The sequence below is a fragment of the Rosa rugosa genome, chromosome 7 (genome assembly GCF_958449725.1).
Source record: "Rosa rugosa chromosome 7, drRosRugo1.1, whole genome shotgun sequence".
Classification (NCBI taxonomy): Eukaryota; Viridiplantae; Streptophyta; class Magnoliopsida; order Rosales; family Rosaceae; genus Rosa; species Rosa rugosa.
In genome coordinates, this window is record NC_084826.1 from 18,464,802 (window position 1) to 18,602,172 (window position 137,371).

Sequence of the window (137,371 nt, forward strand, 5' to 3'; positions counted from 1 at the left end):
AGCATGACATATCATGCGTTCATTAATAGATACAAAACCACTTAGTTTATCAAAAACTACTCTATAACCATCCTTCAAAAGCATGGAGATGGAGATAAGGTTCTTTATACATATAGGAAGATAAAGACAATTATTTAACTCCAATGTATCTCCTGATGGTAACTTCAAAATATAAGTCCCCACGGCTTTGGCGTCAACTCTTGTGCCATTTCCAACACGTAGGGTGATTTCTCCAGCTTTAAGCTTCCTTGCTCCCACTAGGTCCTGCAACGAAGTGCAAACATGGTGAGATGCACCTGAATCAATTATCCAAGTGGAAGTATTATTAACTGTAAGTATTGATTCAATCACATTGATCATACCTGCTGTTGAAGACTGGTTCTTCAAGGATGCAAGATAAGCTTTGCAATTCCTCTTCCAATGCCCATCCTTGTTGCAAAAGAAACAAACACCTTTTGGTTCCTTTTGTTCCTTCTTCTTCTTCTTTTGGACTGCTCCTTTAGGCTTTGCCACTTGTTTCTTCTTCCCTTTGCCCTTGCCTTTGGACTTGGAAGAAGAAGCGACAATGGCCACACTCCCACTCTCTTTCTTGATTTGCTTCTCAGCTGTTACCAGCATATTGAGAAGATCAGAAAGACTATGATCCATTTGTTGCATATTATAGTTCATTATGAACTGAGAAAATGAATCATCTAGGGAGGATAGAAGAAGATCTTGAGCTAGCTCCGCATCAAGTGCAAATCCAAGGTCTTGAATTTGCTCAATAAGGCCTATCATTTTTAGACCATGTTGATGCACAGGAGCACCCCTCACATGCTTTGTCTTAACAAGCTCATTGACAGCTGTGAATCGCACATTTCTATTTCTCTCACCAAACAATTCAGTGAGATGAAGTAATATAGAACTGGCGCTATCCATATTCTCATGTTGCTTCTGAAGTTGTGAGTTCATGGATGCAAGCATAACACATTTAGCTTGCGTGTCATCATCCTTATGCTTTTGATAAGCAACACGTTGCTCATCGGTTGCATCTTGAGCCAATGGAGTGTGAGGAGGTGCATTTTGTAAGACATAAGCGATCTTATCGAATGTCAATACAATTTTCAAATTGCGGAGCCAGTCATTGAAGTTTGGGCCCTCAAGACGATTTTCATTGAGAATTTTGGTGATAGGATGTCCTGACATATTGCAGTCTACATAACATAAAATAAAAGAAGTGAGATTGATTTTAAAACCAAGTGACTCGGGTCTTAAGAATCAAATGGCACCCTCTCACTATTTTAACAAATTCCAAATCCCTCAAGGAATTCGAGAGTATAAATTAAAACTCTTAGTGAGTATGGAAGACTCATTTTCATTAAGCCAACCGCATCATAATAGAACTATAGGTCAACTTAATTTCCATGAGAGGATACTCTTATCCAATCACATCAAATGTGAATATCCATAACTTTGGCCTCTAAAGTAAGTAAGTCTCACCATAATAGGATATTGATAAATTACTCTAGTTAAGCTATACCCATCATCTCATGTAAGTATAGGGATCAAAAATTAAATCTCATCATAATAGAATATTGACCAAGATTTGTCCCTACCTTACAACATCAAATGTTGAATAACCTCTTTTTAATGCTCCTAGCAAGAAATACCCCCGTTCGGAATGATATTCACATGTAAGAACATCTAATAGGAGATTACAATGTTGGAAGGCCACAAAGAAGCATTCATAATGTCTTCTTCGTTTTTCAACTTAATATCACTTTGAGGGAATTTTAAGGTCTCATCTTTAATAATCTCATTAATAACAATCACATTGCATTTGCTTTGATCCTAATGTAATCACATTTTCATTATACTTGATCTATAATAAAATACTCCCACTTAATTGTTTTTCGGAAAAACAATTTGATTTCATCAAAAAACATTTTTCAAATGGAATCATGGGAAGTATAAAATTACTTGATCAAGTGCAACGAACATGCAATTATAATAGGTCACATAGGATGATTATGGACTTGTTGTTTGATCCAACATGAGCCAATATGTTGGATCAAGGTCATGTTTGGGTGGTTGATTTTAATTACGCGTAACGATTACGAAAATTAAATAACTAAGCTAAGCTATTACACTTTGCACTTGAACTTATTTCAAGGCTTGATGACTTCAAACTTCTTCTTTGGATCATCATCATGTGCCTCCATCTTCGATTACAAGAGTGGATAAGGGGCATACAAGCTCCCATTTAAATTTAATCAAACTTGAATAAATTAAATAAGCTACTTAGTTACACAACCAAATGAATTAATCAAATTAATTACATAACCCAAATGAATTAACTACTTTAATTACATAACCACATTCATTCAAAATGAATAGTCGGCCAATCTCATGCTCAATTATATTAGGCCATAGTCCATAATCATCCTTTAATTAACCAAGATTAATAAGGTTAATTAAACAAGCATATTTAACTCAATCAAAATAAGTTAACCACTAAATTACTTTAATTTAAGCAAGTAAATTAGTTGAGTGATTTATGAGATGATGTCTTACATCATGCATCATTAACTTTTGGTGAGTAATTTAGGGGATAATGTTTTACATCATGCATCACCAACTTTTGGTGAGTGATTTAGAGATAATGTTTTACATCATGTATCACAAACTTTTGGTGAGTGATTTTAGAGATAATGTTTTACATCATGCATCACCAACTTTTGGTGAGTGATTTAGAGATAATGTTTTACATCATGCATCACCAACTTTTGGAGAGTTATTTAAAGAAACTAATAATAAAGATGACTAACTCTACCAACTATTTGGTGAGAGAAACATGGAAATGATTTTATGTCATCATTAACTATTAGGTAAATAACAATTCATGAATTTATGGATCAAAAGTGAGAGCAAACACCATGGAAAAATGAGCTAGTTCACAACTAGTTTAGAGATATTCCAAAAAGCTGGAAATAAAATTCCAGCTTTATGTTCTTCCATTGAACACTTGTTTACTTCATCTTTGAAGCCAAAACATGCATCCCCTAAAGCATATATCATCTAACATGTTTCTAAGATTAACATTTTAATTAAGAAACATATAGAACCCCTTAATACATATCTCATATGCATTAAAGTTTCGTAAAACTTAAACCACTTCTTACATGTAATTTCTAGAAACCTTTTCTTGCTATCATAAAATCTACCTTACATCACATGCTTCATAACTTTTATGATAAAGCAAATTTTATGATCTAAATTACATATTACTCTAAGCTTAAGAAAATCACATCAACAAACATACTTAGCCATGTTTATAACATATCAAAATTAAGCCAATGGCTCTGATACCAATTGAAGGAATGGATGGATTTCAAAACTTTTTAATTAGTGCGGAATAAGTTTAACAATTAAACTACTAACTAAACATAAAATCCATTCCTTTAACCCATGATCTTGGCTTATTGTGATATGTATATAAACATAGCATGCATGGTAAGGAAGAACAAAGAGGGAGTTTATGTTCTACTCACCCTTGGAGCGTGATTTTAATCCGATCCAAGTGAACCACCAAAGTTCCTCTCCTTGATCTCTCCTTGTGTGTGTTTCCTCCACCTTGAAGCACCTTGAATTAAGAACTCCTTCTTATACTCCTTCTTGTGCTTGTAATCTCCTCCTTGATGTAACAAGTAAAGCCACAAAAATATATGGCCTCTAAGGATCTTCACCAAGTGAATCAAGAGATGAAGAAAGATGAAAGAAAAGAAGAAATTATGCAAGTGTTCTTCTTTCCTTTAATTTCTGAAAAATGGACCAAGAGAGAACTCTCTTTCTCTCTCTCTAATCTGAAAATAATAGTGTGGAGACACACTCTTTTCTTTGTCCATGCTTTCCCTTTTATATAATAGGAAATAACTCCAATTACTAAAAGAAAAATATTGACTTTCATAAAGCCAATATTTTGGCTGGTCCATACATGTTATTGGGCACTAAAAATGTGTCTTGGGCTTTCATTTAAATCTCATTTAGTGAAGCCCAAGTCCACACCAAAAAACCCGACAATCGTTTAGGCCCAATAGGTTCGGTTTTACCCGAAAATCCTAATTATGTTCAAATAATAAATCTAATTAATTATTTGCTCATAACCAACTCTTGTTTAATCTTCTTCATATATAATCTCAATGATCCACTTATATGGTGTGCGATTTCTTAGGTTCTAATTAACAAGGCAGTGAAGTTTATAGAAACCATTCTATTTTGTTTACGAATCAAAAACTCCATTTTTGATTCTCCCTTGTTATTAGGATAATAAATGTTTATTAATCCTCGGGGACTTCACAAGTCATGAGTGACGTCTTGCAACATATCATGACTACCCTAGTTAATGTAGAATGACAAAGAACCTATTCAATTGGAATTACAATACAATACGGTCCTTCTCTTACACTATGTTCTAAATCACATCATCGGGGTATGGAATTGATATGTCAATCCCCTAATGTGATTTTCATTCTTATGTGATTCTTAGAATGTGATTAAAAACTCCTTTTTAAATCTCATTCAATGCTTTGGCCAAAGACTCATTGAATCACATCTTTGAACATACACCTTATTTACTTAAGGATAGAGATTCCTTGTTGTACACTCACATGTCTCCATGACCGAATTGATTATACCAATGAATGCATCTATTATATCCATTAAGGGACACAATGTTATTGCATCATCAAGAGATAATCCATTCACTCATAAGACAACTATGGTGTCTCAGGTCAAAGGACTAATTTGTATTATTGCAATTTAGAGTTCAAGTTTGACATGTAAGTAAGACTCCATACAAGAACTCTAATGATCGCGTTCAGTATACTCTTTAAGTTAAGAGCACCCACATACTTGTATTAGTGTCTCTACACAAATGACAAGAGACATATCATCCTCCATATTGAGAATACATAGTATGTGCTAGTCTTTCCGGATTATCAATGTCCAAGTGATAATCCTATGACTAGGAACCTTTTAGGATAAGAGTGTGAAAGAGTAAATGTCTCACACATCTAACTCTTTAGATTACTTTCTCTTTAACTCATATTCCTTGGACCTTGTTCAATCAAATATTAAGTATAAGCAATGAACAATAAACTTGCCCTTTTGAATAATAATAATTACAATAATAATTACATCAAAATGATTGTTTTAGGACACAATTCCTTCACAGGATGCCTACTTTGTGCAACGTTTCTGACTTCATCCTTGACTATTATGACCACTTGATTTGGCTTTGTTGTTGTGAAATATCTGGTTTTCAAATATAGTCAAGAATTGCTGTCATGGTGCACTCAAAATATCTTCAAAATGGGGTCCAAATATAGAAGAAAATAAGGCAGATTCCAGTTTTCATATTTTGCTTCTCAGCAACTGTTTTGCACGAATTTTTCCACAAGCTTCCCTTCTTGTTTCTGACCACATAAATGGTTGTCCTTCATCTTTTGCATCAGTATTATACATCTGAGCCTTAACTTGCCACAATTGAGCTCCTATTTTTCCATGGTTGATCCACAAACCTCCTAAGAAAATAACAAAGTTAGTTTGATCTTTTTAACGAAATAACTAAGCAAAAGTGTAAAGGATTAAACTATAAATTCGTCGCATTTTATGCTCCTATCACACTGGCATTGGGGTTCAACGCTGTCCAACCATCAGCGATTGATGCCAACCATCGCCTTTCCTACCCCACACCAACCAGTACTTGAAAACTTTACCTTAAGATCTGAAACAATCGTCCGATCACCATCACCAGCCAACCAACCAACTTCCGATCTCATCCATCGAAGTTGGCCCGCCGACCGCCGACACCCACCAAACACTGCTCCGACCCGGTAAGGTCCCAATCTCCCTCCAAACCCAACCTGCAGCCACGACTCAGCCCATCCCATCCACCAAGAGAGAAGATGCAGAGCACCTCCCGATCCCATCTTCTGAGCTTTAGGCACGCCCATCAAACAAGCAACCCGTCCGGCCACACTCCTCGTGCGTCGGCTAGGCCAGAGGTCGTCGCCAACGCCGGGGCACAGCCGGACAAACACCAGCATTGCCAACGGCTTCCTAGAGAGAGAGAGTTTTTTTTTTTCTAAGGTTTTCCTCTCGCTTTTTTACGTAATATTTTGTGGATCTTAATTATTTATTTATTTATTTTTATGTTTATTAGATTTTTTGGAGAAAATATACAAGAAGGAGATAATTTGGAGGAAAGATGTAGAAATAAGGAAAACCTTGGAGTCTAGACCCAATCCGTGGAGAAATCCTAATTCAACCAGAAAATTAAGAAGATGAATTTTTCTACAATTCAAGGAATCTTTTTGAGAATCAAAGAGGCTCAAGGAGCAATATAAAAGGGTTGTGCAACATCTAGAAAAGCTCTCATCTCTTCCCCCATAGCCGTTGCTACAACCTCTTTCTCCTTTATTCTGTTTTATTTTTCTTTCCATGAATAATTAACTCTTTAGTAGTTAAGGGCTTTTGAATCCCCAAATCATATTGTAAAATTGTTACAATTAGTTTTGTTTATCTATTGGATGAGAACCTATTTTGTGTCTTTACATCGATGAATTCTTTTTATGTTTACTTTGAGCGCACGCTTAGTATGCATATCTAGGGTTTAATTGCTAAAAATAATCATTGCCATTGCCTTGTTACGAGGGTTCCGTTGAAAGTTCTAGAGTAGTAAATTGTCTACAAGGCAAGAGATTAGGTTTCTAGGTTAACTAAGATGCGTCGTACTCAAGATTCCTTGTGATGTCTCATTTTTCTATTGCGTAATGATTTATTTGTATTAAATCTAGAGTTACATCAACCTAGGTTGCATTTTAGAAAATAGGTTAGGTGTAGAACGTCTCTCACCTAACACACAAGGAAAAACAATAGATTAATTCAGGCGTTAGATTAACTTGAGCATCTTCATCCATAGATAAATGTAATTGCGTTGAACATGATTAGTGTCACGCCCCGAATTTTGAATAACAAATTCAAATCCGAAACATGAATTAAACAACTTAAACAAATAAACGTTCTGAATTTTTTTTTCTCAGAAACAACCTCGCCACTCACGCTCAAATTCAAAACTCGCAGACCTCGAGTTAATTATTACAACTCACTCGTACAAAGTAAATTGTAAAGCTCTAATGAGCATAACAAACCTCACAACTGAAAATCAGAGTATTACAAAGCAGCTACTCTACACGGTTCGATCACCTTCCTGAATTCTCCAGTCCTGTAGGATTATCCGCTACACCGTTTGAATAGTGTACCGGGATTGCAACAACACAAAACCCGGTAAGCTTTTGACAGCCAGTATGAGTAAAAGAAAGAATGGTTGATTTATTATAACACAGTACTTTTAACTCAAGTAACAACCAACAATTTCAACATCCACAAAGAAAACCACAATCTCGATAATCGATCACCAAAATCATTAACTCCAAATCATTTGAAATCACACACAAAGAAATCAAATGAATCACTCATCTCTACTCTTAACAAGATGTCTTTATCCCCACAATACGGAATAATATTTCTCAACTTTCTACAAGTCTCATCCATCACTGCACTTCCCAATTAAACTAATAAGAACATTAATCATGCATAGAAAATTAATTCAGGAAATAACCAACACACATAAAATCAGAAGTCATAGTAATCCCTGCATATAATTTAGTTCAGGAGATTACATTAAAAACAAACAATAAAATGAAAACGAGAAATAAACGGGAAATCGAACCATAGAAATGATCAAGGAAATAAATAGAGATAATAAACAATATAACCGAAAAAGAAGAAAAGAGAAAAAGAATAGAAATTTAAACAAAAGAATTAACAAGGAAATTAATTAAAAACATCATCAACTCACACTAATAAATCCATCCAAAACTCAACACCTTTTACCAAAAGGACTCTTACAAGTCACATCGTGACAAAATCATAGGAAATGTTAACCTAACAAATCATTATGAAAATCCGGTCCAACCTGGACACGTTGGCAGACAGACTAGAGCTCTAACTGATCGAAATCACTAACCGGGCCAAAGGCGTAATTACGATATATTGTCTGAGGATGCAACCTGCAAACCCCGGATCTTTAGGCCAACCTGACCCTTAGATCAAAACATTTAAGCGAGTCGCACTGGACCCAAAATGTTAAAACAAATCAAACGGAGAAATCACAACCTGTGACTCTCAAATCCTCAGACCACCGGTCGTCAGATTAAAACATTTAAAATGGTCATACCGGACCTGAAATGTTTCCCAACCCAAAAGGAGAAATCACAACCTGCAACTCCCCAAATCCTCAAACACTTTTCAAAACAATAGAAATACCATTTCCCACGACATATTGTTTCCCGAAAAGTCATACCCAAAAACAATATATGAACTCACTCACAAATATTGTTTGCATCACAACAATTCTACCAATACATATATGTTTCCGACATATGTAAATATTCAATTCAATAATCCACATACCACAATGCCACACCATCCATATATATATTCCACATAAATATATATATACGTAATTATCCGCTCAGGGATAATCACTAATACCAACTATAGTCCACACAATAAAATCGTGAAATTCATTTTTATAGTTTAAATACATTTTACTTACCTATGGACCGTAGTTGATCAAGCCCATATGATTTAAAACAAATATTTATGAATTCATAAATATTTTCACACAATTACGACAAAATAAAGTAATTAAATTTATTCGGTTCGTAATATGAACCACGTGAGGTTTACTCACCTCGATATTCCCGCTGCGTCTTCAATTCAACACAATACACACCGAAACCGCTCACCCAAGGGAGACCGTCAATCACCTAATCAAACATGACCTTAACTTAGCCAACAACTCAAAAACATACTCAAACGACAATCCAACGGTCAGATTCTAATTTAATGATGATCCAACGGTCGGATCGAAATTATACGATGATCCAACGGTCAGATCCTCACGGATCGCCCTCAGGATCATCCTCCAAAATTATCACGAAGATCCAACGGTCAGATCTTCCTGAATCGTCCTTACAAACATCTCCACAAAATTATACGAAAATCTGACGGTCGGATTCTCACGAATCGCTTTCCGAATCACCATTTCTCAATTATACGAAGATCCAACGGTCGGATCTTCGCCCGTGACCACACAAAGTCATCGGGACAGTCATACGATCAACATATTAAAATTTGAAGCAAAACCGACGGTCAGATCTTCGCAGATCGTAAACCGAAAGTAATGCATAAAAACCGAAACCCTAGCATGCATCAACTTTCTCCAAAATGACCTTATAATATATCCAAACGACCGTATCGATGCGTAGATGAATAAACTGAAAACAAAACACCAAAATATGGCTGGACGCGCCACCACGCGCCGCCACAAGCTACTGGTCAACCGGTGGTCAACGGCGGCAGTCAACGCCGGGTCAACCACCTCCGATGCAAAAGTCGTCAACTACAAACTTCTTCAAAATAAAAGGGTGATCAACTTTCATACCTGGAGCTAAGTCTGGTTCGGCCTAGATCGTCCTAGATCATGCTTGGAAGTTGGATTAATCTGGGCCGTCTGATCAGATTTCCAGATTGAATCAGGGACGTCGAATTTTCAATTCGTGATCCTTCACTCTACACTCAAAATCGTCGTGCAAGGAGGATATGAGGATGATCAGGGGGAGGAGGAGATCACGAAAATAGGAAGGATCGGCCGAGGAGACGCCGAAAAACTGGTTCTCCGGTCGGGTCGGTTTCGCACGGCTGGGCTCCTTCGATCCAGCTTTGGCGACGACGGCGGGGCAAGCGGAGGGCACCAGGCAGCTGGGCGGCTTGCGGCGATCATAGTGAGTGCCGGGTCGTGGCCGGAGAACGCCGGAGGAGAGAGATGGGGCCGGGTCGGGTCAGCGGGTCGGCCGGCCTGGGAAGGGTTTTCGAGCGAGAGAGAGAGAGAACCGGGGGCTGTTCCGCAAAAAACCAATTTTTCTGTCCTTAATGACAGAATTTGGATTTTTTGACTATTTATAGAAAAATCTCAATTTTCAAATATTCATAACGTATTCATACGAACTCCGAATATTGCGTTCCACATATGCACAAGATCGTATCGACAAGCTCTACAACTTTCATGAAGGAAGTTTTCCCAAATTTTGAACGTATAAAAAGTCAACTTTCGCGAGCCCCTAAATAACGTTCGTTTTCGAAAATTAATCGTTCGAACTAATTCCACAACTTCTCCGAGCCTCGTACTCGCTCCCACTATCGTGAAATCATTTCTAAAAAATCCACGGAATTTAATTTGGATTTTTCGGGGTATTACAATTAGTTTGCATGATTGATTGATGGTGGATGCAAAACCCCAAACTTGTATTTCTTTGATTTTCAAAACCGTAAATCAAAACCTCTTTTTATTATTTTCGGAGTCATTTAGTGTTTTGTTTTTATATAATTATTTCACCAACCAAAACTTCTTCAAATATCACCAAACTTTGTTAGTAGTTAGCTTGTGCTATCTATAGTCTGTTTGTAAATTTTCGTGACATTTAGAGTAGTTTAGAGTCGTCTTCCAGTCATTCTTTCTAAATGGACAGTTTATGTTTTATATTATTTTGAATCTTAGATTAGTTATTAGACCACAATCTCTTGTGGGAATGATCCCTACTTGTCCATACTACTTTCTACACTCTTGTATGGTTAAGTTATATGCATTTTTGTGCATCTATTTAGGTGGATAGAATTAACCTATCAATGTGCCAATTAGAGTCTCCAACACACATGCATGATTTCTTTCAATGGAGTTTTTTTCCCCCTTCTTTTTCTCTCGCTCTCTTTACCTTTTTTTTCGGGAGTCCAACATTCGACTCAGAGTTGCATACAAGGAATCCTACTGTTTAATGAGTCTGATCGGAGACCACCAAAATCACTATGGGTGGAGCTAAATATATACCCTCTTAGTGAAAATTATGTCCCTTAAGACGGACTAATTTTGATGTCTGTTGTGGAGTTTATATAATTTCTCATAATCTCATCCCAAATTTTTTTATTTTTTTGTAATTATTATAAGAGTCGGCTAAATCGGTTCAATTCTGAATATCATTCACAATATCAGAACTATAGTGCTTAAAATGTCGTTTATCCACTGTGTCCCATGACTCCCATCAGGAGTGCAATGAAAATGGAATTAGGGAAATGACAAAAGGGCCCCGTCATTTGTCACTCGTTAAAAACATGGAAAGAGATTATATTGAATTCATACTTGGTCAGTTGTTCCTTTCACAATTCATGGGGCAATATAACAAAGTCACTTTTACATGCCTAAAAAGATCAATAAGAGAAATTTCTCATATCTATCTCTTTCATACACAAAATCCACCAGCGTCCTAATCATGCCCAACTGGAGATATACAAATGTGGACACTCTTAGGGCATATTTACTTACTTGGAATGGAATGGAATGTAATGGAATGATTACGGAGTAAAAACACCCCTGTGTTTACTAACACATAAAGGAATCGGAATGATTCCAGGTAAAAGAATTCATGTGTTTACTAACACATAAGGAATCAGAATTGGTGTAGGTCCCACCTATTTATCAGGAATCGATTCCTGAATACTCAGGAATTCGATTACGAAGGGGGGAGATGAGTTTAGGAATCATTCCTCCGGAATCAATACCGATTCATTTCTTCTCCCATTCCACTTGTCTCCGATTCATGATTATTTTCCATTCCAAGTAAGTAAACGTGCCATTATCGTGTCTGGGAATCTAATCATGTGTATATTTTAAAGTATATTATTACTCTGTAACCAACTCCGTTGTCATTTGCATAACATAAGTCTCCAAAAGTTCATTTAGGTCATGCTAAAGTGGATTTGTCGGACAAGTTCTTCTCCCATGCATTTTCTCCTTACTAGAACATCGAACCAAATAAGATGACTATTCTATTGCTAATAATTGCATAGAAGGCCTTAACACTCGGTAACTCGAGATTAGGTAATCTTCCCGTGCGATGCTGCGGGTTTGTTAAGAATATATTATTCATCAACATCATGATAGACAAAGTAATAAATAGACACCTCCCCAACTTGAATATATATGTCTTTGCAAATTGATGGTGCAAAAGAAACCTGCGACAATTATATGACCCGTTTCTGTTTCATTACCGTCAATAACAGTTGCTTCCTTTTCCTGTCAAATGAAAAACAGAACCAAGGAAGTAAAGACGTATACATAATGACAACTAACCTTATTATCAGGAATTAACTCGATGGTGTCATCGATCTGCCAGTTTCATTTCAGATTTACAAAGAACTGCAATTAACATTTGCTTGATCAGCCAAAAGCAAACACAAAAAGGGTAGTGCAAAGAGGTTTAACATTTCCAATATGTGAAATCTTCATTAGAAAAATGCAAATAGGTGCCACCGTAGTAGAGAGGTAGTATATGAAACAAAAACACCTAATGAGATATAAATTACACAGACTACCTCCTAACTTCATAAGTATCCACCTTGTCAAAAAAAAAAAAAAAATAGCGCCTTCATAAGTATCCAAAAGGTTTATACAGAACGAAATATTGAAGACCATATCTATGCTTAAAGAGTCTAAATACAATGAAAAAGGGGGGAAATTAATAAAAATGGGCTGCAACTTTCTTTTGCTCTCACCTTCCAACGGTAATGTCTTTTGGCCTGGCAGATTTATGCTCGTAATCTCGAAGAGTACAAAATATATATTATAACATTGCTAGAAACTTTAACATCCAATCTCTTTTTGTTGAGAATTTAGATCAATTATGCTTCCATTTTGTCATTCGCCTAGAGAGAGCTATGTAGAGGGTTAAGGATAGAATTTGATGAATACCTAGTACAAGAACGTAATAGCATAATCTTTTTTTTTTAAATTAGAAGTTGAATTCATTAGATTTATAGTCAAAGGCTAGAGTCTACAAAAACTTACATAAGAAATCCGGCAAGAAAATCCGAATTACTTACCTAAGCTAGAGCAAACCATTAAGATCACTAGGATGCTCACATTTAAGCGAGCCTATACAAGAATGAAAAAACCTCGGCTTCTATAGAAAATAAATCATTCAATTAGCCATCACTTATCAATCACGCAATTGTGGTACAAGCAAAACACTAGAAACGTCATAGATGACTCATAGAAGTTAATCCAACATCACACAGACTCAATATCCTAATACATTAGGGCCCAGATTACCTTGACCTAAGCTCAAGCCCGTAGGCCCAAGCCCAAATCAAGTCTTCTTTAGCAGGAAAGCTCCCCTGCCCCATCAACCGAAAATTGAGCCCAGGCCCAAAGATCCAGACCCAAACCTAAGAAAACGGAGGAGGGGCCTCCCTGCACTGCTGCCTCCGCCGCCGTCATGTCTTCCGATGGCAAACCTTTCGACCACAACATCAGATCGAGTGCACCAATTCGCCAGAACAAGAAGCACGCCCCCTTGCCTCCCCGGCTTGACTGACCGCGCTACTTTCTAACCTGCACGCTACTCGTCCACACCATGACACTCGACCAAGGCTGAAAACCAGGGAGCCCAAGCTGGTGCAAAACCTCTTCTAACTCCCTAGAACACCGTCGATCCACTCAATGCAAGAATCAAGCTGAGCAATCTTCAAGATTCGAGTCACACCATCGCCTGCACTAGATCGTTGACAAACCTAGCGACAAGCTCCGACAAAAACTATGCACGAATCGATCAGAAGAAAGCCTCGAATCATGAAGAGGACCAGACGGCAGCTGCCACTACTCTCGACGGGGTCCAGCCCGAAGGATGACGTCGCCGCCGCCGAACTAGAAACCCTAGTTGCCGGCTAGGTTAGAGAAAAAGCTGTTAGAGCTATATGGAAAATTTTTACATTGCTAATAGCATAATGGTTTGAACACTTTTTAAATATTTTATACAGTTTCACTACTTAAAACTAAATTTTATTCCACAATCTTGTAGGAGCCTTGGACATCCATGTCTGGAAAAGCTTGTTCCTTTGGTTGTTCATTGATGTCCACATGTCGTCCTTCTGCTTATCTTCTGCTTATTCTCAGCTTCCTCCATTAAAATCCTCCGCCACACTCTCTTGTTCTCCCAATTCGCAAGGCTTGATCGCAAAACTTGAAAATAAAGATTCAAGCTTTCAATCCTCAAACTTAAAAATTAAGCTTAAAATTGAAAAACTCTTGCATGATATTCCTCCATATCTTTCTCATACTGCCCTGACCTCTTGAGCAAGTTTTTCAATTGAGAAGCCACGGCTTCTTGGTTTGGATCATGTTGCAGTTTCCCTTACTCAACTAAGCTCTTATATTGCGTTAATGGCTATGAAAGCACAAAGCTTGTATCAGAATTCAAAAATCATACTCGTATAGAAAATTTACAGAGAAAAACAAAAATATCCTATCTAAACTCCGATTCTCTGTTGAGCACAGTACGAAGAACAACTCCCAGAAACTAAGAAAAAATTCAACAAAATCACATGCAAACTAAAATAACCAAATATGTCTCTAAAATTCACCAAATCTCACAAATCAAACTCATATCAGTTGAGAAACAACACCATAATTTACTCCAAGAGCACAAATTTACGAAACACAAGACCAATTACTTGACGAACCCAGAAAGCAAGCAATACCCAGATAAGAAGAGGCACAAAGCAAAAGATTGAAGCTATAGTACCTATGAAATTAAAACTTGATCGAAGACGAAGCATCTGGAGAGAGATCGTTTGGGGGAAATTTCTCTGTATCGTTGCAACAGTAAAACCCTGGTTTGATGGTCTCCCTGACAGCTTCCCTCTATTCTCCTCTGCACTCTTCGCTCTCTCTCTCTCTCTGTCTGCATCCAGCAAAAAAATGAAAATAAGAACAGGGTAGAAGAACAATCGTCCCTGTCTCTCTCTATCACTTAGTGCAACTGGCTCAATCTCAATCAAATCTTTTGATCGAGATTTGAGATAGAGAGCAAGGAGAGCAAGAGAGAGGAAAGAAGATCGGATTTTTATACCTAGGGCGGAAAAAAAAAAAAGGCAAAATCGTCATTTCACATTGTTGGCTCTAGGGATGGCAAAAATCCCAAGCGGGGCGGAGCTCCATTGGATACCCCCCCCTAATGGGGGGAGAATTCGGGGACAAATGGGGAATGGGGATGGGGATCCCCAATCCCTGCTATCGAAAATTGGGGATGGGGCGAGGATGGTATTGTGATCCACATCCCCAAACCCGCCCCAATAATATATACATATATTTTAATTTATTTTTTATAATATAAATCACAAATATATTATTTACTACTTTACTTTAATGGCTACACTTTTACTTTAATGATATTTTGACTTTTGCACTCATTGAATTATGATTTATGAATCTAATCATGTTTTAAATTTATTTGTTGTAGATTTTGATTTTAAAAAAGACAATATGAGAAAAAATTATTTTATTTATTAAATTCTTATTGGGAATTTGGGGCGGGTTTGGAGGCTTAGTCCCCAGTGGGGATGGGGATGGGGAATCCCCAATATATTTTTATTGGGGATGGGGGGTAGAGAATGACCCCGGGGATAGGGATGGTATTGTGATCCCATCCCCAACCCGCCCCATTGCCATCCCTAGTTGGCTCGGCTTGAGTCGACATTGTTACTAAACCGATGAACAGTGTGATGAGAATTAGTAATATAGTCAATTGCGAAATGATTTATCAACTTGAGGCACACCATATGGTTATATATTCATACTGTAATTCATATTTAAGGCACAACTTTTTTATCAATTTTTTATGAAACATGACTTGACATAATATCTTTGTTACATGACTTAGGATCATGAACTGTTTTTAAAAAGTTTAGAGTTGCAAATTTGTGGTTTAAAATTTAGCTCTTTGTTAAGACCTAATTTGTTTTTTTTTCAATATTTGTTAAGTACACTGTACACACGGTTAGGAAAAAAAAAATTGCCAAAAGTGGAAAGACGGAAAATCTGAACCCTGTACTCTCATATATATTTTTTTTGGTGGAGAGGGACCTAGACCGAAAAATAAACGTAAATTCAAACACTAGGAATTTTTACTTCGCATCCCCTTGGAAAATGCAACTGAGTTGTTTTCTCAAGGACTAAATACTGTTTAGTACCCTGTGGTTTTGGTCGAACATCAATTCAGTCCCTCGACTTTCAATTTCATCAAAAACACCCCCGCACTATCATATTCTCGTCCAATAGGTCCCTCCGACTCAATTCCGTCAATTTCAGACGTTAAGTGCTGATATGGCATTTCCAACTCATCAAAAGTGAGGCCCACACGGAAATGAAATTCCCAAACTGACCCTGGGCAACAGAATATAGAAAAATCCAAAATTAATTCTAACTTTGAGGTTGAGGAGACTCGAACCCCTCCCAAAGCATATGCAGATGAATGACCCAACCACCAGACCACTTGCATGGTTTTGGTATATTACAAACAAAAATAATATATATATCTGAATCAATTCGTGAATATACCTCCTCCATTTATTATGCTGATTAATTCTCTCTCTCTCTCGCGTGTTTAATTCCAATTCATAAGAACAGAGTGTGAGCTCCGCCGCAAGCAACGGCTTCAAGGCTTTGGTCCTGAAATGCAGAGCAGAGCAGAGGGGTAGGGCTCCACTGAGAGTCCAAGCTCCCTAATCCGAGCCTCCCGTAGTCTCCATTGCCCCAAACCGCCGCGACCCTCTTCCCTGGCCCACTCCCAGTACTGCTCAGCCACCGTGTCCCTAATCGGAACAACCCTAATTTCGAATTCAAGTTTGCCATCATCGTCATTCGAAAATTGGGGACGGGATGATGCCACGTCGTCTTTGTTCCTGATGGAATCGGGTTTTCTTTGTTCGGGGTTTATCAAACAACGGACCTTCATATGTCTCTCGCCAAGACTGAAGGGGATTGTAATAATGCTCTCTAGGAAATGCTCAGAATTCCAATGCTTTAGACTACCCAATTCATAAGAAATGAAGAATCTTTCTGGGTTTTGTCTCTGCCTCCCTCTCCCTCTCTCTAAAATCAAGAAAAGGAGTGGTCTTTCTGGGTCTCTCTCTTTCTCTCTTGTTGGGAAAGACGTGGGTTGCCAAAATTAGATTGGGGGAGAAGATAAAGGGGCAAATAGTGTGTATGTGAGAGAATTGGAAGGAAGAGAATTGGAATTAAACATGGAAAACACGAGAGAGAGAGAGAGAGAGAATTATTCAGAATAATAAATGGAGGAGGTATATTCACGAATTGATTCAGATATGTATATTATTTTTGTTTGTAATATACTAAAACCATGCAAGTGGTCTGGTGGTTGGGTCATTCATCTGCATATGCTTTGGGAGGGGTTCGAGTCTCCTCAACCTCAAAGTTAGAATTAATTTTGGATTTTTCTATATTCTGTTGCCTAGGGTCAGTTTGGGAATTTCATTTCCGTGTGGGCCCCACTTTTGATGAGTTGGAAATGCCATATCAGCACTTAACGTCTGAAATTGACGGAATTGAGTCGGAAGGACCTATTGGACGAGAATATGATAGTGCGGGGGTGTTTTTGATGAAATTGAAAGTCGAGGGACTGAATTGATGTTCGACCAAAACCACAGGGTACTAAACAGTATTTAGCCCTTTTCTCAATAACATCATTTTTTGAGGCGTAAACCTTAAGGGGTAAATCATAAATTCTGATGCAAGAATTGTTATACTATTTTATCAATCACGTATATTGATATAAGTTGATTATTGTCTGTGTCAATGGAGCCTCTTCTACACCATGGAGAATTCAGAAGATTATTCAAGACATCAAGAAACCTGCATTGAAGTTTGAAACCAGTTCTTTTAGACATATTCTGAGAGAAACAAATTTTGTGGCATATGTTGTTGCTAGTTTAGGTTATAGTCTTGTAAATGGCCATGTTTGGTCTAACTCAGTACCTTTGGAGGCTTGTAAAGTCGTGTTGTTTGATATTATAAACTCGGGATGCCCTAGTGACTTCCAATTCAGTATTTTTCTTATAAAAAAAATAAAAAAAAATCACGTCATTTAGATGTGAGCAAGTTGATAGACCAATTAGTTAGCAGGAAGCACAATGCGTATACTGAAAGGATGCTTTAATTTCGAATGCAAGTCATCATTGTCACGTATCATAAGTGAATAGAGATTCAAATTCGTTAATTGAATTAGAGAAGTGGTAATGTGGAATGGCAGTCTCCAACTCTCCATTTACAATATTTATTTTATTTTAAACAGAGCAGACGAAGAAGAATGGCTTACAATTAACTGAAAATGACCGAGTGAGGAATATTAAGGATGGTGACTGTAAAGCCCAGCATTCGGGCTTTTATTTCAACGACCAGAACTAAAAGATGTAGCCCAGCAGCCACATGCATTTTCCCATCTAACATATCAGGAATGGATATCACTTTCATCATCTTGATAGGTTCGAATTTTTGTGTTAAATAAAACCGGAGCATCATCAATAACCGGTACATTTAATTCCAGTATTTATACCAGACGATGTATATAAGTGATAGCCGAGCATCCAATAAAGTTTGATCAAGTTAGTGTTTAACAAAATACAAGTTTAAGCTATAGCTCAATATTTTCAAATAAACTTGTTACTTGGCAATTGTACCTCGAATGAATTGATTGGCTAGTGTCACACAGGTCGATCAATACAGAATTTTTCACGGCTAGACGAAGCTTAGCTGTCTCCCTGGCAGGGAAACTGGCACAGCAAAATGAGGGGCAAGGACTACCGTTAGCGGGACTGCTACGGCAATAAAAAAGGACTAGTCGAGACGTTCGGCGCCCCAGAAGACATTTTTTTTTAATGCGCGAAAGCATGCGAAGAAAGAAAGCAACCTAATAAAAATAGCAGTAGAGCACCCAGGTACCAAGGTTAATCACAAGTTTAATCCATCAAATATACCTCGTCATCTACCTACACTAAAACATCATCTCAGACAATATTCAGACTCCAGGTACCTCAAGTTAAACTAACTAAAGTATAAGGTTAAAGAACTAAGCATAAACTTCAATACTATAGCCAAAACTACGGGAAAACTAAGGCACGAAGCAGGAGTACTACAGATTATTAATCTAACTAGTTCATGTTTCATAATCGCCAATTATTCTGTGCCACGTGTCTGTAATCTGTGCTCTCCAGCTCTAGTATATATAGCTGGTTTCAGCTCTAATATCAGTTCTTCTCGAACCAGTTGCAACTGCATTCTCTACTGAAAACGCTCCCTTTATCCTTCGTTCCTTACCCTTAATGTATCAATTTTATCAGTACATCACAATCATTATTACCACCAAACTAACAGTTACATACGCCATCAGCATTGCCAGATATACCTTAAACTCCTATGAGAAGAACTGATCTCTAAGACCACAATTCACAGTACATCGCTCCAATGCCAACTCTAGCATCAAGGAAACCGAAGAAGCTTTAGTAACCACAACTCCAATACTTTTAGAACAAAAAATAAAATCAGCATTATTTTGAATCTCATAGCTTTAAATAAAGACAAGCAGCTTATTTTTTGAAGAGAATGAATAAACTTTTTAATTTCTTTTTTGAACCAAGAAATAATTTTATAGATAGAAACTCAAATAGAGTTGGTTACAATCATATCATAACACTTCCAGATAACATTCGTGGAGTGTTATCAAATTTCCAGAAATTTGTGTTAGCCTAAGGCCAAAATGGTCATTACATACCCTTCCGCTACCATCTACAGACAGCACTAGAAGATGTGGTAGTACCCACGGTGGTACATAGAGATATGTCCAGTCATTTGACATTTCATGCTCCGCCCTTACAGAATAGCGTGTATCATCCATCAGTACTACTCCAAAAGATTCACCAGTACCACCAAAGTCAAACATAGACGTAGTTTGTTGAATCAAGCCGCGGGGATCTCAAATACGAAACCCTAGAAAACTAGAGCCCATGATTTAGGTCCACAGATGAGCCCAAATACAAGTAACATGCTGAAACAATTGGAACACCCAATTGGGCTGCAGAATTTGTTTGTACATCCAACTTGGTTTGGGCGCCCAATTGGGCCTCGGCATTGGTTTGGGAACCCAATTGGACTTGGGCCTCCCAACTGATATGGGCACCCAATCTCCTTCATCTATCCCGGTCGCCACCAATACTGTCGTCGTTGCTTGCTTCCCGTCATCCTCCACGCCGATCCCCACCTACGTTCCAGTGCATCTAAATGCCAAGACAGAGCGACATATCAGACCTTCACACAAATCCAATCTCGCCACCAGATTCCCAGACCAGGTCGCACCAGTCCCAAGGTCGTTCTCTTCCCCTTCTGCACACCGAATTAAAATCGACACTCCGGCCTGGGCACAGAAAGCGAGCCACTGCCCAAAGCCCTCATATCGCTTCGTTGTTTGCAGCGTCCAGCTAGCGCCATCGAACCTACTCAGTCACGCCATTCTTCACTGGCACGATCATTGCACAAACCTCGATCACAGTCAGGTCTCGTGATCTTGAGGCATCCCCTAGGTGGTCTGAGCCTCCCACGGTCCAAAAAGATGTCCCCTGTTGCAGGCATAGATCAGTGGTGAGCCAAGAAACTGGCCATCCACCTCCACCCTGAGAGGTCACAGGAGGAGAGGAAGCAGATCGAAGACTCGATCCATTTGAGGGGCAACGCCAAATGCTTGTTCTTGGAGTCCAAAAATTGACGTCGACCGGGCGGTGCACAATCATTCGCCATGAAAATGCTTGCCAGCGGAGGCTAGGGTTGAGAGGGAGTTTCATTTGTATGAAGTGAATAAACTTGTTAAGTAAGAATCGTGAGGAATGAATAAATTTATTGATTAAGAATTATTACAAAGGCAATCGAGATTATTGAAAGCAAAAACAAACATTAACGTAGAGACTTTTGAAAGAAAGGATCAAGACCGATTAAAACCGGATCATTTACTGAACCGCTCCGATTTATCCTTTCACAAATTGTATCAAATATTAGTGTCCAAAGTACAATTTAACCATTACAAGGACAGTCAGCAGAACAGTTGCATCATGAGCATAGAAGCATAAAAACTAAATTCCTATAACTAGAACTGATATGGAAGACCACTACATGACTAAAGCCTAAAAGCAAAGACATCAGCAATTTATCAATATATTCCCAAAATCCCACCACCTGGGAGTCGCTAGTAGATCAGCGTTCCTAGGAAGAACGATATACAGTTTCCAATATCATCGACTTGACCAGCACATATAGAATGACAACTTGAGCACTAAAACCAGCATTAAGCACATAAAAGAAATGATCTAGCATGAAAGCTTGGAAACCACAACTCCAATACTAAAAACAACTTGCTTTATAGTTCTTTTGAAGCTTCACTACTTTGAACAAAAGCAAGGAAGATAATAGCTTGATTGAGGTCACTACATAGGCCTGGGCAGGGAAATACGCCACTACAAGAAAGATATTATCTTCAAAGTCAATGCTCGGAGACAACTAGCTAGTATATCATAACTCAATGCAAATTGTTCAGAATATAAACTTCAGCATCTAGTAATAAAATCTAGTTTGAAAGAACAAAGGCACTGTATTAACAATGCAAAACAGAACAAAGAATCGAGAAAATCTCCCATATAATCCATAGCTCAAAATCACAAACAAGGACCCCAATTGCTTCAAAAAGTTTGAGCTTACCAGAAAACCATCTGAATACTAACTCTTACTCACAGCTCAAAACAATGAATAGAAGTGAACCCGGCACTCCCTCGACTGACCCGTCAACGAGCCGGTCCCATTATTCGGAGAAAACCCTAAATCGACCCGATCGCAGGTGACCAGCAACAAACGGGATTTCGACAGCCATAGTCCACACTTAAACCTCACAGAAGCCATCAGCCTGACTCCAAAAGTCACCAATCCCCGAGACCTGTCGTCGGAGATTTCATTCGCCACGTCATTGCCGACCCATTCACTCACCGCTCCGAGTTTCATGTCTATACGTGTCTGGTTCCTATGGTTCACAACGAAGGGACGCAACGGCGTTCTCCCGAGCCTGATGTGGTTGTGGTCGCCGTAGACAATCGAGGCCTCGACGTGGTCGTAGTTGATTCTGAGTTTCTTGTTGGGGTTGGTGGAGAGGAGGCTGATGTCCCACGTGGCCGTTAACTCGGAGCGAGTCACGTTGAGTAGGGACACGGTGGCCGATTCGACCTTGAACTCCGGGAGTTTAGGGTGCATCACCAGCCAATTCAAGAAGGTTATTAAGATAATGACTGCAGATACGGCGAAGAATCCCATCAGGACGCGGACGAAGGAGGTGGGCTTATTGGGCCCAGCGGGCTGGGGGTTGTAGTGGAACTCCGGTGGTGGTGGTGGTGGTGGGAAGGGATAGGGCGGAGCGGATCGGTAACCGGTAGGGACTTGACCCGGCTGAACCGGATAGCCAGTGACTGTCTTGTCGTCTTGGATAGTAGCCATTGAAGGAGAAAAAGACGATGCGCTAGATCAGATGCTATGCTAGCTGCTAATATGAAACGATGGAGATAAGGATGAGCAGAATTTTTTTACTAGTGGAATTCGTTTTAAGAGGCGATAAATGACTTTTTTCTAGGACGCCGTTACCACTATCCTATCGTGAAAGTCTAAACTAGAACTGAGGATTAGGGTTTCTGTTTTGGAAGAGTTTCTTACGTACCTACGTGGCCACGTTATGCTCACTTTGCTGTCATTCGGAAAAACACAGCCCTTCTGGTAAGGGATTCTTTTTTTGGCCATTTTAAGGGATCGCTTATTAGATTTACTTTTCGATCACATATTCACATCTTAACCGTTCAATTTTTAGATATATATGAGTAGATCATTTTTGCAAATTTCTAGTCAACCTGATAAATTATGGGCTAATTACATATAAGGCTATTTTCGAATGTTTCTTTAGCCATAGGGCCACTAACTATTTTTATCTCACATAAGGCCACTAGATTAAAAATTATGTTATATTTTGGATATAAAAACTAACATATTTATGTAAATGCCACTAGAGTAAAAAGTCAACAATCATTCTTTCTTTCCTCTCCGGTGAAGTCTCCGGCCAACTCTGGTAGGGTCTCTGGCGCTTTTCCGGGAACTCCGACGAGGTCTTCGACGACCACAAAAGCTACTGTCACTAGTACTAAAAGATACTTTCACTAGCAACAAAAGCTACTCTGCTGAGATTGCCGGTGACCTCCGACGAGGTCACAAAAGCTACTGTCACCAGTAATGAAACAAAAGCTACTGTCATCAACAACAAAAACTACTCTCACCAACACTAAAAGCTACTATCACCAACAACAAAAGTTATTATCACTAACATCAGAAAGCTACTCTACCAACGATAAAAACTACTGTCACCAGTAACAAAAGCTACTTTCACCAACACTAAAAACTACTTTCACTAACATTAAAAAAAAAAAAAAAAAAAAAACACCAAAAAGCTACTCTAACCATCACCAAAAGCTACTCTAACCATCACCAAATACTACCCTCACCAACACTAAAAGCTACTACCAAGCAAAACAAAAGTTGTTCGTATAGATTGATAAAGCTATTACTAAAGACTAACAAAGCTACTCTCACCGACTGAGAAAGCTATTACGAGCCAACACAAAAGCCACTATGAAATATTAAAACAACTATAAATTTACAATATCAAGCCTTTGATCTGCTCAAACTTGTATGTATTGCACATGTCATAATCCATCAACATATTGTTGTATCCATGAGCATCATTCACTAGAGTAAGTCGTAAAATCCGTAGGAATTACCGAAATCAAACCAAGGCTATCAAATTGAATGACAAATTTCAACAAATGAGTTTACCTTTTCCAAAAACAGCAACAATACATAATTCAACCCTCAAATCTATACAAAAATCAAAAACTCAGCAAAACGAAAACATATAACAGTCAAATTCCAAATCTCCAACCCTTCAAGATGATCCAACCCTTCAAATTGAAACAAAAAAACTTGTATTAGAAAACTAGGTTTCAAAATGATTGAAAAATTGAAAAACAGGGCTCTCACCAGACCATTGAAGAAAACTTTCTAGGGGCTAAGGTCGATGATAAAGCGAAGCCAGTTAAAGTAGCAGTAATTGCCGGAATTTAGTGTTGAAGGTTCGGAAAGCCGAAAAGCGGTGGGGATTCTGGAAATCAGGGACCGGTGCCGGAATCTCAATTTCAGAATCGGTGGATGGCGGCATTAGCTACACGCTTAATTTGGACGATGACTCCACACGCATTGAAGACATCCTCCTCTGGTCGCGGCTGTCGGCCTTCGCCGGAGAAGTCGACCACAAGCCGACATATTCTGGACGACGTTCTAGAGGAAAATGAGGATAACCGGAGCTGAAGGTTACCGATGGAGAACAATATGAAGGAGAAGCGTCACCGATGATGTGCCGACGGATCTTCCGAGCTCAAATTGCGGTACCACTATCCAAGGTCTTCAGGTTAACTCGCTTGTGGAGAACCAGATGCTTCGGGCCAGGCTAGAAATCTACTCACCGTTCGACGATTAGGTACTTCGCCGGTGAGATCGTGAGGTCTGCATCGTTGTCGTATCAGTTTGTGAAGGGGAGAGAGAGATGAGAATGCGATCTGTTTCAAATACATATCAGTTCTATCGAAGAAGAGAGAGGAAGGGGGTTGAGGGCAAGATAGGAATAGCACAAAAGGAAGCTTATGGTTTTGGGCTCTAAAGTGGCCTTATGTGTAAAAAAAAAAAAAAGTTTAGGTGGCCTTGTGACTAATTAAAGTCTCAAAATGACACTTATATGTAATTTGTTATAATTTTTATGGGATAAAATAAATACTGCAGTTTTTTTTTCTTTATGAGATAAAAGTACTATATATAGTCATTAAAAGAAATAGGGAAAATTTCACAAACAATACACCAAGTAAAGGCCACTAATAATTCTTATACATAAAGTTCCAAACCAAACATTTCGGTACACGAAATCTGAAACTCGACCCACTATCAGTACACGACGTCAATTTTTGACACAAAAATGTCCATTATGCCCTCAGTTTTTTTTTTTTTAATAATTTGTTTTTCCTTCGTTTTTATCTCTTTCTTTTTCCTTCTTCCGGCTCCACGAAACCCACCTCTGTTTTCATGTGAGAAGAAGCCCGAGCTCACCCACCTCTGTTAACCCAGCTACTAAATTTAGAGCAGAACCTGCTCTCAGGTGGAGGAATGGGTGTTCAATTGGAGGGCAAGGGCGGCGTTGGAAGCGAGGGAGTGAGCGTGGAGGTGAGGAAGGCGGCGTTGGAAGCGAGGGAGTGAGCCCGGAAGAAGGAAGAAGAAAGAGATAAAAACGAAGGAAAAAAAAAATAACAGAAAAAAAAATTATTAAAAAAAAAAGAACTGAGGGCATAATGGACATTTTGGTGTCAAAAATTGACGTCGTGTACTGATAGTGGGTCGAGTTTCAGATTTCGTGTACCGAAATGTTTGGTTTGGAACTTTATGTATAAGAATTATTAGTGGTCTTTACTTGGTGTACTGTTTGCGAAATTTTCCCAAAGAAATATACCAGTTTCTTAGAGACAACTAGTAAGTCATGCTTTAATAGTCAATTAAATTAAACTTAGTTGAGCACAACTACTATTTGGTTGAATCTAATGATGGAGAATTATGAGTATTCTAACTTTTTTTTTTTGTAGAAAATTACTCGTAAGTGTCAGTTTAAAACTTTAATTGGCCATAAGGCTACCAAAGTTTTTTTGTACACATAAAGCCACTTCCATCTTCAAGTTATTTCATCGATGACAATTCTGCCCCTCTACAAACAAAACAAACTGTCTCTCTCTTCCTCCCTCCCTCTCTCCCCCATACCCGTAACCACAAACCTTTATCAGGAGCTCTTAGACCACCGGAGCTAACTACCGTCGGGAGAGAGTGATCGAGCCTCTCCACTGTTCGAATTGGTCGTCAGGTTGCCAGGAGAGAGTGATTGAGCCTCTCCATAGTTCGAATTCATTGTCGAGATCTCTGATGCGGGTCGGGCCGGAGGCGGTGTGCGTCACCGGAGGGAATGGCTTCATCGACCATGGTCAGAGTCTCCTCCATCTTCTGCAGCGGCCAGATCGTCATCCTTGTCGTCCACAAGATCTGGTATGTGAGTGCAGGTTGTGGATCTGGTATGCGAGTTGAGGTCATGGATCTGGAGCTAGGCTCCGGCGATCTGGAGCTACTATCACCTTCTTCAAATTCGAATCGCAAATTCAAACGCTCTCTCGATTTCTGCAAATTGGTTCTGAAGTTTCTTTCTTCCCCTAGGTCGGTGGGCTTAATTAGTACTCCGGTGAGTTCTCTCCTTTTCGTTCTAATCGTATCAATTTTCAGTTTGATGTAGAAAAAATCAAATCTTTGTTGTTCTGAAACTATACAGAATTGGAAAGTTTTTAAATTATGAGTGAATCTGCTTTTAGTCTAAACTTTTGTTTCTATAAATTCTTCTAAATCTGATCAGATGATATGGAGATTAGATATCTTGGGCATGTGAAAATTGGTGCTTTAAATTTGAATTTTGTTTACTACATTTCTAAATATAGAATTTTGTTCCGAAACTATATAGACACTACTAGAATTATGCTCATAGACATCATGACAATTAAATCGGTGAGAAATACACGCGATGTAAAACAATGTCATTAACATCGATTCCTCAAAAACCGATTTGTATGCATATATCTGACATCGTTTTTTACTGTTGACTGATGTCTATATTTCATTCAAAAATTTTCAAAAACGCGCTGAAAGACTAAGTTAAAAATTTTCAAGAACGTGGGGAACAAAATTTTCATTCCCACACTTCTAATTTTTCCAACTCACTTTATCTCTAACTTCACAATTGAAAACTGGCGACCATTTTCTCTCTTGCTATTCCCCGAACCCTAGCCCTCTCCTCCTTCTCTCCCACTCTCTTTCCACGACCACCACCACTTCCCCCTCCTCCGCTCACTCCCGCTACTATCTCTCTCTCTCATTGACCGCCTCCGCCCCTTTGCCGGCGCCATCACCTCCATGAGCAAGCTCTCTCTCTCTCTCTCTCTCGGATCTCGGAAGACTAAAAGAAGGAAAAGAACCCTTCTCTCAATCTCTCTCTCGAATTGGGGAAATCGATTGCTTCTATGAACCAATCCTTCTCTCAATCTGTCAGTCAAATATGGGAAATCGATGGCTGCTGTGAGGTTGAACGCAAAGATTTTCACCGACGGCTACTTCTCCTTGTACCCCTGCAAGCTCGAAAAGGTCAACATCAAGTGCGGCGAGATCTCAAAATTTACAGATCTCAAACCCGGCAGCTGTTCCAGTTTCACTCTCCACCTTCTTCATTTTATACATCGAGGTGAGGAATCTTGTTTCATCACTTGTCTCCTTAAATTTGTATGGGTTTTCTTAAATTGATTTCTTTATACTTTTGCTATCCATGTAATGGCTCTTCATAGCTGCTTCAATATATTCTCAATTAATCAGTCATCCCTTTGTTGCAAAACGCATCTACTTGGGTTCTAATAAGAACCATATAGAGCTCTCATTGTACTAGTTGCTATATTCTATCCATGGTAGCGGTCTCTCTCTTTCCTCTGCGACTAGTCTTCCCACCCTTTGGAGCTCGCTGTCACCGCCATTGCCTCGAACCGAAGAAGCTCTCGGTACCCTGTAAGTGAAACCTACTTTGCTTTTTTGTTACTGGCCAATTTCTCCACAAATTGTAATCTGATATGTTTGTCCTGGTTTTGTGCATGTAAACGTGTTGCATATATCATATCCACGAAGACCCGGTAGAACTGGTTTTCTGAATAAGTGTTCAGTTTCAACAAGTTTTTCTGTACAAGCTTCCTTGCCGGAGAATAGCGATAGATTTAAAGTGGAATACACTCCACGGATGATTGTTGGATTGGGTAACCCTGGAAATAAGTACCATGGAACTAGGCACAATGTAAATTTGCTCATGTGTTTATTTGTTTAGTTATTTTTCGATTATGTGCTATGCAAAGACTAAGCTTTTTCATGTGGTTTTTGCATCTCAGGTTGGTTTTGAAATGATAGATAGTATTTCCAAAATGCAGGGCATTGTGATGAATACAATTCAGTCAAAGGCACTGGTTGGAATAGGTCGGTCTTCAGTCCTTGTAAATTTTATTTTCATACTCTTATACGTGTTGGTGTTCATTCAGATTTCTTGGTGTGATCAGTACAGGTTCCATTGGAGAGGAACCAATTTTGGTGGTGAAGCCTCAAGCTTACATGAATTATAGTGGGGAAGCGGTGTGTTCTCATCATCTTTGTTTGCTATCTTGAGTTAATATAGGTTCATTTTGGTGTTACATACTTTTGATCGTGTCTTATTACTTTATACCTGAAACTCTGGGACATCCCAAAGGAAATGACTAGGTTTGCTTTTTGTGTAATGTTTTAATCTTGTTCCTTTGAATACTTTCTCCTTTGTAGAGTTTCTTTTGAGTTTCAGCATAATGTTTGTGGTAGATCAATATATGCAGAGGGTACAGTTGATGCTGTAATTTTCCTTGCTAAGAAGGTAAGGTCTCTCAAACCGTGGAATTAAAAGTCTGTATTGTTTGGTTCCATAACAAGTTCAGAAGATGCCCCTGCATATGAGAAAAAGTAAATTAAAATGATCGATTCATATATAGAACTCATGTGAACTTATGTGAACTTATGACAGAAAAGTTAAATTTCAAAGCTAGTTTAACTTTTAAACCTTGAACCGTGACAATCTAAATAGTATGTGAACTTATAATAGTGTTTAAGTTTTCAAAGATGATCTTATGGTTTACTCTTCATCTGCAACCTGCATATTATGTACATGGCCTTTCTTCATTTGTTCATTTTGTTCATTTTGTTTGTTTTGTTTTGGGTTCTCTCTCCGTCTCTATTTTACTCTTGTAGACCAGAATAATGTTATGAATTCTTTTGCTTGTCTCGTATTGCAAGTGTGAGATACTGGATTTATCTCACGTGATTAATATTTACATAATTGGTGCAGACGCAGTTCATGATGGAAACCATGACAGCTCTCATTGAGAAGGTATGGCCATCTCTCTGCTAGTTTTGTAACATATTATCAATCTTTATATGGGTAATTTCTTCCTTGCTGCCTCTGTATGTTTGTTTTCAAGTAAGATAGAAAGTGAGTTTGACGAGTCTTCTCATAAGTTAGATGCAGGCTCAATTTTGTTATACTGAAGATGACTAGTAAAAGTTCAGGTGAAAATTGAAGAGGCCCATATGGTTGGTTCTATATATAGTCCTACGAGAAAGTGTGCAACATTATGTTTTTGTTTGCAACAGTATCTTTAACCTTGTTGGAGATCCTATTTATTAATCGATGGACACAATATCCTTTAGCTGTAGCTGTCAAAACCAGCAAGGAGGAGTCTTTTATATAAACAAAAATTGTTTGGACCTCATATCGGAAAAGAAATGAAAAGTACTACTGTTTATAAAGCCCAACACCAGATTGCCCATGCTGGTGTGGCTGTAATGCAAGAACAGGGAAAGAAGCTGGGAGAAGAGAAGGATCTCATGGAAAAGGAGGTAAATTCCAATTGGTAATTACTACTACTGGAACACAAATGTTATTGCATATATATGAGATAGGCTAGCAAAAATTTAGCAAGGGGAATGAGGTTTGATTATATGATGGGAAAGGTAAAATGTTAGGAGGGGACCGTAAGAGAATAGCTAAAGTTAGATTCAGCTTTGATTACCATGGCCAAGTTGCAAATGACTTGCTGTTCTGGAGGTGCAAGGAGAAACTGAGTGTCGGGCTCTATATATTTGTTTTTCCAAATTCTCCAAGTTTCATTACTTAAGTGTTAATTGTGTTTTGTCTTTGCTATTTCTGCTGTTAGTAACATGGTTCTTTTGTTTCTCTTTTTTGGTTTGATACCTTTTTGAGCTTAATTGTAAATGCATAGCTTTGCTACCACACATGATTGTTTTCTAGGGGACTAAATCCCCTTGGGGAGATTTCCCTTCATTTGGATCCGCTTTGAGATTTCAGTCATTTCACCTCACTTTGATCCTCGTTTGAGGGATTTCACCTTGTTTGGATCTGCTTTGAGGAGATTTCACCTCACTATAATTAATACACCTTGTGGGAATTTCACCTCACTTGGATCCGTCTTGAGGAGATTTCACCTCCTTGACGAGATTAATTTCACTCACTAAGGTCCGTCTTGAGGGAATTTAACCTCACTTGGATCTGTTTTGAAGAGATTTTACCTCACTTGGATCTTCCTTAAGGAGATTTCATCTCACTTGGATCTTCCTTAAGGAGATTTCATCTTGACTACTCTTTTAGCTCTTCTTCCTTATCAGGTAAGACCTCGCTCTTTTAATTCATTCATTTGAGTGTATTCTTTCGTTGGAGTGTTGGAACTAAGTTAGATACTAGCTTTGAACATATATATCGCACTTTATAGGTCTGAGTTGATTTAATTTCCTTGTGAAGTTCTAGGTAGTTCATAATATATGCAGTTTATATTATGCATGTGAGTGGAGTTGTGGTATCCTGGTTCCGATTTAACATTAATTTTTTGGTCTATCTACTGAGGCGGTTATTTTTGTTTTAAGTTGTTAGCTATTTTGTATTTGGTTTTACTAGTTTTTTTTAAAATTTTTTTTTTTTAATCATTTGGTTTTGTTTTCAAGGGATAAGTATAGGTGGCTGACGGTCTGTTAGAGGAGGGAGGAGAAAGAAAGAAAAGGAACAAAGAGAGGGATGGAAAGAAAGAAAGGTGCAAGAAAATGTGGATGATTGCGAAATTGTTCCTCCACCTACTGATAAGGTAACTATATTATTCCAATTCCAATTCCAATACTTATACTTCTTGTTAATGTGTGTAATCCCATTGCTATTTGGTAATATGTGCATCTGATTTTTCTTGTTAGGGTGGCGTCTGCAGCAAACTAGCAAAGTGATTTTGAGCAAGGCTAGCTAGATTTTTTGTGAACCATTTTGGAGTAGTTGTACTGTTGCAGCAACTGTGAACAAAACTACATGTACACTTATTGCAATGGTATGTTTTAGGCTAGCCTTGAAGTACGTAGGTTGGGGTCTTTTTGCCTATTTTTTGAACTATTATCATCTCTGATGTTGGATACAAATTAATGCAATGCCCCATATTCAAATTATTTGGAATTTCATGTTGTCAAATGTGGATTAGATCGATTTTGTAGCAGCAATTACAAAGTTAGTGGATATCATGCTCATGTGAAGGACATGATGTACATACGTCTATTTCAAATCAGTATTAAACTACAAAAACGATGTCATTAAAGAGATGATACAGCAGATTGGAAACAAAAATCGATCGTCTCTTTATTCAGTGCATATCGAGTTATTAAGTAAGAAACGATGTAAAACAACGCAATGGACATCGACTTTTTAAGTAAGAAACGATGTAAAACAAATCAATGAACATCGATTTATTAAATAAAAAACGATGTCTGGTATAAGGATGAACATCAGTGTCAACCTCATAAACTGATGTTTAATAGAAAAATGGACATCACTTCGTAAAAAGAAACGATGTTTAACATAATAATGAACATCGGTCGATTAATACAAAAGAATGTAGATTCAATCTTAAATAGTTTGATATATGACAAGTACTCGTAAAGCTCATAAACAGCAGGCAAATTTCAAAAATACCGATGTGTAAGAATATATTACACATTGTTTCTAGAATGAGTAACGATGTTAAAATGAATACTAGTGCTATTGGACCTATATTTCGTTAAGCATTAAATGCATAAATATGAAGGTTTAACAATATCTACAAACACCAATTTGTGATCATAATAGCAGTTTAACATCGAGTCTATAATCTAATTCGATGTTTATGGTAGTATGGGACATCGGTTTTTAACCGATGTCTATTTTTTGGCGATCTTTTACATCACCCACTAACACATGTGCACAAATATTTTTTTACATCGGTTTTTGGCCGATGTATATGAGAAAAATTCTAGTAGTGAGAATTTTATTATAGTGGTTTTTCAACAAGCTGATAGTAGCTTTCTATGTCTCTGTTAGTATCTTTTTAAGCTGATGTTAGTAGCTTATGTTATAATGGCTTTTTAGCACATTGACAGTAGGTTTCTACATCTATTGTAATAGATTTTCACAACTATGATTGTAAATTTTGGTGATGGTGAAAGTAGCTTTTGTTACTGGTGATGGTGACAGTAGCCATTTGTTGCTGGTGAGAGTATCTTTTTGTGTCCGTGACAGTAGCTTTTGTTAATAGTGTTAGTAGCTTTTTATTTTTGGGAGCGTATCTCTTATTGATAACAGTAGCTTTTGTTGTTGGTGACAGTAGATTTTGTGACATCGTCGGAGACCTCGCCGGAAGTTGGCCGGAGACCCGCCGGAGTTGGCCGGAGACCCACCGGAAGTTGGCCGGAGGTGACTAGAAACCTCGCCGGAGAGGAGAGAGAGAATGGTTGTTGACTTTTTACTCTAGTGGCATTTATGTAAATATGTTGGTTTTTATATCCAAAATATAACACCATTTTAAATCTAGTGGCCTTATGAGGGAAAAAAATTAGTTGGTGGCCTTATGACTAAAAAAAATTCAAAGATGCACTTATATGTAATTAACTTTTTTTTTTTTTTTTCTGATTGAGAAGAAATTTTATTAGGGTGATTCTAGTTAGACCTCAAAATTTAATATTTGGACCTCCAACTTTTTTTAATTATTAATAGACTTTGGCAAGTTATATGAAAAGACAAATAAGGACAAACAGAGAAAAATGAAAAAATAAATAAATACTCTTCTTACCTCCTCCAATCAAATATAACATTCAATTAAATTTTTTTTTTCTTTTCAAAATTTCTTTATATTGTCTATGTAGTTTTACAATTTACCTAAAATAATTAAGTAAAAATAATAATTTCTATACATGGTCCATCATTTAATACAAAAATAAACTCAAAAAAATTTGATTTGGAATTTTTTAAAACTAAATTAATTGAATATTATGATATAGTTATTACTTGATCTTCTAACCCAAAAACGCTTGAAATCCTTCTTTTAGCAAATTCAAAGAGATTCCAATAACATATCAAGATCGAGAACCAACCCTCTGATTAATTTTTGTGGAGGAGATACTTACTCATAAGAGAGCAATATAATGTGATTTTGATTCATTTTTTTTCTCGTGGTTGAAGAGAGATAAAAAATAGAGTAACAGATTGTTATATCTCATGTTCAAGGGCGTTTTGATAAAAATAAGGAGGTCTACTTAGCTTTTCAAGTATTCTAAAAAGTAAATTAGAGGTGAACTAAGTATAGGAGGTCCAAATAGCAAATTTGGAGGTCCAACTAGAACCACCCATTTTATTAACTAAAAAGGATTACATCCAGTCAGGGAGTTTATGCTTAAACAGAGCATCCCAAGCATAACAACTAGTTTCCAGCAATCAAATCATGAAGTCATAAAGGCCCCTTCTCCTTACAATGCCAAGCTTGTGGCAGCGTCAGCGCCAATCTAACCAAACGATGAGCAATTTCATTGAATCGTTTCTTGACATGCTTCCACGAATTCAACTCGAACTCATTCATTGCCAATCTCATTGCATCCAGTACTCCTCCAATCTCGCTAAGGTCCCAACCATCAACCTTCAGCCCATTAAGCATATTAAGGGCATCATCTTTTATCATAACACTCCTGATCCCAGAGTCTTGCAATAATTAAGTCCATGCCATAACGCCAAAGCTTCAGTTGCTATTGGCGTGAGAGGAAATGGCAAGGGCACTGCTAGAGCCCCCATAAGACACCCATCTCGACTCAACACCACAACCCCAAACCAACACTTTCATTTTCTGTACTTACAGCCCCATCAAAATACACAACCGGACTAGAAATATTACTGTTTGGACCCAAAATGAGCATTTTGGCCTGACAAGGCGTGTCTTGGAGAAATTGAGCCAATGTCAGTGGCTCAAGCTATATATTGTCAAAAAGTTCGAAATATATTATTTTAGAGGCTAAATAAAGCCTACCTGCATAATTATGGAAAGAAAAGGAAATGATGGAAGCATGGAAATGAAAGTCAACTTTAGCACATTTTTCTACTTCGACTAGGAGAAACCGAGCTAAACAAGGAAGGAGGGGCGGCAGACTAACCAAACGAAATCCAAATGAGCTAAAACTTTCCAGATTAATTCTAGACATCCCAAGGATAATTTATTATGAAGAGTGCCAGAGCTAGTTTTGAGTGGAAAGCCTTCAAACAATCAGTCCAATTTTCTGCAGAGAATCTCTTAGAAAACTGGACCTGTAAGGAGTCCAGCATCGTTTCCGGCCCAACCACATGGAATTAAGCTCTGAAATTTTACCAGAATGATCTACACTCATGATGGATCATTTGATATGAAGAAGTCGAAGGCCCATTGGTAGAGATATAATTGAAGGAATAAAGGAGCAGAAAGTGCTCAAACCTAACAATTCCATTAGTGTTTAAGTGCTTAAACCTAACAATTCCATTAGTGTTTAAGTGCTCAAACCTAACACATCATGATTTGTTTAAGGCCAACCACTATGGCTTGGTAGTCTATATATAGAGGCTACAACAAGTAACAATTAACAACACAATTCAACAACAATCTCTAAGATTATCCAAGCCTCTCTAGAGCAACCCCTGTAACATCCCGTACCTCAATTTACCAGTTTACTAGTCATTTGGACGGTAAACGACAATTACTTTCACTTTTTACTTTGTTTCGATACTTTTAGTGGCCCTAAAAGTTGACTTTTTGTTCGGGTCAAAATTTGAGAAAATTTCCTTCATAAAAATTGTAGAGAACGTTAAACCGAGCGCGTGCATATGTGGTACGTAAAAGTCGGAGTTCGTATGCGATAGTTATGGGCGAAAAACAAAAGTTACTGTAGATGGTAGAAAGTATAAATTTGATTTTCTACTGTGGCCGGGTAACTTTCTTTTCCTCTCTCTCTCTCTCTCTTCTCTCCCCTGCGTTTCCTCTCTGTCTCTCTTTTCTCCAGTTACTGTTCATCATCATCAAGCTCGCATCCGGCCACCTGGAAGCGAGCTGCAACCACCATTCGATTCATCTCTCCGTCCTCGACTCGTCTGTGGTGGTGGAACGCAGCGTTGTGGCCGGAAAACGACGAATCGAACTGTTGAAGTTTACTGTAGCAGTGTGCCATTTTCCAGATTTCGGCCATTTCCGGCGGCTTTCCTGGACTTAATCGACTCGCCTGGAAATGGGGGTGGCATTCCTCCAAGCCTTGTTCCACGAATCGAAGGAAAAATCGACGAATCAAAGGGTGACGTACCGAGCGATTGCTCTACGAAGGAACTCATATGCGTGATCACCTGAATAGTACTGTGAGTGGACTTTTATTTTTAAAGAATGATGCATGCATTTATTTTTCCCGAAATAATAATTTATTTATCATTTTATTATCGAGCATAATATTTTGCCTTGGATTATAATTTTGGCATTGTTTTTCCATATGAATTTCAGATACGAATCTATTATGCTCAGATTTGGATTTTTTTTGATTTGTTTTCGGAATATGATTAAATTTTCAGAGATTAATTATAATTTATTTTCAATTATGATTCGGGAATGGATTTTGAGCCTTTGATAAGTATCTCCGATATATGGCTTTTATTTGAAATCATGATTTAAGTGATTTTCGACGAATTACTTTCCGAGGTGATTTCCGGAATTTATTAATATATTTTATTCGTCGATATTGAGATTTTTTGGAATATTTTTCGAAAATGGGATTTTCGATTGAATTATTTTATCGATTATTTCTCGCCTAATGGTTTATGAATTCTAGAATATTTTGGCGTGCGGGGCCACGTCATTGGAGTATATATTTTCTTGAGATTTTCCGAGTATGGATGGGATTCATACTCATGTTTTGTTGCGAGGTTGGGGAAGCCTTACTGATTTACTGGTTTTCGATTGTTTTTCCTCACCATACTTGGGTCATTCGATTAGGTCTCCTCCTCACTTACTTTGTGTTTGTGAGTGGCAGTTGAGGTAGCTTATTCTCCTCCTCACTTACTTTGTGTCTGTGAGTGGCAGTCGTGGTGATTTATTCTCCTCCTCACGTGAGTGGTAGTCGAGGTTATTAGTTCTCCTCCTCACACAATCTATGTGTGAGTGGGAGTCGAGGGTAGGTAGAGCCTGAGGGGCTCCTTTACCAGTATGGTGAAATCTCTTCCCCATATCCTTTTATTTGTTACTTGACTAGCGGGGCTAGTCTGATTCTCTTAGCCAGCGGGGACTGATATGTTTTCACGAGACTCCGAGTTTTAAAGACATACGTTTTATAAACGTTGCATGCATCGAAGTTTTATGAATTTAAATTCGTGGGGAAGTAATACAACTTGCTTTATTTAAATTATTTATTTAGTCGTTTATTTTTGTCCACTCACTCTAACGTGTTTTTCAATTACTTTCCCCTGGGCCCTTCGGTTTCAAATGCCCAGTTTGCAGGCGAAATTAGTTGAGGTCGGGCGTACATTGGAGTTGAGGCATAGTCAACAGCATGGCTTCCGCATTTTTATTTGATTTAGGTTTTCCTTGATTACCCTTGCTGTTAGAATTGCTCTGATTACCTAAGGAAATTAATGTTATTTAAGTTGTGATTTGTGTTATGTGATTTCTGGTTGATGTTGATTTGGGGAGCAGGGTGGCTCCAGGAGAATAAGGATGGGGGATTTAGAAGTGTAATTATGCTTTCTACAGGTTTTGGGTAGTCCATTTTAGGGGAAGTTCCGCCAAATTTTTGGTAGAATTTCTTCTAAGGTGGGCCCCGCATGGCCACTTCGGATTTTTGGGTGAAATCCGGGGCGGGTCCTGTCAACCCCTCTCTAAGAGCAACTCCTCTCATTCTCTTACCGGTGATCACACTCCAGTCCTAGTCTTCTCAAGAGCCGACTGTCAGTGCCACCAAACTCTCTGTCAACGTGCTTCGGTCCTAGTCTCCTCGGGAGCCGACTATAGTACCGCGACCACAACGGTTACGGAACCAGCTAAGCAAGGGTAACGCCTTCTCAAACTAGCTAAGCTAAAGTCACGCTTTGGCAAGTTCTCTCTACTTCCCGGTGATTTTTCTCTGCTTAATCTACAACGTTGAGTATCGACTTGGTAACACAAGATAAAGTCCTCACCACGAGGCACGACGAGGTTGGTGCTCTCCTCGTCTACAGTCGCTCAAAAGAAGTCAGGTCAAGGGACACCCCCAACGACCGCACCCGAACGGTGCTGGCACGCCCGCTCAGAAAAGAGACTGTTGACCAGCTGCAACAAAACTGGAGCCAAACAATTACTAACTTGTAAAGCCATTTCACTAGCTCGTGTCACACCTGCAGCAGCATGATTGTTGCTGCGCATCATCTTGGATAACTCCTCCTGCCATTCCTGACACCTTTGAACAAGAATCAGTGGGTCTACCTCCGACTTTCCGTGAAGAACATAGTTCCTACTCTTCCAAATCCACCAACTTACTAGCCCAAACAGGTCCAGCACTTTATTTGTTCCCTCTTCAACTACTCTGTAAAACAGATCAATAAAAGATTGCTCTTTCCAGCTTTTCACAACCCCTCCCAATCAAGTATTCTTCCAAACCTTCCTAACTTTCTGACACTCCCACAAGCTATAAGTATTCCAACTTTTAATAATTTTGTTTTTAAAAATCCAATGATGGAGAATAATGAGTATTCCAACTTCCTTATATTTTTGTTTAATCTAAATTCAATGACAGTTGAGCACGATTAAGTACTAAATTAATCAAATGACCACATGAGCTTGACCGAACAACCAATATGCATTCCAATTAGCTGACTAATCCCAAATTTACCAATGATTCAAAAAATTAACTGAATTAATAGCCAAAAGTCATAAACAAGGACTATATCTAATTGGTTCAAACCACATGTCCAAAAACAAAAAAGAAACTGGTTCAAACATCATCTCCAAAGAAAATACAAAAAATTGGTTCAAACCACATGTCCCAAAAAAAAAAAAAAACACAAAAAAAACAAAAAATTTGGTTCCAAACGATACTACCTAGATTCCACAGAGCACGCTCCAGACTGACCCGTCAATACGCCGGTCTCATTATTCCTAGAAAACCCGAAATCGACCCGATCACAGGAGACCAGCAGCACATAGTGTTCCGAAGGCCGTAGCCTAGCCTTGAACCTCACCGCAGCGGCCATTCTAACCCCAAATGTCACCAATCCGCGAGACCTGTCGTACGAGATTTGTTGTGCCACGCCATCGCCGAACCACTCCCTCACCACTCCTAGCTTGAAATGGACACGTGTGTGGTTCCTCTCTTTCAAGGAGAAGGGAATCAAGGGATGCAAACGCGGCGTTGGCCCTAGCCTGATAACGGTGTTACCGTACTGGTAGAGGACCGATGCAAGGACGATGTCGTAGTACATTTTGTATTTGCGGTTAGGGTTACTGGCGAGGAAAGTGATGTCCCACGTGGCGGTCAAGGAGCCTTCCGTATTGAGTTGGGAGACGGTGGCTGATTCGATCTTGAACTCGGGAAGTTCTGGACTCTCCATGGTTATCGAATAGAACATCCAAACGGCGATGCTGATCAAGGCTGTGAGTATAATTAAGACGAAGAGTGCGGCCACGAAGTTGCCGATGTTCTCCCCGAGGGAGGTACGCCTAGTTGGCCCAGTGGTCTGGGGGTTGTTGGCTGGATTTGTCCCCGCGGGGAGGTCCTCTGGTGGTGGGGATGGATAGGGATAGGGTGGGGCGGATGGGTAGCCGGCCGGAGTAGCCATTATTGAAAGAGAACAACAAGGTTTGCTAGATCAGATGCTATGCTGCGAACTAAATAACTAATCCGGTTCATTTACCATGGGCTAAGCCCTATATCTAACACTATATGAGGTCCGGAGAGAGTGAATCCTTTTACTAGTGGAATTCAATTTTAAAGGAGATAAGGAATTCTACTAGGATGCGGACACCAATCTCTGAAAAGTTTGGATCGATATAGTTTATTCCATTTGGAAAGTGTTTCAATTCTTCACTAAGAACTAAATTTTAGGCGCGTCTAAACTCTAAACTCACTTGCAGCCTTTTTTATTTATATATATATTTTTAAATCACAGTGCAGGACTGCAGGGTCTTGTTTTACTAGCTAGTTTACAAAGCCTTTAAAAACTCAGAGATTTCCATTTACCCAATTTTGAGCTTTATTAACCCCATTTACCCAAACATCTTATAAGATTTCCCACTTACCCAATAAATTACACAGTTTTTTCCCTAATACCCAATTAAGTATTTATTTTTAATTATATTTTGTATATTTTTGAGACAATTTTGCCCTCCCTCTCTTTGTCACTCTCTAAGTCAATAGAAACTTCACCGACTCCGGTCAACGGGCGCGGGACTCCGATCACCGGTTACAAAATTCCAGTCAATGACCGCTGGACTCCGATCACCGGCCGCTGAATTCCGGAATCCGTTCATCATTCACCGGATTCTGGTCACAGGCAGGAAATCTCACCGGGAGGTCGCCAGATTTTTCAAAAGAGATCGTCAGAGATCTTATAGGTCACCGGAGGATATTATTGCTCCCCAATAACAAGTTTATTGGGGATCAATAATTACTGAAAAATGAAAATGTTTTTAATTTTGAAAGTTTTAGGAGGTTTATCCAAATAAATAATCTTATTATTGCCCCAATAAACATTTTATTGCCCCCTAATAATCTTATTTTGCCCCCCAATAAAATGCCAATAAGACGATTACAACAATTAAACATTAGTACAGGCAGCCACCAATTTACAAAATCTACCAAATAGATGCTATTTTAGTACATAACTGGAATTAAAACATTTTTTCTGCATATTTTCTCATACTAGACAACTTGTAGCATGTGGTCTGCCCAAAAAAAAAAAGGAATGGTGTAGACGTCATCGATCTCAGACAAAAAAAAAAATGTTGAAACCCACAATGCAGACATTGAATTGGTCGGCGACGGAAATCAGGAAGTGAGGTTGGAAAGAGCTACTTTTGGGCGACGAGGTTGAAGGACTGGCCGGATCGAGACTAAAGTGGCCTCCGTGAGCGTTGGGCAGACGACGTCGGTGCAAGCCCCGACCCGGAACAAAACTCGGACCTGAACTCCAGGACTTGCAGAGGCTGCAACTTCGACGATCCTCTTCTTCTTGCGTCTTCTTCGCGTGGCAGTGGTGGTCGGGATCGGAGAGAGAGAGGAAACGAATTGGTGCCGATCTAGTCAGTGTAGAGCCAAACAGTGCGCCACCACTCAGAGATGGAGGACGACGGCACTGCACGGAGAAGTCTCGCTCATCGCCAACGTCGCCGTAGACTCGAAGTGGTTAGGAATTCGGGTCGGACCGTATGACTCCGCCGGGAGGAGAGAGAGAGAGAGAGAGAGAGAGAGAGAGAGAGAGAGAGAGAGAGAGAGAGAGAGAGAGAGAGAGAGAGAGAGAGAGAGAGAGAGAGAGAGAGAGAGAGAGAGAGAGAGAGAGAGAGAGAGAGAGAGAGTCTGAGGGGAGTAGTTGTTAATTAAAATGAGGGCAATATTGTCAATAGATGTTAAATTGGGTAAATGGGAGTAAAAAACTCTTAATGGAGTAAGTTGGCAATTTTTAGGCTCAAATTGTGTAAATGGTCATTATCCCAATCTTCTAAGCGTAGGATTTCCAAGCAACCTCTATTGGCTTCCGGTTAGCTCGAGCTTGGAGGCATGATCATGGACCTCATGGTTACTGACGATGAGGGAATGGGCTGTTGGTTATAAATTGTGCATGGAGTAGGCTTTTTTGGCTCGACTATAAAGCTCAATTGGAAGGACTTATCCAATTGATCTGGGCCATAAGGCAATCCTTGGCTTGTTGCTCGGGGATTTTTCTCCTCTTGTTCAGCGGCTGCAGCCTTCGAAATCCTATAGAGGTAACTTGGTTTTCTAGTTTGGTTTTGTCTACACGAATGACTATATAGCATCTGTTCACTTATTTATTCCACAACTGACTTTCGGATAACATTACCATATAAAAACAAGTAAAAACCTTAAGTCCATACATCTAAATTCTCTTTTAATTGCATACATTTGGTAATCTAAATTCATGATTTAACCGTTTAAAAGTTAAATCAGCAACTAAAAATCTTCTTTACAAAACATATATGTAAATAGAATTCGTTTATACATTCATTTGCATCAAACAAATGAATAGTGGTCATGAAATGCTAACTTTTACCAGAACAGTCCATTTGTTGGAGGCTTAAATGATTTTTGTTGCTTTGATTTTATGCACGATCTTTGAATGAATTTAACTTTTTAATGATTAAATTATAAAAAGCTAATGAATATGTTCAAATAAGAGAGAAATTGGATACACAAATTGGTGGGGGTATAGACCTAATAAGTTTTTTTTTCCTAAAAACAATGAACAAAATATTTCAAGAATAAAAAAATAAAAATACAAAGAAGCTAGGAAAAAAAAATGGTACAACAAATTAACAGATTTCAAGATTTCCAAAAATTTTTAAAAAAGAAAAAAGAAAAAAGAAACAACACCACTTAGTTCATCTATAGGTACCAAATGACAATTTCCCGTCCCTCCATATTTGGGTCATGAATTGAATAAGAAAATCAAGAAAAATGGGAAAAACTCCAACCCATTTTGTCTCCTATCTCGATCTCTCAGCCACCGGAAACTTCACAATCTTTTTTTTCACCAGTAAGCGATCCACTATTAGCACCGACCGATAAACCAATCTTTAAATCTTTGCACGTAACCTTCATGCTCCCACTCTTCAAGTGCCACCAAAACCCAGAAGACCTCGACACATATTTCATATCTAACCTCAAATTGAAAGTCACGCCTCCCGTTTCTTTGATCTCCTTTTCAATATCCGCCGCCGGCGCCGAGACATTGTTGGCCTCGAACTTGAACTCAATCGTGCTAGGAGAACTCCCCCAATTGTACTCGTCCCAATACCCGGAGGACGATATACCCACGGACGACCCGCGCGCCAACCAGGTGTCCTTTTGGTACAGACTGGGCTCCACATTCTCGATATTGAGTCTCGTCCTACCGTTTTCCACATTCACTTTGGCCTCCCATTTTCCCGTGAGGACTTTGTTTGCCGGGTTTGTGTTGAAGTTGGAGACGCTGAGGGAATCTACCTTGAAGGAGGCATGCTCGGGTTTGACGACGAAGAGGAGGATGATGCTTGCAATGAGGGTAAACATGAATGATACCAGCATGATTACGCAGATGCAGCGGAAGCAGTGGTTGGCTCCTTCCTCTGCCGGTGAATATGTCTGCGTGGCGTAATAAGCGGTGGCTGGGTCTTGGGCGTATGCTGCGGGGGGGTAAGGGTTATAGCCGTAGCCCGGGTAGCCCTGCGGTGGGACCCCCGGGTAGGGTTGCTGAGGGTAGTTCATTGCGGATGGAGGGTAGTTGTTACCCCCTGATGGGGGGTAGTTGGATACGGCAGAAGGTAGTTCGCTTTGGGAGTGTTGACCGGAATGTTGTTCTTGGTTTCTGGGCTGATTATTTTGGGGTCCAGAAGCCATATATATATGGCCGGCCGGGCATATGTGGTTTCTCTCTCTCTCTCTCTCTCAAGAAGTAACTCTTCGGAGAGAGAAGAGACGGGAGTTTTTTTGGGGTAGAAGATTGAAATGTGAATTGAAGGGAGAAGAACAGAGGAGGGAATGTAAAAATAGGTGGGCGGGATACGAAGTACGCGTAAAGAGCGTGGGATCAATGTAATCATAATTAGCAGTTCTATGTTAAGTAAATGATCGAGGACAAATGGATTTGTAGCAGACATTCGCTGTGAAGATGATCATGTTAATCTATTCCCAATATGGAATATCTAGCTAATTCATTTTACTGAGCATTGATCGTTGTTCTTGACCCTTAATCGCACAAGGCCTAGGACGGATATATAGGATAAATTCTTGGATGAATTGAGTTATGCATAATGGCTGATAAATATTCTATTGTGGAGAGCAATAGCTATAACTTATGTCAACTCAAAAAAAAAAAAAAAAAACTATAACTTATGTGTTATACAAGAACGTACATAGTTTCGTACATACTTTCAACAAGCTAGTGATTAAGTATTTGTTTAGTTTTTATTTCTTTTTTGAAATTAAGAATAGATTTTATTTATCGTAAAAGATTTGAATCGTACAAAAAGGCATCTAGAATGAAGTCTAGAGCTAGCATGAGTAAACCACTCAAAGTATACATCAAAATCAAAACTATGGCTAGCCAATATATGAGCTACTCTATTAGAGGTTCTAGGAGCATGAAGCAAGGAGAATTGTGGATAGCTCAATAGAAGCAATTTGATGTCTTCAATAATGTTACCCAGAGGGGATAAGTCTTCCTCCACTGAGTTTATAGCTTGTACTGCCAATAGACAATCACTCTGGATGATTCCTGTAGAGACGTTAAAAGCTTGAAAAAATTCAATCCCAGCCTTAATTGATAGAAGCTCAATATGTAAGGGAGATGTAATATATTGCTTTCTAGTAGAAAAGGCTGCTAGAAATTCACCTCTGTGATTACGGAGAACCCCTCCTACACCACCATAATTAAGAGAACTGACAAATGAGCCACATTCAGTTTAACAAAGTCCCCTTCCAGAGGAGTCCAATTTTTCACCCACGCTGCAATCTTTACCCAATCATTAGTTGGAGAATTCACTTGCAAGAATTCCTTTACCAGGCCATAGCAACAGATATCAAAGCTGAGCTTGATTTTTCCACCACTACTAGAAAAGAGGCCTAAGGGGACACATAAATGGGGACACTTGTTGTATGTGTGCCCATTGCATGATGAAAAGGGACATATATCCATATGTGTGCCCAATGCAAAAGTAAGGCACAGATCATGTGTCCCCATAAAGAAAATGTAAGAAGGGACCCATTAAAGTACAATATTTTATTATAAATAATTAATTTTTAAGTAAGAAGGTAATAGAACAAAATCTTTATACTTGCAAATACGTATTTTCCATCTCACTATCTCTCTCCCATCGTCAACAACCAGGGGAAATCCTTTCCCATCGCTACTGTAGCTTGATTTTCTCTCTCGGCTCTCTAGAGAGAGAAAGTAGATCTAAAATCAATTCCTCCCCTCCCCCTTCTCCGAATTCCCGATCTAGATCATTCCGTCCTCCCCCTTTTCATGTCGCAAACTTTCAAAAGGAGGGTTGGCATCTGGCGGAGCAATTGGAAGCGTTGTTAGGAATCTCAGTTGTCTTTTGTGTTGTCTCTACATCCCAATTGTTCATCTAGCTAGCTATGGGGTTTGCTATCTAGTTTCATTCTACTTTTTCAATTCTGGGTTTTGCAGCCTCAGATCTGAGATCTCCCTTTCTTCGTCGTCTCTGTTCTTCATTTTTCCCCCAAAGTCCACAGTAAGTGACAAAACTTTGGTTTTGTTTGCGATTTGAGTGACATTTATGCTTTAGTTTCTGTATTTTACCCACCAATATTGGTGAACTAACAAAACCATACTTGCAAATGTTGATTGAATGCACTTTTCTCAATTTATGCTGTTTTATGTTTATATTCCACTGGCTTTTTTTAACTTCATAGTATTCTCTGTATCTGGTTGCAGCAAGGAACATAAGAAACTACACGAGCAGTGTCATTCTTTTTCTTAATCTTGCCAATCAAATTGAATGAATAATTTTTATGTTTGAGATCTGTTGTTTAATACGGCTAACGTGTGCTTGTGGTTTCTCTGTCTTACTTATTCAGGGGCTTGCTTGAGAGCTGGGGAATTTTCTTCTTGGAATACACAGTTATTACACTGTCAGGTTTTCCCTCCTTCTCTATAAGAAAGCTTCGACTTTGTAGTGTGTAAGATATGATGCATATATGTATATAGTTGAAGAAACAGAGAAACTTAAAGTATTGCTGGTTTTAGATAACATGAGACTTGTTTTTTATCGATCTTTGATTTGGATGTCTTTGATTATTGATTTGTCAGCATACTTAAAGATCACAAGTTGGTAGATTTGGCCAAATGACATATGATGATCAGCTGACTTCTCCAATAATACCAAGTATCCAAATGACATGATGATCAGCTTTCGTAGAAGTAATTCCTCAAAAGTAAAGCTACAGATATTAATTACTGGAAGGAGGTAATTTTTCCCAGCAGCCTAGCTCTTAGAGGATACTACAGGACTGAAATTGTATGTTAGATACATGAAGCTTTTATTAGTCCAAGGTGAATGGGGCTTAGGCATGCCAGACATTTAAACTCGTTGTTGTTTGAAGGAGAAAATATATGTAAATGTGGATTTATTTTGCTGCAATTATGTCTCAATGTAATTATTTAATAATGCATTTGGTATGCAGCATTTTGCCATTCCCTGAGTATTGTTTCCATTCCCAAGCTGCTCTTTCTAATCCATGAATGTAAAGGAAAAAACAAAAAAAACAAAGGAATAATTAAAAGTAAATAAAGAAATAATTACATGCCTATTGGCACAGATCTGGGAACTATCCCCAAGCTTGTGGGGTATAAATGAACAGTAACGTATTTGAAGGGGAGTATGGTGGTTACACAATGGTGGGCCCCAGACACAAGAATAGGGACACCTAAGTTATAAGTTATGTGTGCCATTTAGCAATAGGAACACCTACAACAGGCACAAATGCATTATTTGTCCCCTTTGATCATTAGGAACACATGGGTCTCTATAGGTAGCAATAGGCACAAATAAGTTGTGTCCCCTTAGGCCTCTTTTTAGTAGTGCACATTGTTCCACAGTTTTTCATTTCTATTTTTCCACGAAATCATCAGTAGTCTATCAAAACGTACAACTAGCAGTAAGTGGTCTAGTCTGACCAAGTAACCACTCCTTAAAGATGAAAGAAGGAGAAACAGGTACATGAACAAAGAAAGGAAAGGCAGCCAGAATGTCTCTCGCATGCTGACACACACAAAATAACATGCCTAATAGTTTTATAGGGATGGCCGGATGGGATCAAAACTAGAAATGCAACTCACCCGTACGTAGAATCCTTAGTGGTTACTTTTTCTCTAGTTGGAAGAATATCTTGACCAGCTCTCGAAGAAAAAATTGAAACCTTACCTGGGACTTTGGCATTCCATAAAGCGTTCCATAAATCTGTAAATGAATCCCCTTGTGAGGTGGAAGAAAGGGAACTCCATAACCAGATCACAAGCAACACTATACCCACTCTTCACAGTAAATCAGCCCTTCTTTTCAAGCTTCCAAATGATACGGTCTTGAAGTCTTCTATCACTCAATGGAATGCAAGCAATCTTTTCCACAAAATGGAGAGGAAAAACAAATCATGTAACAGCTCCATTTTCCAACTAAACTAATTAATGATTTGTTTAGTTTTTGTTGTTTCTCAATGAGAAAGAATAACTTCATTGATAAAAATGAGATTATGCAAATTAAAACAATTAGGATGACCATGAATAGGGTACCTAATGGGTATTAAAGTATCATCCCCTAAATTGATCTCTACCCCGTCTCCACATCAATCTCCATTGTAATGTAATGGAGATTTCCCGTCCCCGTATGGTGTTCCACATCAATCTCCATTATGATTGTGTTGTAAATGTTTCGCTTCAATTAAATGAGAGATTTATGACCATTTGATTCATGAAAAAAAGTTTTAGAAATTTTTTTTGTTAAGTTTTTGGCTCTGCATGCCAAAAAAAAAAAAGAAAAAAAAAAAGAGGAATGGAGGTGTAGTGAGTGACTTAGAGGTATAATAAGTAATTTATTGTTTTGTGTGTGAATAATATAACTAATGTTGTTTTAGAAATTAAAACAGAGGTCTAGTGAGAAATTTTATTTATTTATTAGAAGTAAAAAAGGAGGTGTAAACTGTAAAAAGTATGAGAGGTTATGTGAGAAAATTTGGAGGTCCCAATAACAACTCTTTTAATTAATTTTCCTTCAAACACATCAAATTACAATAAAAGCATCATAAGATATTTAATCATGATTTGATGTTCAAATTTATTAATAGGGTTATGTTCAAAAGGTATCGGGAAGTTAGAGGTGGCGAGTTGGGAGAGAGCGGTTAGTCGTGACAATTATTTTTTGTCTTCTTGTAGGGTCTTATATTCAGAATTTATTTAGGTCAAATAAGTCCTTCTCATTTGAGATAGGGTTTGAGAGTCTTAGCTTTGTTGCTGAGCCATATTTATGGAGTGACAAACTATATGCTATAATTTTAGTGCTTTCTTGTTATCAACATGATGCTGATCGAATTACCCTTACACATGGTCTTCTAGTTTTGGGACACGGTGTTGAAGATGGTAATATGGTTTGTCGTAATGTTGGTTTTGTGGCTGGATCGTAAAATTCGAGGTTGTTTGACCATTTAGTAGCCGGGATAAAATGAAGATCATTGTGGTTAGACTTTTGGCCTCTTTATTGACTCATGATATTTGTAACTATCAATTATCTATTTGGGATATGAGTAGTTTCTCTTCTCCATTTGGAGTAGTTTTGAAGTTACATTGTCATTCTGTTGATTATAAATTTTTGGAAAAACAAAATCATAAATAGTTCCTGAACTATACCTTTATCTTATCGATAGTACCTGAACTTTATTTTTTGTTACGACTACTACTAACTCTTCGAGTTCTTTTAAAGACTTGAAGTGGTACCTAAAGCCATATTTGTTCACTAGTCCGGCCAAAAATGGCACGTGAGGCACACATTTGGTATTGGGGTTAATTAATTGTCTGATTTGAGATAAGAATTTTGAGTTTTTACTTCATAGATCAAAGATTGAGAAGAATAAGATAGTGGCTTGGGTCATAATACAGTTAACAACTAGTACAGATTATCATCTTTAACCTTTATAAATAAGGCACGTACTCCTCACTTATCATTTTTGACTAGATTTGTGGCCGAATGTGGCCTTAGGCCACTTCAAAGGAACTCAAAGAGTTCATGTACTTGTTGTGACAAAAAAAAAATGAAGTTCAGGTACTATACATCGTTAAGATAGGGGTATACTTTAAGTACTATTTCTGATTTTCACCTTAAATTTTTGGATTATTGAATATAATATTTTTCTTCTAAAATAAATTCTATGAGTTTATTTAAATATTAAAAACTATAAGTAAATACAATATATAACTGTATTTAAAAATATTAACTAGTATTGGGTGGGGATGAGAATGAGAGTGAAGATCACAATCTCATCCACGATTTGACAAATGGAATGAGGATCCTTGTCCCTGTACTCAAGGTCTTTTTCATTAAAATCCTAATGAAATAAGAATTTCTATTGTAATACTTTATATACTCACCTAGAAATAAAGATTTAGATTCTAATTCTAATATTATGTACATGTGTCGGCCCAAGCCCGACCCTGCCCGACCACTTTGTAAACAGAGAAGGCTAGGGCTGCAGATCACATAGAGACGCTAGCAGTAGCAGGACATTGGCCAAAAAAAAAAAAAAAAAAACTAGGGCTTACCCAGCGAACACTATGGCAAGGAAAGATGAGCTCGAGAAGCGGCGGCAGCAGAACCAACTGGTTCCCTCGGCTTGCGGTGGCTGTGTGCTTAAACGTCCTCCTTTTGACGACGAGTACTACTACCAGTCGCTAGATACTGGTTCCCTCAAAAACGATATTATCATTGAGATACTGAAAAGGCTACCAGCCAAGTCTTTATTGCGATTTCGTGCTGTATGCAAGTCATGGTGTGCTTTCATCTCTAATTCTTCTAATTTTAGTAGGAAGCATCTCAGTCACGCAGTCACCGATAGCAGCAGCTTCCGGGTCCTTTATTCATTGATGCCTCCCCTCTCCGTAGACTGCGAAGCTTTATTGAAGAAAGATGGTCCTGTTCAAGGCAGAAAGCTTAAACTACCAAACCGTTATAAACAGCACCGGCGAACGACTGGCAGTTTAAAACGTGAGGTTGCGAATATTGTTGTGGGTTCTTGCAATGGCTTGATATGTCTTCTATTAAAATGGGGCTACGTTGTCTTATGGAACCCTTGTACTAGAAAAGTCAACAAATTACCAAAGCAAACTCATGTTAAGACACATCAAACGTTTTACGGTTTCGGCTACGATTCCTGCACTGAAAGGTACAAGATCATTCTGGGGGACATGCCCTCTATGCCTAAAACATTAGCCCATATGGCAATTTTTACAACATCATGGAGGAATTTTGATGACGTTCAAATTCATAACGAAATATATGGTCGTGGATGCTTACTAAACGGAGCTCTACATTGGATAGAGAGTGCCCAATGGGATGCCATCGAGGATGACCATAGTGGCCCATCAAGATTGAGTATCATCTCTTTTGATTTGGCAGAGGAGAAATTTCAGAATCTGGTGTCGTTACCCTCTCTTGTAACCCAAGATACGAGCGCAAAAGTTTGGACTTCTAGAGATTCTATCTTTGTATGCTTTTGGAATGGTACAGTCCGTACAGAGACAAAATTGACAATATGGGAGATGAAGGAATATGGGATTGAGGATTCCTGGACCAATGTTGGGCATATTTCATTCAACAGTCATCCTGAGTGTTATTGGCCGCTGAAATTTTTTGAGGATGGTAACTTTTTGATGACTATATGCGGGGGCTTGCTAGTATATGATCCGGAGAAGAAGACAATCAGATCTAACAGTGATTTGCCCATCTTGTACATGGAGACTTTAGTTTCACCATTCACCAGCTGATCGAAAGTGAGATAGTACAGCTAACTAGCTACAAGTTTGTGAGTCTTTCATTGTAATTTTGTTAATTCTCTCTGAAATAGCACAAGGTTTACTCATTCTCAAGTTATGTTCATGTGTAGTAATAAAACTATCAGAGTTCTGTAGCATATTAATTTTTCTGAATGATCATGTATATTTAGTAGTTTGAATTATTAAAAGTATCTGTTGCGCATTCATCTAGATCACATACAAAATAGGAAGTTGGGATTTTTGTTACGGACATTTGATATAATATTATGAAAGATATCTGAAGATAGATGCATGTGAAGTTGGGTAAGATACTAGATATTAAGAGAGATATATATTATACATTAACTTTTTCAATTACAACTCCCATCGAATCAGGCGTAATGCATGCTTAAGCTTGCCAGGTTTGTTAAGTTTTTGAGACAGAACTTTCCTTCAAATCCTATAATGGGCCTAAAACTTCTTTCCACTCCTAAAGTGCTAAGCTGCATCGTTTTTAAGTGGTTTAAAACCACAAGACAATTGTTGTCTGAAAAAGTTTATGCGCTCCGAAATTCCCCCTTCCGCATCTAGTTTCCTTTCATCTTTCAGATTCGATTCTTTGTTGGAGTTTTGCTGCTTTCAATGTTTATCCTCTGTTGCCTTCAGCCACTCTTTGTATAGTAAGCTGGGTTTACCCGCTAGCGTACTTGGGTCAGAATTTGTTGGTGCAACATTGGATTATTTACCCTTTGGGCGGCTGTCCTTTTGATCCATTTGTGGATTTGTTTCTTTGCCTTCTTCCTATGGATTTTATGGTCCTTCCTTTGGCTGTGGAAGATTTCTCCGATACGGAGATGATACTGCTCCCTCTTGTGTGTCTGGACTTGGGATTTTTGGGTGCTCTCTATTGGGATTATCGTCGCCTCCTCCCAAGCTCTCCAAATCTGGTTAGATATATATTGTTCATGCAAACTGGTGCAAATTTTGTTCGCGCTGGTGCTATCCTTGTGGCAGCGTCCGTTGCTTGGCTAGATTGGGGTTTTGTTGGATTGTCCGTTGCTTGGCTAGATTGGGGTTTTGTTGGATTGGCCTCGCCTGGTTTGAGTAATTATTGTCGTTGTTGTTGTTTCCTTGTTTATATTGTTGCAATGCCTGGGTTTGGTCCATTAATTAAGAGAAAAATTCAGCTACCGTCCCCAAACTATGCTGCCAAAGCCAATTTGATACCCGAACTCTCAAAAGTATCAATGTGATACCCAAAGACCTAAATTGACATCAACGTGATACTTCCGTCCAAAATTTCTGACGATGCCGTCTGTTTGCTGATGTGGCAAGCACGTGGGTCCCAAAAAAAAGTGAAATGACCAATTTACTTTTTTTTTTCCTTTTCTTTTCATTTCTTTTTCTTCCTTCTTCTTCGTTTTCATTTCTTCTTCTTCTGGGATTTTCTTCTTCTTCTTCTTCTTAGGGTTTCGTGGTGCCAAGCAGCTTAGGGCTGAAGCTCCCAATCGAACCCGATACCGGTCGAAGAACCTGCTGGTGCCGAGATGATCAACGACCCGTCAGCTTAAATTGGGCCGCCGAGTTGTTGAGCGAGACAAGGTCTGGTTTTCTCTGCTTCTGCTGGTGAAAAAGACCCACCCTTTTAAATGGAGTACACATTAAGGCCTTAGGAACAAACCCGAGATCATCATCATCCTCACCATCATCAGAAGCCGCCTGCTTCATATTCTCCTCTAAACTCCCCCACCAGCAATGGCAGCAGCAACAACAACAACAATAACAACTCCGGAGTTCAAACTCCGACAACTCCAAAGCTGACTCCCAGATCTGACTCCAACCCGACTCCTCCAACTTCAAGCACGTAGTCCAAATGCTCACCGGCTCATTGGAGACCACAACGAAGCAAACTAACAAGCACACACAGGAGTCATCGTCGTCCCCACTGTCGTCCAAGAACTTCACCATCCCTCCGGTGAAGACCGTGCCGAAGAAGCAGCAGGGCTTCAAGCTCTACGAGAGGAGGAGCCAGAACCTCAAGAACAGCCTAATGATCAATACCCTGATGCCCAATTTTGCCCACCACCGGAGCCAAGCCTCTTCTGGGTTCTCGCCGCGTTACCCGGCCAAGATCTTGTCGCCGAGTCTGCTCGACTTTCCGTCGCTGACGCTGAGCCCGGTGACCCCATTCAACGACGACCATTTTGACAAGTCGGCGTCGTCGCCGTTGGGGAACTCGTCGGAGGAGGAGGATCGGGCTATAGCCGAGAAGGGTTTTTACTTGCACCCGTCTCCGAGAACGAGCACCAGTACTCCCAGAGAGCCAGAGCCCCGGCTTTTGCCATTGTTTCCGGTCACTTCGCCGAGAGTTTCAGGGTCGTCTTCTTGATCCAATCCAAGGAAAAAGAGAGAGAGAAGTGTAAACTATGAGTGTTTGGGGTCAATCATAAAGAAAAGGGTAATGGGTTATGGATAGTTTTCAATCACAGGTACTGATCTTTTGGAGAGGATCTCGGTGGCGTTAGTGATGGTTTGGGTGGAGGAGAAGGAGAGGAGAGAGAAGAAGAAGAAGAGTGAGGTTGAAGAAGAAGAAGAAGAAGAAGTCTTTTTTTTTTTATTTCTTGGGAAAGAGTCACCATCGTCGGACTGGTCTTGGGCTAGAAGAAAATCCCAGAGGAAGAGAAGAAGAAGAAGAAGAAGAAGAAGAAGAAGAAATGAAAAGAAAAGAAAAAAAATGAATTAACAAAAAAGGGTAAAAAGTCAATTTTGCCCTTTTTTTTTTTCCTACGTACTTGCCATGTCAACAAACAGACGGCGCCGTCAGAAATTTTGGACGGAAGTATCACGTTGATGTCAATTTAGGTCTTTGGGTATCACATTGATACTTTTGAGAGTTCGGGTATCAAATTGGCCTTGGCAGCATAGTTTAGGGACGGTAGCTGAAATTTTCTCATTAATTAACCATCCTCTTCTGTTGCTTTGTTCTGTTTTGTTTATGTTTGCTGTTCCAACCCAATTATTGGGTTCTCTAACTTTTCTTCATTTCAATGTTATCTGTTTGCTGTATATGGAAAAAAAAGAAAAACAACAATAGTAAATTCAATCAGTGACTAAAATGAGTTTTAAGTACATACCCATCAGAAACTCCAGTCCATCACACTAAATAATGGTCTTAAGGTTGTCATTGTGGCGTGAATACATCACGACATCATCACTGCCAGGGACGTAGGCAGGAATTGAAAATGAGTTAGGCTAATTTTAGCTATATAGAAAGAGGAAGAGCGAATAAAGCATGATAAGCAGGTTTTGATAAACAGCACTAAGGACTAATACTCGAGCAGCACCAACTACACTCACAAGATAACAAAGGTATGAGATTTCAAGATAAGAAAAAAAATTATAATTTTAACTAAAGGGCTATCTGGGCACTTGGGTTTCTAGCTAAAACCCCAGAAATTAAAGCCATCAACTCATGAATGCAGCCGTCTCACATGCACCCAATTAAAACAACATACAACTAAATCACTTACTTCAGTACAGAACTTAAAATGAAACCAAATGGATTAGTGTAGGCTTGAAGTATAATTTCCAGGAAACAAGAACAAAGATCAGACATACCAAGTCACATAAATTCTTTCTAATCAAGGGAAAGGGAAACTAAAATCTTTGCTACTACTACCAGATTGCATATATTCCTCTCATATGTTACATTCCAGCAAACCATATTAGCATTACATATTGCTAAGAAGTAGCTTTACATTCATATGTTACATATTAGGATACATGGCTGCCCTAAACGGACAGAATTAAATGTAGGAATTCTGCTTTAACAGATATAATTAAATGGCTGCTCTAATGATTATATCAAATTCAAACTCAACACATCCAATTGCAGATCATTCAAACTCAACACATCCAATTCCAAGCAATCAAAATCGTTGCAGAACGCATACATTATCAACATCTAATTTCCAGAATAACCAAAACTCATAAAACCGAAAAGAAGAGAAATTGGTATCTGAGATGATGAAGATGATTTACGATGGCACCAGCACCAGAGCACCACTTGACTTCCAGCAATCAGACAGAAGCTCTCAGCATGGGTATTGGGTATTTGACTGTTGGGTAATCAGTTTACGACCTCTCACCCTAAACACCGAGCATCACCAAACATCACGATTCACAAATCTGGACACCATGGGTACTGGGTAATCAGTTTACGGTGTTTACCTGAGATTCAGGGATTGAAGCCTTCTTGGAGTCGCAGAGATCATAGATGCAGACTCACAGTGGAGGTGGCTCGGTGTCGGAGGAGGTGGCTCAGGAGGACTCAAAGGGGAGGTGGCTCGGTGGCTGGAGCTAAAATTATTGAGCTAAAATTCACGTGCGATTCGTCATCACCTATTTTTATTTAGTTTTTGAAGAATTATCTAATGCCCAAACTATCTTAGCCTGTCTAAATTTTTTCTCGTGTTATGCTTATTTTGTGTTGGTACTTGGCAGTAGTTTTGTGTACAAGTCCCTGATCTGATAGCAACAAAGGTAAGGAGATACCCTGCCCACTAGATTATAACTAGCTAGTAGATGAGTTGAGATTTTTGTGCTTATTTTTTCAATAGTGGTTTGCATGGTAACTGGCATAATGACCCCAGTTGTTTACCCATTTTGAGAAATTTACTTCGTTAACATTTCGCAAATTATATATGATGATTTAGGTACATCAAATAATATGACAAATTAAGCAAATGATAACTTTTCCAAAGATTTTGATATCAAGAGTTTCAATAACGTAAGTCATTCTACAATCTTCTATTGGGACTAGAGCAAGTCTATGATCATAAGTTTGAAATTTTAAGTTGTTGACCTATTTATTAGATTGAATATACATATCCATTGTGTAGTTTTAAATATACCGAGTCTGTATCGAACAACATAAAGCTGAGAGCAACCGTTTTCACTTTTGTTTATTGTTTCTTGAATTTCTTTACTTAAAAAGACCATGAAAAATAATAAATTGAATCATAAATTAAGGAAGAGATATGACCCAATGAAATTAGTCTAGTGGAAGCATGCTAGCCTGTAAGTGGGGCGGACGCTGCAGGGCTTCTCCTAGTAATAGGAGGGTCTTTAGTTCGAACCCGAACTTGTGAAAAAACATCCCATGGAGATGAGCTATACCCAAGTTGCTCATCTCCATGAGGAAGAGATATGACCACACATAAGGAAGAGATATGACCATTGGTTGTATCCAAATCACTTTATTTTTCGTATACTACCGAGTTAAGAGAAAAGTTGAGAAAATATGCAGTTGAGTTGCAGCAGCATGGAGCCACAAATTCAAATTTCACCGGTATATATATAGCTGATCTACTCAGAAGAAAAATTAATTACTCCATTCAGTTCAAGATCAATGCCTTCCGAAACTTCCAACATAATATTTGATAGTATATCAAGGTTCAAAATTATTATAAACATGTACAACAACAATCCTGGATCAATTAGGCAATGGAACAAAGCACTTCCTTCCCCCAAATATCTTTCCCTCACCTTTGGCAGCGGCAAACTCAACCTTCAAATTTGTACAATTAGGATTTAAACTCACTTGTGTTCCCATTCCCAATAGCTCCCTCATGCTATACGAAGCATCTATATGCATCTTCATACTGAAATTCAAGTAACCACTCTTTCGATCTTCACTTAACTCCTTCAGCACACGATCCTCGATAAATGGCTGGTCCCCTCCACAGCCTGTGGAATCAAATTTGATCTGCACTGTCTTCTGTTTTCTCGGAGGAATATGCATTGCATCCACTAAAGCACATGACAGAGCGTCTTCACCTTCTTTGTAATACACAAAACTCTCAAAAGGGTAGAGGGTAACAGTTAGGCCATTATTTTGGTTCCCAAATGTCATTTTGGCATCCCAACTGGCAGATAACGATGAATTGGAAACCTCGAAATTTGATAAAGAAAATGCATCCAAGCGAAGCACAAGGGGTTGTGTCTGCGGACCGGACTTTGAATCCACATAGCTGCCTATGAACCAAAGAGTAAATCCAATGGCAGTCGTAAGAGTCACTACTATCACAACAAGCAAGATGCATCCACGAACTTTGTTGAGTATTGGGGAATCTTTGCACCATGAAGTAGCCATAAATAAATCTCGCTGAAGGAACAGAACGCAAGAATTCTGAAAGACAAATAGAAATTTTAGTTATTACAATTGAGTTCTTTCTCTTTATGCACTTCTCAGAGACTAATTTTTCGCAAGAAACGCAAAAGAAATGGAGATTAGAAGCTATATGGCATATATAGTTCTTGTATTAAACACGGCAACAAAGACTTGGAATTCACAATTATAATTTATATATCACGTACTAGATTTCTTTCACTCCAGAGAACTTCAAAAACCAATTCAAAAGAGAGAGTGATCATATACCTTCTGAAGGGAAATTTTCTTGGTTAGCGATCGATCTATCCTGGTGGGGATGTTTAAAAGTATGTACGTAGTTGGTGAGTCCAGAAATTGCTACTGATCGATGGTATTAAATGTGTTCTTGTCTTGCAGAAAGATTGAGATGGCAAGAGAGAAGAAACAAGTGAGGAAGAGGCAGCGGTTAAAAGCAAGTATTTGTACGAAACGCAGTACAATCAATTGTTTGGGAAGATATATATGCAAGGCGGTTAGAGACGTTGATTGGGGCCAACCGAAGCGATGTTTCGAGTTCCTTAATTGTGCTTCAATTTTTTTTAATTGTATATGGTTTATTATTTGGTTTCTAAATTTCGTACTCCAGACTGTGGTATAAATTTTTCTCAAAAAAAGAAAAAAGAAAAAAAAAAGACTGGTATAAATTAATTTGTAGTTTTGTACTCAGTTTTGCACAACTTGCATATGATTTAAAACAAAAAATAGAGAATAATGAGACAAATAAATAACTTCTAATTGCCTCATTATTGTTCACTCTTGAATCCAAATCTAAAGACAAATAAATAAATTCTAATGGTTTTTTTTTTTTGTTTCTTTGATTCCATGATTTTCATCCATACATATACCAATGTATCAAACACACAATGTATACAACATGTAATTCAGTAATTCTACAGATTGGTTGTTATGTTTACTAGAAATTTCTACTGTATTGTACCGTTTAATGAAACTCTTGTTCATAATTTAGTTATAGAATCTTCCATGTGCAGCCATCAACTTATTGTCTCAAACTATAAGTCTAATTTCACGTGCAAAAAACGAACGAAAATGAAAATAATTATAGAATTTTATATGGACGGCCTGCTAAAAATCATGGTGAGGAACTGAGGATGTTGAAATCTGAAGAAGCTAAAGAAAAGCTATGAAGGCTACGAATTAACCACAAAAACTGAGAAGGAAGAAGATGAAGAACAACGAGAGAGAGAGAGAGAGAGAGAGAGAGAGCTCTGATACTGATATTGCTCTAGGTAATTTTACAAAGATGAATGACTGATGTACTAATTCATGCAGGTAATTTCTAACAACTCAGCTAATTAGTTTCATATAACTAATTTTCAACAATTTCTACATGTTCATGACACGTGTACATTTACGAGCTGTAAACACTAGCAAACTTCATTCTCCTGTGTCTCCTTCTGATGGTTGACACGTGTATCATCTGATGAGGGCTGGAGCAGATCTTCACCTTGTTTACTCTGTTGACCTCGACTCATATTCTTCACCTTATCACAGGCATCCACTTAGTCTTCATTTGGATTAACAGAGCACATCATATGTTCTCCTTTCCTTAACCAGCTTCCGAACCCTGTTTGAGGCAAGAAGCCAACCTTCAAATCCGAACATCGAGGATTCATTATAAAATTCTGTTTTCCCCTCCACCCATTTCTATACATACCCCAAAAAGACATTTGCAGGCTAAACTGGACAGCTCCGCCATCTTGGTATCGCTTACCAATGTCTTCCAAAACCCAATTGTTCATTTCCAGCTTATGGGTTGACATTTTCATTTGCATAATTCTGTTTTCCTTCAATCCCAATACAAACGGCTCCAAGGAGTACATTACGAGATGGTTATTCTTGTACAAAATTGAGCCTTTTATGTCGTTGAAGCGAATCCACGAGACTAAGTTGGGATTTTCTATTTTAAGGGTCAAGTCCCAATTAGCCCCTAACGTTGTGTTGGAGATGTTGAGTTTGGAAATGAAGAGCGAGTGGAGCTGGATGTTTGGGGTTTGCGGAAATTGGTACATAGACATGAATATGCATGGCAAGGACAAAATGGTTCCTAATGTGATTAACAAAATCATGAGCTGGCTAAGGGTGAAATCGGGAATGTAGTGTGATCCAAAAGAACGCGAAATGTAAGGCTTTGAAGGGTTATTCGAAACTGGGAGAAGCGGCTTGGTAATTGATCGCTGACCTTTTGCATCCATTTCCATTGTCATATGTAAATAAAGCTAGCTTATAAGTAGAAGGTCTTAGAGAGAGAGAGACAGAGGGATGGACATGATGAAATGAGTGAAAGAAAGCCAATATAAAGGAAAGAATGTCAAGAAAACTGAATAACTACTGCATATAGTTAAAACAAAATAACTACCAGAAATCTAACGGTAGGCAGGAAGCAATAAACGAAAGAACGAGTGACGGACATAACTAAAACTACAACTAATATATAATAACAATATGTAGCCTACTGAAGAATAATGTGTAGAAGATAAAAGTTAACGGTTTATTACATTTTCCTAATCAAGAAGTGATTATACTTTTTATTTCACTTGAATTAACCATTTACTAGACACATCTCATATACTATATGTGTGTGTTAGATTTTTAAGAGGTAACTTCTATTCAGATATCTCAAATTAGCATGTTGACCTTCCTTTTTTTTTTTTTTGTAATTTTTAAAATCCTGTTTTACTTTCATATTTTTGGTCAAAAAAACAGGCAATATTATTGAGGAAAGAGAAGGAGAGATGTGAAACAGAAAATGAGAGTTGAGGAAGATGGGGTGTTGACCGGGGTGGGCCAATATTAAGGATTTTATTGGCCATAGGTCTATAGCAAAAAGGGCGGGAGATGAATTGATGAAGTAGAAGTAAAGGTCGACGAACGATGAGCCGCTGTTTACAACTAGTTCATCGTCGGTGGTGTTGTAGTCTACCAGTCGAGCTGCTGCTTGTTGACATAATTCTGCCGCCATATCGCCACTTCTACAGACACCAAGGCTAATAGTAACAACATCAACTGCATCTTAATTTTCTAAGAGACCAATTGAATGGTTCGATTAGCTATCAACTCTAGATTCACCAATTGAGTGATGACCACCGTGTCTCCTTAATTTCTTGAGTCAAACCCCTCAAGATTCAAACATTAATGCATATGTACCAAATGAGTTTCCCTACTAGAAAAAGTAACTACAACACACATATGAGAATCAGTGTGAATTGACTGAATTCTTAGCATTACATACAGAATTCTGTGTGAACTTGTCTATTCACACCATACAACGGAATAATAGTTTGTGTGCATTGCGAGCGTTGCCAATAGTACTTGCACAACAGATTTGACTATCTGTGTGAATATATTTAGAGGGTCCCACTCGGAGTGGAGCTGCTCTCCTATCTCATCACTAATTAATTTGAATATATCAAATTTAATGTATTAGAATTAAATACGTAATTTTTATTATTATTCTTTTGGGACAAGAATATGTGAAATTTATTTTTAAATTTCTCATTTTAATTTAAATTATAGTCATAGTTTCTTCATGTGAAACCTTTGCGGATGTCACTTTGATGAGACAGTCTTTCCGTCGTTAGGAAGAGATAAGAACACGAATGTCCAGCAGGAACGACATGAATTGTCGTGGTCTGTCCCCACTATGTCTCATCTCGATCCCCACTAAAGTGACGAGATCACACATATCTGCTGCAAATATGTCTGCAAGGAAAGACGTCCCTACGAGAGGACGTAGCGCCACCCTACACGGAGATAGGCATGGCGCCAACGCCAAAGAGAGTGGCACTTTGGCGTTATAGGTCATGGCCCCAGCTAGGATGCGTGGGAAGCCCGTAGGTTCGAAGGATACTTTGGCACATTTCAATCCTTTGATCATCAAGACTCAAAATCCGTCTCATGAGTATCTTCCGGGTTATGGTTATCGTTGGGGGACGCCTCAACTTCAGAACCTATTCCTGATAATATAGAGCTCTATGAAAATTACACTAGTGTACATGAGACGTGGGATAGAAACTCCATCATAATTGATGATGTAGTTGCGCATGAGTTTGTTGAGTCCGATGATATCGAACTACGCTCCGTTGATGAATGAATGCCAACGTAGAGAAATTTGGCCTAAATGGAAAGATGCGATCCAGGTTAAGTTGGATTCTCTAACGAAGAGGAGGTTTCCGAGCCAGTGATGGCAACACCTCCTAACATAAAACCTATTGACTAATGGGACTTCGTTAGAAAGCATGATGAGAAAAAGAGATGGCAATCTCGTCTTATGGCGCAAGGGTTCTCATAAAACGCCCTGGAATCGACTACGATGAGACATATTCTCTCGTAATGGATGTCATTGCACTCCACTACCCTGTCAGTTTGGTAATTTCCGAATAACTGAACATGCAGCTTACAAATGTAGTCACTATGTATCTCTATGCGGATCTAGATACGGAATGTATCATGGTGAACTTCATTTACCCAAGTCAAGTGGCTCTAGACCACGGAGCGCGTTTACAATAAGGTTAAAATGCTCACTAAAGTGACTACTTGATTGGAAAGGGATATGCCCACGCGTTTCCATAACAACTTTCGGATTCTATCGCGGTTCATGTTGGACATGATCTTCATTGGAAGCCCTTAAAGAGTTAAGGGAAACCGCTGAATACTTGAAATCCGAGTTTGAGATGAAGGATTTTGGGAGAACACGATTATGTCTCAGTTTGGAACTTGAGCATCGTGTTGATAGATGCTTAGGCATTTTGACAATGTCAAACCTTCAAGCACCCTCATGATCGTCCGTAGTATTGATTCTGAAAATGATCCTCTTCGTCTGAAGGATGATGACGAAGATGTGCTAGGGGCAGAAGTGCCTTACTTGAGTATAATAGGAGCATTATTGTACTTAGCTCAATGCACAAGACCGAACATCTCATTTGCAGTGAACTTGTTAGCTAAGGTATAGCTTTGCGCCAACGCGACGCCATTAGATTGGTGTAAAAGATATCTTTCGGTACTTGAGATGCACGATTGATATGAACTTGTCTTGTTCTATCCCTACAGAGAGACGATGGATTCGGACCCATCACACACCAGGAACATCGCCAACACTGGTCTGCGTCCACTATCCCCATCCCAAAACGATAAGCGTTTTGGAAGGTTTTGCTGATGTTGGGTATCTCTCTGACCCGCACAAAGGTCATTCCCAAACTGGTTAAGTGTTCACCATGGGTAAAAACTATGATATCTTGGGAGTCGACAGAACATACCCTAGTCGCTATATCTTAGAACCATGTAGAGATTTTTGCTCTTCACGAAGTAGTTCGTGAATGTTTATGGATTGGATCCATAATTACGCATGTTCAAACAATTGTGGTTTGAAGTCTACCACAGATGAGCCTACGAGCATTTAGGATAATGCTGCTTATTTTGAACAAGTGAAGCAAGGCTACATCAAAAGCGACAAGACCAAGGATAATCAGCAACAATAAACTCTCCTCAAGATCAAAGTGAACTAGGTTCAATTTGAGGACAGTGCGGCAGGCTTACTCACTAAGTCATTGCCTAAATTCCACTTTCGGGAAACATGTTGGTAGCATCATTTGCGGAAGTTATCCGAACACACATGACCGTAGTCATCATGAGGATATGCAGAAATTAGGGGGAGATGTCTACATGTATGGTCTCGAAACGTGAAGGGTGTGTTGTGCTCTTTTTCCCCTTCGACCGAGGTTATTTTTGTCCCACTGGATTTTTGTTACTCGGCAAGGTTTTTAATGAGGCAACGAGAGGAGCACCACGTTTGGGCGACACAAGGAGGAGTGTTCAAGTAAATCCAGAATATGTGTCTGGCCCAAACTCTAGGTTACTTGACCTAGTTGTAATAGGGTTTTGAATTAGAGATATTCTCGAAGATATTCATAGATATCCGATTAATTGTACGATTATCTTTCATTGTACAACTCTGATTCTATGTCTTGTAATCCTCTATATAAAGAGGCTCTTATTATCAATGAAAGCACGACTCAATTCTCGCCCAATTTTGATTTTCCTTAAACAATTTTTAAATTATTTAATTATTCAATACTATTATTGAGAGTACCCACTATTACAGCTAAAGCAGGCAGAAAAAGACGTGAACACCCTCAGACTATATATTATTTTAAATATTTTAAATATTTGAAGGGTATCTCAACTTTTTTTAATAAAAATTTGATAATTGCTCAATCTATAGATACGGCCGGGCCCGTATGTATATTATTATGTCTGGGACCGACCCAAACTTTTTGGGCCGGACCCAAATCGTGTTATCCATAATCTTGACCCAAATTAAATTTGGACTGAAAATTTTTAGGCTAGTTTTCCGGGTTTTTGTGCCCAAGCAAGCCTTAAAAAAAAAAAAAAAAAAAAGAGATTGAACATCAGCTGGCCACCCCGATCTTCCTCGCCCAGAACAACTTCGGTTGCTTTGCTCTCGACCTCGAATCCCACAGCCTCAGAGCGTTCGTCTTAGTCGTCTAAGACGACCTATTTTTCTTCAATTTCGTCAAGCAAAAACCCCAAGGCCAAACTCTACACTCATCGGTGATTTGCAAAAGGGATCAATATGGTCATAAGATTTTGTTTTAGGCCCTTTATGTACATGGAAATCAGCAAAACTGAAACAAATGTAAAGTTGCTGGGGGAATGTAGCAAGGCTTAATTTTGATTTATCAGAAGAACAAAGCTACCTGCCAGTTAAATGTGCATTATTTTACATAAACTTAGCCCATTGCAAAATACTCTATTTGATTGTCGTAAGGATAGAAACCATGTTCTCAACTATCAAAATATTATTGGCTCCATCCAATAATCCCTAAAGACCATCAAAAACTTTGGAAATTGCAATGTGATCATGCAAAGTAGTTAATTTTTTTATTCTAGGATATACTACCCAAACAGTAGTGCAAATAACAAAAAGATTACCTGATTGAATTAAGTTGGCAAAAAGGTTACCTTGCTTTGTCTCTCAATCTGGATCTGAATTTGGATTCCGAGCTCGACCCAGATCGAGGCAACCCTAAACTGCGGCGTCGGAACACCGCGAGCATGAACAACATCGACAAGAAGAGCGGGATGGTGCACTTGGGGGTACAGCTCACCATGGAGGTTTCGGAGGATGAAAGACAGTCTCTGAGTCTCTGAGGCCCCGTTTGGATGGCAGGAAATCATGGTATGGAATGGGAATTAATTTCATTTTCCATTCAGATGTGTTGTTTGGTTGTAAATAGAGATTGGAAGTGAAGAAAAGAGAAGGAATCATCCCCCACCCCCAAAAAAAAAAAAAAAAAAAAAAAAAAAAAAAAGGGATGAGGAATCAGACAAAAGAAAAAAGCATATCGGGCCTAACGGGTTTAACACCAAATGAATTTGGCCCGGTACCGGTCTGAAATTTACAGACATCGGCCTGAGTCCGTAAAAATTTCTAAATTTTTTTTTTTTTTGAAAACCCGGACGGAACCGGCCCAGAGTTTTTCCTTTTTTTGAGGTATTGCTACCTTCATAGGTAGATAATTTTCCACTACAAAGGTATTCCTGTAGGGCTGTAGGTAGTTGTACTCTTGTAGCTAGACAGCTTCATACCCTCATCTCTAAATAACTTCCCAAGGCATAAACTATAATATAATATAAAAATAAAACTTAAAACCGCTTTACATTTGCCTAACAGAGAGTAGAGACTCATATTTAAACTGTTCTTGATGGAAGTACGGAGATTAGAGGGAATGTAATGCCAAAACTCTATCTGGAGAGAGTTGAAATTGGCGCCTTATTTCCTTCCCTCCTAAACACGCGCATGCATGACATACCTGAACGAAGTTGATGTACTTCACTTAATTCTTTTTCCAAATCTGCGAACTTGTAAACAACGTGAATTCAAATCTTAAAAGTTTAAGCCATGGATTCAAACTGATTATAAACGCCTCACCTAGTTTTGCGAATATATTATTCAACACGAAAAACACTAAACTAAAGTTGAAATTAGCATTGTGAAATTCTACGTACCAATTAATAGATTACTACTCATCCAACTCCAATTAAGCTGGTGTTTGTACGAAACTGGCGGGGGATAGTTCTCCGCACGACGGCTCTTCCACTGCTTGATCCTGTCACCGGTTCATCTTCCTCCATCTCACAATCATCAGTGTCTGGAAAAGCAATTGGCCTGATTCTACAAGGCGCAAGTTCCTTACTAGCATCAGTTGATTTCTTTCTTGGTACCAATGCGACTGGTTTTGAAACAGCAATACAAGCAACTTCCTCGGCTTCCATAGTATCTGACTTCATCAATCTCGAAAATTGCATACGGAAGTTCAAATAGGCTTGCTCGTTGGATTTGTCATCCATGTCTCTAGATGAATCAAACGTATAATGTGTATATCTTGATGGATTCCGTATGTAATATGGAACCGCTGCAGACCAACGATCTTTTGATCCTTCATGCTCCTCTTCGTCTCGAAATCGAACACGTTTTTCTACTGTAGATGAGACTAATTGATCATCAATACTCGTCCTCTTCAAAAGCGATTTTATGCCAATTTCAAGTGGGTCTCCAGAGAAACCCTTGAGCAAATTGGGAACCTCATCACTGTCTGTCTCATCGTCGTCGTTTACGTACTCATTCATATCAGGACGATCTATAGAGTCTTCCATTCCAACAGCCAATTTATCATATCCATCTTCCTCGTCCTCGGAGTCGAGTGTGAGGTCTAAGCCAATAGAGGTTTTAATTTCCCACTGCTCCTCATCATAATCATCTGGCTTAGTCTTAGGGTTGGCTTTAGACTCGGAAGATTGACCGAACCAACCACGTTCTTCTTCCTGTACTAAGAACTAGTCGTCAAAAAATTCTAGGAGGCCATTCTCCAGCTCGTTACAGAAGTCATCCGTTGAATATGTGTGGTATTGGTGGAGCTCGGATTCGGGTTCAGGGCTCTCCTTGTTCCTGTTACATTCCCTTCTATCGATTTTCTCATCTCCAAGGGACCATGAACCAGGTAGAGAGTCGAAGGTCTTGCCTACTCGGAAGCTGAAACTGTCTTGCATAATTTAATTCTTAATTATGAGAGAACAAATTGATTCTATTGACTTCTGGAGATATCCTCAGATTTTTTTATTTAACTTTTAGATCGATCTCCTCAGATGTATTTATAGAAGAATCAATAATCAGATATCACCTACTTCCAGGAAGAGGAGCCCTAATTAAATTAGGAATAGAAGCCCTAATCAAAATAGATTAGATAGCTGGCCTAATAATCAACCTGATACTAACTAAATGTAAATAAAGTGTATCCATTGCCTTCAACACTGATACCACTTAATAAACTGTGATTACCCCAAATTTTTATTAGTTTTATGTCCAAATATCCAATTTTATCCTCCATAAAAACAAAACCTTTTCTTTTCTTTTTGTATCGAAAGATTCTTTGTAATTAAGCTGCTTCTTATTCAAGCCATTCAGCAAAAATGAAAACCGATTTTTCACACATAATTTCCCTCATTTGGTAACCGGAATGATTTTTTCTTTTTTTGGTCCAGTAGCTGGAAAGAGTATACAGTACAAGAACTTTGACGAATAACGCAAGCTATACATGTGACAAGTGACCTATTATTTAACAGCATTGTACAAAGAATAACAAATTGGATGTTAGCGCCTAGTGTTCAAAACTGACTATCTACGGTTTTGATCACCCCAGGTCTTACTCTCAAAAAATTCATTCAGCATGGACTCAATAGCCTCTGGACTGAACTTGATATACTTCCCCGGGTTTTTCCCATTGTCAATCATCGGTCTGCCACACACACCACATCCAGATTAGTGCCAGAAAAAAAAAAAAAAAATTTACAAACTATTTCCTTCTTTTTACTCAAAGAATAAAATTGAGATATAAGAAACATGCCCGAAACGTTTGATGAATGATCTGTAAGCAGGCAAAAGAACTTCAGCTACAGCCAGCCTTAAAGACTCTCGCAATTCGCTGTCAGGAATTGTCCACTGCGATTGCCTTTGATGAAGCTCCTCAAATTGGATGTTAAAGGTCTTGAATCGCTCTTTGACCGTTGCTCTTGAAAGTGTACTCTCAGCTGCAGCACCACCTGATGAATTTGTGCCCTGGACAGTAAGACACTGCAGAATCTGCACATTGGAGACAAAAAAGAAAAAAAAAAAGTATCAGAGAATCTGTGAATGAATGATTTGACTAAAATTCCCAGCAGGGAATATAACAGCCCATGTACAATAACTTTGGATAGAAATCATAAACCAGGACTGAGCACATTTACTCTATTACCAGTAGTAGGGAGAAGAGAATTCAGTTGACAGGAGCTTATAAAAGTATAGAACAGAGAAAAAGTTTGATTAAAGAAATAACACCTTTGCCCAAGAAACCCTCTTATACTGATTTGCATGCTGCTGCACAATCCTTCGGTGTATCTGCACCCAGTCATCCCCCAACAAGTCCTTTGCTTCTGACCTGTTGTATTTAATTATTTCAAATGGCATACTAGCATGCAAACAGGATCATCATCTTTCTGGAAAGCAAGATAATTAAGAAACAAACCTCCGTACAGATCTCACTATGTAGTGAATGTTGTTCATGAGAAATAATTGAGTCAAAGCAGGATCCTTATACTGCTTAGATTTTCCATCCAGGTTATTTTGAAGAGCCGTCATAATCCTTGTAGTTACAGTTGTTAATTGGGCATCAGCTTCAGCCTCATCAAACTCTTGAAAAAGTTGCTTCAGTGTAGACTGATAACTGTGAACAATGAAAATTTGTCAGATGTACGATTACACAGTAAATGTCAACAAAGCCCACACATTTGAAACTGGAGGAGGTAATAATTCGGCCAATAGATGTTTTAGTTAATATAAATGAATGCAATCATGAACATGGAAGTTAAATGCTACTCACATAAACAGTCACCATGGAGACAATTGGACATACAATCCAAGTAATTCATCGAGAGTAACTGAAAGTTATACACAGTTTCAAGCTTATGAAACAGGGAATCCTATGGCAGAAAGAATGCACAGGAATGACTACTTACTCAAAGAGGAACTTCACATAGTTTATCACATAGCTTGTTAATGGATGGACAGTTCCATCAAGAACAGCAGTTTTTGTGGCATCTTTTTCAACCGCTTCTTCAAAATCACCAAAGGTTTCCTGGGCTGTCTGAGCTAGGCGCTTTGTCAAACTCACTGCAGCATCCCGCATTTCAATGGAAGGTTTACTTCCAAAAAGAAGTTCAATCTGAAAAATTATATCTATGAATTTTCTTATTAAACCATCAATTATTTTCTGTTCTACCAGTACTAAACCAACATTAAACTATCAATTATTTTCTGTACGTTCTACACTTCTACTAGTACTAAACCCTAAACTATGACACCATTACTCCTTACAGCCAAACCTATATCTTGTTCTTAGTTCCCTTGAGAGATATATCTACATATAAATTCTGCTTGCCACTATTACACTTGACACCGTGTTTTTAGTTTTCTACATTCTGGCCTTGGTTTACCCCAGTGACCATCTTATCTACGTATGCTAAACCGAAACCCTTTTTTCATTAAACTTTTGGAAACTACAAATAACCCACTGAAATGAGGCCAAAAGAAAGAAACAAAACATAATGAGTCGAAATGGTCAGAGAGTATAATAATTGCTCCCCCTATTTTATCCACACTCACTTCCCCTTCTCCTCCCTTCTAAATGCTTCATTTTATTTTTTATTTTCTAATTTTCATATATATATTTTTTTCAAAAATTTAATGGATACATATACATGAATCTATTAATCTAAAAACCCCATTCCTTGATGAGTTCAAGGTATTCTTGAAGGTTGGGAAGAAGAATAATCATGCATTTGGTAAAATTGAATATTCTGCCCAGAATTATACATAAATGTGAGCAACTTCAGATCATCTCTCCAAGTTCAGAAAGAGCTGGTGGATCAAGCTAGCAACAGGATTTACATATCCTCAGAAACTCAAAAACATAATTGCCTGTATTTCCATATCCAACATGATTTACATCCCTATAAATTATCTCACAGGATATATTTCAAGCAACCCGGCCTAACAAATTTAGTTAAACAAATAGAGTGTTCCAAACAAATTTGTAAATCCTGCATGGTCTAGTTCTTAATGAAAAAGTTGCATACCTCTGACTGAAGTTCTCGCATTATCTCATACATGTCTAAAAGAACAAATAATTTTTCAGGTGACCTCTTGCTTCTGGCAATAGCCTCCCCGAAACTAAGAAGCACAGAAACACTGTTTGCAGCAACTTCAGCAAAACATGGTTCCCTGAGTGACTCAGCACCTTCAAATATTTGATCACATATTTTCTTTTCCCCAGAAAACAGCAGTTTCACCTGTTCAAAGCAGTAGCATTAATTAAAAACAACATAAATAAACCCAAAGAAACATAATTACAACCAATTGAGCTAAAAAAGTCACAAGTACTTACTGCTATCCGCATATAATGTATCCAATTCCCAATCTTAGCCTCTAAAACCTCCCACTGCATTTTCTGGACATCATCTTTACTAAGTCTTTCCACACCTAGTTTCCTCAAACTTTGCTCCAAAGCTGAAGCACGAGTATCCCTAATAGATGTATGAAAACGACGAATGATATATGAAAGAAAAGATCACAAAGATCTAATTTGCTATGCAGCAACATAAGTTAACCCAACAAAACAAAAGGAACAGAAATTACCTGTAGATCTTAAATAGCTGTTGTTGATGGCCAGCTAGAGCCATTTGTTGGGCTAAATCATGCAGCAATGGCAGAACCCTTGGGGGAATAAGAGTTAGTGGTGTGTAAATAACAGGTTGTAACCTTCTCTGCTGTTGCTCAGACTTTCCATTACCATTCTGCCCAGATGGATCTGCTGATGGTCTTAGAGAGTCGGGAAGACAGTCAAACAGACGATCAGGCTCCACTGGCTTGCTGAAATACAAAAGAGATAAAGTTACTTGAGGAGCTAAAATGTCAGAGTTATCTGTTATTGAACCTGATACCATATCTTAGGATTGGCATAGTATGAAGACTAATATGCATGGGTATAACAAGAAAAAACATGGAGGCTTGTAATGAGGTGGAGCAAAATGACTGTGAACCTGAATGTGGAAAAAAAAAATGTATATATTTTTTAAATTTTCTGAATTTCAAGGATCATTAGTACCAAAAAGAAACGATAAAAAAAATTACGATAAAAAAAAAAAATTGTCAACCAACAGATGGTAAAAGAATGTTACATACCATACTTATTTTCTTTAGCTTGATAATGATGTAGTGCCCAATACTTCAAGTTACTAGTACAAATGTTCAACATTGAAGTTTTTAATACTAGTTTACTGTCAAATTATGTTTCTGTGCAAGAACCAAAGTCACAGATCAAAACACCGCAGACAGCCTTCCTCTCTAAAAGGGAAGAGCACGAATTTAACTCGCTACTATCGAAATAGACACTGGAACTTGAGAAACACTGCTGCTTGCAAGTGAGGTGTATCAATGCAAGAGGGAGCTGAATGTGGCACAAAACGAACCTGTAATTTGCAAGCAGCTGTCTAAACTCATCTTCAAGCTTTGAGATTGCCTTATTAAGCAAGTTATTGGCATGATTAATGACCCCTTCGCTACTCTTGAGAGTCTTATTGATCTTGAAAAAGTTGATGGTGCTTCTCAACTGATCAATTGCTTCCAAATAACTTTCCAGGTCCTCATGTGGCCCTCTCAATATTTTAGCCTCTGCCTAAACCAATAACACATTTACCAATCACATTCTTCACATACCAAGCAAAACAGAGCCCTGAATGTTATGCAGAGAAAAACAGAGGTAGCTAACCTTGCGTGTATGGTCAAATTGCTCCAGTATAACCTCTGCTCGCTTCAATGTCTTGTCAATGTTCTCATGCGCCCTCCTAAGCGAATGCGTTCTTATCTGCCATGCACAAAATTGAATCAGAACCCTAAATTTTCCCGAATTCAAATCAACAATACACATATAGATTTGAGGATTAAACGCAAACTTGAAACAGGGTATTGTTGTGAAGCAAAGGAACAGAGTAAGAAAGAAAAGGTGACCTGGGTGGGACGCATGGCGGTTTCGAGGGCGGAGAGGCGGTGGTCGAAGGAGCCGAGAATGGCGACCATGCTGTCGGTGACGGTCTGGCTCTTCTGGAGAGACTCTCGTATGAGCTCTGCTCTGCCTGCCACGGCCTCCATTGCTTGAGGAACCCCCATGATTTTCTATATAAATTCTTTGACCTGAGAGAAAATACGGAATGCGGTATCAAAGAGTGGAGATTGATCTCTGGTGGTGGTGGTGAACAAATTTCTTCCGCAACTCATTCATTCTCGTCCCTCGTCGAAAATAAAGAAGGTGACGGTGGAGGAATCCATTATATAGATCAGGTGGAACCCAATCCCATTCTAACTTTAGTTCCACACAGCATTGGTGGTCTAATACTCTAATCATATAAAAATAAAAAATAAAAAAAATCGGGTAAAATATGTATAATCAAAAGTATAAGAAACTTAACCACGTTGATTGGTTCAGTCGATATGAGCGTACTTGTAGAGACAGGTACATGTCTCACGTCACGTCAATCTTTCGGGATTAAGATTGTAGGTCAGTCTTGACTAGGAAGTGTAAAATAGCTTTCCTCTCTTCAAACTTTTTGTAACAAAAAAAAGTATAAGAAACTTGGTAATTTTCTTAGAAGGTACGAAGTACAATTGCGTATTAATAAAGGTTTTTTTTATCTTATCTTTCTCCTTTTATAGCGAAATAGTTCATATATTTGTTACACATAAATGACTCACTTCAAGCGATGCATTAGAAGAAATCACTACTTAGTAAATTCACTTACTTGTCGGTGAACCGTGATATATTGATTCAATGGTTCAAGTCTCATTGAGCTCAGTCAGGGATGGATTACTCATTTCATTGACAGCACATGATAAAACAAAAAAGAATATCATATCCAAAACAAAAAAGAAAAAAAGTCATAGATTTGAAACTAGGATCTGCAACGCATCTTGCGACCCTTCTACTATAAAGCCCACAACTGTAGCGATTAGTATATATTGGAGCAACAGATTCTCAACGGGGCATACAAATGCCGAACCTTAGTGGTAGATCATATGACATTTATGCAATGTGTTTAGACATTTACAAAAGTGAATGTCGTCATAGTTCAGTTGCAACTCAAATAGTACAAGGCTCTAACAGTAATACAGTAAAACCAGTTACATGTTGGAATAAGTTCTTAGAAAGTAACACGACATTTATATTTCTGAGAATTTGTAATAGATTTGAAAGCTATCTTCGGACCTAATTAAGAAACGGATATGATGGAGCACACTGTTTGTATAACAGTGAGGACAAGCAATACAAATGCAGCAATTGTAGAAACCAGTTTCCATGGAGTGTTGAAATAGTCCCTCTTCAGAGTTGCTTTCCATCTGTGCCATGGTTTCCTGCAATATGCATTCAGATTTGTACAGAGAGTGAAGTAACAGAATGGACTACCCAAGTTCACACCGTTGCTAATGTTGTTGAATATAGTCGAAATATCTTCACTAGTCCCTAGCCTGCTAGATATAATTTCGCGATCAACCAGTAAATCTGCATCCTCTGGAGTCCTGATCATACACCCCATGAGGAACATATACTGTGTGATGTGCTTTACTTTGTGATCATGACATTGCTCAAATGCGATGAGATTCCTGAAGAGAGTCTCGGTCCAATCATCTACTATGAAATGCGGAATTCGCAGAGAGCCATTAGTGAATTCCATGTCAAGCAATGTGATCGATTTTGTCCCTCCCTTAAACTTAACTCCAGCCTCGTCCATTGCTGTTGCACTTGGAACGTCATCGGTAATCCCAACGTCACTCTTGCTGTCACACTTGGGCAAGTAGTACCATCGGATAAAATCAACGAAATGCTTCACTTCCTCGGGACCAGGAAACTTGTCAACGTTCACCAAGTACGTGAAGAATTCATGTGTAACCGTGACAAGAGATGGCTGGTCTCTCCAGTTCTTCCTATCCAATTCCTTATACAAAGCCTGGAGAACAAAGAAGGGAATTTGGTTCTCAATCAACATGAGGTCGCGGTAAACATCCTGAATCACTCTCGGCTTGCCATATATCCGATCACAATCATCGACAAATTCAGCAAAGTAATGCCTAAGCATTAGCTCCAGAAGAAAAGTTCCATCCACCAGCAACATTAGAGCAAATTCATCCCTGTTTAGTTTGACTGGCTCAACATAATAACTCCTGGCTTCTCCTTCTAGCTTTCTTACAACTCCAAGACAGTGGTCCAAGTTCAAGTTGTTCCGACTGAAAAATGCCTCCAGATATTTGAATTTATAGGCTTCCATTCCTTCCGAACTTCCTCCATTGCAATAGTGATAAGGTCCAATTGAGACCACCCGAGGCGTGTAGAAGTCTTCGTATCCTTTGTACAATCTCCCGGAGACTTTATAGATACAACAGTCGGGCGAAAATGTAGGCATGTTTGTAACTCTATCCATTATTATAATTGCAATGGGATCACTCACATTTTGTTTACGCATTGTTGTTTGATCCCCCGGACTCCGATCAGGTGTTGGTCCGGCAGGCCTAGCAACATTAACTACTGAATTTGTCACATGATCATCTAACTCACCTTTAGCTGAGATTGAGCTACAACACCACCGTTTTAGACCATCATAAAGACTTCTTCTTTGTGGTACACTTGTAAGAGGACTTATTGGTTCAATCTTCTTCTTCTGTGCTTCTGCTTGTTGAGGAAAAAAACAGAAAAAAGAAAACAAATGATTCTCAAGTTTAGTCTATACTTAATTTTCAGAAGGCCCTTGTAAGGTGGATATTAAAAAAATCACCATACTCACGTGTCGAAGGACGGATGTCCGCAACACATTTTGCACTTACTGCACCACGGTCACGTCTGAGCATTTTTGATACGTGCTGCATGTGGAAAAATAAAAACAAAAACAGTTAATTAGGCTTAAGGGACGGCTAAATTTATATATAAAAAAGACGGTAACAAAAATTTAAATCTTGATTTTCTTATTGTAATTCAGTATTTCTCTTAAAAGAAAAGGTCAGATATTTTATAATCTTTGTCCAGAGCCAATTCGATCATACTTGTAGTGTTTTTATTTTTTATTTTTTTGGAGAACGAAATCAAGTTCTATTATCAATGACCTCAATCGGCCAAATTAGAGGGATTCGGAAATCCCTCATAATACATGTGGATGCACAAATCAAAGCTGCACAAAGCAGAAAGGTCTAAAAACAAAAACCAGACTACAAAAGAAAAATGCAAAAAGGGAAAAAAAAAACCCACACTTATCCAACCCTAAATCAGAGCCACTGTTTTGACAAGCGTTGAAGCCTAAAGACCTTCTTGGTTACATCACCACTCATCAACCAGCATACGACTACAACCAAGCGCAAAACATGGTAAGAGCACTTATTCGAAGCAAAAGCCAAATTAGGGCTCTGCCACTCCCAAAAGTCCACATCAGGCCCCATCCAAAAGAGAAAGGTGAAAGGAGAATGGGCAAGCCCAGCTAGGCCACAAAACAGCGGCCCAACCAGGCAGTGGCCATTGGGCCAAAGCCCACCTCCAGCACCTCGTCTCCCCAGATCGACCTACACCAGACTTTCGAGGGAGCAGCCTCCCATCAGCAGTCTGGTGGCTGGCCGCAATCCTCCACCATTGTCGTGGTCAAGGGAAGAAAACCTGACCGCGACCTAAAACAACAAAGATCAGGCCGCTGCCCCCAAACTCAGAAACTCCCACCGCAAGAGGTACAACTGCTGCTGTTGTCGATGCGTACCTTAGACGTCACAAAACCTGGCACGAAAGAGACCACTGCACACCCGAGCCCGCACCATCAACCGCCTTAGCCGAGAATCGCCGCGATTGGAGCCTTTACCTCCTCAACCCGTTCCGTCGAGCAATCCACCTAAACAATGATGCCACAAACAAGAAGCCTGCAGACGCACCGCCTCTCTATACCCTCGCTGTCACCGTCCTGCCGCTGCTTGGACTGGGGATCGCAGGTCGCCACCGCCACCACACAAAACCCTAGGCTTCGCCTCTCGAAGTCGCTCTGGATTCCTCGGAGGCCTCCGTTTTGTTTGAGTGATCATACATATAATGTTTTGATACTACTGTTAATGTTAAAATAATGAGCCTTGTTAACCACTTCATGTTGTGGAAAGATATGTTCTACGTAGATGCAGTTGCTCATCAATCAATGTCAAATCGTTATGAGTTGACCAAATCATATACGGCCACGAAGTATGAATTCATTGGACGTACCTATGAACAATAAATCACAGTTGCTTCACCCATTTTCCATTAAAACAAATCACAATTTCATCAAACACAAATAAACATTTTCTAAAAATAAATAATAGAAGAGAGAGTTTTTTTATCGATTCTACCATCAATCAAGACTCGAGAAGAAAGAGACTTCTCTTCAAGCCGTTGGACTATATTAGGGCTCTTATTATGTTGGTTCAAATCCGTTTTATGTATTACCAACTTTAAAATTAAAACTTTCGGTTTTAGAATTGAGTTACTAATTACTAACTAAATTTTTTAGTATTTGATCATTTCTACCTAAATAAGTATTTCAGTTTTCAATATTACCATCTTTATAAGTTTACAACAAGTATTTTTTTTGTAATAAATAAATCTATATAATACTAGCATTTCTCCACACATGCTCTGCATGTGCAAGTATTTATTTATTTTTTTTTTTAGAAAATAAAAAAGAGAACTGTTATTGCAAGGAAAAGATAATGGGAGAGAAAAGTGGATTGTGGGTTATTTTTTTATTTATTTTTATAATAAAAGTATATTTTATAAATGTTATAATTGGCCTTGTGATTTAATTAATTCTCAAAGTTTTTTAATCTTCTAAGGTCATTTCTGTCTAAATTCTTGATTTTGGCTAACAAACCCTCTTCTCTTAATAATAATATAGATTTAACAGAATATAACACAAACTTATTCTTTTTACCTTTTTAACTCTCAGAGATTAAAAAAATCATGGATAACATTTTATTCATTAGGAACAATACGCTTAAAACGAAATTAACAATTAATTAAAAAGACTATCTTAAACTACCCACTCACATAAGCATATGTGCATAACCACCCACAACTTCCACATCCATCGGGTCTGTAGACAATTTCTAGTTAGAATGAACAATTCTAGGTTATTCAATTCTATAAACTGTTGTTCATCTACTTGTTTGAATATAGCTCTCTTATATATATATATATATATATATAACATCAAGTTTTAATAATTTAACAATCTTTTACCAGGTTATTTAAAATACATATGCTATTAATCTAGTATTAGTAATAATGTTAATATTATTATGGTATTATGAAAATATTTGTTTATCTTTTTTTAATATAAATGTATTAGTTAGTCAGTTAGATATTTATGTGTATTCAAAATCAGAATATATATATATATATATATATATATATATATATATATATATATATATATATAAAAGTTAGATAATCAGTAAAGTTGGTATTTTTCAAAACTGAAACCAGCAGGTAATTTTTGGTTCGGTTTTATCAGTTTCGGTTACCAGATAGTCAATTTACCAAACTTAAAATATAGGTTGGTAGTCGGTCAATTTGATAATTACCAAACCAATGACAGCCTTAGACTAGACCATCCATTATCTCAAGATATAAACATTAGTAAACATACATTTACATATATGATAGCTCAACATGGGTGAAAGACAAATATAATTATATGTATTGTATTCATAATTTTAAGAGACAAAAAACTACAAACTAGTTAAACTAGTTATTATCTATAGTCTAGATCAAAACTCTTCTTGCATTTCTCATCTGAACAAGTATAGATGAGACAGTCCTTCTATGCTAAGGAGGTCCTTAACTTAGCTTACGGTACGGATTTCTATATTTTGACCACTTTTCAATCACATATTCACATCTTAACCGTTCAGTTTTTAGGTCCTAATGTATAGATCATCTCTGCAAATTTTCAGCCAAATTGATAATCGTGAAGGCACTAAAATTGCAATTTACATGAACGAACCGAATCTGTCCAACGTGAACTGTTCCTGTAAATTGCAATTTTGGGTGCCTTAACGATTATCAATTTCGCTGAAAATTTGTAGAAATGATCTACTCATATATACCTAAAAACTGAACGGTTAAGATAAAAATATGTGATCGAAAAGTGGTCAAAATATGAAAATTCGTACTATAAGCTAAGGATATCCTTAGCAAAGAAGGCCTGATAGATGAGATATCGAGTTTAAATTTATCTCTCTTACAAAACCAAACGAAAGCGAGACAGAAAACTTAGCTCACTTACCTTCAAGTTTTTTGGACCTTATTTATCGAGCAACAATTTGGCAATATGTGGAACTTGGGATCCAACTCGCGCTAGGTAGCAGGACATATATATACACACAGCCAGTGAAGTGTAACTTCGACCTTGTCCCAAGGAATTAACAAAGTATCATCCAAGTATTAAATAGATGTTATACTGAAAAGGTTGCTTGCAAGATGCTTCCATTCAATGATGCTTTGGCTATTGAATATCTTATCATATATAAGGTTAAATTAACTTCTTCTTATTCTTCCTTTTTTTTGTTTTTTGAATAAGGACGTCAGATTATATTGAGACAATAGAACTATGTGTACATAGCGTGGCTAAGAAGCCACTAATCTCCATGGAACAAACCCACTCCAATACTAGTTAAAGTCCGAAACTAGTGCAAACTTGGCAAGCTTATGGGCTACCTTGTTAGCATCTCTACAGATATAAGTAAAACTTGAACCTGGTAAAGTCTCCAAACAACTTGAAATGTCATCATAGATCCTTCCCAAGATCGAGGTATTCTCACCTGAAGAAGAAATAGCATTGACTGCTCCTTGACAATCAGATTCAAAGCTTACCGGGGAAAGCCCATATTGCTGCACTAAGTGACCGGCAACTCTGCATGCCAAAGCATCTACATTCTGTTGGGACTGGACAAACCCAACCTTTGAGCAAACACCGACCAACACAGCACCATCACTGTCCCTGATGACCACCCCAACGCCACTAGTACGTGAAGACCGATCAAAAGCTCCAGCACAGTTGGCTTTGAGCCATCCAGGTGCCGGATAATGCCACTGGGCAGTACGCCTAATTCTAGGCACCTGATTACACACATTTTTATGCATGTAATTGTATCTAAAACACTATAAATAAGTTAGTCCTCAAGTCAATTATTATGTAATTAATCTATTTTTATTTATTTTGTAGAAAATAAATGGAGTTGCAGAAATCAGAAGAAATTGGCGAAAAAATAGAGCAAATGAGAGTTTCCGACAAAAGGACGAGATAGTAAATTTCAATCAAGCATGGCCAACATGAGCTTTATAATCCAATTATTCCAAATTGATACATTCAGTTGTGCTTTATAATCGGAAGAAGGAAGGGAAGAAGGAAGAAAAGAAGGAACTTGTGTTAATTAATCATTGTTTTAATTAATTAAGCATAGCTTGATTAATTGATCATTTTCACAGTCACCCACGTGCTCCTCTTTCTTTTCCATTTAGTTTATCGAGAAAGTCTTGGGTAGGGGCTGCCACGTGGTAGGGCAGTGCGGCCCACCAATCAAAACTCAAAAAAAAAAAATTCTTGTTCCAAAACTATCCTCAATTTGCAAGATAAAATACCTAAAATACCCTCCCTGCTAGGCAGTGATTGGAGGGCCTCACTGCCCCACCACGTGGCAGCCCTACCTAAGACCTTATCTAGTTTATCTATTTATTTTCTCTCTTTGGCCACTAGCATGCCGCCATGTGGTAGTATACTCTTATCTCTCTCTTTATTTTTTTTTGGAGAAACTCTTATCTCTCATTTCCTCTTTCTCACGTAGAGAAGACCTGCCCACCAACTCTTCTCTCTCTTTCTCTCTCTGTAACCAGCCACGTGCACACGCTACTCTCCATTATGCCTTCACTCACCTGCAGCCGTAGACAAGGAAATCCCATCTCTTTTTCGACGAGGAGCTACAGTGCCGCAATGGAAGGGAAGGGCTTCTGCCCTTTCCCATAAGCACACCCCACCCTATTTACTCCATCCTCTCTTCTAACCTACCGAAACAAAACACCACCAACCCATTTTCTCTTCTTTTACTCCCTATTCCACCACTAATTCTCATCAATTCCACAAGGATTCAAAGGTTGAAGCCCAAGCATCAAGAGCTTCATAAACATCAAATTTGGGTAAAAGTGGGAGCCATAAGTCAACGCTAGCCATAATTGCTCTATAGCAATTTGTGGCTTGTTCTTGTTACTCTTTACTTCTCTTCACCTTTTTCTCTTTAGGGCTAAATATTAGTTAGTACCCTGTGGTTTAGGTCCAAAATCAATTCAGTCCCTGGACTTCTAATTTCATCAAAAACACCCCTGCACTTTCAATTTTGATCTAATAGGTCCAATTCGTTAATATTCTGTTATGGGTTCAAGTTATAGTTAGATTATTTGTTGAAAAACTATTTATTTTTAATAGTAGGACTCACTCCTAAATTGACTATGCAAACCACCTCGACACCACATCATAAAACATAGGCCATATATGAGCCACATTAACAAGTTAAATAACTCAATTGTCGGAAAACTAACAAATTGGACCTATTAGATCAAAATTGAAAGTGCAGGGGTGTTTTTGATGAAATTGGAAGTTCATGGACTGAATTGATTTGGGACCTAAACCACAGGGTAGTAATTTGTATTTAGCCCTTCTCTTTATATTATGTATTTTCATGTTAGTTTGGTGATGGGTAGTGAGTAGTTTTATTGTTGGGGGCTAGGGTTGTGTGCCCTTGTCCAAATCTTGTGTAAAATATGGTTATTTCAATGTAATAATGTTATTTTCATATGACGGATGCTTATATCTATTTTTGTTCGGTTAAAATGCATATTTATGAGCCTAGTCAACTCTAAGGTGTGTATTTTGCAGGGTTCTAAAAATCGGCCTAGGCAGGCGCCTCCATACTGTCCGGAGTTTAGGGTAATCGGTCGAGCTGGGCGCCAAGCTGAAAGTCGCCCCCCTAGTCGGGCTAGGCGGCCTAGGCGGGTCGTCCTGGGCGCTGCTTTTTTTTTTTTTTTTTTAATAAACTCAAAGTCGAACTGAAGTCTTGAACTCAAACTCTCAAAGAGTCAAAGTCGAAACATAAGTACCTCTGTCTCACTGTCGCCATCTTTGCTTTATCTCTCTCTCTGGCACCGCTGCACGACCTCTCTCCCTCTCTCTAGCAAGGCCGCATGACCTCACGGGCTCACGACCTCTCTCCTTGAGGACCTTGACTGACTTATCTCTCTGCCTCTCATGAATTTCTGGGTTGAAATCGTTGAATTGCATAATTGGTAAGTTGAATTTCTGGGTTTTGAATCGATCTGTTGTGGGTTTTGACTTTTGAATCGATCTGTTTCTCACTCTCTCATGAATTTCTAGGTCATGGTGGAAGAGATGGAAGGTGCTTGGTCTTCTGGTGTAGTGGGGCGAAGGAAGAGAAGACACAGAGCCTGGTTTAGCTATTGGAACTCAACAAAGGCTATTTCAAGTTGACACGTTTGCTAAACCCAACAAATGTGTACTTGCAGTTTGACATACGTGTGGTTTGTTCATTGAATTAATTCATATAACAAACCCACTAATATTGAGACTTTATCTTAGGCTAATATTAAGTATGTGTATTAAATTCTTAATTTTTTTTTCTCTATTTTGATCAATTAAACTATTTTCAATTAATTTTGAGATTTTAAATATTTTTATTTATTTAATTATATGTCATAAAATAATTAAAAAAATTAAAACCGCCTAGGCCTCTAGGCGCTAGTCCCCAGGATACCGCCCGACTAGCGCCTAGCATTTTTTAAAACCTTGGTAATCTGAGCATGTCTAGGACGGAGTTAGAGACTTGATCCCCTCTAATTCTTAAGCTAGAAACCTTCAATTTAGTATTCGAGGGGTTATAAGCATGGTGATTTACACCCATTGCGTGGGCGGGTCGCTTAGTAGTATAATTCCTCGATCTCTAGGCCTCTTGATGTGACTTAGTGACCCTTGAACCGGCTCTAATTCATATCAAGCGAATTCTTATGACCCTTGAACCAGAGTATGAATACTATGAAAGAGAATTTCGGTCCTTGAGCCTTGAACTGCCTTGGATACGACTACCGCCAAAGTAGAAAATTTGCATCTACATTAGATTAGCTTTCGACACATGAGATTTAGGTGAAGGAACCTCCCTAGCACCCGACATTCCCATCTATTTGGTTTACCCTTTTATTAATTTCTTTGTATTTTTATTAATTGCTTTACATTTTGTTAATCTAAAATCATCTTTCAAAATATTGAACTCCGACTCATTTGTGCATATCCACGACTAGGCTCTTAGTTTTGATTAGGCTTTGGTGAAAACCAAAGCCGAGCATTGCTAAGGATTGGTGCCTTAGATTAGCATTTTTCTTTGTTTTATTTTTATTTTGTTTGCTTAGTGACTTTAGTTCCGACTACCCAAGGATTGTGGGTTAGCCACTAATCTCCGTGGTACGATAATTTTAGACTTAATACTTTCCTATCTTGACACGATTCATATGCTTGCGAGAGTATATGCATCAAGTCAAATGGCGCCATTGTCGGGGATTAGGGTTTAATAGCCTTAATCCCTTGATGAATCGGTTCTTTAGGTCACATTAGCATATTTTTGTTTCTTTATTTAAAAAAAAAAAAATTGGTTGTTTATTTTGTTTGCTTACTCTCTAATTTTATATTTTCTATTTTTTTGGTTACTAATCTTACTTTTGGGAACTCATAGGTGCTTATTTCTTATCATATTTAGCTATGGATCAATGGAAATATGGACAGGGGCGGATCTACACTATAAGTGGGGCGGGCTACAGCCCGTCCGAGATTTTTGGGCTCAAAAAAAATATTAGATGTATATATATATATATATATATATATATATATATTTAGTTGTGTATTGTCCAGCCCAAGCCCGTCCTAATTGAGTAATTCCTAAACCCACTCCAGTTCACTTGACTAGTCGACTTCGAGTCTTCGACTACGCTCCAGCCTCCAGTTCATCTAAATCTAATCGTCTCTTCTCGGCTCCTCCAGTCCACCTCCTCCTCTAAACTTCTGCAGCTCTGGCATTCTCGGCTTCTCCACTTCTCTCAGAGATCAAGACACCAACATCAATTTGGGGCAATGATTCAATGTAAGATTTTGTTTAATTGAATCAATCCAATTTGGGGCAATTTATAGGGTTTAAGGATTGATGTGAAATTCATGTTCGTAGGTTGTATTGGATTGAAGATTTGTGGATTGAAGAATGAAGGTTGCGGACTTGCGGTCAATTTCTCTTGGTCTGGAAATCTGGTATGCAGCGTTGAGCGTTCTTTCCTTCTCCTTGTTTTGCAAATCTGCAATTTATCATTTTATTGTTTAATTGATGTGGGTTAAATGTGATGTGGGTAAGTGGGTTTAAATGTTTAATTGATGTGGGTAAGTGGGTTTGAATGTTTGATTAATTGATTAAGTGGGTTTGAACTTTGAATGTTTGATTAATTGATTAAGTTTTAAGTGGGTCTGAGTGTCTGACGACTGGAGAACTTGAGTATATAAATGGAGGTATGATTGTATGAAATGGAGGTCTGAGTGTTTGATTAATGTTACATATCTGTCACTGAATGATCTTATCAGTATGATCTTACCAGTTTTCACTTTTCAATACTTTCTACTGCAAACATTCCAGTAGAGGTAGAAGTTAATATGTATCTTGTCCTTGGTAGGTTGGATATGATAAAGTGAATGGCACTATGATTCTATGAAGTGGAACTACGAACTGGAACACAAAGGGATTAAGTGAATGGCAAAAGAGCATTTTCAGCTATGAACATCATTAAGAATAGACTTAGAAACAAGATGGAAGATGAGTTTCTTCGTGATTGTATGGTCTTTCACATTGAGAAGGAATATGCTGAATCTATTGACAATGAATCGGTGATCAAAGAGTTTGAAGCTTGTGGAACTCGTAGAGTTAGATTTAGTTAGTTTAGGTTCTTGTATTGCATTGCATGTTTATTTTGTTGTTGATTTTGTTTTTAAATTTTGTATAGATACGCATTTGAGGGGTAAGGCTCACTACGTCCCCCTGATTAGGTGTACATTTTTTTTAAATTAATAAAATTCTCTCGCACCGTCGAGATTTTCCATAATATATATATAATTTTTTTTTTTTTTGTTTAAGAAATCCAAGCCCGTCCAAAGCTTCAATCCTGAATCCGCCCCTGAATATGGATGGGAAGATCCGAGGGGATATGAGCAAGAAAGTTTCAATGGTGGAGGTCATCAAGAGTGGAATTCTCATGCAGTGGGTTCTATGTTTTCTTGCAATGAAACTTGTGCTTTGTGTAATTCTCTGTGGCATTCACCTTTTGAGTGCTCTTTGAGATTTGAGTGCCCGGATTTTATGAAAGAGTGTGAGTACAAGATGGGCGTGTAACAAGAGACATTTGTACCACTACTACAATTATGGGCTATATGGACATCAAATAAGGACACATAATTTTTGTAGTGTCCTTGAAGGTTTTTAAGGACACACATCATTTAATTGAAATTTTTAAGGGGAGGAAGAGTGTTTCAACGACACATGGACATCTTTAATGCTGTGTCCTTAAATTCATTCGGCCTCAATTCGCTTTTTCCCTCCCAAAATTTCACTTCCCTCCTTTCCCAATTTTCAACTTCCCTCTTCAATTGAAACCCACCAGAAGAAAACAAATGTTGTTTCATTTATTCTATTTCCATTTTTTAGTTGTATTGAATACTACACAGAGACTTCTTTTTCGATCTCCTTCTGATGAGCTTTTTTGCAAAGCCTCCGCCACTCGCCCTAATCTCATGCACTCCTCACTTCTGTTCCCTCCGCCGCGACTTGGTTGGATGCCTTCACAGCCTCCGCCCCCTCGCCGGTGGCCTCAGGCCCCTCAGGTAGAACTGAAGCCTCGCTGGCGCCGGCGAACGATAGCATCCGTTGTCATGGTTCTTGATTAAAGCGTCTCTCGATTCTCACTGGATTCTGGTGTTCGTCGCAGTGGTGACGTTCTCGGCGGTGTCCGTGGTGTACTTCAATCAGTCGTTGAAGCCGAAGAAGATGAATCAAAGAGAGGTTAGCGGTGAAGTTCTGGTCGAAGATCAGAGTATTGATTTGTTGCTTTGAAGGATGAGATTAGAGATCTATTGAAGTTATCATCTTTGTTATAAAGTACCTTTAATTGTTTGTTGAAATCTATTGGTAGTTTGTTATAAACTCATCCCCAAATTTCAGTTACGTGATTTGAAGGAAGCGAAAGAAGAGGTTGCTAAGTACAAGGTTAGGATACTCGATTGCTTATTTTTCCCCCTAATGTTTTTTTTTTAATTTAATTTTATTTTATATAATTTGTTTGATATGTTCAGTGTGTATTGACCTTGGATTGTGTTACGATTATGGATATGAATCTTGTTTTGGTTTTGTGGTTTGCAGATTGATGAGAATGTTCAGAGGGAAACCATAAATCACAGATCCTTGAGGCATCCAAATATTGTCAGGTTCAAAGAGGTAATCAGCTAGTATTGAGTTAATTGTGTGCGTACAGGCACTTTGGAGTATGTATGGTGTGTTTTGAGTGTTCTATCTTGTTATTGTGGTGTTTTGGCAACCATATTACACTAATCTTATGTAAAGATAACTCCAAGATGATAATTATCAAACTCAAAGTGAGCACCAAGGAGCTAATATAAGGCAGTCTTGAGATGAATGCTTGAAGTATACTTGTTTTGCTGCAGGTCTTGTTGACTCCAAGTCATTTAGTTATTGTCATGGAATATGCAGTTGGTGGTGAGCTATTTGAGAGGATATATAGTGCTGGTAGATTTAGTGAAGCTGAGGTTAGTTCCTCGGTTTACATGTTAGATAAAATCATTACATTTTTCTGCATATAGGAATTAGTTATTTAGAAGTTGTTGATTCATGAGTATCTGTTGACTGCAATTCCTCCACACAGCAGGTGTTGATTTTTTTTCCAGCAGCTGATATGTGGAGTCAGCCACTGTCAGTCCATGGTAAATTATATTTGATGCAGATACATTATGAAATGGTTTCCTTGTTTAAAATAATATTGCTTCTTTTCTCACGTTAACCTCTTATACATTACAATTACTTTATAGTCTGTTGCTCTCTTACTTAATGTTAAAAAATTAGACACTTTGAGGCTGTGGTTATATCTAAGTGGGGATTTTGAGTTCAGGTATGTAGTAGCCTATTTGGATATTGTTTATTTAGCACAAGATAAATCAGTACTAACTGCTGCATTCCATTGGTATGCAACAGATCTCCCATTTTCCTTTCTATATGAGCAAATGATTATATATGGTTTACATATACAAATTTTTAGGCTTTCAAATTTGCTGGACTTGGTTTTTCTGTAGGCATCATTTGTTAGAATTTCTTAAATTACTTGTAAAATATTAATTAGTTGTAAACGTGACTAGTGATTGAAATCTCATTTATAATGCTAGGCCTCATCCAAATGAATGTTCTGGAAGTGATCTTGATGGAGATATTTACTTTGTTTGCTGGGACCTCGAGTTGATTTCTCGCAATCAAATCCAACCTATGGATTATACCCCAGCACCAACTATAGAGATGGATCATGATGTCACAATTGAGGTATTACTTTGACTAATCATATGTTGTGTTAAACTGGGAATTTCTTCAACTATAAGTTGGATTTTTATTTTTTATTATTTGGTCTTTCAATTAAGATATTTAAGTGCCAATGATTACTCGTCTTTCCCTCCCTCCCTTCCTCCCCTTTTCTGGAGTGCCAGTATATACTAAAATAGTGCTATATGGAATTTTTGCTGACAGAGAGCATGGTAAAACAATGAGCCCTCCATGCATAAAGCTCGCGAAGCTATTTTCAATTGTTGACAGAGTACTTTTCCCAGTTGCTTTTGACCATTAAATTTAAGAGTCTTACCCTTTGCTTTCGCTCTTTATTCTTGATTATATATATCAGAATTGATAGTAGAAAGTCTTTGACAGCAAACATGGAAGATAATCAGGGGGGATCAATTGGAGCAAGCTGCTGAGGCCCATGATACTGCAAAAGCCACCTAATAAGCTTGAGGTAGGGGGGAAATGTTTTTGAGCTATTGGGATTATGTTTCTCTTAAAGAAAATTCATTTGGTGATTTTTTTAAACTCAGTACTTTCATTGTTTGAATGCATTGATCACTTGGTATTGCACAATTTCTCTTTTCGATATTGAGTGAAAAAATGGGTTACTTTATATTGTGATTTATGCTTGCAGTGCCCAATTTACTTCTTTGTTTATCGGATGCAATTGCATGCTCTGTTTTCATACTCCAAAGTTGCATCAAAGTACCCTTCAAGGTTTCTCACAAAGTAATTTTTACCAAAATAAACTAACTTTTAAATTTAAAACTTCATATTGAGATTAAAAACAGCTTTGCTGAATTTTTGAGGAAGCTACTGATCTGTTAACTTCGAGCTCTGTGTAACCTTACTTACTGGTCTCCAAATGTCTTGAATATTTGACATGTTCTTGTCCTGTTAGCTAACAATTGATCTGGAAACTTTCATGTTATTTGGACACTCAGTATATTTGGTGAATTTTCTAAATCAACTGTGGAGCTGCGTTTGTTTTTAAGAAACCTGACAGTTTAGTCAGTTTGCATCCATCTTTTACCTTACTTCTCAAACTCCGATTAGCTTGAAATTTTAGTATGTTGTACCTTGAGATGTCTGCCTTCATTCTGGAAAATTTCAACTTCATTGTTGCACAAATGAATTTTTAGTAAGTCCCCGAAGTTGAACTTCATTGAACTTGTTGTCTTTACAGGTAGTACTTGTTTTGGATGGTATGAATTGAGTTATATATGTAGCAGCAGCAACAGCAGCTAGTGCTTTGAATTAGGTAGTTAGCTTCAAATCAGTTGTAGTAGTACATTTGATCTGGTGTCGGACTTGTGGTTTTTGTAGGCTACTTCTTTTGGATCTTAGATATGTATTGATGGATGTTCTATATATAAATATATGGACTTGTTTGATGTGTACTCGATGTTATGTGCACAATTTTTATAATATGAGATCGTATTCCCTTGTGGATTTAATGACTCAATTTTCAGAACTTTGAGAACACAATTTATGTGTCTTAGTATAGAAAACATGACACATGAGAATGCATTTTTGTGTCTACTTATGAATTTAAGGACTGTTTACAGGTATTTGAGGACACAATTTGTGTCCTTGTATCGAAAAGAGGACACACTTGATAGTGTATTTTTTGTGTCATCTTATAGGTTTAAGGACTCTATTTCCAGATGTTTTAGGACACAATTTATGTGTTCTTGTATAAAATAGAGGACACATTTGAGTGTGTCGCTTTTGTGTTCTCTAATAGATTTAAGGACTCCATTTTCAGAGCTTTTAGGACACAATTTGTGTGTCCTCATATAGAAAAGAGGACACTTATTTGATAATACAAGTATGCAATTTAGGTGTTCTCTTATAGATTTAAGGACACCACATCCACAGCTATTAGGACACATAAGCTGTGTCTTTGTATAGATAAGAGGACACATTTCCAATGTCCTTATTTCGGACTTATAATGACACCCGGATAGAGGACCTAGAGGACTCTTTTTTAAAGAGTACTTGTATGTATTTAAGGACACGGTTCAGTGTCCTTAAATCATGTTATTGTAGTAGTGTACCCTATTATCCACAAAATGAAGCTTATGTGCCTAGGAAGGAATTTGTTGAAGAACTGCTAGCTCAATTGCAAGCCTCCCAAGCTCTATTACAAGCCTCTCAAGCTAGGATTTCACAAGAGACCACGGTGCCAAAAACATATCCTCATGAGCAAGCGTATGAGTCTAGGAAGCCTTCTCTTAAAGAATTGCTAGCTCAATTGCAACCTTCCCAAGCTCGATTGCAAGCTTCTCAAGAAATGCTTGCACATTCCAATGAGCAACTTGAAGCAAGTTTTGCACAAGACCTACCCTTCACAATTTTTCATGAGCAAGAATCTTTCTTTGACCAAGTGGAGCCAATTTCAAGAGAAGAAGTACATATCAAGCATCTTGAGCAAGAGTCGTTCATGCAAGTTGAAGATGATTATAGTGATGTTGATGTACAAGAAAGTGAGCTTGGTTATGAAAGTTCCAATGCAAGTGGGGTGAGAGACTACACTTCGGAGGAACGGGTGCAATATTGAAAATCTAAGCTTCCAAATGGAGGGGAGATATTTGAAGATGATTCTGAAGACAAGGATGGTTTGTCTAGTGAGGAGGATGCGAAGTTTAAAGTCATACAGCATAATCCCTTGTTCATCGAAGAGGATGTGGAGCTTGAAATCATACACCATAATCCCTTATTCATTGAGGTAGATATTCCCATGGAGGAATAGAGTCCTTCAATACTTTGTGATAGTGAAGAAATTGAAGAGTCAATGACTTTCTCTCCTCCCACGTCCAAAGAGATCCATTATGAGTTTCTCAAGGTGGAGAGTAGGACATTGAGCACTTATGTTATTAATGGAAATATTGAGATCAAGGTACTTTTACCTCTCAATCCACCATTAAGTGGTCAATGTTTCGACAATGAGGTGATGGATTGGAAAGGAAATGGAGCACTTGCACTCACCCTTTCCCATCACTCTCAAGAGCTTCTACCACCTATTGTTTCTATAAGCCTCATTTCTACACCACTTGAGAAGGAGAAGGCAAGGAAATTGATTCATAGAAGAACAATTGAAAAGAAGAGGAAGATTAAGAAGCTACACTTTTGGCCACCAATTAGAGTATTCTTATATAGCTCTTGGTCTTGTCTCTATGACAAATCGAGGAGTCCCTTAGCCCCAAGCAATAGGGTGGTCGTACTTGAGAAGTATCCACCTTGACAAGATCATGTTCTAAGGACTGGCTTGGGGTCTTTAAAAACAAGCGCTTCTAAAGAGGCAACCCTAGGTGATTTTGAAATTTACTTGTTCATTTTACATCAATAAGGCTATTTAGCCATCTTTTTTTTTGGAGGATGGGAGGTGTCTGGAGTTGGAAATGTGAAGGAGAATTAATTTGGTAGTGAGTAGTTTCTGTCCAGAATATTCATTTGATTTTGGGTGACTATACCCTCCATTGTACATGATATTTTGAGCTGAAATTTTATGGCTATTCTCCTATATGTCTACTATCTAGTGCCAAAATTTCAGCCTTGTTGAGTCACTGGAACTCCAGTTATTTAGTGGTCAATGCATGGAGGTCAGAACAGAGACAGCTACTGTATGGCGACTTCGAGAAGATACACCCTCTACATATCAAGCTATTTAGAGCTAAAATTTTTCAGAAATGTATCTTCACATGCCTTCTGTATGATGGTACAACAGTTTTTAATTTGAACTTTCCTACCTTCAGATTTTGTGTTCCAAGTGACAGAGGTCAGAAACAGGGCATAGCAGAATTGCAGAACAGATAAGTGAGTTTGGAGGCCAACTTTTGACTCAGAATTTAATTTCCAGTGAAATTTTAAAAGAAGGTAGCCTCATGAGTCTAGTTCATATCCACTTGGTCTCACCCTCTTTGCACCTCTGAAGCTTCATATATTTCTATTTTGGTGATTGAGGGTCAGTAGCAGACTTCATTACAAGCTGGCAAATGTGACCAGCTATATATAAGTTTCATCTCAATTGGAGATACGTGGATCACTTTATATGGATAGAAAATCCTTGAGTCTACTTTCTATTTAAAATAGTCTCACTTGCTTATCTCTTTTTGAGTATGAGATATGGACATTTGAATACATAAAGGTCATTGTTAGAAGTTTTCTGCACTCACTAGTTTTGTTCACTCAGGTTGATTGGACTTCTTTGCACTTTCATTTCATCTTTGGAGGTCATTATAGGGTTGTGAGATGTGTTGGATGTGTTCAAGACCATGAGCTTAACGAAGGACCTTGGTCCTTATTCTTTGAAGTGAGCCTATTGTGTGACGCATTGCTCTTTGGACATTACATCTTTCTCAATGGAGTCGAACTTTAATGAACACCTAGAGCTAGCTTGGAGCATACATTAAGGAAGTCAAGGCCTTGTGCCTTGAGGTTGGTGTCTTATTTTAGTCTTTGTCGAAGGTCGTGAGCAATGGAGGTCGACAAGGGGGTTTCCGTAACTTTTCTCTGTATTTAGATTTTATGTTTATAGTTAATTTTTGTGCCTTCGCCTGGACTTCACTCTCATGCCTAAATCCGACATGAATTTTAGCTTTCGAGCTCACTTTACAACATTGAGGACAATGTTGGTTTTAAGTTTGGGGTGAGGGCTCGGGTGCCCTATAAAAAATATAAAAATCTTTTACATTAGCGTTTTGTAATTAGATTTTAGTGTTAATGCCTTTTTTTCAACCCTAATGACCAGTCATGGACTTAGCATGTTGTGATTATGGATAGATTGAACATGATCTAGGATTTTGAATTTGTTTTGTGATTAAGTGTATATGTGATCTATGCTTGACTATATGTGTGCACATAACCTATGGTTAGGTTGGTTCATCATAATTAGAGAAGTATATAGATGATTCGATTGACTTGCATGTCTTTATTTGTGAGCTTTTGTGCCTATATCTATTGTGTGTGCATCGTTCATTCACTTATTCTTTCATGTGTGTATAATTTCATGACATTGAATAGCTAGAACTTGCTTGAGACCTCTCGAGGCAACATGTTAGCTTATGATGGGATGGAAAGGATTGAAGCATTAGGTTTAATTATCATCATGGCCAAAGAAGCATGTGCCCAAAAATATTTACCACTATATTATCACTTTGAGCCTATTTATATATTTAGCCTTTTTGTTCATTTGCATCACAAATTCCTACCTAGCCTAAACACTTTTGTTCTACCATTCTATGGTAGTTTGTGAAACGATTCGAGAAAATGATTTTATGTTTGAGTGCTTCAAAAGAAAGAAAAAGTCAAAAGTGTGAGGTTATAAAAGAATAAGTGTGGGGGTGAGTGTGTACTTAGAAAAGAAAGTCCGGAAAAAAAAATTCAAAAAAAAAAAAGAAAGAAAAAGGTGATTGAAGAAAAAAAAAGTGTTGAAAATAAAAATAAAAATAGATAGCTAGTATTATTTTTGTTTATGGTAAAAGAATGTTACATACCATACTTCTTATTTTCTTTGGCTTGATAATGATGTAGTGCCCAAAAATTCAGCTACCGTCCCCAAACTATTTTGCCAAGGCCAATTTGATACCCGAACTCTCAAAAGTATCAATGTGATACCCAAAGACCTAAATTGGTATCAACGTGATACTTCCGTCAAAATTTTCAGACGACGCCGTCTGTTTGCTGACGTGGCAAGCACGTGGATAAAAAAAAAAATGTGAAATGACCAATTTACCCTTTTTTTTTATAGAAAAATTCATCTATCGTCCCCAAACTATTTTGCCAAGACCAATTTGATGCCCAAACTCTCAAAAGTATCAATGTGATACCCAAAGACCTAAATTGGTATCAACGTGATACCTCCATCCAAAATTTCTGACAGCGCCGTATGTTTGCTGACGTGGCAAGCACGTAGGTCCCAAAAAAAGTGAAATAACCAATTTACCTCTTTTTTTTTTTTGCTAATTCATTTTTTTCCTTTTCTTTTCATTTCTTTTTCTTCTGGGATTTTCTTCTTCTTCTTCTTAGGGTTTCGCGGCGCCAAGCAGCTTGGGGCTGAAGCTTCCAATCGAACCCGATATCGGTCGAAGAACCTGCTGGTGCTGAGATGATCAACGACCCGTCGGCGTAAATTGGGGCCGCCTAGTTGTTGAGCGAGACGAGGCGTTCAGCCGGAAGGTACCGTGAGAGAGTGGCCGTCGAGGCGGAGTATGTAAGGTCTCCGAATGGAAGGCGGTCCTGTTCTAGGGATGCCATTTTAGCTATTCTTCTTCTTCTTCTCTCTCTCTCCTCTCCTTCTCCTCCGCCCAAACCATCACTAACGTCGCCGAGATCCTCTCAAATTCCTGCTACAAATCCATCTCGGTGGCGTTAGTGATGGTTTGGGCGGAGGAGAAGGAGAGGAGAGAGAGAGAGGAGGAGAGAGAAGAAGAAGAATAGTAGCTAAAATGCCATCCCTAGAACTGGACCGCCTTCCATTCGGAGACCGTACATACTCCGCCTCGACGGTCACTCTCTCACGGTACCTTCCGGCTGAACGCCTCGTCTCGCCCAACAGCTCGACAGCCCCAATTTACGCGGACGGGTCGTTGATCATCTCAGCACCAGCAGGTTCTTCGACCGGTATCGGGTTCGATTGGAAGCTTCAGCCCCAAGCTGCTTGGCGCCGCGAAACCCTAAGAAGAAGAAGAAGAAGATCCCAGAAGAAGAAGAAGAAGAAGGAATCACGTTGATACCAATTTAGGTCTTTGGGTATCACATTGATACTTTTGAGAGTTCGGGTATCAAATTGGCCTTGGCAAAATAGTTTGGGGACAGTAGATGAATTTTTCTATAAAAAAAAAGGTAAATTTGTCATTTCACTTTTTTTTGGGACCCACGTGCTTGCCACGTCAGCAAACAGACGACGCCATTAGAAAATTTTGACGGAAGTATCACGTTGATACCAATTTGGGTCTTTGGGTATCACATTGATACTTTTGAGAGTTCGGGTATCAAATTGGCCTTGGCAGCATAGTTTGGGGACGGTACCTGAATTTTTCTCTTTTTAATATTAGTTTACTGTCAGATTATGTTTCTGTGCAAGAACCAAGTCACAGATCAAACACCGCAGACAGCCTTCCTCTCTAAAAGGGAAGAGCACGAATTTAACTCACTACTATCGAAATAGACACCGGAACTTGAGAAACACTGCTTCTTGCGAGTGAGGTGTATCAATGCAAGTGGGAGTTGAATGTGGCACAAAACGAACCTGTAATTTGCAAGCAGCTGTCTAAACTCATCTTCAAGCTTTGAGATTGCCTTATTAAGCAAGTTATTGGCATGATTAATGACCCCTTCGCTACTCTTGAGAGTCTTATTGATCTTGAAAAAGTTGATGGTGCTTCTCAACTGATCAATTGCTTCCAAATAACTTTCCAGGTCCTCATGTGGCCCTCTCAATATTTTAGCCTCTGCCTAAACCAATAACACATTTACCAATCACATTCTTCACATACCAAGCAAAACAGAGCCCTGAATGTTATGCAGAGAAAAACAGAGGTAGCTAACCTTGCGTGTATGGTCAAATTGCTCCAGTATAACCTCTGCTCGCTTCAATGTCTTGTCAATGTTCTCATGCGCCCTCCGAAGCGAATGCGTTCTTATCTGCCATGCACAGAATTGAATCAGAACCCTAAATTTTCCCGAATTCAAATCAACAATACACATATAGATTTGAGGATTAAACGCAAACTTGAAACAGGGTATTGTTGTGAAGCAAAGGAACAGAGTAAGAAAGAAATTAAGGTGACCTGGGTGGGACGCATGGCGGTTTCGAGGGCGGAGAGGCGGTGGTCGAAGGAGCCGAGAATGGCGACCATGCTGTCGGTGACGGTCTGGCTCTTCTGGAGAGACTCTCGTATGAGCTCTGCTCTGCCTGCCACGGCCTCCATTGCTTGAGGAACCCCCATGATTTTCTATATAAATTCTTTGACCTGAGAGAAAATGCGGAATGCTGTATCAAAGAGTGGAGATTGATCTCTGGTGGTGAACAAATTTCTTCCGCAACTCATTCATTCTCGTCCCTCGTCGAAAATAAAGAAGGTGACGGTGGAGCGATCCATTATATAAGGTGGAACCCAATCCCATTGTTGGTTTTTTTTTTTTTTTTTTAATAGAATACAACATTGATGGTCTATAATACTCAAATCATATAAAAAAATAATTTTGAGAAAAAAACAATGCAGTGGACCATCAGACAAGATACCCTACCATATCTGAAGCACCAAAATAGATTGAAGCAATTCTGCACTGTACTCACAAGCATGCCACTGTCCATCCTTATGCTACGAGCCAAGACAAATATGGAGCAAATACATCAAGACAAAAACCTTGTCTGCCATGCCTTGTTTGGCATCTCTATGCTTGTAGTAGTTTAAATATGTGTTCTCTTTTGTAATCAGTCATCCACTTCAATCAAGCAATTTCAATTTTCTCTTCATGGTATTAGAGCATCTGCTTAACAGCTTTTGATCCTGTGAACTCCAAAACTTCCCCGAGTGTATGGAGTAATTTTCTCCATACACCCACGGGTCTAAAACCAATTGCAGCATCCATGTAACCTTCCTTCTCAATTCAGTTTTCATATCTACTCTGTTAATTTTTCTTCTTTAAATTCATGTTATGTTCTCAAGCCAAGATCTTTCATCTTTCACTTCAGTTCTTCATTCTCAATTATCATGGCAGAAGCACCATCTCTCAACTCCCATCAAATCCTAACAACCCTTCTCCTCCACAGTTTCTTTCCGATTAAGCTTAGATTTTTTGCTCGGAGAAAAGCATCCGCATTCCTCGATCTATTCATCTGCTCTCTCACTCCCTCTGCTCCAGAAAATTTTCATTTATCTACAAAAAAGAAGAAGGTCATATTCATTTAAAACTCTTGCTTAACAGCTGTTTGATTCTCTTCATGGCACCGATTTGGAGCCCTCCCCTTGTGAAACTTGAGAGGAGAGACTCATTCTTCTCTCTCATGAAGGCCTCCCCTTTTGAGCGTCAAGCTCTTCTTTTTCACGTTCAGGTATACGAGCTTTTCTTCCAGCTTTATACTCCAGCTCATGCTGCACAACCGCAACTTCAATCTTCTTTCACATTTTGATTGCACAATCTTCTCTTTTGCATTAATGTCGCTGCCTATCTCTCTTCTTCATTGGTCACTCTTCTGCAATGGCATCTGTCTTCTACCTCTTATCTGCTCCTTCTCTGTTTTCTCTCCACTTAGTTTTGAGTTTCCTTTACCAGTCCTTGTTCAACAACTTCATATAAGTTTTCTTATATTTCTCTTTAAAATCTCCTTCTCATTCTCCTTTGTTCATACTCATCTCTCTCTCTCTCTCTCTCTCTCTCTCTCTCTCTCTCTCTCTCTCTCTCTCTCTCTCTCTCTCTCTCTCTTTCATTTCTCTGCAAAAGAAAATCATGTTCCTTTGAAGCCTTTGCGTATCGACTCTGATCCACAGCTAGTTCATTCACCCTCTTACATTATATCTCTTCCTCACTCTTTACCCTTCTTTTTAATTCACAACGTTTCAAATCTTTTATTCACCTCTTCAATCCTCTTTGTTCTAACCCAACAATCATTCTTTCATTTCGTCTCATCAATCTTCATTTTTCATCTCTCTCATGATTGATACACAACTCTATCAATCCCTAAACAACACTCTACCTCAAATTTTCTCTCTTTCCCTTCGTTTACATTTTCCTCTTCATATGGTTGCAAACTCTCTCTTACTTGACAGCACCATGCATCATGTTCTTCTCTTGTGTTTACTTGTTTAAGTCTCTCTTCTTTGTTTTTGCTTTTGGCTTGAGCTTTGTTTAAATCTCTCTCTCTTTCTGGTAGCCTCTTATGGTTTTGCTTTGCTTAATATCTATTTCTAATTTCTCGTTTTGTATGTGACTATTGCCTGTTCCTTTCCTTTTTTGGTAAACAAACCCAAAACTCCCTCTTTCTCTAGTCTTCCGTTTTTCAGTTGGTATTTGGTACACAAATTAAGTTTCTTTCCAACTTGGGCGAAATGTTTCTCCTCCTCTCGGGATCAGGCAACCATCTCCTCCCCCGGCATCAAAGAGCAATTGTTCTCATCCTCTTCTAATAACAGTCTATTTATCTTAGTTTTTGTTTCAAGCTGACCACTTGTGTACCCAGTGTCAGCTTGCGGGGGGATGTTAAGTGTATGAGATTGGAAACTAAGCACAATCCTAATTTAGGATTGAAAACTAATATCAGTCCTAATACAGGACTCAAGACCTGAAGAAGAATTCCAGCATACCAGCAATTTGAGCAAACATACAAACAATGCAGTGGACCATCAGACAACATACCCTACCATATCTGAAGCACCAAAATAGACTGAAGCAATTCTGCACTGTACTCACAAGCATGCCACTGTCCCTCCTTATGCTACGAGCCAAGACAAATATGGAGCAAATACATCAAGACAAAAACCTTGTCTGCCATGCCTTGTTTGGCATCTCTATGCTTGTAGTAGTTTAAATATGTGTTCTCTTTTGTAATCAGTCATCCACTTCAATCAAGCAATTTCAATTTCTCTTCAAGTTGAGCCCCAATATAAGTTCGATCCATACTGCTAGCAGTTTTGCGTTGGGTTGTGCGATCTATAAGGGTGCATAAATTCATACATATGGGGACTGTGAAGACAGGTATGTGTCCCACGTCAGTCTTTTGGGGTTGAGGTTGTATGATCTCGTGCAGAAACTCATACATGGGGGCTGTAGAGACAGGTACGTGTCCCGCGTCAATCTTTCGGGGTTAAGGTTGTATGTCTAACCTGACACGAAAGTGTAGGATAGTCTTCCTCTCTCCAAATTTTTTGTAACAAAAAAAAAAATATAAGAAACTGTTGAAGGAAAATCGACTTAGTGTGCCTTATCAAACTAGGAGTAGTAATGGGAGAGAATGTTCTAGAATTCCTAATCATAGATGGATTAGTATTCCTTGTAACATTAGAATATGTACTTTGTAGTAATCCCTATATATAGGGCTCCTATTCTCAATAATATGTTGGAAAATTCTCTCTACAATCTCTCTCAAAATCTCTTTTCCTTAAACACGTTATCAGCACGAGCTTTAACCACAAACCAAAAACCAAAAACCCAAAAATCTTCTTCATCACCGCAGCTCCTAGCCCAAGCTAGCCTCACCTGCGCGCCTGCCCCTGCAGCACCTACGCGCCCCTGCGCACGTATCCCTGCTGCCCCTGCAGCACCACTGCACGTCTGCTGCCCCTGCATCACCAACGCACACCAACTGCATCCTTCTCCTTTCCTGTGCACGTCCGTCTGCTTTCAAGCCCAGAAACGTCTAGTTCGGAACCTCAAATCAAAATCCTTTCTTCATCAAAGTTGTTCATCTCTGTCTCTTCCATCTGACCTCCTAATTTCAGCCTTATCGGAGTTGTTTTGAGACCGGTACACCAATCGAAGTAAAAGCTGTTCAGAAGAGAATCTGTTCCGAATTTCATCAAGTAAGTTTTAAGTTAAAGTTGCCGCTTTTGAAATTTAATTTCCTCCTTCTTTTTCATCGGGGACTTGCAACCTCCCTTCTTCTACATCCCACCTTTCTTATAACGTGGGTTCGATTCTTGAGAAAGCGGAATCGTGGGGATTCACGCAATTAACGAACTAAGAGCGTTCGTAAGACTTCGGACTAAGAGCGTCCGTAAGCATCGATTTAACGAACTAAGAGCGTTCGTGAGCATAGATTTTGACCATTTAAACATCATTGTTTCGGTCTAATCCAAATATTCTTGGAAATCGATTTCTTGGTAGCATTAAGGCTCAGAAATCTTATATTAGTTTTCGTGGAAGCATTGACTCCGAAACTAATACGTTCTTGCTTTCCTTTCAGGATGTAAGACTTGAACGAGCTCGATTTTACTCCATTGGATTCTACGGGCACGGGATATTTATTTGCCTACAATCCAAGAGCCCTGTTCTAAAGGAACCGCTCAAGACTCACAAAGTGAGATAGAAAATTCCAGGGCATTTACCCTGATGAAGCGCCACATGAAGATGGCCCTCCAGTTTGAGTACATGAATGAGGATAACGCTAACAACCTTTGGGTTGCGCCTAGTGAACGTTTTAGTAACATTCACAACTTTCCGAACATAGAAGCACGATGGAATAATATCTGCTTCACTATAACTTTGAAAGAGTTATGAAATATTGTTCGGAGGCTCTCTGCATCATATTATTTATGCATGCTTGTGGAAAAACACAAAATAACAAATTGATTGAGAAAACCCTAACATGACCATAGGAGTCATGACGTTGAGGGTATAGGGTTGGACACCATGGCGCCATTTTTGGCCATGATTGCACTATTCCAACGCCATTGGTTCTAGGGACCATATGTATTGTGTCAATACACCTCAATCAAGAGAGCATCCTCTTCATGGTATTTTATGGAGTACCTGATCAATGGTAATATATCGAGCTATAAAAGACTTTAAATCTGGCGATGAAGATAGAATGCCGCAGATTTTTATTTAGAATAGTCTTTTAATTTCCAAGAATTATGTAATGGCAATTATGCCTTAATCAATAAAATGACTTATTGGATTATCTCTTTTCCTCTAGGCGTACTCAATTAAGTATGATGTCTAGGAAAGTAATTGAGATTAGTGGTACTTAAGAGAGCTTTGCTCCACCGACATCTCTCTCTACTTCCCTGGTCATATTTAATTAGAATTACCGAACGAATTGAGTGACTACAATTTGTCTAATGTTTGATTTTACTTTGGATTAGATTATGGTCACGAAACTTTGATGTAATCATTGGCTATTATTAATAAAGTATCGATTTATTTTATCTCATGTCATGGACATATTTTTCGAACTTTATTACTTCAAAGATATAAGAGCCAATGGTTTTCATGTGGAAACACATTGTGAGAATGGACAAGAGTTCCTTTGCATCACCTCTAATGACTACGGACATAAACGAGTATGAGAGAAACTTATGTGTCGATCTAGTGGGTTGTATGCAATCACTATTCGAGTAATTGAATCCAATCATGTTATATGATTTATGGGATTCTGACACATATAGGCTTTGGCATGACCGTCTGGGACACCCAGGTCGTGATATGATGATCCGTATATTAAAGACTTCACACGGACATCCATTCTTCAGAACGAAGAGAAGTAAAAACCAAAAATTGGTTCGAGGAGATGCACCTGCGCCTCACGGCGCCAAGACTGTGCAAGACCGGCCACTTAGGGCCGGCGCCGTCTACCCCCTACGGCAACAACATGGCATTGACGCCATGGATCATTGTTTGACTCCTCCTTCTACTTCTAAAGTCAATTGTGACTTCATGGCTAAACCAAAATCCTCATTGGTTGTCTCTAAAGCCCATCATTCGTTCTGCAAAGCCTGCTCTTTAGCAAAATTAGGATCGAGACCATCCTATGCAAAGGACACTAAAGAAAATATACCATTCTTGCAAAGAATTCAAGATGATATTTGTGGACCTATTCAACCACCATGCGGACAATTTCGATATTTTATGGTGTTGGTTGATGCATCGACACGCTGGTCACATGTCATGCTATTGTCCACTAGGAACGCTGCATTTGCTAAACTCCTAGCACAGATTATTAAGTTAAGGGCTCACCACCCTGATCATCCTATTAAGTCTATAAGGTTAGACAATGCTGGGGAGTTTACATCAAAGACTTTTGATGATTATTGCATGTCCATTGGGATTGAAGTTGAACATCTAGTTCCTCATGTTCACACCCAAAATGGTCTCGCAGAAGCCGCCATTAAACGACTATAAATGGTCGCTAGGGCATTGGTAATGCGCACCAATCTCCCTATTTCTGCTTGGGGCTATGCAATATTGCATGCAGCTGTGCTTATTCGTCTGAGGCCTACTGCCACTCAACCCTTTTCTGCGTCCCAGATGGTGACTGGGTATGAGCCTAATGTCTCACACTTACGCATATTTGGGTGTGCAGTTTATGTGCCAATTGCGCCGCCACAGCGCACCAAAATGGGTCTTCAACGACGATTAGGCGTTTATGTTGGATATGACTCTCCAACTATTGTCCGCTACATAGAACCCTTGACAGGCGATCTCTTTACCGCAAGATTTGCGGATTGTCACTTCGATGAGACAGTCTTCCCGTCGTTAGGGGGAGATAAGAACATCAATGTTCAACAGGAATGACAGGAATTGTCGTGGTCTGTCCCCACTCTGTCTCATCTTGATCCCCGAACCGCATAGTCCGAAATTGAAGTGCGGAGAATTCTCGATCTTCAGAACGTAGCAGAATCGATGCCTGATGCGTTTTCTGATATCGCAAAAGTGACGAGATCACACATACCCGCTGCAAACGTGCCTGCAAGGATTGATGTCCCTAAAATCAGAGGACATGACGCCATCTCAAGGGCAATTGAGCATGGCGCCAACGTCCCCTCTCACAGTGATTGTGACGTTATGGCTAGGCCCATGGCTCCTGCCAGGAAGCGCGGGAGGCCTATAGGTTCGATGGATTCTCGCCCAAGAAAGAAAGCGAGTTTGGCACAAAATAATCCATTAATCATCGATGTGAATAATCCATCTCATGAGAATATTCCGGATTATGGTTATGTCCGAGAGACATCATTGGGGGACGCTCCAATGTCAGAACCAACTCCAGAGAATAGAGAGATCTCCATAAATTACACTAGTGTACATGAGATGATGGATAGAAATTCTATGGCAATTGATGATGCGTTTGCATATCATGTTGCAAAAGGAATCATAGAATATGATGATATCGAACCTCGCTCTGTTGAAGAATGTCAACGAAGAGCGGATTGACCTAAATGGAAAGATGCGATCCAGGTTGAATTGGATTCACTAACAAAGAGACAGGTATTTTGGCCTATAACGCAGACACCCCCAGATGTAAAACCTGTTGGCCATAAATGGGTCTTTGTTAGAAAGTGTAATGAGAAAAATGAGGTGGTTAGATATAAAGCCCGCCTCATGGCGCAAGGTTTCTCACAACGCCCTGGAATCGACTACGGGGAGACATATTCTCCCGTAATGGACGTTATAACGTTCCGCTACCTTGTCAGTTTGATAGTTTCCGAAAAACTTGACATGCAGCTTATGGATGTGGTTACAGCATATCTCTATGGGGATCTAGATTCAGAGATATATATGAAGGTTCCAGATGGACTTCAATTACCCAAATCAAGTGGCTCTAAACCACGGAGCTCGTTTTCAATAAGATTAAAACACTCACTATATGGATTAAAACAATCCGGACGAATGTGGTATAACCGTCTAAGTGACTACTTGATTGGGAAGGGATATATTAACAATGAAATATGCCCATGCTTGTTCATTAAAAGAACAAGTTCCGGATTTGCAATCGTAGCAGTTTATGTCGATGACATGAACCTAATTGGAACTCTAGATGAGTTGAAGGAAACTGCTAAATAATTGAAATCCGAATTTGAGATGAAAGATCTTGGGAAAACACGGTTTTGTCTCGGTTTAGAACTCGAGCACCGTAGTGATGGGATTTTGATCCATCAGTCTGCATATACTCAGAAAATCCTAAGGCGCTTTAATGAAGATAAAGCAAAGCCTGTGAGTACTCCCATGATCGGTCGTCGTCTTGAGCCCGGAAAAGATCCGTTTCGTCCAAAGGATGAGGACGAAGAACCATTAGAGGCCGAAGTGCCCTATTTAAGTGCAATAGGCGCATTATTGTACTTAGCTCAATGCACAAAGACCAGACATCTCATTCGCAGTGAACTTGTTAGCTCGACATAGCTCTGCGCCAACATGCCGCCATTGGATTGGTGTAAAGACAATCTTTCGATACCTAAGAGGTACGATTGATATGGGCCTATTTTATCCCTACAGAGAGAAGAGGAATGACGGAAGAATGGGATCGGACCCCATTAGGCATGGAGCCGCCGTCCACCATAACATAGTGGCCGGCCATGTTGCCGCCAACGCCGCCACCACCATCAAGGGTGGCCGGCCTCACCCTATCCCCCTCCATCAAAACGACAATGATGTTTTGATGGGTTTTGCTGATGTAGGGTACCTCTCTAACCCTCACAAAGGTCGCTCCCAAACGGGTTATGTCTTTACCATGGGAAGCACTGCGATATCTTGGAGGCCTACAAAGCAGACCCTTGTTGCTACTTCCTCAAATCATGCAGAGATTATTGCTCTACATGAAGCCGTACGAGAATGTATATGGCTAAGGTCTGTAATAAGACATATTCAAGGAAGTTGTGGTTTGAAGTCTACCACGGATGAACCTACATGTATTTATGAGGATAATGCAGCTTGTATTGAGCAAATGAAGTTAGGTTTCATCAAGGGCGACAACACCAAGCACATATCGCCTAAGTTCTTTTATAATCAGCAACAACAAACACTTCTAAAGATTGAAGTGAATCAAATCCGATCAGAGGATACTGTAGCAGACTTATTCACTAAGTCGTTACCTAAATCCACATTCGAGAAACATGTGAAGAGCATCGGATTGAGAAAGTTATCCGAACTCCCACGATTGTAGCAATCAGGGGGAGTTATGATGTCTACATGTTCGATCTCGAAGAGTGAAGGACGTGTTGTGCTCTTTTTGTCCTTCGACCAGGGTTATTTTTGTCCCACAGGATTTTTGTTATCTGGCAAGGTTTTTAACGAGGCAACGAATGAAGCGTCACCACCAAGTTTGAAGCGGCACAAAGGGGAGTGTTGAAGGAAAATCGACTTAGTGTGCCTTATCAAACTAGGAGTAGTAATAAGAGAGAAGGTTCTAGAATTCCTAATCATAGATGGATTAGTATTCCTTGTAACATTAGAATATGTACTTTGTAATCCCTATATATAGGGCTCCTATTCTTAATAATATGTTGGACAATTCTCTCTACAATCTCTCTCAAAATCTCTTTTCCTTAAACAGAAACTTGGTAATTTTCTTAAAAAGTACGAACAACGATTGCGTTTTATATAAAAAGTTACTAAAAAGGTTTTTGTTTTGTCTTTATCCTTTTATAGCAAAAGAGTTCATACATTTATTACACATAAATCACTCGCTTCAAGCGATGCAGTAGAAAAAATCACTATCTTAGTAATAAATTCACTTACTTGCCGGTGAGCCTTGACATATTAGTTTAGCTGTTCAACTCTCATTGAGCTCGGTAAGGGACGGGTTACTGATTTCATTGACAGCACATGATAAAACAAAAAAGAATATCATATCCAATATAAAAAAGTCATAGATATATTTGAAACTCAGAATCTGCAATCTTGCGACGCTTCTACTATTAAAGCCCACAAAAAGTGAAGCACCATCCACAGAACGACATAGATGCCGCAAAGCCCTCCAAGTTCCACATAAGCTAGACAGTCTATCTGGGAGCAAAACATTTTCAACGGGGCATACAAATGCCTAACCTTAGTGGGAGATCATATGAGCATATCAAACATGAATATCGTGATAGTTCAGTTGCAACTCAAATAGTACAAGGCTCTAACAGTATTACAGTAAAACCAGTTCATGTTGGAAGAAATTCTTAAAAAGTAACGTGACCAAGTTCTGAGAATTTTTACAAAGATTTGAAAGCTAATTTCGGACATAATTAAGAAAGGGATATGATGGAGCACACTGTTTGTATAACAGTGAGGACAAGCAATACAAATGCAGCAATTGTAGAAACCAGTTTCCATGGAGTGTTGAAATAGTCCCTCTTCAGAGTTGCTTTCCATCTGTGCCATGGTCTCCTGCAATATGCCTTCAGATTATTACAAAGAGTGAAGTAATAGAATGGACTACCCAAGCTCACACCTTTGCAAATATTGTTGAATATAGTCGAAATATCTTCACTATTCCCTAGCCTGCTAGATATAATTTCTCGATTGACGAGTAAATCTGCATCCTTTGGAGTCCTGATCATACACCCCATGAGGAACATAAACTGTGTGATGTACTTTACTTTGTGATCATGACATTGCTCAAACGCTATGAGATTCCTGAAGAGAGTCTCAGTCCAATCATCTACAACAAAGTGCCGAATTTGCAGAGAGCCATAAGTGAATTCCATGTCAAGCAATGCGTTCAATTTCGTCCCTTCCTCAAACTTGACTCCAGCCTCGTCCATTGCTGTTACACTTGGAACGTCAACGATAATCCCATTGTCACTCTTGCTGTCACTCTTGCTTTCACACTTGGGCAAGTAGTACCATCGGATAAAATCAACGAAATGCTGCACTTCCGAATCTATTGGATAATGAAGAAACTCGTCAAATTTCCCCAAATACTTCATGAAGAACCCACGTGTAAGCTCCACAAGAGGTAGATGGAGATGGAGTCTCCTATGAGTCCTATCCAATTCCTTATACAAAGCCTCAAGAACAAAGAAGGGTATTTGGTTCTCAATCAACAAAAGGTCGCGGTAAACATCCTGAATCTCTCTCGTCTTGCCATATATCCTATCACAATCATCAACAAATTCTGCATTACAATGCCTAAGCATTAGCTCCAAAAGAAATGTTCCATCCACCAGCAACATTAGAACAAATTCATCACTGTTTAGTTTGACTGGCTCGACATAATAACTCCTGGCTTTTCCTTCTAGCTCTCTTACGACTCCAAGACAGTGGTCCAAGTTCAAGTTTGTCCGACTGAAAAAGGCCTCCAGGTATCTGAATTTATAGGCTTGCATTCCTTCCAAGCTTCCTCCATTGCAGTAGTGATAAGGTCCAATTGAAACCACCCGAGGTGTGTAGAAGTCTTCGTAACCTTTGCACAATCTCCCGGGGACTTTATAAATACAACTTTCGGGCCAAAATGTAGGCTTTTTTGTAACTTCATCCATTATTATAATTGCAATGGGATCACTCACATTTTGTTCACGCATTGTTGTTTGATTCCCCGGACTCTGATCAGGCAATGCAACCAAATCAACCAATGTTTGTCCAGCAGTACTAGGAACATGATCTGCTGAATTTGACACATGATTATCGACCTGATCTTTTGGCTCCTTCGGTAGATATTTGAAAAGTTCACCATTTAAAGGACGGATATTTGCTTCCACAGCCCACGGCGTAGGACCGGATACAACTTCATCAGGATATTGACGTCCCAAAGGACGGATTTCTGGGTTTGAACTTTTTATGACCATTTTATGAGTGCTGCAGGTGGAGAAACAAAAACAAAAACAAAAACAGTTAATTAAGCCGAAGGAAGGGGCAAATTTATATATCAGACGATAAAAGAAAATTTGAATGAGATATTCTATCTCTCAAAGCGCAACAGCCTATTACAAACAACAGAGTACAAGGCTCAAAGGCCCAAACTAAAAAAGCAGTAAGATAGGGTAGCCCAAGATTGAGCTGCCACGCCACCACCAGCAACCACACCGCCGTGAAAGCCATAGCCGCAGGTCGACCGTGAAGCAAATAGCGACAGGAGCATTTCAGGACAATGGGTCAAGCAAGACCTATGCCAAATTCCATGAAACCAGCCTTCAAACCTCCAGAAATCACCAGAACCCTCATCTGCATCAAGAACCTCGTCTGCCGAAAGAACCAGAGACAGAGCAACTGGATAAACCAGATGAAAGAAGTCCGAAAACACCGGATGAAGGTGAAATCGAAGAGACAAGCACCCGAAGGTACACAGAATCTTGTTGCATCACCCCGTGCGATAGTGAGAAAATCCCACGTACTTAGAGAGTGGCTCCGAAGAACCGATGAACCAAACCAAGCAGAACAGAGGGAGAAGAAAAGGAGGGAAACCATTGAATCCGGGAAGTGTGAAATCGTAAACACAGAAAAATGAGGCAAGACCAGAACGGAGACGAACTCCGAGCCACAAAACCACCAAAGACGGCAGACATGGAGAAACTGATTGAAAGAAAAGCAAGACGGAAAATAAAACCGACAAAAGATCCCGATAAAAGATCGAGATCCGACAAGAGAGAGGAGAGGAAGAAGGAGAAGTGGGCGGTGGGTTGTTTCCAGAGAGAGAGAGAGAGAGAGAGAGGTTTCCTCACTGGCGAGGTTTTCAATTTTTTCGAGAGTAGCTGTGGTTGCTCATCAATCAAATAACGATTCGACAAAGAGTTAACCAAATCATATACGCTTTCCTCAGTTAGGCCACGAAGTATGAATTCATACCCATGAACGATAAATGCATGACAGTTAGCTTCACCCATATTTCATTAATACAAATCACAGTTCATCAAAGACAAACAAATATTTTCAAAAAATAAATAATAGAAGACAAACATCTCATAAATAAATAATAAACATATGAGATTATAAGCTCTTTATTCACCCTACATACTCTTTTCACCCAACTTATAAACTTTTAAATTATAATTTACTTAGTTTACCTACTTATACTTCCCAAATTACCCTTAAGTGTAAAATTTCCTTACAACTCAAAAAAATAAAATAAAAAATATTATCATCTCATATGTTCGGTAAGAATCTGCTGAGGCTTAAGAGATGTTCGGTAGTCCTTTACCAAGTAGTCTCTTAAAATTTGGTAAAGTTTTATTGAATGAATCTACAACGACAAAATCATTCAAAGTCTTTGGTAATACCCACCGAATAATACAAAATGTTTGATAAACTTCTACCAAATGGTTTCATAATGTTCAGTAAAGTATTACCAAACAAAGTGCAAGCTAGGATTCAAGAATCACAAACAACACTTTACCGAACAAGCTAGGATTCAAGAATCACAAACAATGAAGTTTGATAATAAATACTAAATTAAGGTGTTAGGATTTAAACATGAATGATGAGACTGAAAATGAAAGCTTGATACGGGTATAAATGTTTCATAGGATGTTTCATAGTCTTTGACTCTTTGGTATTAATTGTATTCATAATTTTAAGAGAGAAAAAGTGTATATATATATAGTCTAGATCGAAACTCCTATTACATTTCTCATCCGAAAATGTATTAATATATAGAATGAGATATCGAGTTTAAATTTATCTCTCCTACAAAACCAAAAGAAAGAGAGACTGAAAACCTAGCTCACGTACCTTCAGTTTTTTGTCCACCTTATTTATCGAGCAGCAATTTGGCAATATGTGGAACTTGGGATCCAACTAGCGCTTGGTAGCAGACTATATATATATATAACACAGCTAGTGAACTGTAACTTCGACCTTGTCACAAGGAATTAGCAGAGTTAAAAATCACCCATTTAGTATTATATAAATGTTATGCAGAAAAGGTTGCTTGCAAGCTACTTCCATTCTTTGATGCCCTGGTTATCGAATATCTTTTCATATATAAGGTTAAACTTATTTTTATTGTTCCTTTAAGCTTTGAGAAAACATTAATTTAAGAAGTAGTAATTGCCTATATAACATTGTACTTCGTGTACTTGAAAACTTTAATAAACCTCTTGAGATTAAATACACCTGCACTGGGTAAAAGGGAAGAAACAGAAAGGGCAGTGAATGACACGCCTCACTCACCGGCCTGTTTTGGGAATGGCAAGAAGAGAGGTTGCGATGATACTCATGATAGGTTTTGGATAGTCTGCAATATGTAAAGATGGATCCGGCTCCTCTAACGAATCTGTAATTTGCAAGCAGCTGTCTAAACTCATCTTCAAGCTTTGAGATTGCCTTATTAAGCAAGTCATTGGCATGATTAATGACCCCTTCACTACTCTTGAGAGTCTTATTAATCTTGAAAAAGTTGATGGTGCTTCTCAACTGATCAATTGCTTCCAAATAACTTTCCAGGTCCTCATGTGGCCCTCTCAATATTTTAGCCCCTGCCTAAACCAATAACACATTTACCAATCACATTCTTCATATACCAAATAAAACAGAGCCCTGAATGTTATGCAGAGAAAAAAAGAGGTAGCTAACCTTGCGTGTATGGTCAAATTGCCCCAGTATAACCTCTGCTCGCTTCAATGTCTTGTCAACGTTCTCATGCGCCCTCCTTTTTTTGAGATTTTTTGAGAATAAGATCCTTTATTAAAATGAAGCAAAGTTACATAACACGGGAATGACCGGTGGTGGACAAGAATTCCCCACTCTCCTCCCTAAAACCTAAACCAATTACGGGTCCGTCACTATAAATGACTTCCATGAGCCGAAAGGGCCCAACCCCTAACCACCTATATCGCCCAACGACTCGGGCTACCTCCTAGCATGCTCTATATTTGAAAACCAGTTATACTATGATTTTGTAATATGAAGTTATTTAATTGATATGATTTACTACATGAATGCTTTTGTTTACTATGCTTGAATGAAAGGGTTTAATTGAAAGTATTGTCTATTATAAGAGTGAATGAAGACATCTTTTACGACACGCAAAAGGGTCTTTTACGACACGCGAAAGGGCCTTTTAAGACACGCAAAATGATTTTTTAAGACACGCAAAATGATTTTTTACGACACGCAAAAGTCTTTTACGGCACACAATTAAAGTTGTAAAATATCTTTCACGGCGCGCAAAAGAGTGTTTTACGACACGCAAAAAATGTTTTTTACGGCGCACATTTTGTGTGCCACAAGAGAAATTTGTCTTTTACGACATGGTTTTTTACGACACGCTTCTTTGTGCCGTAAAGTTGTTTTTTACGACACACATTGTGTGTCGTAAAAGATCAGTTTTGTTGTAGTGTTTTCCCGAATTCAAATCAACAATACACGTAGATTTGAGGATTAAACGCAAACTTGAAACAGGGTATTGTTGTGAAGCAAAGGAACAGAGTAAGAAAGAAAAGGTGACCTGGGTGGGACGCATGGCGGTTTCGAGGGAGGAGAGACGGTGGTCGAAGGAGCCGAGAATGGCAACCATGCTGTCGGTGACGGTCTGGCTCTTCTGGAGAGACTCTCGTATGAGCTCTGCTCTGGCTGCAACGGCCTCCATTGCTTGAGGAACCCCCATGATTTTCTATATAGATTCTTTGACCTGAGAGAAAATGCGGAATGCGGTATCAAAGAGTGGAGATTGATCTCTGGTGGTGGTGGCGGTGAACAAATTTGATCGGTTTCTTCTGCAACTCGTTCATTCTGGTCCGTCGTCGCAAAAAAAAGAAGGTGACGGTGGAGGGATCCATATATATATACTAGCAGGGCCCACCTAATATGTATGTGGAGAGAAGTTAAAGGTAGTGAAGAAGTTTTTCATACAACCACTACGTTTTCTACTATTTCTTTTATTTTTATTCTTTTATTTTATAATTTACTATATTATCCCTATTGATTAATTATATTTAAGAGTTTTTTTAATATATAAGGGTTAAAATGGTAAAAAAACTTCAGTTTTGGAGAACAAACTCTCTTCTCTTAATAATAATACTAGACTTCAAACACACCCTATGAGTGTGGATAATTACGTGGGAAGTTATTCCGCAGAATGTGGAAAAAACTGCTGCATATATTTTGTTTTTGATTTTTGATTTTTTTTGTTAATTTTTTTTTGTTTTTCTTTTATTTGTGAATTGACCATTTTGTCTTTCTCAAATATTTCAGTTCAAATGTTTTTTAATATTTGAGGGATATTTTGGTAAAATATTTCTGTTTTGGCTGACAAACTCTCTTCTCTTAATAATAGTATAGATAGATAACGTGGAACTAGGGATGTCAATTCCGACACGACCCGATAACACGACTCGAAACCCGCACGAAATAAAGCGGGTTGAACCCGCACGATTAAAAAGTGGGTCGGTGGTGGGTCAACCCGCCATGACCCATTTAATAAATGGGTCGGCCACGGGTCAACCCGCCAACACGAAGTGAACCTGTATAACCCGATTGTGCTATGTTTCTTCTTGAAATTTTGGACGTTCGGAGTATTTGATCATAGGATTAGACAATTAGAAATATTTTGCTTTTTAATTATTGGATTTAATTATTTATGAATTATATATAATTATTTATATTTTTCGTCTTGTGCAGTTTTTAGTGAATTTGTCTTGTGCAGTTTTTAGTGAATTTAATCAATTTATGCATTTTTTCAGTTAAATGGGTCCCATTGTTAACGCTTAAATGGGTCATTTTGTCTAACAAGACACGGCCTATTTATTAAATGGGTTAAGCGGGTTGGAAACGGGTAACCCGTTTAATAAATAGGTTGAGTTTGGGTTTATATCTTGCGACACGACAAATACCTTGACCCGACACGACCCATTGACAGCCCTACGTGGAACCCAATCTCATTCTAACTTTAGGTGGGACTAACATTGGAGGCCTAATCACAGAGAATTTTCTTTATTTTTTCTTTGGTGCACAAACGTGTATAAGAGAAAAATATGGTAAAATATGTATGATCAAAAGTATAGGATCGAAAGTACGAAATACAGTCGCGTTTTATATGAATTATTATTATTATTATTTATTTATTTATTTATTATTATTATTATGTTATTATTTATTTTTTTTTTTTTGTCCTTGCCCTTTTTTTGAGGTATCCTTGCCCTTTTTATAGCAAAAGAGTTTATACATTTGTTACACATAAATGACTCACTTTAAGGGTGAATTGCGGTGCCAGCGTCTTTGCTGGTGGAGTTGGACGTGGAGGTGGTGGTTGGTGTGGTGGCAACGTTGTTTCTGCCCCTACTCCGTCTAAAGTCTTGTTGGATTGGGCCACTTGGGCCTTGAACTGTTTTGTGGGCCTTTTCTATGGGCTCACTGGACTGTTTGTTTGATGGAATGGGCCTCTAGGGTTCATAGTTTAAATTTTGTTTAGGTCGCAAAAACCACGAGATTTAGTTGAAACCATTTTATTTGAGCTTTGAAGTTTTTAGGTTTTTATTTGGAATAATGGTGCGTAGACTTCAAAAAGGTGAGTGTACTGGGAGTAAGAACCACTTTTTTAGAATAGGATTTTAGGGTGCTCTGAGGAACGATTCTTTCTGTCGACCCCATAGGGGTGTTTCGTTTTTGTACTGCTTGCTGAACTTAATGAATGGGTTGAGCTCTTTTGATAAAAAAGAAAAAAGAAATCAATATCTTATTAAATTTACTTACGTCGGGGATGGATTACTCATTTCATTGACAGTTCATGATAACACAAAAATGTAAGTCAAAGATTTGAAACTCAGGATCTGCGACGCTTCTATTAAAAAGGCAACAAAGACCGTTCAGATGAATCATTCTGTTATCCCGAACTACACGTGACACTGCCATGTGGTGGTCCAAGCTAATAAATATTACTCAAATTTGGTGAGGACCATGCAGGGATAAAAAAATAAAAGAAAAATTAAATTAACAGATCAATCAGAAATAACTACAAGTCATATGGGCCAATAACACTAATACAGACCACCACGTGTACCATGATCCGGATTTCCCGACCATCCACATGGCATAGATGCCGCAAAGCCCTCCCCGTTCCTTCCACATAAGCTAAACAGTCTATGGGAGCAAAAGATTCTCAACGGGCCTTACAAAGGCCTAACCTTAGTGGTAGACCATATGAGCATATATACTTGTGCAATGTGTTTAGACGTACATTTACAAACTCGAGTGTCGGGAAAATTGAGTTGCAACTCAAACAGTACAATGCTCTAACAGTAGAACAAGTTCATGTTGAAATAAGTTCATAAAAAGTAACATGACATATAGTTCTGAGAATTTTTACAAAGATTTGAAAGCTAATTTCGGACATAATTAAGAAACGGATATGATGGAGAACACTGTTTGTATAACAGTGAGGACAAGCAATACAAATGCTGCAATTGTAGAAACCAGTTTCCATGGAGTGTTGAAATAGTCCCTCTTCAGAGTTGCTTTCCAACTGTGCCATGGGCTCCTGCAATATGCATTCAGATCTTTACAAAGAGTGAAGTAATAGAATGGACTACCCAAGCTCGCTCCTTTGCAAATATTGTTGAATATAGTTGAAATATCTTCACTATTCCCTAGCCTGCAAGATACAATTTCGCGATTGACGAGTAAATAATCTGCATCCTTTGGAGTCCTGATCATACACCCCATGAGGAACATAAACTGTGTGATGTACTTTACTTTGTGATCATGGCATTGCTCAAACGCGATGAGATTCCTGAAGAGAGTCTCAGTCCAATCATCTACTATGAATTGCGGAATTCGCAGAGAGCCATTAGTGAATTCTATGTCAAGCGATGTGGTCAATTCCTTCCGTCCCTCAAACTGAACTCCAGCCTCGTCCATTGCTGTTACATTAGGAACGTCATTGATAATCTCATCGTCACTCTTGCTGTCACACTTGGGCAAGTAGTAGCATCGGATAAAATCAACAAAATGCTTTACTTTCTCGGGACCAGGAAACTTGTCAACTTTCACCAAATACTTAAAAGAACTCATGTGTAAGCGTCACAAGAGATGGCTGGTGTCCCCCAGTCTTCCTATCCAATTCCATATACAAAGCCTCGAGAACAAAGAAGGGAATTTGGTTCTCAATCAACATGATCAGGTCGCGGTAAACATCCTGAATCACTCTCGGCTTGCCATATATCCGATCACAATCATCCACAAGATCCGCAGAGTAATGCCTAAGCATTAGCTCCAAAAGAAAAGTTCCATCCACCAGCAACATAAAAGTAAATTGATCACTGTTTAGTTGGACTGGCTCGACATAATAACTCCTTGCTTTTTCTTCTAGCTCTCTTACAACTCGAAGACATTGGTCCAAGTTCAAGTTGTTCCTACTGAAAAATGCCTCCAGGTATATGTATTTATAGCATTCTCCATTCCAATTGTGATAAGGTCCAATTGAGACCACCCGAGGTGTGTAGAAGTCTTCGAAACCTCTGCACAACCTCCCGGAGACTTTATAGATACAACAGTTGGGCCAAAATGTAGGATTGTTTTTTACTATACCAATTGCAATGGGATCACTCACATTTTGTTCGAATTGACGCATGGTTGTTTGATTTCCTGGACTCCGATCAGGCGATGTTAGTCCAGCAGTCCTAGGAACATTATGTTCTGGAATTGGCACATGATTATCGACCTGATCTTTAGCTGAGAATGAGGAAAAAAGAAAAAAAAATGATTCCCAAGTTTAGTCTATAATTAATTTTCAGAAGCTGGAAGGTAGATAGTTAAAAAATTCACCAAGGTAAGTTCCCAAATGAGGTAAAGGTTCGATGTCCATCTGGCATTTGATTTGGGGAAAATCTGCTTGTTGAGGAAAAAACAGAAAAAAAAAAAAAAGGAAAAAAAAAATTGATTCCCAAGTTTAGTCTATAGTTAATTTTCAGAAGCCTGGCCTCTTGTAAGGTAGACGTACAGTTAAAAAATTTACCCGGTGTACTAGTGAGCCAAGTGAGGTCTCCGGACATTTTTATGGGTGCTGCATGTGGAAAAACAAAAATAAAAACAGTTAATTAAGCCGAAGAGACGGCTAAATTTATATATCAAAAAGACGATTACAGAAAATTTAAATAAAATATTATATTTCTCAAAACGCCCCGAACCATGCAAAAATCATCCAAATATGTTTCTCTGTAATTCGGTATTTCTCATGACATTCAGAATCTTGTCCACAGCCAATTCGATCATGCATTTAATGTTCTGATAATACTGTTAATGTTAAAATGATGAGCCTACTGTTAACCACTTAATGTTATGGAAAGATATGTTCTACATAGATGTAGTTGGTCATCAATCAAATAACGATTCGACAAGGACTTGACCAAATCATATATGCCTTCTTCAGCTAGGCCACTAAGTATGAATTCAGTGGACGTACCCATGAACGGTTGCTTCACCCATCTTCCATCAAAACAAATCCCAATTTCATGAAAGACAAATAAATTTCAAAAAATAAATAATAGAAGACAAACAAATTATCGATTCTACCATCAATCAAGACTCAAGAAGAAAGAGACTTCTCTTCAAGCCATTGGACTATATTAGGGCTCTTACTCTGTCAGTTTGATCACTCTCAAAACTAAAATATTTGGTTTCAAAATTGAGTTACCAATTATTAATCAAAATTTTTGGTATTTGAGCAATTCTACGGTTTCTACCGAATTCGGTATTTCGGTTTTCAATATTACAAACTTATATACAACAAGTCTTTGCAATATAACCTTATCCTATATTTAAAAGAATAGGTGTTGTAAGCTATAACTGATTTTTTTTTTTTACCTTTCTAACCCTCAAAAATTAAAAAATCATAGATAACAGTTAAATAATCAGGGACTTTCAAATTCGTTATATGCATTTACCACATTCAAAACTAAAATTTTTGGTTTCAAAATTGAGTTACCAATTACTAATCAAAATTTTTTGTATTTTATCAATTCTACGATTTCTGCCGAATTCGGTATTTTGGTTTTCATATTATCAACTTTACAAGTTTACAACAAATATTTATTCCTTATTCTATATTTAAGAGAATAGGTGTTGTCAGCTATACCTGATTTTTATTTATTTTTATTTTTTTTACCTTTCTAACCCTCAAAAATTAAAAAATCATAGATAACAGTTAAATAATCAGGGACAAATAGGTTCAAAACCAAATTAATAATTAATTTAAAAAAATCTCACGTAAGCATAAACACCCACAACTTTCACACCCATCGGGTGTATTCATCTACTTATTTGATTATAGCTCTCTTTTGTATATATGACATCAAGTTTTAACAATTTTCAATAAAACTAGTTATCCCTTTAAAATATATATGGTATTAATCTAGTATTAGTAATAATGTTAATTAATACTATTATAGTATTATGAAAATATTTATGTTTATATTTTTAATATAAATATATGTGTATTGAAAATTGGAATATCTATAGAGCTTATAGTTAGATAATCGGTAAAATTGGTATTTGCCAAAACCAAAACCAACTTTTTGGGTAATTTTGGTTTTGTTGATTTCGGTTACCAAAAAGTCACTTTACTAAACTTAAAACATTAGTTGGTATTCGCTAGTTCGATAATTATCAAACCAAATAACAACCCCAGACTATACCATCGATCCATTCTCTCAAGATATAAACAGCAGTAAACAACTAAGTATACATTTATATATATAATAGTTGAACATGAGTGAAAGGAAAATATGATTTTTTGTATTGTATTCATAATTTTAAGATGCAAAACGCTACAAACTAGTTATTATATATTGAAACTTCTCCTATCCATGTATGCAAGCATGCACGCATTGATTCAATGGTGCCTTAATCCCTGCAATGAACAGTAGAAAGCCCCTGCAATACTCACATAGCGTCGGATCAATGCGTGCTTGGCATGCACACATGTAGTATGGTAGACAATCTGATTATATATATATATAGGATTTTTCTCAGGTGCGGACGTCCGTACCGAAATTTCGGTACGGATTTCCGGTTTTCACCCACTTTCCGATCACATATTTTGATCTTAACCGTTCAGTTTTTAGGTCCTAATGTATAGATCATCTCTACAAAATTTCATCCAATTTGGTGATCGTTAAGGCATCCAAAACTGCAATTTACACGAACGAACCGAATCTGTCGAACCGGAACCGTTCGTGTACATTGTTTTAATTTGCAGTTTTGGATGCCTTAACGATCACCAAATTGGCTGAAATTTTGTAGAGGTGATCTATACATTAGTACCTAAAAACTGAACGGTTAAGATGTGAAAATGTGATCGGAAAGTGGGGGAAAACGGAAAATCCGTACCATCCGCATGATATGGACGTCCGCACCGTAGCCGGACTGTATATATATATAGAGGGCTTCCACTAAGAGATTCCTTTTTTTGGTCTTTTATAGGGATAGGCATTATACCAACTTTTAGATCATATTTTCACATCTTAATCGTTCTGTTTTTAGGTCCTAATGTATAGATCACTTCTGCAAATTTTCAGCCAAATCGGTGATCGTTAAGGCATCCAAAAATGCAATTTACACGAACGGACCGAATCTGTCAAACCGGAACCGTTCGTATTTATAATGGTAAATTGCAGTTTTGAATGCCTTAACGATCATAAAATTGGCTGAAAATTTGCAGAAGTGATCTATACATTAGGACCTAAAAACTGAACGGTTGAGATGTGAAAATATGATCTGAAAGTTGGTATAATGTCTATCCCTATAAAAGACCAAAAAAATGGATCCCTCACTAGAAGGGCCCTGTATATATATATATATATATATATATATATATATATATATATATATATATATATATATATATATATATATATCGAAACTCTTGTTGCATTTCGAAGGTTAAACAGAAAAGAAAAGGCAGAGAATGACACGCGGCTCACGCACCGGCCTGTTTTGGGAATGGGAAGAAGAGCCGTCGCAATGGTGGGTTTTGGAGTCTGCCATATTTAGTTATAGCATAATTGTCATTGGATTTAAATCTAATGATGAATAATAATGAGTTAATTAAATTAATTTGAACTGCCTTGTTATTCTCTATCATTATATTTAGAGAAAAATTTAGCAACAGTGTCCAAACTCTAGTGCCAAGGCCAATTTGATATCAAACTCTCAACTATACCAATGTGATACATGAAGCCTTATTTTAATATCAACATGATACCTCCGTTTAATCTTCATGACGGCTCCGTCAAATTGATGACGTGGCAAGCACGTGGAGACAAAAAAATATATTAAATGACCAATTTACCCTTTTCTTTTTCTTCAATTAATTCATTTTTTCTTTCTTTTCATTTCTTCTTCTTCTGGAATTTTGTTCTAGCCAAACCGCTGCAAGCTCGGCCACCACAGGTGGATGTTTCCTCAATTTCTTGCATTATTCTCTCAGACGATGCAGGGATGAGAGGCTCTTGGACAAGTTGATGATTCAAGCTAACTTGGGGTGAAGAAACAAGCCGAGGGGGAAATCAGGCCTGGGGTTTTAGTTGAAGAGTTGGCCTCCTCCTCCTTCTGTAATTGACGGGTTATCAGTATCATCACCAAAAGCCATGTGAATTTGATGAGCCATCTTCTTCTTCTTATCAAGATCCACTTTTTGCTTTTTCAAAGATTTCATCTTTCTCACACTACTCCGCTCCAGCCTCATTCTTATTGATCTCACTACTCTCACCAATTAATGGAAAGAAATAGACTTTGGGAGTAAAATCGAAGCAATTTCAGGTAGCAAAGAGAGAAGTGGTGGGTCTAAGGATCAAGCCGGAGGAGGAGAGCCCAGCAAATGGTTGTTAACGAAAAGAAGCCAAACTATAAAGTACAGTCATGTTCATCAAGAGACACCACTAAGAGCAAGTGCACCCGTAGTCAAGAAAAGGCAAAGTCGAGAAGTCAAGAATTCGACCAGTCAAGGTACTATTCACTGCCACTGGACATGGGTTTACACCGGTTGTTGTTCTTGCCCGGTCAACACTGTTCACTTTTCACTGTTCACACGTGGGTTTCACTGTTTAAATTTACTGTTCATTTTTACTTGAAAATGAAGGGCTGAGATTTCATGACCATTGGGATCAGAATTCAAACATATATATATACATGTTAATCCTCAGCCGTAGGATTGCCCATTTAATTGAAATAAAGGGCTGAGATTTCATGACCGTTGGGATCAGATTTCAAATAGGACCAACGGTTGGATTCCACGTGGCATGCTGGCCCCCTCTCTCTGTCGCTACGCGACAAGCGACTGGACTCAGCTTCGATCACGTTGCGGCGCCACGCGTCGTCATGGTGTCCTCCACTTCCAAGCCAAGGCGCGTCGATGGTTGCTAACAGCGTGCTCACGTCAGCCACGTGAATGGCTGGGCTTGTGTGGCATGTGGGCTTGGTCAGTCATGGAAATAGTCATGGAATTGACTATTTCTTTGGCTGTAGTCATGAAGGGGTGATGTTTGCCCGGGCAAGAATCCTCCGCTGCAAATGTGTTTCTCCCATGGCCGGTCACCACATCAGCTTTTTCTTGACTATGACCAGTCAAGGTGAAACCAGTGCACTTGCTCTAAGAAGAAAAACACTGAAACTTCATAAATAATAAACAACAATTGACAATTTAAAAATTTCTGGAACAAGATCTTACACGGGCCCACCGATCTAAATCCTTAACAATCAATGCGATAATAACAGGTATTCTTGCCAATTGCAATTTGAAAAGAGTTGACAAGAAGGACGGGGAACCTGAAATAGAAAGTCTGCATAATCATTGACATTGCGCAATAATGTTTGTTTTGCATGTATCCTTCCAATCCATTTTCGGCTTCTTCGTCTCTTGCTGCTCAGGCCATACGTGCCTCTGCTCTATCAAATAAACGCAATTGGCGAGATCAGATATTGTGAGTTGGAGTGGGAGGTAGTGTTGGGAGTTGCAGACGGTTTTGAAGAAGAAAGAAGAAGAAGAATAGGAGTTGCACAGGGTTGTGAAGAAGAAGAATGGGAGTTGAGAGAGAGAGAGAGATGAAGCTATGTTCATGGTTTTTTTTTTTTTTTTTTTAAATAGTTAGTAGTGAAAGATTATTCTTCCCTTGATAAAAATATCACATGCTTGTCATGTCATCAATTTGATGGAGCCATCACAAAATTTGAACAGAGATATCACGTCGATGTCAATAGAAGGCTTCAGGTATCACATTAGTATGGTTGAGAGTTTGGGTATCAAATTGGCCTTGACACTAGAGTTTGGGTACTGTTGCTGAATTTTTCTCTTATATTTAAATCTAATAGCAGTTAAGCACAACTGAATAAAAAATTGACTCAGAAGTTGAACATGTGCATGTTGTGGACAATGCTTGCTTGTTTTGATAAACTTTTCTCAATCCAGTTACACTTTTTCTTTTCCTTTGTTTTTAAATTTGGAGTTGCGTTTTACCTTTTCCCCTATCGTGATAAGGGTTCGGTTTGTTTGATTATCATTGGAGAATGGCGTTCACGATTTTCTCTGATTATGCAAGGTAAACATAATTATATTTATTTAGGGGAATCAATAAAATCAATAAATTTCTTGATTGAAAATCTTACGACCATGCTAGGTCAAGTTAGAACATCCACACCACGATAGTGTCATTGTAATATCAAAGTCATTGGCGACCAGACTAGAAACCATCGTAGCTAGTAATGCTCAAAACATTTTGTCATGCTCACTTATCTTAGAACTAAAGACGGGACAATATTTCTCAATCTATTTGAGAACACCAGAACATCAACAATAGGAATAAAACGGTTCAAAAAAAAAAACCCAAATATGGAAAAAACCCTAAATTCTCTAATTGGAAATCAAAAAAGTCAGAAAAAAGAGAACCTATTCTTGAGAAAAACTCTAGATGTGAGTCTATGCTTACAAGTCTCCAATTTTTGGCATGAAACTCCAGGGAGGTTGATACCTTAGGAGGACTTCAATTTTAGTGAGAGAATGGAAAAGAAGAAAGTTTGGGTTGCGACAATCGTGTAACCTGAGGTGAGTTTCAAGCGTCAGTGGTGGGAAGACATGGATTTTGGGTGGAGAACTAGAGATGAGAATTCTAGTTTTCTAGTTGAGAGTGGAGATTGAGGAGTCAGGTTGAAGTATAAAACTATTTGACCCGCTATTGTTATGGATGCACTCGTTCTGAACCGTTGGCTATAATTAAAGCAATTAATGGTTGAGATTGCTTCGTCTGCAATTTTAGTGTTTCACAGACATCCCCTATTGAGCCCTCCTATGTGTGTATTCGTGTCACTTTTTTTTTTTTTTTCACATATCAATCGTTTGAGTTTTAAGTAGGGCTGCCACTTGGTTTGGTAATTACCAAACCGACCGAATACCAACCGATACTTTAGATTTGGAAAACCGACTTTTTGGTAACCGAGACCGATAAAACGGAAATCGAAAATTACCGAAAAAGTTGGTTTGGTTTTGGTAAATACCGAATCTACCGATTATTTAAATATTAGCTTTATATACTATGGTTTTCAATACATGTACATGTATATTAAGAAATAAATATAAAAGTTTTCATAATAGTATGAACATTACTCAATATACTACATTAATTAACAGTTTTGAGTAACCTAGTCCGAGATGGTTAAATAACCCAGTTTTATTGAAAATGGCTAAAATTTGATGTCATATATACAAAAGAAAGCTATAAATAGTAGATGAAATACGAAGTTTATGGTTATAAAATTGAAAAACCTAATTTTGTTCATTCTAATTTATATTACAAAGAATTAGCTGTTCTAAAGTTGGTAATACCGAAAACCGAAATACCGAATTTGGTAGATATGATTAAAAACCAAAAATTTTGGTTGGTAATTGGTAGCTCAATTTTGAAACCGAAAGCTTTGGTTTTGAAGTTGGTAATACCTATAACCGATTCGAACCGACCAAGTGACATCCCTAGTTTTAAGTATAAATGATTAAATCAATTTTGTAAATTTTCAGACAAATTGAATATCGTTAAGACACTAAGAATGGTGATTTATCATTATATATGAATAATTCATATTTGACAAACTTAATTTGTTCATTGATTTGATCTAGTTCAGTACCTTTATAATTTCTTTTTTTTTTTTTTTTTTTTTTTTGAAAGGGGTTTGGAACCCAGCCTAGCTGGGAGGCTCAGCCCCACGCCCGGTTCCATTTATTATATTAATATTTAGATTTAGCATCGGGGGGGACATAAAACCTGAACCCCGAGCTACATAAGAACAATGACACATATCCTCGTAGAGAACATCCTGAATAATAGCAGGAGTCTCCTCTAACCAAACCTCATCAATCATACCATAACTAGCAAGGTGCGCTAAACGATTCGCGACACCATTTGCTTCTCTATAGATGTGCCGAATATTAACAGATTGAAAAGCCGTCATATATGCCTTACAATCTTCTAAAACCCGACCCACCTCAGAAAGATCCTCTCCACCTCTTTGCAGGGCAGCAATCAAAAGGATAGAATCGCTCTCAATGTCAATGTCAGTCCAACCTTGGTGAATACCAAGAAATAGACCCGCTCTACACGCTTCAACTTCCATATTCAACGCGGAGTGAGCATGTACAAAGGGCCTAGCTAAAGCCGCGATTCCCACACCTTCAGCAGTTCGAACCACCACCCCTATTCCCCCACTGCCGTCAACACCACGGAAAGCTCCGTCAATGTTTATTTTAAGCCTTCCCCGTGGTGGACACTCCCCGTGGTGGTGCCTTTATAATTTCTTATTAAGCTGAAAATTTGCTCAAGTGATCTACTTATTTTAAGTTAAACTAAACTTGAATGGTGAAATAGTCAAAATACGATCAAAAAATGAGTCATAAAAAAGTTTTTAAAATTAAAAAGGAAGAAAAAGACTAAGGTCGTACATATATTATTGAGAAGATGCAAGCATGGCCAGCGGATCTATGTTTTTTTTTTGAAAAGAAAAGTTCATTGAATTAGCGATTGAAATCACTTAAGAGGGCATCCCAATGGGGAGCATACAAATGCCATAAACGCCTAGGTCTTAAAACTAAAGTAGAGCAAACTAGAAGATGTACTACATCAACTAGTTGGTCTTGTACAATAAAGCTTAGTTCTGAAACTTTTCTAGAAACACTAGCAAATTTTGAAGGTGAATCTTCATCATCCACAAGATAATTACCAACAACGGAACCATTGTCATGACCTTGAGAATTGGAGACCCAGCAATCAGGACTTGTGATCTGGGTATGCAGAAGATCAGCAGACCAAACAAAACTAGACTCGACCCAGCATAAGAGACACTGCTCGCCAATGCACGCAATTGTGATACTCAGAGCGTAACTATACCGAGACTTTTTATAGAACCAGATTTTGTTGAGTATCTATGTTGAGTAAGAGCAACTGATTTTGTTGAATTATAGGACTTTTTATCTCCAACAATGTTTTTTTGGGAGAGTTGGTCCTAAAATTATAGGACTACCCAAGTCTCATATTTGAGACTTTTCCAAGACCAAGACTCGGATACTGTTCATGGGGCCCAGCAAATGGGTTATTATTTGCTTTTACTCAAATTGGCCATATTTAATCTGACGGCTCATATTTGAGAAAAAAAATGTGATCAATGACTCTTATTAAATCAAGGGTTATTATTTCTATTTTGTTCCTAAAAAATTACCAAAAATTGAGGGAAAAAAAATATACTCGTTGGAACAGTAAATTGTGGGAAATTCTATAAATATCAACCCATTCTTTTCTATTTCCTCACACCAAATATCCTCCATCTCCTTTACAATTTTTCATTCATTCACCCATCTCCTTCACACCAAATATCCTCCATTCATTTAATAAAAAAATTAATTAAATGAAAAGAATAATTTTTAAATATTATGATAAAATTAAAATTAATTTTTTACCTTATTTAACTATATTAACATACTTTTAATATAATATTCATTAACATTATACTCATATTATATTTTAATCAAAAATAGTGAAATAACACCCCCATATAGCACCTCATTGTTAGAGATGAGAATTAAGTCACATATATAAATAGTGCAATAAGGGGGTGCTAAAATGAGAATAGCACCCCAAATAAAACCTATTATTGGAGTTGCCCTAATAGAAAATGAGTAGAACAATCTCTTCTTTCTTAACATAGAGTTTCTACCTAATTTATTTATTTTTACAACGCCCCTAGCGCACAAAAGGAGAGAAAGAGGAACAACTCTCTAGGCCCATACACTTCTTTAATCCTGCTGCACAAAACCCAACAGATAATTGACCTTCTATTCTAGTTTGATGGAACTTTATTCTATCAAGAAACTACAAGACCACTTTGCATGGGAAAGGTACCAATTGAGCTCAGTAAGTCCACTCTTGAGGTAAAACAACATCAGGACGAAGCTGGTGATGCTCTTCGCCCATACCAACGCATTTATTCATAGAGTTCCTTTGTTGAATGCCTCTAATCTCTTGCCTACTTCTCAACCCTGTCATCAGACCATTAACCCGAAAAGAAACTGTAAGTCGAAAATTTAGCGACATGAATAATTGTTAACTGTTGATGATGTCAATTACAAGATGAATTCATCTTAAATCCTCAAGCACCGACGATTCCCAAGTAATTGCCAAGAAAAACAACCACTTCCAAGTAGTAGACATAATAGCTTGTATTGGCTCTAGGACTGTTTTTCTAGGATTGGATTTGAATTGGATTTGAAACTTTCAAAGCAACTATAACAACAACGGAGCACTATTCGAGGAGCTTTTAATGGATTTTTCATTGTTACTCATAGCAAGGAGAGAAAACAAACATTCAACATGCAACACAATAATGATGAATTCAAATACATTGACAAGCAATCCCACCAGTCCATATACCAAAACAGAACCTATCATCAATGAAGTCCAGCCAAAACTATAAAATAATGGGTTTCATTTCTGCAAAGAATTTAATAAAGGGTACTTGTAAGCTTCTAGCAGCAAATGAATACCACACTCAACAACCTTTTTCTGAACAAGGAAAGCAAATGATGAAGTTTCAACTTTATCAAAAATTTGAAACAGCCATCAAGTTTGGTACTTTTTGCATAAAACTGGGGGTAAAACAAGCACAAAAGCAATGCACAATTATTCCTAAATACTCGAGCAAAAACTGAAAAATATACCTTAAACACAGTACTGTACATAATAACATCCTCACATGGCTTGACAAATATACTCACATAATGACAAACACCCAAATAATGAAATAAATAGCAGTACCACAAACCACAGAAAAAAAAAGGTTGCCAAACAAAACAAACAAAAACCAAAACTAGCACAATGCCATGTAATCACTCACCAGGTTTCTTTTTGACCTCAAAACTCCTGGTGGTTTTGGTGGAATCCAAAACCCGGGGATGGAAAACACCGGTGCCTCCGGAAACCCTCTCAAAACCACCACCCATTGGGCCGATCCCATTTCCCTGAAATTGGAAAAGGCGGTTTTGGTTTCGGATTTGGGCTTGGTTATGATGCCTCCTCAAAGCCCGAGCTCTAGGTTCCAGAAAGCTACCATCACCAATCTGTAACAAATTGACATCCCATGAAAATATTTCTACCGACTCCTTCATTTTACTCATAAAGCTGAAAAAAAGCAAAAAGCTCTGAAAAGACAAAGACCAAGAACCATTTAAACTAAAATAAAAAAAAGGTTCAATTTCCGGTTCACTGTTGTACCTGAAGCTGAACCGGGTTCGGGAACGGGTAGTGGTGACAGAGCTCAGTCCTGGAGAAGCCAGTGAGATAACACTGGGACTGAAAATCAAGCTGACCGGTCGGAACCGGCGGTCTGAACCGCTGCAAAGACGAAAGCGAAGCATGGTTTAGTTAGTTGGTCATGCAAAAGGCCTAAAAGAGAAAGCTAGCAGAAGCGCGTGAGCGCGCGTGTGTGAGAGAGAATTTACCTGAAGGCGTAGGCTGCGACGCTGTTTGAGCAAAGTGAGAGCGGCGAGGTGATGAGCGAGGTCGTCCATGGAGGAAAAGCGACTCTGGTGGGGGCTAAATTCAGACGGGACGACGACGTCGTTGAAGAAAGTATCAGAGGGAAGCCACAGTCGAGCATCGTCAACATTCGGAGGAAACTCGGCCATGGCTGAGAAATCCCAGGGACCCAAAACGCAGAAGAGCAAAGGGTCTGTTTAATGTGAGGGAATTTCAAGGGGTCTGAAAAGCGGGATGGTTATAGTTTTTTTGAGTTTCGTAACAACTGTGTTCCTCCCCCCTCCCTCTATAAAAGAAGAGAGAGGAGGTTACTAAGGGGCTGTTTGGATTCCCAATCAAAACGGATTTTGTTTTTTTTTGGAAATTTAATTGATGAGTCAATGGTAAAGGGTGTGCGAGTTTCCAAGCATTTGTTGCGAAATTCATTTGATATTGTGGGACCAAACAGAGCCTTGGCTTCTGGTTGGGCCTTCCGCTCCATGACCCGTGACCACTCCGCACGCGCCACTCCGTATTGCTCGGCTCGTCGTGCCTCCACTACTCGGCCGTAAAAGCCCGCCGCTGCTCTATTTATTTGTACTCTCTAGAGTAGGAAATTGGAAGCTACTCGCGCGTATGGGCTTGACATGTGGAATGTGGGACACGTGGAGGCTTGATGGAGGGGAGGTGGAGGGAGAGGTTTATGCGGGAGAGTGTGAGACAATAGAAAAAGGCTGATACGTTTGTAGGAGTTTGCAGGCACCAAATCGACGCAAGGGCGATTGATATCTGGTATATATCTGCTAGACTAAGACTGCTACGACCTGATGAGACACTTATCAGAGAGGGAAGGGGTAAGGTGATGTTGGCCTCAGCTTATTAAACCTGCACCTCTTTTTTTGAATTCATTTCCTTACCTTTTTTGCTCTTATTTGTTGACACCAAGCATGGATTCTGAAGTGAACTACTTTCGGAATTGGAATTCGGAGAATCTCGCCGGTGTATGGGAGGCGATTCATAATTCACGAGTTAAACGATAGATGTCGGTTTTAGAGAGTTCACGTGTATAACGATTTGTTCAGAGTTCACGCATTAAACGATCAATGTCAGTTTAGAATCCACCTATTAAACGGTCGATATTTGTTTAAAATTCACATGTAAAACCATTTGCGTCGGTTTAGCTACTTTAGCGGTTTTTGTGTAGCTCATTTATTGATACGTCCAAAATATTTTCACGACATTCATGTTGTTTAAACATGATATGCTTGAAACAAATTTCTTAATTAAAGCTCAACAGTAATGCCCAAGTCATCTCACCTTATGATACAAATGTTAAGATACAACCAAAATGTAGAGCTTTCAATTAGGGTCTTGGAGAATGAAGTAAAATTTGTAAAGCACACGCAGAAACAGATGCTCAAAGGGAAAAGGATATCAAACAAAGTCATCACGCTAGAGCCTAGCTTTAACATTTAGTTAATTATGGATGCAAAGGAAATTTTTTTTTTTTTCCTATTCAGGTAGCAACAGTGTTTCAATTCCAGCTTGGAAAAACACATTGCGAGCAAAGCTTTCAAGCAATCTCAAAGACTAATCCAAATCTACATATATAAGAGGCCAGCTAACTTCAAAAGGCCCTACAACCTTTCCACTACTGGGTTGGTTTATTTTTCCCATTACATGCCCATTCTTCTCTTGCAAGCTTCAGACGAAAGGACTACCAAGTCACCAAAAATCACACTTCCACCACCTCAACGACGCCAGCGTAGTCTAGTAGTCTAGTACCCTTCTCCACAAGGGTACCAAAATTCCTTTGCTCTAAATGCTTAGTCTAGTAAGGTACACAATCCTTTAGGGTATACCAAACCACATCCTATCCACATCACTATCACCCAACCTCCGTTTCGTCTCTTTCATAAAATTAAAATCAAGAACCCCAAAGGTCCGATCTTTTTTCAATTCGGATCCTTTTAACGGGTGGTGGGTCGGGAGATTGGACCCGCGGGCGACCTGAACCGGAAAGTCACAACAGGATCGTAAGCGCACCAATGGAACCCAACCTCCGTCCCCATCTCATCAGCTCTGGAACATTCCTCACACACCACCACGCCGCCACCTCCACCGTCACCGCCGCCGTCCTGGCCCAGCCCAAACCCAGAAGCCCTCGCAAGGCCCATGTTCATCAAATATCTCTCCTTTTCAATCTGCAACTCCCTGACCCGGTTCTCCCACTCGACCCGACCCGCGAACGGCATGCCCATCCCGGAAAGCGCTGCCGCTTCCCCGCCGTGGTGGTTGATCCCCGTGCCGCGCCTCAGAAACACAGCATTCTCCAGAGGGTTCTCCTTGATTTTATTGGGGGAGTAATACGACGGCGTATTGTAGTACTGGGACTCGTCGAGGTGGTGGTGCTGATTATTCCTCCGGCGACGCTCGCGCTTGGTCCGCTTCAAGACGACGAGAAAGAAGCAGTTGGTCTCGCGACAGATCACGCTGAAGTTGATCTTGCTCGTGACGGGGATTCGCCGGTGGGATTCCGGCGAGGAGATGAACACCGAGAACTGGTTCGGTGAGATTCCGATCTTCTGGCTCAGAACCGCCTGGAACCGCTTGAACTCCATCACCGGGTAAATCACGACGTCTCCGATTTCCGACTCGCTCTCGCCGTCGCAGAACACGACCGGAAAAGAGATGCCTCCGATGGCCTCCATCATCTCTGCCACGATCGCCGGCGTGATGACGTCAGATCCTGAAAGCGTCAAAGTCGAAATAGAAAGGTGTAGAGGAAACAGAGAGCGATTTGATGGTTTTTGGTGCGGAAGGGTCGAACTGGGTCAGGGGGGTTTATATATTGGAGGTGTGGGGGTTTAGGTCCGGAATGGTAAATTTGGTGAGGCGGTGAGGGTATTTAAGGGATAAAAGTATGAAGGCCAGGTTCGGAGAAATCTGGTCGTATCTGCCAGGGTGCATGCCTCCTATGTTGTTACTGAAAAACTTGGGGCCCAAGCAACTTCAAAAAAAAAAAAAAAAAAAAATTCACATTGATTTTGATTGGGCGCATCTCGTAACAGAATGTATAAGAATTTGTTTCTATTTTCGTTTACGTTTTTTAAAATATGAAATATCTATATTACCCTTACTCATTTTTGAAAAAAATTATTTAAATCTTTCCCGATTATCCCTTTTTGTTTTTTAAACCATGAAGTACGTCATGGTTATTATGGTCATTTTAAGGCCAATTAAAATAGGAAAGATTTGAGTCTAAATTCTAAAATAGGGAAATTATGGGAATCTTTGTAGTCAAGCTGAGCAAAATAGTGTGACTAGCTCCCAACTCCATTAGAAAATTCTTGGAGAACAAGTAAATCTTGGACAAATTTTATTATTAAATTTTGACTAGTGTTACATTTTTGATGCTTAATATTTAAATTCCATTTTGGTCACAAAACATTTGAATCCCATTTTTGGTAACTTGTTCAAAACGAATGGCAAAGGTACACAACAATAAGGTAAAGAAGAAGAAGAAGAAGAAGAAGAAAAAAAGGTACCCAGTTTCCAAACCTATATATTGAATGTCATTTGGCAACAAATTTTCATTTCTTGTTCTGCTTGCTTGTGTAATTAGAGCAGACAAGCCTAGATTGCTCAAGGAACATGCAACGTTGAAATTTATGGTGTTGATGGCCCGAAATTTCGACCTAAAACCTCCTACCAACCATGTAATAATGAGAAAGAGAATAAGATATGACCCGACGTAAGGTGAGAGTGAGAGTGAGTTTGGGCCAATGAGAGAAGCAAGCGATTGGGATTGGATGGAGGGATGAGTAAGAATACTGAGGTTTAGTGAAGGTTTTAAGATGGTGAACCTAGAACCGACTTATTATGAGCGAAGATTTTGGGATTCCAGGGAACCCGGAAAGAGAGATGAACAATTCCTCTTCTTGTTCATGCTTTTATTGGTTTTTGTTTAGTTCGTAATGCATCCAAATAATCGAAACCTCAGCACCACCCCATGACATCTTACTTCTTTTTCTTCCATTTCCCATTGATCTCTCATTCTTTTGCTCAGTGTCCATCTCAATCTCTTTGCCAGAATAATTTGATCCTCCAATGTCCAATCCTTCAAAAAAAAAACAAAAAAAGTCCAGAAAATTGATTTTTTTTTTTTTTTCACTTTTTCTGGTGTAATAAGCATCTCAATTAAAGGGGAAATAAAAAAAATAAAGGAAGAATGGCGAGGAAGTCAGGGTTGTAATATGAATTTAGTAAACTACAAAGAAACCCTTGACAAATGATTATTTTGCTACTACATCAACAAAAATTTCAAATCATGCTTATAATGACAAACTTCTGCACACAAGGACAACTGTTATTTTGTTGTCATGTGTCAAACGGTTAATAACACATTTACAATTGTAACTTTCAAACAAGAATAACTAAATATTAATTATTATTTTTGGTTTTTTTCACCAATAGTGTCTAGACACTTGGCGGACTTTCAATATGATACCTCAACTTACAATGTTATTAATGTGATACCAACAGTTTCTGGACACTTAGAGGACTTTCAATTATAACTTAAAACTTACAATATTATCAATATGATACCTAAACTCATACCTGCGGCCAATTTTCATCACAAAGTTGTTAACTTGACCACGTGTAACGCACATGAGGCACTAAATGAGAGCAAAAAGACTGATTTACCCTTAAAAGTTATTTTCTTTTTTCCTTCTTCCTCCAAATTTGAATCATCAAGACATCAAACTCATTGATGTCTAGTAACTACATAATCATATATATCATCAAAAACCAAGGTTTCAAATTTCGGTTTCGGTTTCGATTTCGGTACTTCAAATTTAAAGAAATTTCGGAGAAAGTTTCGATTTCGGTGGAAATTTTGGTTAAAAATAAAGAAACTAAATTAATTGCATTTATAGAATGATATTTTTGAATGAAACTTTTACATAGACTAAACTAACCTATAATAAACCTATTTACAATGTAACATCTCTAAAATTATACATTTATGATAGAATTATGATATTTTATATGGATGAGTAATTAACTAGTACTGTAGTAGGTTGCTAATAAACTAGTGTTTTTATCTATGTGTATTGATAATGTAAATATGATTTACTTTTTTAATAATTAGAAAATTACAAGGGGGTGGAGCGGGGCACGTAAAACCAAAACCCCGTGAATGAAAATGAATAAGTACAACAAAAGGAATATAAAAGCTACTATGATGTGGTTCGATTTAGCTGGTTGAACTGCTTTCATTTAGTATCATACAATACTGCTCCCAAGTACATGAATTTTGGAAATGATTTTCGTACTTCATCACATAGTTATTGTATGTGTACGTGTTGTTCCCTTTTCACATGCAATCTATATATCGGATATTGTGGAATTACCTAATATGATGTTACAGTGTATGAAGCATACAATATTTGAGACGAAGCAAAAGGGAAATCATGTTTTGGTTGGAGCATTCAACTTTGTAGCAAATAAAAACAAAAAGGTTTTTTGTTACATTCAACTTGATTGCAAAAAAAAAAAAAAAAAAAAAAAAAAAAAAATCAAAATTTCATATTTTCTCTATAAAAGTATGAAGTAAAAATTCATTGTAGGTGACATAAAAATTTAACAGAAATTTTAGAGAAATTTCGGACAAAATTTCGGTGTGAATTTTTAAATATATATTGTGTCTGTAGATATTTCGGAAATTAAGAATTTCGTGGAAATGTACGGAAAATTTCGGAAAATTTCGGGAAACTTCTGACGGAAATGATATAGCATATGAATTTCGTTTCGGTACTTCAAAATTACGAAAATTTCGACGGAAATTTCGGCAGTTTCGGAGAAATTTAAAACCTTGTCAAAAACTACATAATCATATGTAAGAACACTATACTGAGTAATTCACATATATGAAAATGGTTAGCTTCCGATGAACATATTTAATTAATTACTTTTATCAGGAGTAATTTACACGAGGAACACCCATTCCCCCAAATCAAACTAATCAATTGAATCTCAATCCCAAATTCAACACAACAACTGATAGCTAGGATCGAATCAGAACATGAAGGTGTAGCTCAGAACATGAACAAACTCATCCCCAGAGTGATGGTTACGTCGTTCGTGGCCTATCCCAGCTCGCAGTGTGAGAGCCTATCAAACCCCGGTTCGTGGCTGATTCTCAGGCCCAATGACGGAACGTGGAAGCCGTGGGGTCGCCTCAAGGCGTGGATGGAGCGCAGCAGCTCTGACACCGTTGGATACAGCTTCGAGCTTGTGGCGAGATTGTGAAGCAGAGTCTCTGGTCCAAATGCCAAGCATTAAACAGAAATCAAAATAGAGATGAGATGAAGACTACTCACTACAAGAAATATGGGCTAATACAACAAAGTGATCTGTAAGGACTTGGCAATTCGTTGCATTTAGTTGGATTATATAACGAATTGTACAAGTCTTTGCTTTTGGTTCGAAGGATACGTAAGGAATACAGAAAGTCCTTGCATTAGGTTAGTCAAACTGAGAAAAAATATAAAATCGTTGTATAAACTTTTAATTTCCTTGCATCGACCGAGCGGGATCTTTGGCGCTCACATTATTTGCTTGGTTGTTTTCCTTTTTACTCTCTCTCTCTCTCTCTCTCTCTCTCTCTCACTCACTCATTTCCCCATCTCTCCTTAGATCCGCTCACTCTCAAAAATCCAGACCGAAGAACACACCAAACAGTAAACACCAAATAACCAAAATCTGAATCAGTCCTCCGCCATCCGTCCCGTCATCCTTCTCTCTCAGCTTCTCAAATCCTGTTTCGCTTCCTTTGAAATCCAATCTGTACCCAAATTCCTAATACCCAAATCATAAACCCTAACACCGCAGCCCCAAACACCTCCTTCAATCTCACATGCTCTCTCTTGATTCTTTAATCCTTTGTCTTCTCTGTTTTTTGATAAGGATTGGGTTAGTTCTATGAGGCTGAGTTAATCATCGGCTCATGACAGATTACCAAAGATAAATATGGGTTTCCAGATCACCGAGCTGTGCATGACTAGCCATCTCATTCTGGTTACTCTACTTTGCCGTTTTGGATACGTATTATCGGACCTTTTCTGCTTCTCATTGATTTCTTGTCGCTAGTTTGGTATTTTCTGCCTTTTGGTTTACCTATAGTCTATTTTTTGGTTTTTAATTGTGATTCTGTCAAGAGATTCTATGGGTAGTAGGCTCAGAGCTAATCTGTAGGTTGCAGAGGTCTTTGCTTTGGCTATATTTGCAGGTTTGCCCGTTTGTTGCATTTGTGTTTGGGTCTTAGAGGTACATTTGTTTCTTCTATTTTTTCTTTGCTGGTTTTGTCATTTTCTATACTGTTCGTTACACATTAAGAATACTTTCATATGAGTTGTAATAAACACTAAGATTTGAGCTTGTTGCCTATTAGCTGGAAAAATATAATATGGAATTGATGTTATGATATCACTATGGTGTAGCAATAGATATTTGTTAGTACACTGTAAGTTGATGAAGCTCACAAATGCTAATGCTTTCATATTTGGTCTGGTGCAGGGCCTAGCATACTGGTAATTGATGAGCAGAGGAGAGTTTGTTTCCAAGAGTACAAAGTTCGTGGACCGTTTTATTGCATTAGATCCTCTGAAAGAACAAAACAAAGTTATTTATCAAATTTTCAATGTTCTTAAGAATGCTCCTCTTTCACTTAAAGCTATAATTTGTTGTATCTTCTTTCACTTTAATGATCGCACACATTAACTTTGCTCAAGGACACATTAGATAAACATACACAGCGTATATTAGTACATGCACTGACTCTTAGTCCAAACTGGCTTTGAGCTTGTTACCTTCATTATGAGCTTTGAATATCTTCTCTTCCTACTTGTTATTTTCAGTGCCTTTGCATGATGGACAAGTGAACTGACCCCAGGTGATGCTATTATGTGCTTGTTGGATTATATGGTAAGGCAATACTAGTAATCCAGTACGTAATACCAAAATTCTCATCCTTACATGTAACCAGTAAGAGTGGGCTAGCACTAAGAAAGTCAATGGAGTTGTCAAGCTGATGAAGCTCTCTACATAGATATGTACCCTAGCTAGATACCTCTTTTTTTTTTCTTTAACTGTTACTGATTCTTTATCTCCTCTGCCTTCTCTCTCCATTAGATCTAATCTTATATAGCTTTTGTTCTTTATATACATGTCTATTTCTTACTATTTTTATCTTTCTAGTTTCTACTCACTGAAAGGATATATGTACATCTGGTGTGTGAGTGCCTTGTCATAGATTTCAACATGCTTGAATTCATATATTTTAAAGAGTATAGCCTTTTTTGTTTGTATCAGATTTTCACTCAGCTATGGTACATGCAAATTTTAACTAGATTATGATGCATGCAGGATAAGTTTTGAGGCAAATTTGTGTTCACTGCAGTAAGCTATAGCTCTGTGAGTGAAGCATCTGCATTAGGCAACTTGGACCCAGATTCCCCTTATTTCTTGATGTTATTTTCAGGTATTCTCTTTTCCTTTACCAAGTTTCTAAATCTTCAATATTTTGTTGTATAACCAGAGTGCTCTCATTAAAAAATGTTATCATAGCTTAGTCCAAGTTTAACATAAGTGCATTCTGTGACTTGTGAAAAATGTATGTTTTGTGGCCGAGCCTACTTTTGATTGAGTTAATTGTAGTTAAGCAGTAAGTTATGTTTTAATGATGTTCCAGTGTGCCATCAGAATGTAAGTAAAGAATGATTCTCTATTAATCCCTTGACCTCGATTTGGCAAAGTAATGATTCTATTGTGCCAAACATGTTCTAGCGCAAATGACAATCAACCATTCCCCTGTACTCGAAGAATATATTCAATCTTCCATTCCTGTTTTTCTCTTTCAACATTTTTTGGAAGTTGACCTCTCAAACAACTAATCTTTCTTTTCTAGTTTAAGAAACTTGTTTTTATGAGTTTTGTATTTGTCCTAACGATTCCTTGTCAAGAATAGCTCCTCACTTTCCTTTTTGAGTACTGAGTCGTGTACAGTTAAGCTCTTGCCTAACTATAACTTGATATGTCGAAAATGAGTATTCTGGAGAAGTTTTCTTACACTTATTTTTATGGCTGATTGTCATGAAGTTAGAACTATAGCTTTAATTCTATACTGCTGCATATGCACTTTGTTGGTTAGAATATATCAACTTTGGTTTTCTGTTAGCCTGTTATCATGTATACTGTTTCTAATATTAACCAAGTCTATGCCAAACCCAAAATAGGTTTGGGTTTCTGATTTTTCTATGATACAAATAGGAACTTGTTTTCTGTGAGGTTGTTATCATGTATACTTCTTTCTAATGCTTGTCATTGCTTGTCTTTGTAGGCTCTATGTCGGACATCCTTTTGTTCACCATTAAATTAGCACTGCTTCAGCTAGAAGTGTTATGTGGTTGTAAACTTGTAAATAAGAAGCTTTGAGATTATCTCAAAGTCTTTGACATATATCTTTGTGAACGTTTGAGTTATTACTGCTTCGGGAATTTTCCATATGTAATTATTACTCTAATTTATAATAAAACGTAATTCATTTACTCAAAGCCTCAAATTTTTTTTTACTAGATTTGGTAAGTAATTAATGATAAATTAAATGTAATTAAACTTTAAATAGCATGTTAATTGCTAAAAAGGGCCTTGCATCTACTAAATGCAAGGAATGATATGCAAGGAATTGTCCTTGTATATTGGTTAACCATAGTTAACCTCAGGTGCTAAATTCTTTGCATTTGAGATTAATAATTCCTTGCATTTGCAAGCTCAAATGCAAGGAATTTTCAAGTTGTTGTATTTGCTCTTTTGCAAGGGCCTCTTTGCAAGGACTCAAATGTAAGGAATTTTCCTTGTATTTGGGTTAATGCAACGAATTTCCATCTTTTTACAAGGAAAAAATTCCTTGCAAAAAGCCTTTTTTCTTGTAGTGACTACTGCTTCAAGATGGAGATGAGATGAAGGTTATCTCTGCTAATGCCTTTAGACTTGGAGAAGAAATGACAAGTTTTAACTATTGCTTGAAGATCGAGGTTAGCTACAACTGCTTCGAGATGGATATGAGATGAAGGTTAGCTCTGCTACTGCTTTGAGACAGAGATGAGAAGAAAGTTAGCTCTACTACTGCTTTGGGACCCTTCCATTAAGATCACATTTTAAACAAGATCACATCCTCCGAAGCTATTTTCAACAGATCAAACTAAATCCGAATGAAGGTCATTGCACTCGCCGAAACACTAGGTGGTCGTCACTCGTCAGAGTAGTTGAACTGAGCTTCTTCGCCAGCGCCAATTGAAAGGGCAAAGTTTCCCAAGCTCTGCGTTAAAAATGAAGTCGATTTATGGGCCGGTCAACTGAAATTGAGGGAGACAGAGAGAGTCAAGTAGGGAAAGGGAATAAGCAAGGACTGAAAAATCGAAACTTTCAGCGAAATTTCGTCGAAAATTTCGGTTTTTTAAGGGGTCGATATATCCGTAACATACCAAGCATATTTCGACCGAAATTTTGGAAATTTCCCGATATATTCGATATATCGCCGAAATTATGGATATTTCCGAAACATACTCAGTTTCTCAGAGAAACTTTCTCACGCCAACCCTCATTCTTGCAAGGTCAACTTTGACCTACCATTCTGCCATGCACGTCCACCACTCTGTCCACCACTCTTCCTTCAAAGTTCAATCAAGTGACAACTCATGGACACAATCTGAAGGACAATCTTCAAATGATTATGGTTATGGCCAAAGTCGAGCAATGCATGATCCCTACTATAACTACTAGCACCAAAACCCGCAGCCAATCCCCCCGGACCCATATGGTTGGCATGTAAGTCAATACATGCAAAACTACAGAGGGGAGGTATCATTTAATGACTATTCTTCACAATACACTCAAGACTCTACACATAGAGATGATGAAGATAGTGAAGATTTTGTACCTCATAGGTCTTCTACGTGGTTCTAAGTTACTCATGTAATTCAAGATGTAATGTATGATATGTATAAAGAATGTATATAAGGCGTGATGGCCTAGCCTCCCATTGAGTTTCCAGCCATCAAAAAAAAATTAGACGTTTATTTCAAAAAATTTCAGAGTAGTCGGCGATTTAGCATTTACCATTTTATGTTAAATTATAACAAATTACTATATAACAATGTTTATTCAAGGTTTTCTTTTCATATATAGTAGACAACTGATAAAACAAACATATCCAAAAGTTTCACTTAAAATTTCCATATTTTTCTTCAAATTTCCTGTTTGGACCCAAAATGAACATTTTGGCCTGACAAGGCGTGTCTTGGAGAAATTGAGCCAATGTCAGTGGCTCAAGCTATATATTGTCGACAAGCTCGAAATATATATTTAGAGGCTAAATAAAGCCTACTATGGAAGTATGACAAGTCAACTTTAGCATATTTTCCTACTTCGGCTAGGAAAAACCGAGCTAGACAAGGAAGGAGGGGTGGCAGACTAACCAAATGAAATCGAAATGTGCTGAAACTTTCCAGATCCATTCTAGACAGCCCAAGGATCATTTCTTATGAAGAGTGCAAGAGTTTTTTTTGAGTGGAAGGCCTTCAAACAATCAGCCCAATTTTCTACAGAAGCAAAACTGGAAAACTGGACCTGTAAGAGGTCCAGCAGCGTTTTCGGCCCAACCACTATACCAAAAATTCTGAAATTTTGCCAGGGTGATCTACACTCATAATGGAACATTTTTTATGAAGAGGTCATAGTGAAATTTGGAATGCTTGTTGGAGAAATAATTGAAGGAATAAAGGGGCAGAAACTGACCTAAAACCAGCTCAATATTCACATGTTCATGTTTCCTACCCACATGAAGAAAGCTAGATGCTTTTCTTCTTTTCCTTGGATATATTTTTCAAGACAATCTCTTTAATAGATCATCATCACTTCCATGTTGTTGCACCTTCATGCCTTGCTTTCATTTCATCATTTCTCTATCTTTTCCATATTTTACAAATCACTTTCATATTCCACTTTCATTATTTTTCTTCCACTCATCATTTCACTCTTCTTTTTCTTCCCTATATAAACACCTTCTCTTCTCATTCTAAAACACACATTCACAACACAACAACAACATCTCTAAGATGATCTAAGTTCTCTCTAGAGCAAACCTCTCTAAGAGCAACTCCTCTCCCTCTCCTTCTCTTTCTCTTAGCGGTGATCTCACTCCTAGTCCTAGTCTTCTCAGAAGCCGACTTTCAGTGCCACCAAACCCTCTGTCAACGTGCTTCGGTCCTAGTCTCCTCGGGAGCCGACGGTAGTGCCGCGACCACAACGGTTACAGAACCAGCCAAGCAAGGGTAACGCCCTAGCAACCCAGCCAAGCTAAAGTCACGCTTTAGCAAGATCTCAACATTTCCCGGTGATGTCGCTCTGCTCGATCTACAATATTGAGTATCGATTGTGTTAACAAGAAGCTCAGCAAAAGTCCTCGCCACGAGGCACAAAGAATCCCACGACGAGGTTGGTGCTCTCCTCGTCCACAATTGCTTGAAAAGAAGTCAGGTCAAGGGACATCCCCGACGACCGCACCCGAACGGTGCTGGCACGCCCGCGCAAGAAAAGAGACTGTTGACCAGCTGCAGTTAAATTGGAGCCAAACATTTTGGCACGCCCAGTGGGACATACTGTGAGCTGTAAATCACACCACTATTAAGAAGTTGAGGTTAGTAAGGGGTTGTGAATCATAACGGAATAGGTGAAGTCTCTTTTGTTAATATTGACCTAAACTCCTTATTGGTGCCTAGTTCAGGTCCCTTAAGGTTAAGGGCGGTTTTTATTAACACTTGTTGAACTGTCTTCACACTTATGATCTTTCTCATCTTAGTAAGAATAGCCTATGTGAATTGGTGTTTAGAAAGGGGACAACGTTCATAACAGGTTATTGAATCCAGAAGTGCGTACAAATGGGCCTCAACCACTATGTGGGAGTAGTTCATGCCAAAATGGATTCTGCCTCTTTTGTTCGCCCTCCCCCACCTGGCCATTTCAGTAAGGTTGCCCAAAGGATTTGAAAGAAAGTTTGTGTCTAGGCGACTATACTTGGGCCGCACGTCTAAACCTTGATTCACAGTGTCTTATTGAATTCAGCTACTTTCAATTCAGACTTCCAGAAGCCATTGGGAAGTCAAGCGCAAACCCTTATCAAAAGGTTTACGTTAACTGCCCGAAACATAAGACCTCCAGTTACAGACCGCACTCGCGTGCAGACTGTCGTGGTCTTTTAGAAGAATTAGTAATTCAAAGATTTTCTCTCCACACGCCATCAACAGAGATGACGACCGAACGAGGAGAAGGTCAACAGCCCACTACTGAGGGCGAGGCAGTTCTCACCGCGCAGCCTAATGAGGTCGGAAATGCGTCTGATACCACCAGGGTGGCTGAGGACGAGGTGAGAGCGGATGTTTTTGTACCCATCCCTATCCCAGAAAACACCAGCCTGGAAGCGCAACTTAACATCATGCGAAAAAACAATAGTACATTCTGGGCAAAGACGGCTAAAAGATTCGAGGAGCAGCGACGGATGTCCAACAATCTAATAACGAAAGTCCAGCTGGAGATGGAGCGCAATGCGGAGCTGTTGCAAGGGCATATAGACCACACGTCACGACAAGCCCAGGAGCAACATGAACAGCTCGTGACCTTGATAAATGCCCAAGCTGCGCAGACTAAGGTCGTTCTCACAGAAGTCGCGGCTATTCGCAGTGAGGGATCCAATACCGCGATCCAAGTTGCCATGCAAAAAACTGAGATGGATCAGGCAAGAGATGTCCTGAATAAGGTGTTAGGGGACCCCAATGCTATTCTAGGGTCCCTCGGCCAGCCTACAGGGTCAGGCAAGTACATACCACCAAATGCTCGAGAAAAAGCAAGCGGCGGCAGTACAGCCACATCCGTTACTGCTGTATCAGTCAGAGGTAAAGAAACTACTGTGGCAACGGGCGGGAAGAACAACGCCGCGTCATCAGTCACGCAAGGAACCAAGACTTTGAAAATCAAT

At 38.5% G+C, this 137,371-nt stretch overlaps 11 protein-coding genes, 4 long non-coding RNA genes and 2 pseudogenes across 17 annotated transcripts; 5 read left to right on the forward strand and 12 right to left on the reverse strand.

Annotated features, from left to right (window-relative positions):
- Window positions 1-13,908: 13,908 nt before the first annotated feature.
- On the reverse strand, window positions 13,909-15,044 carry LOC133723391 (uncharacterized). Its single transcript, XR_009852974.1, has 2 exons — window positions 14,739-15,044; window positions 13,909-14,381 (listed from the first exon to the last, which is right to left on the reverse strand). It is a non-coding gene; the product is annotated as an uncharacterized LOC133723391 (long non-coding RNA).
- Window positions 15,045-21,109: 6,065 nt separating this feature from the next.
- Window positions 21,110-22,577, reverse strand: LOC133719907 (NDR1/HIN1-like protein 26). Its single transcript, XM_062146096.1, has one exon. The coding sequence runs from the start codon at window positions 22,532-22,534 to the stop codon at window positions 21,788-21,790; it is 747 nt and encodes a 248-aa protein (XP_062002080.1). The 5' UTR covers window positions 22,535-22,577; the 3' UTR covers window positions 21,110-21,787.
- Window positions 22,578-26,975: 4,398 nt separating this feature from the next.
- Window positions 26,976-29,339, forward strand: LOC133723581 (chloroplastic group IIB intron splicing facilitator CRS2, chloroplastic-like). 2 transcript variants are annotated; one of them, XM_062150445.1, is made up of 7 exons: window positions 26,976-27,449; window positions 27,671-27,763; window positions 27,881-28,043; window positions 28,135-28,219; window positions 28,300-28,372; window positions 28,556-28,643; window positions 29,112-29,339. In XM_062150445.1, the coding sequence occupies exons 1-5, from the start codon at window positions 27,232-27,234 to the stop codon at window positions 28,335-28,337; spliced, it is 597 nt and encodes a 198-aa protein (XP_062006429.1). In that variant the 5' UTR covers window positions 26,976-27,231; the 3' UTR covers window positions 28,338-28,372; window positions 28,556-28,643; window positions 29,112-29,339. The 2 variants fall into 2 exon arrangements, with proteins under 2 accessions (XP_062006429.1, XP_062006428.1); XM_062150444.1 differs by having other exon boundaries at window positions 28,305-28,372.
- Window positions 29,340-38,042: 8,703 nt separating this feature from the next.
- On the reverse strand, window positions 38,043-39,075 carry LOC133720097 (NDR1/HIN1-like protein 26). The gene has a single exon (XM_062146283.1). The coding sequence runs from the start codon at window positions 38,925-38,927 to the stop codon at window positions 38,187-38,189; it is 741 nt and encodes a 246-aa protein (XP_062002267.1). The 5' UTR covers window positions 38,928-39,075; the 3' UTR covers window positions 38,043-38,186.
- Window positions 39,076-41,821: 2,746 nt separating this feature from the next.
- LOC133722954 (uncharacterized) lies at window positions 41,822-42,568 on the reverse strand. The gene has a single exon (XM_062149797.1). The coding sequence runs from the start codon at window positions 42,566-42,568 to the stop codon at window positions 41,822-41,824; it is 747 nt and encodes a 248-aa protein (XP_062005781.1).
- Window positions 42,569-43,995: 1,427 nt separating this feature from the next.
- On the forward strand, window positions 43,996-45,497 carry LOC133722423 (uncharacterized). Of its 2 annotated transcripts, XR_009852730.1 has the most exons (3): window positions 43,996-44,559; window positions 44,906-44,964; window positions 45,138-45,497. It is a non-coding gene; the product is annotated as an uncharacterized LOC133722423 (long non-coding RNA). The 2 variants fall into 2 exon arrangements; XR_009852729.1 differs by having other exon boundaries at window positions 43,996-44,964.
- A 3,150-nt stretch (window positions 45,498-48,647) lies between these two features.
- On the forward strand, window positions 48,648-49,856 carry LOC133722955 (F-box/kelch-repeat protein At3g06240-like). The gene has a single exon (XM_062149798.1). It carries the CDS (start codon window positions 48,648-48,650, stop codon window positions 49,854-49,856), a length of 1,209 nt encoding a protein of 402 aa, XP_062005782.1.
- A 791-nt stretch (window positions 49,857-50,647) lies between these two features.
- On the forward strand, window positions 50,648-52,341 carry LOC133722956 (VQ motif-containing protein 4-like; annotated as a pseudogene).
- A 1,206-nt stretch (window positions 52,342-53,547) lies between these two features.
- On the reverse strand, window positions 53,548-54,351 carry LOC133722485 (uncharacterized). Its single transcript, XR_009852772.1, has 2 exons — window positions 54,075-54,351; window positions 53,548-53,993 (listed from the first exon to the last, which is right to left on the reverse strand). It is a non-coding gene; the product is annotated as an uncharacterized LOC133722485 (long non-coding RNA).
- Window positions 54,352-55,305: 954 nt separating this feature from the next.
- On the reverse strand, window positions 55,306-56,434 carry LOC133720259 (uncharacterized). Its single transcript, XM_062146473.1, has 2 exons — window positions 56,284-56,434; window positions 55,306-56,034 (listed from the first exon to the last, which is right to left on the reverse strand). Exon 2 carries the CDS (start codon window positions 55,996-55,998, stop codon window positions 55,339-55,341), a length of 660 nt encoding a protein of 219 aa, XP_062002457.1. The 5' UTR covers window positions 55,999-56,034; window positions 56,284-56,434; the 3' UTR covers window positions 55,306-55,338.
- A 7,685-nt stretch (window positions 56,435-64,119) lies between these two features.
- Window positions 64,120-65,142, reverse strand: LOC133722957 (uncharacterized). The gene is made up of 2 exons (XM_062149800.1): window positions 65,049-65,142; window positions 64,120-64,922 (listed from the first exon to the last, which is right to left on the reverse strand). The coding sequence occupies exons 1-2, from the start codon at window positions 65,140-65,142 to the stop codon at window positions 64,120-64,122; spliced, it is 897 nt and encodes a 298-aa protein (XP_062005784.1).
- Window positions 65,143-65,578: 436 nt separating this feature from the next.
- Window positions 65,579-70,507, reverse strand: LOC133719963 (exocyst complex component EXO70A1-like). Its single transcript, XM_062146161.1, has 11 exons — window positions 70,196-70,507; window positions 69,957-70,052; window positions 69,658-69,863; window positions 68,825-69,058; window positions 68,574-68,712; window positions 68,266-68,478; window positions 67,147-67,352; window positions 66,657-66,854; window positions 66,470-66,569; window positions 65,997-66,232; window positions 65,579-65,888 (listed from the first exon to the last, which is right to left on the reverse strand). The coding sequence occupies exons 1-11, from the start codon at window positions 70,352-70,354 to the stop codon at window positions 65,768-65,770; spliced, it is 1,908 nt and encodes a 635-aa protein (XP_062002145.1). The 5' UTR covers window positions 70,355-70,507; the 3' UTR covers window positions 65,579-65,767.
- A 21,531-nt stretch (window positions 70,508-92,038) lies between these two features.
- Window positions 92,039-93,001, reverse strand: LOC133722958 (exocyst complex component EXO70A1-like). Its single transcript, XM_062149801.1, has 3 exons — window positions 92,731-93,001; window positions 92,489-92,584; window positions 92,039-92,395 (listed from the first exon to the last, which is right to left on the reverse strand). Exons 1-3 carry the CDS (start codon window positions 92,887-92,889, stop codon window positions 92,039-92,041), a joined length of 612 nt encoding a protein of 203 aa, XP_062005785.1. The 5' UTR covers window positions 92,890-93,001.
- A 9,456-nt stretch (window positions 93,002-102,457) lies between these two features.
- On the reverse strand, window positions 102,458-106,151 carry LOC133722178 (UPF0481 protein At3g47200-like). The gene is made up of 2 exons (XM_062148999.1): window positions 106,028-106,151; window positions 102,458-104,158 (listed from the first exon to the last, which is right to left on the reverse strand). Exon 2 carries the CDS (start codon window positions 104,146-104,148, stop codon window positions 102,607-102,609), a length of 1,542 nt encoding a protein of 513 aa, XP_062004983.1. The 5' UTR covers window positions 104,149-104,158; window positions 106,028-106,151; the 3' UTR covers window positions 102,458-102,606.
- Window positions 106,152-110,629: 4,478 nt separating this feature from the next.
- Window positions 110,630-111,935, reverse strand: LOC133722959 (UPF0481 protein At3g47200-like; annotated as a pseudogene).
- Window positions 111,936-121,319: 9,384 nt separating this feature from the next.
- Window positions 121,320-123,679, reverse strand: LOC133722102 (uncharacterized). Its single transcript, XM_062148923.1, has 4 exons — window positions 123,261-123,679; window positions 123,034-123,153; window positions 122,657-122,879; window positions 121,320-121,802 (listed from the first exon to the last, which is right to left on the reverse strand). The coding sequence occupies exons 1-4, from the start codon at window positions 123,444-123,446 to the stop codon at window positions 121,675-121,677; spliced, it is 657 nt and encodes a 218-aa protein (XP_062004907.1). The 5' UTR covers window positions 123,447-123,679; the 3' UTR covers window positions 121,320-121,674.
- Window positions 123,680-129,877: 6,198 nt separating this feature from the next.
- Window positions 129,878-132,887, forward strand: LOC133720035 (uncharacterized). The gene is made up of 3 exons (XR_009851640.1): window positions 129,878-130,608; window positions 130,858-131,821; window positions 132,680-132,887. It is a non-coding gene; the product is annotated as an uncharacterized LOC133720035 (long non-coding RNA).
- Window positions 132,888-137,371: the final 4,484 nt, after the last annotated feature.

Excerpts from the sequence above, each read along its gene's own strand:
- LOC133722958 (XM_062149801.1), bottom strand. The coding sequence starts at position 92,889 with ATGGGGGTTCCTCAAGCAATGGAGGCCGTGGCAGGCAGAGCAGAGCTC. Across the intron at positions 92,585-92,730 it reads CCGCCATGCGTCCCACCCAG|ATAAGAACGCATTCGCTTCG; the intron begins GTCACCTTAATT and ends TGTGCATGGCAG. Across the intron at positions 92,396-92,488 it reads AATTTGACCATACACGCAAG|GCAGAGGCTAAAATATTGAG; the intron begins GTTAGCTACCTC and ends TTATTGGTTTAG.
- LOC133722955 (XM_062149798.1), top strand. The coding sequence starts at position 48,648 with ATGGCAAGGAAAGATGAGCTCGAGAAGCGGCGGCAGCAGAACCAACTG.
- LOC133720097 (XM_062146283.1), bottom strand. The coding sequence starts at position 38,927 with ATGGCTACTCCGGCCGGCTACCCATCCGCCCCACCCTATCCCTATCCA.
- LOC133723581 (XM_062150444.1), top strand. The coding sequence starts at position 27,232 with ATGAACCAATCCTTCTCTCAATCTGTCAGTCAAATATGGGAAATCGAT. Across the intron at positions 28,044-28,134 it reads ACCATGGAACTAGGCACAAT|GTTGGTTTTGAAATGATAGA; the intron begins GTAAATTTGCTC and ends TTTGCATCTCAG. Across the intron at positions 28,220-28,304 it reads AAAGGCACTGGTTGGAATAG|GTTCCATTGGAGAGGAACCA; the intron begins GTCGGTCTTCAG and ends TGATCAGTACAG.
- LOC133720259 (XM_062146473.1), bottom strand. The coding sequence starts at position 55,998 with ATGGCTACTTCATGGTGCAAAGATTCCCCAATACTCAACAAAGTTCGT.
- LOC133722178 (XM_062148999.1), bottom strand. The coding sequence starts at position 104,148 with ATGGTCATAAAAAGTTCAAACCCAGAAATCCGTCCTTTGGGACGTCAA.
- LOC133719907 (XM_062146096.1), bottom strand. The coding sequence starts at position 22,534 with ATGGCTACTATCCAAGACGACAAGACAGTCACTGGCTATCCGGTTCAG.
- LOC133719963 (XM_062146161.1), bottom strand. The coding sequence starts at position 70,354 with ATGGGGGTTCCTCAAGCAATGGAGGCCGTGGCAGGCAGAGCAGAGCTC. Across the intron at positions 70,053-70,195 it reads CCGCCATGCGTCCCACCCAG|ATAAGAACGCATTCGCTTAG; the intron begins GTCACCTTTTCT and ends TGTGCATGGCAG. Across the intron at positions 68,713-68,824 it reads CAGCTATTTAAGATCTACAG|GGATACTCGTGCTTCAGCTT; the intron begins GTAATTTCTGTT and ends TACATCTATTAG.
- LOC133722957 (XM_062149800.1), bottom strand. The coding sequence starts at position 65,142 with ATGCAAGACAGTTTCAGCTTCCGAGTAGGCAAGACCTTCGACTCTCTA. Across the intron at positions 64,923-65,048 it reads GAAAATCGATAGAAGGGAAT|TACAGGAAGAAGAACGTGGT; the intron begins GTAACAGGAACA and ends ACTAGTTCTTAG.
- LOC133722102 (XM_062148923.1), bottom strand. The coding sequence starts at position 123,446 with ATGGCCGAGTTTCCTCCGAATGTTGACGATGCTCGACTGTGGCTTCCC. Across the intron at positions 122,880-123,033 it reads CGAACCCGGTTCAGCTTCAG|ATTGGTGATGGTAGCTTTCT; the intron begins GTACAACAGTGA and ends AATTTGTTACAG. Across the intron at positions 121,803-122,656 it reads TGAGGTCAAAAAGAAACCTG|GGTTGAGAAGTAGGCAAGAG; the intron begins GTGAGTGATTAC and ends GTCTGATGACAG.
- LOC133722954 (XM_062149797.1), bottom strand. The coding sequence starts at position 42,568 with ATGAACTACCCTCAGCAACCCTACCCGGGGGTCCCACCGCAGGGCTAC.